Source organism: Peromyscus californicus, unplaced genomic scaffold (genome assembly GCF_007827085.1).
Source record: "Peromyscus californicus insignis strain IS unplaced genomic scaffold, ASM782708v3 Scaffold_17__1_contigs__length_78620276, whole genome shotgun sequence".
In the NCBI taxonomy this organism is placed as follows: domain Eukaryota; kingdom Metazoa; phylum Chordata; class Mammalia; order Rodentia; family Cricetidae; genus Peromyscus; species Peromyscus californicus.
Genome location: NW_026294469.1, coordinates 10,763,920 through 10,900,000, shown reverse-complemented (window position 1 = coordinate 10,900,000; position 136,081 = coordinate 10,763,920). Strand labels below are relative to the sequence as shown.

The 136,081-nt window shown below is 44.3% G+C and overlaps 2 protein-coding genes across 2 annotated transcripts; one reads left to right on the top strand and one right to left on the bottom strand.

The window, feature by feature from the left end:
- The first annotated feature begins 49,290 nt into the window (after positions 1-49,290).
- B4galt6 (beta-1,4-galactosyltransferase 6) lies at positions 49,291-116,811 on the top strand. The gene is made up of 9 exons (XM_052741605.1): positions 49,291-49,883; positions 69,979-70,095; positions 79,815-79,928; positions 94,734-94,858; positions 100,673-100,789; positions 108,828-109,015; positions 112,096-112,218; positions 112,399-112,500; positions 112,766-116,811. Exons 1-9 carry the CDS (start codon positions 49,769-49,771, stop codon positions 112,911-112,913), a joined length of 1,149 nt encoding a protein of 382 aa, XP_052597565.1. The 5' UTR covers positions 49,291-49,768; the 3' UTR covers positions 112,914-116,811.
- Positions 116,812-124,579: 7,768 nt separating this feature from the next.
- Positions 124,580-132,966, bottom strand: Ttr (transthyretin). The gene is made up of 4 exons (XM_052741421.1): positions 132,869-132,966; positions 131,763-131,893; positions 128,756-128,891; positions 124,580-124,827 (listed from the first exon to the last, which is right to left on the bottom strand). Exons 1-4 carry the CDS (start codon positions 132,935-132,937, stop codon positions 124,720-124,722), a joined length of 444 nt encoding a protein of 147 aa, XP_052597381.1. The 5' UTR covers positions 132,938-132,966; the 3' UTR covers positions 124,580-124,719.
- Positions 132,967-136,081: the final 3,115 nt, after the last annotated feature.

The window sequence follows — 136,081 nt, the reverse complement described above, 5'->3', positions numbered from 1 at the left end:
TCAGGGGCTCTACAGAGACATACATTTTTACTTCCTATGTCCTGCTTTTGCTGAACCCAGGATAGATACATTCAGATTTACTGTTCCAGTCCTATTTTCCCATAAGTTCATTTTCTGGTCAGTTGAGTCCATTACTCCCCATATCCTGGTTTACCAAGTCTAGGATATATAGATTTATTGTTTCGGCCTTATCTTCGTGTGAGTTCGACTTCTGGTCAGTTCTAAAACTGCTGGTCAGCAAATACCTTTAGGGGAGGGGCGGGGAGGGGGGCAGCGTCTCTCAAGATGGCTACTACTCCCTTTCAGCAGTGTTTCTGCAAAGAAATTAATCCAGGTGAGGCTGACTCCCATCTTCCTGACCTCAGTCCTATCCAACCCACTCAGATTCTGTTTGAGGTTGCAGCAGCAGCAGCAGCAGCAGCAGCAGCAAGCTCTTTAGAGTCCATGAAATATGAAGGGGGGCACTAAACAGTTAAAGAGGCCCAAGTGGTCAGAGACTCAGACAGGAGTCCTTTAAGTGTCAAGGGGGCAAGTGTCAAGATTCCGATTGTCCTGGGTGGGAGGAGGAAATGGTAATAGACTAGAATGGCCGGGGCAATTCCAGCCCAGAGAGGGTCCATCTAGCCAGCATTACCCTGGTGTCAACTGTAAGGGGCGCTATTCCCTTTGGAGAGTGGCTATTCTCACAGAATTGAGTATCTCAGGCATTATAAATGGGAAACCTTATTGTCAGTAGGATATTGGAAGAGCTGAACTCCTGAGTTAGACACCCATGTCAACCCACATTTATGTGTCAGGCATCTGTCTGAGTTAATCTTTTAATCATCTATTTACAGATTACAAACCCATCCATATATATATATATGCACACACACATTTAAACTTCAAAACATAGGGTAATTCAGTTTCATGTGTTTTCATAGTTCAAGTGACTCTATCTAAACCTCTAGTTTCTTTCTTGATTTGAGTGCTCAATCCGTCATCTTGGTTGCACTGTGGATGAAAGTAGAATGGGAAAGATTGGGGATAGGCAGAGTAACTAGATGGTGATTGGACCAGTGTGGGAAAGAGCTACCTAGAACCTGGTCTAAAACAGGAGACTTTTATACGGCGTAGGCAGTAAAATTACACCTGAGGGCAGAGAGAGAGAATAGCCCAGGATGTTTCTTGCTTCCTGGTGGAATAAGAGGGTGATAACGAACCCCAGCAAAGGAACAGTTTTAGGGGGATGATGGTGAGCTCACTTTTAGACAAACCAAGTTTGATGTACCCAGGGAACAGTCCCATGGAAAGATTCAGCAAGCCTGGAGCTGGGCAGTTAGAGATTAAGATCTGGTCACCTGCATGCAGGTGGATGCAAAATCAGGAAAGGACTCTTCCGTGCTGTGAACTCATAGAGACAGAGCATCCAGGAGGAAGCAGCCTGGAAAGCACAATTAATGTTTGCTCAGAAGACACGTGCCAAGGGGGTTATATTCAAGAAAATCAGAGGTGCCTTTAACCCGATTAATAAAAACCGTTGGAGTTAATCTATCCATTTCTAGCTACTCAATACTCCTCAGTGATGAACATTAAAGCTACTTACAATAAACACAAATAGGTGGCTTCCTCCTCCTCTGGCCTATTATCAAAATACTGTATTACATGACAATCTACTAGGAATTTAGCGTCAATCAAAATAATATTAAACCAACTTATAGAAGGCTTAAATGTTTGCACAGACTTAAAAGTTTTTTTGCATTTAGTCAATTTTGTACTATTTTGCCTGCCACCCTGCCAACATTATTAAAATGTTTCATAGTTTTTAAATTATCAATAATATGTGATAATTTCTTATTTCTTAAATAGGAGGACCTGAAACATCTTATTTTTTTCCTCCTCAGAAAGGCAGTTAGCCTTGATTTATTTTCACAATTAAATGTGTTCTCTGCAGATTTCACACCTATATGTGGTGCGTTCTGGTTGGAAGTAAACTTGAAAAATGCCAGCAATGGTTGTGTGATGGTGGAAATGTGACAGTCGTGTTGTTAAATTCTAGTCTTTACTTACATTTCAAGAAGTCACATAGTTAAGAACATTCTTCCTGTTTCATAACTCACCTGTGGCCTGCATGCAGAACTGGAGGGTACAAAGTCCTTCGCAGTCCACAGTGTACCAGGGTTTACGGCTCATTGTCACTAGCTCTAAGTCATTCAAACAGGTGGGCCAAGGGCTAACTCATGAAATGCGGATGAGTAATCATTCCCCAACTTTGTATGTTTGACTACAGTTGAGTGACAAGGAAATATAGGTGCTTCATTAGTGACTGAACAGCGTCTGGGCTGTTTTAACAGGCAGGCTGCCGCAGGGTGATGGGCAGGTGCCTCCCTAGGGACTGGAGACTGACAAGGGGCTGGTGGACAAGGGTTGAGGTCCATGTCACCTCGTGTGCTTCTCCAGGCAGCCTCTAGAGGGCAGAGCAGCCGTCAAGCTCAGCCTGAGAGGAGACGTCTTCCAGCATGACTGCCACGTTAAAAATGTCAGACACTGTGCTTTGTAATATCCTCTGTATATTGACTTTTTTCATGAGATATGATGCCACATTCCATAGATATTTTTATTCCCCAGAACCAATCAATGTTGCTTGGTTTGACCAATTCACTACATAGCCTTTCAAAACCTGTGTACATGTGTTATGTGTAATCGTAGAAAGTAAACCATGGAAGGTATATGCCTTCAACCCCACCCACTTACTTGTGACTAAGGTCACAGCGCTCCTCCTGCTAGAGTTCAGACAGAAACACAGACTTCTCCCCCTGGCTTAGTTTCTGTGTAGGAAATTCATTTACAAACTATTGCTCGGATATGCAAGCAAGCACAACCTTTCCAGATATCCCATGACTGACTCCAGCAGGGATGCGCGCACACACACACACACGCACATGCACACGCACACGCACACGCACACACACACATTATTCTTAACAGTTCACACAATCTTATTCAGGTAACTGGTCCAACTTCAAATGTCTTCCCTCCCTTTCTCGGATTGATTTGATATTGGGGAAGGTTTTCAAGGAGATTATGTGAGTGTGTACAATCATCTTGGGTCCTCACTGGCTCTTGTCCTGGATGCTATGTCTTCTGAAATGTTTTTGGCAGGTTAAATTGTATGTCCTGGGTTTTCTCATGTCACCCACGATGAAACCCTGCCATTTGTCCTTGCCCACTCTCCATCCCCAATTACTCACTGCTCATCTTGGTACCTCTTTCCTCCTTCCAGTGACACACATCAAGGTCTGGACACATAGGCATTCTCCTCAGATGTGAGGAGTCAGGGGTGGTGTTTCAGGTTCATCTGCTAGGTTTCTTACTGTTGGTTCCTACGACCCCGTAAGAAACAATTGAAAGGAATAAAGGTTTGTTTTAACTCCAGATTGAGAGACTAGAGTCCATCAAGGTGGGGAAAGCATGATGGGAGAGTGGTACCCAACTGCACCAGCTGAAGTGTAAGGTGGCTGGGTATACCTCTTCAGCACGCAGGAGCAAAGTTCTAGGGTAGAAATAGGGCTGGGCTACACACCTCAAGGCCCTGGCTTCTGTCACTCATTTTCTCCAGCTAGATCCTACCTCCTAAAGGTTCCACAGCCTTCAAAACCAGTGTCACTACCTGAGGACCAAGTGCAGAAAGACAGGAGCCTGTGAGGAACATTCCATATTTAAACTGAATAAGGTGAAGGGAATAACTAGCTCCATGGTGCCCTCATGCTTGTGGAGAGATGTCTTGTACTCTTCAGCCTGAAAATTGGACCTGGAGTAGCTTGCCAAAAAGGTGAATCTCCCTTTCTTACCATCTCTTTTCTCCTTCCTATTCCTGTTGAGTAAGATGTGTCATCTCTACCTTTTCTGCCCACTGTCTTACTTCCCTCCCATTCGTGGTAGTCAGAAGGCTCAGCAGAGCCTCCTCTAGTAAGGTCACTCCCCCTAAACCTCCCCAAATAAGTCCACCAACTGGGGATGAAGTGTTAAAATATCTGAGCCTGTGGGAGATATTCTCCATCTTTAATTGGAGCTTTAAAAAAATGTAGGATGTAGTTCATTGGTCAAACATTGTTCTCCTTAGCAGGTGCACCACACACAAAAAAGTAGGAAATAATTTCTCTCCAGCAACACAAAACAAAGTCAACGAACAGAATATATCTTGGTGATACTGTGCTAAACCTTCACAAAGAGCCTCCTGTGATGATATATTAAAATGTACTCTAATAAACTTTGCTTGAAGATCAGAGAACAGAATAAACCACTAGATTAAACATAGAGGCCAGCCAGTGGTGGCACACATCTTTATTCCTAGCATTTGGGAGGAAGAGATCCATCTGGATCTCTGTGAGTTCAAAGCCACCCTGGACTACATGAGATTGACTCAGTTGGGGAGAGAAACAGAGCCAGACAGTGGTGGCACAAACCTTTAATCCCAGTACTTGGGAATCACATGCCTTTAATCTCAGTACTTGAGATCTCACGCCTTTGTTTGGGAAACACACATGCCTTTAATCCCAGGAAGTGATGGCTGAGCAGAGAAAGGTATATAAGGCATGAGAAGGCAGGAACTAGAGGCTTTTCAGGCTGAGGAATCCTAGAGGTAAGAGGTGGCTTGTTCCTTTGTCTCTCTGATCTTTCAGCATATACTCCAATACCAGGCTTCAGGTTTTTTATAATAATACCTTTAGAAATTTGAGCAATATCTGGCATCCAAATTTTGGAGCACAAATTCACAAAAAAGCCACAGGCTCAGTGTAAGGATTCTGTCCTTAATTACGTCCCAGTTAAAAAGCGGGTGTGCCCTCTATGCGTCCCTCTCTTTCCTTTCCGCTCCTTCCTTCGGTCTGGACTTCCTCCTTCTCTTTCCAGTCTCTCTCTCTCTCTCTCTCTCTCTCTCTCTCTCTCTCTCTCTCTCTCTCTCTCTCTCTCCTTCTCTCCCTCTCTCCCTCTCCCCCCCACAATAAAGCTCTAAAAAGGTAACTATGGCTTGTGACTCTCCTCCAGCACTCTCCTCCACCAGCATGGCTGGTGCGGGCTGCGGCCAGCCACAAGGAGCAGCAGCGCTGATTTAACCAACATTGGTGCCGAAACCCGGGACAGACCACCGAGGACCTGCTGACTGCTGCCGCTTGCCACCTCCTCCCCCATGCAGCGAGACCGTGAGACCGCAAGCGCACGCACATCCCTCACCTCCGCTGGACCCCCACACAGTTTCCACTACTGCCACCACCATGATTCTTCTGATTCTTCGCAGTGAGTCCGCCGTTCTCACGGCTGTAGTCTGAGCTATATTCTTTGCGACGGACACTCTGGGGGTTGTCCTCGGGCTGTACTGGCAATGGCAGGCACATTTTCACTCCTGACGAGGGGGTCAATACTGTCTCAGGTCTACTGGGTGGACCAACTGCAGTGCAGCTGCAGCCCTTTCCATCCCTTGACGAAGAGGATGGCAAACTTGAGCTGATTCTTAGATCTCTCTTCACTCTCGGGGACACCTGAGATTGGAGTCTGATCCCGGTTTGTTATTTTAATTTTTTGTTTTTTTCTCGGCTACAGCCATGAGACAAAGGGGCGGATACGATACATTTACCACCTACATTGGCAGATGGGGCGGGCACAGAGTAAACCTGGCCACATAACAGCGTAAACCTGGCCACATAACAGCGTCGCAGGAACTTCTGCCAGCAAACGGGCAAATAAGAGTTACTTTATCTCCAAGCTTTCTGCTAAAGTTCTAAACCCTTCTCCTTCTTCACTTCTGTGTCTGCCACGTGCAACCTTTTCTGTCTGACTTCTGCTGGCAGTGGGCAGGCTCAAGTGGGCAGGCTTGGGCAGTTTCTACGACTCACCCTAACTCACCTTAACTCTACCCACTCATTCTCACGTGCATACAGACAGGGCCCTGATCTTTGCCTTGTCCCTAATTCCAAAAAATAAATTCTCATGTACCACAAGCTTTTCTCTTCCCAGTTCCCTGTTCTAACTCACTGTTCAGCTAATGGTACAGGACCACCACAGAACCGGAGTCCAGAGATCATCAACATCTTGTCAAACAGAAAGTTCCCAGCCACAGCCGAGAGGGATACATGTCTCCAGAGCAAACGGATGACAGACAGCATCCCACAATGCCTGTCTACCTCGGAAGACTCCCCCAAGAGCCAACCGACGTCCAATTGTCAGCTGGAAGCAGTTTTTGAGAGGAACAATGACCCTATTCCCATCTACCTGCTTTTTTATAATAAGTGAAAGTCTGGGATGTAAGGTTTCTGTCCTTAATTTTACGTCATCAGCCTGGGACGGTGTCCCAGCCTAAAAAGCAGGTGGGCCCTCTGTGCGTCCCTCTCTTTCCTTTCTGCTTCTTCCTTCTGTCTGGACCTCCTCTTTCTCTTTCATCTCTCTCTCTCTCTCTCTCTCTCCTCTCTCTCTCTCTCTCTCTCTCTCTCTCTCTCTCTCTCTCTCTCTCCCCTCTCTCTCTCTCTCCCCCCTCCCAATAAAGCTCTAAAAAGCTAACCATGGCCTGTGATTTCTCCTCCAGCACTCTCCTCCGTTGGCATGGCCACCACAGGCGGCGGCCAGCCAGGAGCGCACCGTTTAACCAACACTCAGGCCAGAGCTACACGTGGTCAGACTCCCCACCCTGCCTGGGCCAGGAGTCCCTAATCTGCTGGCTAAGTTTTTTTTTTGCAGCCTCTTTGCAGCAACCTCCATAGGTTTTGTTTTGGCTCCAAAACCTGCAGGAGTTAGCCACTTTTGCATGTTCCACTGTGCAGACAGCTGGATCTTTAGTTTCTTCCCTTTGTCTTTCTCTGGGTCCCCTCCTCAGGCTGCTGCCAATAGTCATCTGAATTGTCATTGTCAGCAGATTTGGTGAGTCAATTGGGATTTTTTAAAGGGAGGAATTAATAAAAAGAAAATTTTCCCCCACATTAAAAAATGGGAAACAATTTTAAAATGGAAGGCATTTGGCCTCTGTTTGACTATACATTAAATGGTCTGAAAATGGAACAATTAAATGAGAGGATAATTAATGTTGATATGACAGATGTGATGTCAGTTGTAAATTTTATTTGTTTGATCATTTTTGTTTTATCACTAAAAAAGGTTGGTTAATATGAGTGCCAAAATAAAAATTTTAGAAAAACCTGCTTGTTAAAACAGATCATAGAGCTATTCAGACCCAGACAGAGGAATTTAAAGGTGAACCAATCTCAGCATTGCATTATAAGGTTACAAAGAAACAGCCTAAGGCTTTCAAACAGACAATCTTAATCTATTCAGTATCTTACAGGAACTGCCAGGTGAGAGATATCCTCAAGGCTGTGTAAGAGCTGACTGGACTCCTGTACAAATGTTAGATTTGAGGAGAGTCAAAGAAGCAATAGTCTCATATGACATCCACTAATTTTTTGTGAAGCACATGTTAAACTCATGGTCAACTTGTAATAGAATTAATCCTCAAGACTGAAAATATTTGGTTACATCAGTCTTAGAGGCTGGTCCACAATTACAATGGAGGACCTGGTAGAAGGATGAGGCTAAGACCATTGAACAATGAAGTAGAGCTAGAGGTATGGAAATTTCCCAAGATCAACTTCTTGGAAAAGGTAATTATGCTGATATACAAAGACAATCTTCACATGATGACCAAACCCTGGCTTTATGCTGAATGGCAGCCTTGATTGCTTGGGACAGAATTGAAGAAGTAGGAAAGAAAACGGAGTTATTCACAAAAGTTATACAGTGCCTTCACTGATTTCTTACAAAGACTGACTTCAGCAGTGAATAGAATAATAGCAAATTCAGAAGCTAGACAGATAATAATTGAATCTCTGGCTTTTGAAAATGCTAATACACAATGCAAAAAGTTAACTAGGCCATTAAAGGCAAGATTAGCACCCTTGGAGGAATGGATCCGAGATACAATTAATATTGAATCTCATGACTATGATGATGCTTGGATAGGAGAGGTGATTTCCAGAGGTTTGAAGAAAAATAGTAATGTCAAATGTTTCAAACTGCAGTAAACAAGGTCACCTAAAAAGGGACTGTAAACAGGGCATTCCTAGAAATATTGTTTTTTCAAGGAATACCAACAGAACACCCTCCCTTCTGGATTATGCAGAAGGTGTGGTAAAGGCAGACATTGGACTAATGAATGTAGATCAACAAGAGACAGACTAGGTAATCCTTTGCCTTTGCTATCGGGAACTCCATGAGGGGCCTCTCACAGGCCCCCATGTCAAATTCCCTTCAGTCCTTTCCTGTCATTGTGGAAGAAACTCCTCCTCAGAGCAATTAAAATACCTCATGCATATTGTAAGAAACCATACTGCTCTGGATGATAGAACAGCTTTAGAAAATAAAACAAAAATTTAAGGAGAAATTATAAATCAAAATTGATAAAGATCAGATTTGGAAACTCCCCAAAGTTAGGGTTGGGAAAGGGTTTTGTTTTTGTCTTTCAGAAGAATAAAAGCTAAGGAATCTGAAGAACACTAGACAAATGAGGCATCTGAAGAAAAAGGACAAATCATCCAGAAAAATGTCCCATGAAAAAGATTTTCTGCAGTGAACCATGACCATGCCTAACAGTGACCTTTGAAGTCTCCAAAAAGATGATGGGACTCCACAACAATGATTTCATCAGGATAATGATAATGCCATTAAGCTGACAAACACCACCTAAAGATCATCTTTGGACTACAAACTGCTCAGGACAATATCAAGATGGCTAGCTGAGATGATACAGACTCACAGACTACTCCAGTCAGGACTTGACCATAATCTTAAATTTTCTTTGTGTCCCCATAAGATTACCAGTGCCCCCAATCAGGAGGAAGCAGCCTAGAAAACTACACCCACATTCCCTCAAAATGGATTATGGATGTTTGTCTTTGTTTAGGGGTTGGTTAAAAATTGTTATTGATCATAGTCAATCTTTTTCTAAAATAAGAAAAGGGTATATGCTATAGAAATGTATTATATAGAAATGATAGGATAAAAGGGTAGATAATTGAATCTACTCTGAAAAAATGAGATACATAAATAATAGGATAATAGGGTAGATTATTGAATCTACTCTGAAAAAATATAGAAATGGTAGGATAAAAGGGTAGATTATTGAATTTACTCTGAAAAGAAAGAAGATATAGATATGATAAGATAAAAGGTACATTATTGAATCTACTCTGAAAAAAGGGGAGAATATAGATATGTTAAGATAAAAGATAGATTAATGAATCTACTTTTGTTTTACATTGGATTGTATTTTTGTATATTGTATACAAATTTTGTATATTGATACAAATTTGAGATTAAATTTGTTAGAACATACTGTATATAAACTTCTAATCTTGTTCAAAGTATTGTACCTATACAGTCCATTTAATGATGTAATGCAAATTTCTAGTCCTTGAAAGTTATTATTACCAACTAATTAGGATATGAAGAAATGCAAGTTAGTTAGTCATTACAATTGAACTTGGAGTCAGGTTAGGTATGTTTTCAAGGTCAAACAGATGTAGTTTAGGTAAACAGATCATCTTCAAACACTTCAGAGATCTACAGAATATGACATTTAAGATATTTTAATAACATAGATTGTTTTTTTTTAATGACTATGAGACATGTCTGCTCCTGGTAGCACCAATCTACTTTAGAGAAGATGATGGGCATCAAAGAAACTCCTAATGGAGTTTGCTTTCTTTGTGGCAAAAGTTAGCCATTGGGCAAGAAAGTTCCCTTGCCTCAACTGCTGACACTATACTGTCCAAATGAACAAGCAGGACACAAAAGAAAGAACTGTCAAACCTTGCCAAGGCAAGGTAGGAAGGCCCTTTAGAAAATCCTGCTCCACAGATGAGTCTGTCAGGTATGCTAAGCCTATAGGCTGTAGATGGATGCCCCAATGTTGTAGAGGAACCTTGGTGACTGTCCAGGCAGCCTGCTGTTTCTGTCATTTCTCACAGTTTTTGAAAGTCACTTGTTTACACTTTCTGCTTAGGTACTATTATTTCCTTCTTGGATTTCTGATGGAGTTGAACATTAGATAGTTATAATTATAGTTTTCCTTGTTAACAAATTCAGAAAAGAAACTCACTAAAGAGGTGTAAAGTGGATAAGTTTGAAAGACATCAAAAGACAGTTTTAGGTTGGTAATACAAGTTACAATAGAAAGTGAATTAGGTACAACACTTTGGACTCACCAAAATAGGATAAAATATGGAGTATTTTCTCTGAATCTGTCAAATGTTAATGGACTGGACATTGTTAATGTAATTCTTGACTGTATATATTACATATAGTTATTGTACTTATTATATATAGTTTTCTTATATTAGTTATAACTTTTTTTATTATTTTAGACAAAAAAGGGGAAATGTGGTGATATATTGTGTACCCTAATAAACTTTGCCTGAAGATCAGAGGACAGAACAAGCCACTAGATTAAACAAAGAGACCAGCCAGTGGTGGCACACATCTTTAGTCCTAGCATTAATCAAAGCCACCCTAGACTACATGAGATTGACTCATTCTAGGAGAGAAACAGAGCCAGACAATGGTGGCACAAACCTTTAATCCAAGCAGTTAGGAAACACATGCCTTTAATCTCAGCACTTGAGATCTCATGCCTTTGTTTGGAAAGCACACAAGCCTTTAATCCCAGGAAGTGATGGCTGGGCAGAGAAAGGTATATAAGGCATTAGAAGACAAGAACTACAGGTTTTTCAAGCTGAGGAATCCTAGAGGTAAGAGGTGGCTTGTTCCTTTGTCTCTCTGATCTTTCAGCATATACTCTAATATCAGGCTCTGGGTTTTTCATAATAAGACCTTTAGAAATTTGAGCAATAGCCCCCTTTGTTATCAAAAGCCCAAAGTCTGTATTTTTCTTCAGGCATTGGTTATAAGGCCTGGGAGGAGGGTGAGAAGATGGAACCTTTCCGCAGTGAGCAGCACCCTCCCTGATAGTGGCTGCTGCCTGGGACTGGAGAGGAGAAAGGGGTACAGTGTCAGAGCCACTGTCCCTCAGACGGCTTCCGCCTTTTCAGACATCCCCTCACCATGGAGTCAGGGTTGGCCTCTGGTGGTCCCAAAGAGCTGGCCCAGGCACCATCTTCCCAGATACATGCAGATGGTTGTATAGGCACAGTAGGAGACTGACTGCCACTGGAATTTATGGCAATTCTGAACATCTGACAACTTCTGAGCCATGGAGTCAATGCTTTCTTTAAAAAAATGGAGGATAGCCACTTCTTAAGCAGCGCTTACATTTCATTAGGTGTTGGAACTAGCCTAGACAGGACTTAGAGGTTACAGGAGCATGCACACAGGACAGGCACAAATATTCTGTTGTGGTGGACAGTTTTATGTCAGCTTGACACAAGCTAAATCATAGAGGGAACCTCAATCAAGAAAATGTCTCCATAAGATTGGGTTGTTGGTAGACTTGTAGGGCATTTTCTTAATCAGTGGTGTGAGAGGTCTCAGCCTGTTGTGGGTGGTACCATCCCTGGGCTGGTGGTCCTGAGTTCTTTAAGAAAGTGGGCTGAACAAACCATGGGGAGCAAGCCAGTAAGCAGCACTCCTCTATGGCCTCTGCATCAGTTCCTGCCAGTTAGGTCTGGGACAAAGGGTCAAGGTGTTTATTTAACATATCAAAGTAGACCTGGCCACCAGGTTCTCCCAGCATCCCCCTTGTTGCCTACCCTCTACTCTCTTGGCCCAGGCTGCCTGTCTTGGTTGGAGGCTTCTCGCCCCTCCCCCTTCTCCTTACATGGCCTGGCTCACTCTGGAGTCTCCCATAGTCTCTTAGCCCACACCACCCGCTTTGGTTAGTGGTTCCTCTCCCCTCCCACCTCTTCTCACATGGTCCAGTTCAGTTTGACCATGTCTGCTCTGGACTCCCCCAGATGTCTCTGCCCTTGGCTATGCTCTCCACCATACCTATGAGCAGCCATGTCTTTCCTTTTTTATTTCTTTTATTCATTCAGGTGATTGAACCTCTAGGTTCCTGCCCTGATTTCCTTTAATGAAACAGTGATATGGAAGTGTAAGCCAAATAAACACTTTCCTCCCCAACTTGCTTTTTGGTCACGGTGTTTCATCACAGCAATAGCAACCCAAACTATGGCATATGCTAATTTATATAAGGGCTTGAGTGTAGATTTTGGAGTCTGTAGGGATCCTGGGGACAGTTCTGGAAAGTACAGAGGGTGATTTGGATTCCTTCAAAGATGGCTCATCTGCTCCATTGACTATACAGCATCCTTGAATCACACTTGCTTTGGGAAGACTCCTGCTGCTCCCACGCTCCTCTCCCTCTTCTGCATCCATTCCTTGTACTTGCTGCTAACAAGGGCTATAGATTTTGATGCAATAAGGGGTCCTCATCCTTGAGGAATGTGTTCTTGTTGCACATGCTAGCATCCCATTTCTCTTCTCCAGCCTGGTCAGGCTTTGCTGAGAAAACTCTATGTCTCAGAGTCCACATTATACATCTGTCTTTTAGTTTTGCTAAAAATAGTTTGTGGACTTTATTTTCCTTTCTGATTTTCTTTGATTTCCATAAAGTAGCAGGGGGACATCCCAACTTAGTCACGCTGATCCTGGAAGTCCTAACTATCAATTTCTAACATTTTAGGAACTGGCATTAAAACAAATAACCTGCTACTCAGTCTAACTGTTGGTAGTTCTTAGAATTTGAGGGAGCCATAGGGCTGGGGACACAGCTCAGTGCTTGTCTTGCAAATGTAAGGACCTGGTTTGACTACCAGAGCCTATGGAGAAAAGCTGAGTATGGTGGCTTCTGCTTGTGATCCCAACCATGGGGAAGTGGAGACAGACAGATCCCTGGAGCTTGCTGGCTGCTTAGCCTGGCCTGATTGGCAAGGTCCGGGTCCATGAGAGATTCCATCTCAAAAACGAAACAAAACGAAACAGCTGGATGGTTCCTGAAGAATGACACCCTTGCCTCTACACTCATGTGAGCAACACCACCCCCCACTCATAGATGTGTGCCTCCCCTGTCAGAGACAAGGACAGAATCTCTAGTTAGTGGGAAAATACAGACCCTCATAAGACAGGGAACTAGAACATCTTACGGTCAGGTTGCCTAGCCTCAGGACATTGAGTCAGAGCCCTTGACCTTTTCACCCTGTCAACATCCTGCATAAACATCCTATACAAACATCCTGTTAGCTTGCCCCACCCTATGCAGATAACAGCTTCTTGCTCCCCCCACCCTGCAGGAACTATATAAACCCTCCTGGAGAAAAATAAAGTTGCACCTTGATCAGAATCTTGTCTTGGTGTATTCCTTTTGTGTCTCCTGTCCCTATCATTCTGTCCTTAGGGTGGTTGAGTTCCGTTGAAGCCCTGCTGGCAGGGGCACTCCCCCACATCTGTTGCTCAAGACTTCTGGGGTGACAGTGTGTTAGTTACTTTTCTGTTGCTGTGATAAAACCCCATGACCAAAGTAACTTACAGAGGAAGGGTTTATTTGAGCTTATGGTTCCAGAGGGTTCGAGTCCGTCATGACGGGAGTATAGCAGCCAGCAGCAGGCATGGTGGCAGGTGGAAGGAGCTGGGAGCTCACATCCTTTCCAGGAACTAGGCAACAGAGACAATTAACAGGAAGTGGAGCAAGACTATAAACACTCAAAGCCTGCCCCCAGAGACACACCTCCTCCAGCAAGGCCACTCTTCCTAAACCTCCCCAACAGCATCACCAACTGGGGACCAAGTGTTTAAATAGCTGAGCCTATGGGGGACATTCTCACTGATGCCACTGCAGACAGCATGTCCTCTAAAAATAAGGATGTCTTTTACTGCTTTGTTAATGTTTATGGTAGTTTGAATAAGAATGGCTCCCATAGGCCCATAAGGAGTGGCACCATTAGGGGGTGTGGCCTTGTTGGAGTAGGTGTGGCCTTGTTGGAGGAAGTGTGTCACTGAGGGGGACTTTGACATTTCAGAAGCTCAAGCCAGGCCTAGTGGCTCACTGTCTCTTCCTGCTGCCTGTGGATCCAGATGTAGAAGTCTTAGCTGCCTGCGTGCCAACATACTTTCCACTATGACAATAATGGACTAAATCATCTGAACTGTAAGCCAGTCCCAATTAAATGTTTTCCTTTATGAGTTGCTGTGGTGTGACTTAATGGGCCACACTATAGCTTCCATGACATGATTCTTTTTTTGTTTTTGTTGTTTTGTTTCTTTGTTTCGTTTGGTTTTTCTCTCAAATTTGGTTTTGATTGTGGGGGGGGAGGTTGCCAGGGCAGAGGGAAAATTCAAGCAGACAGAGAGATAAGTGGGATCAGAATACATGATGTGAAATCCACAAAGAATCAATAAAAATAAATAAATAAATAATTGAAGAATAAAGTTTTATGGTGAAAAAAAAGAGTTGCTGTGGTCATGTGTCTCATCACAGCAATAAAACCCTAATTATGACAATGTTTATATCACATAATTCTTTTCATTCCTACTGTTTGGCTAAAACTTCTTGGAAATTTAATATTTTTGGTGATAATTCCTTTCACTGTCTTTAGCCTGTAAGAAGAGCACCTCATCTGAAGGAAGATGTTCTTTCAATGCTTGCTAATGCTTCCATTACAGAATGATGCCCTGGAATTTCACCATTAAATCCACTGTTAATTAATTAATTAATGTGTGTGTGTGTGTGTGTGTGTGTGTGTGTGTGTGTGTGTGTGTGTGTGGTCATGCACACCCACAGGGTTTGCATGTGGAAGTCAGGGAACAGCTTGTAGGAGAAGGTTCTTTCCTTCCACTGTATGAGTCCTGGAGATCACATGCAGATCATTAGGCTTGGCAACAGGCCTTTGTCTGTGAGCCATCCTGAGGTCCCCAACCAAGTCATTTTAAATCATGGGCAGTGAATATCTGGGCTATATTCTGGCTCCTGCCCCTCTTTGACCCATGCCAGATCACTAATCCATCCCAGCATTGGATCCTCACAGGAATTTACGTTTGAGATAAAAATCTGCTTGACACTCTTATTTCACATGATAAAGAATTCACCTCTTATTTGAAGTGTTAGGCAGTCCACCTAACTGAACCCAGACTCTCACTTTTAGCAAAAGGGGGCATTTAGAAAGCAGAAAACTTCCCAGTCACACCATGTATCCTTGCCTGACACAGGGGACTGTGGAGGCTTGTTTTTTTCTCTTTTGGGGGGTCCACCACCGACCTCCCAAATAAATTCACACATGGAGGCTTATTCTTTTTTTTTTTTTTTTTTTTTTTGGTTTTTCGAGACAGGGTTTCTCTGTGTAGCTTTGCGCCTTTCCTGGAACTCACTTGGTAGCCCAGGCTGGCCTCGAACTCACAGAGATCCGCCTGGCTCTGCCTCCCGAGTGCTGGGATTAAAGGCGTGCGCCACCACCGCCCGGCTTATTCTTAATTATAAATACCTGGCCTTAGCTTGGCTTGTTTCTTGCCAGTTTTCCTTAACTTATATTATCCCATCTACCTTTTGCCTCTGGGCTTCTCCCATTCTCTTACTTCTGTAAATCTTACTCTTACTCCATGGCTGGCTGTGTAGCTGGGTGGCTGACCCCTGGAGTCCTCCTCCTTCTCTGGCTACTTCATTTTTCCTCCCAGATTTCTCCTATATATTCTCTCTACCTGTCAGCCCATCCCATCCTTTCTCCTGCCTTGCTATTGGCCATTCAATTCTTCATTAGATCATCAGGTGTTTTACACAGGCACAGTAACACAGCTTCACAGAGTTAAACAAATGCAACATAAACAAAAGCAATACACCTTAAAACAATATTCTACAACAGGGGACAGCCACAAGAGTATGTGGGAATCACCCAGGGCAGCAATTATCATGAAAAGAGAAATACATGCTAAAGCTGCAGAGAGAGCAAGCAGGCCCCAGCTGTGCCAATGTAAAGACCATTGCTTATCTCTGACAAATACTGGGGCCTCTATGCCTAGGGGTTTCTAGAGAGCCCTTCTCTCCTTTCCTTTCTGCCTCAATCCCTTTGTGCGTGTGCATGTGCGTGTGCGTGTGTGTGTGTGTGTGTGTGTGTGTGTTGCTCAAGACTTAGCGCATGCTAGGCAAACATGCTGTCAGGAGCGACGTCTCAATGTCTTCATCCTCAATTCCTGATGCCCTGCTTTGCCCAGTGGGCTACTCCCTCTGCAGTCCTGAACGCCCTCTCACTGACTTTGCACACACTATTTGTTACTTAGCAACTGCCAAGCCTGAGACCAGTAGACCAAGTTTCATCTTTCTTGTTATTCTTGGCAAAATGACAGGTAATAGATTAAGAGAGACTTTTACCTCTGAAGAGAAAATAGACTCGTGTTCTTCCTGGGATAGGCTTTATGGACTTAGGGATTGGAACAGATATCTATTTAAATGTTTTATTTTGGGAAGTACTCACTCACTAACTACTGTAATATTGGTCTGGAAATAACCATGAGGTCACCTGGTCACCAACTCTTTATTTTCCAGGTAAGATGACTACTCTAGATGAACATATGAGCTCAAGGGCCCTATTTCTGTTAAAGTAGCAATAAAGACCATTAAGAAAAACTTCTGGTCCAGAGAGTGGGGAATCTCTAGCCTGGGTGGAGACCTAACATTCCACTTGGGCTAGGACTTTAACTGGGCCAAGGGATCACTAGGAAGCAGCCTCACCTTAAGCCACACCAAGGAGTAGGCAGAAAAAATTTTCTTTTAATGAGCATGGTGGTTTGAAAGAAAAGGGCCCCCCAAAGGGAGTGGCACTATCAGGAGGTGTGGCTTTGTTAGAGGAAGTGTGTCACTGTAGGGGGTGGGCTTTGAGGTCTCTTTTGCTCAAGCTTCCCTCAGTGTGACTGTTGGTCGACTTCCTGTTGCCTGTAAGATGTAGCACTCTCAGCTCCAGCACATCTGCCTGCACGCTGCCATGCTCCCCTTCATGATGATAATGGACGGAACCTCTGAAACTGTAAGCGAGCCACCCCAATTAAATGTTTGCTTTATAAGAGTTGCTGCGGTCATGGTGTCTCTTCACAGCAATAAAAACCCAACCAAGACAATGAGACTCTACACTTTTCCTCCCAGCATTCCTGGTCACACCCTCCCCACAGAGTCCCCACCAGCCACCATGAGGTTTGAGGTTTGGCTGGGTCTTCTCATCTTCCTGAGGCTTGAGTCAAAGGCACAACTTCTCCTTTTCTTTTTCTCTGCCTTTTTTTCCCTGATGCTTTGGGTTTCATGACTCTCTCAAGGCTCCCTCCCCACCGTGTGGTGGCTTGTTCACCACATGTCTGACCACATGGCTTTTTCCCTTTGTTCCTCCCGTCTCCATCCTCTGATGCACGGCTTGCTGCTGTGCAAGTGCAGCTTTGGAACTCGAATAAAATTGTCCTTGAGCGTCTGTTTGGGTCAATTCTTCCATTCTTTTGTTAGTGAAACTAAGAACCCCAAGGAAGGACCCTAGTTTTCCTTCATCATTTCTATCAACGATGTTGTCTAAGTAAAGACAGCTGTAGGCGCTTCAGCATCGTGTCAGCTCAACAGGGTCAACAGGGTTCTTGCCTAGCATGTACACACCCCTGAATTCAATGCTCAGCATCAATAACAACAACAAAAAAGTATTGTTTTTCCTGGTCTAAGATGGGAAATGATGATTTCAACTTTATATGCTTCAAACTATTGCTCTGTTGAAAAATTTTCAGTTAAACCCAAGAGCTGGCTCAGCTGGGAAGCATTGGCCGTGCAAGTCTGCGTTCAATCTCTAGGACTCATCAACAATCCAGCTGTGATAGAACACATCCGCAATCCCAACACTCTTACAAGATAGAAGACAAAGAAAGGAGGATTTTCCCGAGGCCTGAGGGCCAGTTAGCCTGCTGCAGGATGCAGTGCAGTAGTAGCCACGGCGAGAGAGAGCCCGAGGCAGCAAGGTAGAAGATGAGAACCCACTCTCAGAAGTTGCCCTTGCAATGCGCTGTTAGAATGTGCTGTCAGAATCCAACCTCTGCTCAGGCCTCTTCTCACAGATGCTGACAGGAGCCTGCCGGCAAGACTGTGCAGGTAGCAGACTTGCTGGTGCTGTGACATCTCACCTGGGAAGTGAGTTTATATCAAAGGGTACCACAATTGGGTTCCTACCCACTTCCCTACCTTCTGTCTGGGAAGCAGATAGCCTGGCTTTAGGTTCCTCCTGTGAAATCTCCCTCTCCCCAGGGAGCTAGAAGAGACTTCCACTTGTGCCACATGGGCCCTGCCTGGTTCACTTTAGAGATCTCGCTGTTCTGTCTGTCTCTGATGGGGTCTGAACTCTCCTTGGAGACCCCACCATGCTGATGCCTTCTGTCTGGCTGGCTAGGGCATTAATAACTCTTCTAACCAATCCTTTAATTCACAGTGATCCATCTCACTGTCCCACAAGCCATCCAACACATCCAAAATCTAACATATACCCTGATGCATGTACATAACATGTACATGCACACACACACAAAGTAAAAATAAATACATGAATTTCAATCATATTGAAATACGAGAGTGAAAATGAAGAAAGCTGAGTGTGTGGTGTATTTTGCTATGCAACATGGTAGTTTCTGTTATTTGGGACAACTTTTCAAGTATTTTAGAGGCTAATAAAGTCAAACATAATTCTGCTTGCAAGCTCTAACAGAGTCAATATCCATATGTATAGTAAGTCATTCACTTTGGTGCAGTGTACTACAGACTGTCCAGGTTCAGGAGAACCTGCTGAGCTGCAGCCTGGTGCTCTACCTGTGCTCATCCCATGCCTTGGGTGGTGACGTACAAGGTATGATGTGCTGCGTATCTGTCTAGGACCTTCCTGCAGGAATTTCTCAAGGTTCAGTGTACTTTAGAACACAGAAAAGACATCAGGTGTGCTCCAATGAATAGATGATGCTACAACTAATTCTTCGAGGAATTCACTTCACTTCGTGTGATTTTCAGGGTCACATGCATTTCTTCTGGAAGCACAGCCATGCTCCCTGTGAAGGTGGATGTGTGACAGGTGACATGGGGTCCCCCTCAGGAGCAAAGAGCTTGAGGAGATGAGCGCCTCTGCTTCTTCCACCACCCACAGGCGTGCAGTCGAGGCAGGTTAATCATCTCTCCTCAGAGAGCCTGGGTTTATGGCTTCTCCCCACCTCCTCTCCCTTTACACGGGCAACCTCTCTCTGACCCTGTTCACTGCAGCGCCGCCGCTCATGAGGCAGAGCAGGCCCAGGGCTACTCATTACCTGGCTGTGAGGAAATGCCAGGGTCTAAGCCAGGTGACTGAGGTAAATGGCAGGTTGAGTATCTCATTACTGTGTTTAACAACAGTTCTGAGCATAAAATATCCTTTCAGGCATGCTCGGCCCGCACTGCTGGTGCCAGTCCAGAACCCGATTTATTTTGATTTTATTACTCAGGATGAACTGTGTCTTGGATCCCTAGATATCTGGAGACCTCTCCCCCTAAGTCTTTCCCTTCAGCCTTTTAATTGACTGGTGGGTCAGATGTGATCCAGTGGAGAGGTTAATTCATTCTCTTTGTCTGTTTCCCCCCTCCTCCCTCGCTCCTTTGCTGTCTCTCTCTACCGCCCCTCTCTCTCTAATTCACATACTATGAATACTTACATAGGACTTGAAATTGGAGCCAGATGACCCTCATTGGGGTCCTCAGCTTTCCCATTCACTAACAGCACGTGTCTTTGAGTCGTGACACGTCAGTTTTCTCATTGGCAAAATGGAGTAACTGCTTTTACCACCGTTACTCTGACAATCCAACAGTGTAAAGCAGGCGGCAGTCAAGGGCAGCCTCAGAACCCACCACAGGAACCTGCAATTCCTCAGAATCAGACAACTTTTAAAAACGAGGAAATTTGGCTGAGAAATTAAACACAGCCCAGACAGAGGATAATTAAAATGACCAGAGCTCATAAGCCTGAGTGAGCATGAGAATTAGTGGGAGGGAAAAAAGTGAAAACCAAAAATAAACTCAAAACCATATTTGTGTGTGTGTATGTGCATGTGTATGTTTGTGTGTATTCATGTGTGTACAAGCATGCATGAGGTAGGTGTATGTGTTTTTTTTGGGGGGGGGGGAGGTGTAGACCAGAGGAGGACATCAGATGTCTTCCTTGATCATTCTTCAACTTAGTTTTTTAAAAACCTGGTTTTTAGGTCACTGTATTTTATGTGTATGAGTGTTTTGCCCACATGAATGTATGCATACTGCATGTGTGTCTGGTGCCTGAGGAAGTCAGAAGAGAGCACTGGATCCCCTGGACCTGGAGTTACTGATGGTTACTTCACCTTTTGTGACAGAGTCTTTCACTGAAGCTGGAGTCCAGGGATTTGGCTAGGGGAGCTGGCCAGCAAGCCCCAGGGGACCCAGGTGTTTCTACTTATCCGGCACTGACATGATAGGCATACCTGTCTTTTATGTAGGTTCTGGAGATCTGAACCCAGGTCTTTGAGCTTACAAGGTAAGCACTTTATTGAGTCATGTCTCCAACCCTGAAAGCCACATTTTTATGCAAGAACCGTAGTCTAGATTTCTGTTGTATAGTACATAGAAAATATACACGTTGAATGCTCCTGATTGTTCATCTGAAAGTCAGACTTAGCTGAGTGTCTTGCAGTGCTACTCATAGCACCAGGCAGTCTCACCCAGCTGAGTCTGCAGAGCAACCTGAGCAGGGTCTGCATAAAGCCAGAGAGGTGAGCTTATGGCCTACACGGTCTTTTCCGACGAGAATAAGATTCCCTGCTTCATCATCTCTTCTGAGCTTGGCATCTTACTCTTAGATTTCCATAGACTGTAAATACAAACATCCAGGGTATAGATACTTTAGGTAAGTTGTATCTGTGCTGGCTGCTCTTGGTTGTCAAGGTGATTACATCTGGAACTAACTACAACCCAGAAATGTGAGGGCACAACTGTGAGAGATTTATTGCTTGGTGTGAAGTGGGTGAATCCACTTCTGGCCTGGACCCTTGGGGTAGGAAGACAAAAGTCTTTAATTTGGATCTTAAGGCTGAAAGACACACCTTTAATCTGGGCCACACTTTCTGCTGGAGGTCTATATAAGGACAAGAAAGAAGGAAGCTTTTGCTCTTTGCCTGCTTGTTCTTGTCTTGCTAGCAAGTCCATCCCTTCACTGGCATTAGAGCCTACTTCTTCAGAATTCCATTCTCTACTGAAGACCAGCTGAGACATCCAGCCTTGTGAACTGAGCAATTTCTGGATTCTTAGACTTTCTGTTCATAGCCAACCATTTTTGGGTTAGTTGGAACATAGCCTGTAAATGATTCTAATAAATCCCCTTTATATAATATATGTATATGACAATTCTGCATATAGTTAAATAAAAAATATATAGTAACAATTAGGACACTGTTGTCAGGGCCCAGGAAGGCTGGAATGCTAGCCAAAGGCTGGTAGGGGATTCAGGCAATGGGGCTGAATATATATAACTATATATATTATATAATATTATAGATATGGGATTTATTAGAACACCTACATATGTATCTATAGATGGATAGAGAGGGAGGGAAAGAGATTCATTCTATAAATTCTGTTACTCTAGAGAACCCTGACAAATATAGTATCCATCATTTATACTTTACTGTAGAATACTGAGGAGAGAGAGAGAGAGAGAGAGAGGGAGGCTGGTGGAAAGGGGAGGAAGGGGACCTGAGGCAGGGCTTGGGAATGCTAACCACATACTTTGCCTATTTCCTAGGCCTGTCTCAGTCTATTGTTCTCAGTGACAGCCAGGCTCAGCCAGGTATGTTATTTGTGTGGACTCTCCCTGCTTCAGAGGAAGAGAAATGTCAGGAACAGCCTCAAGGGCAGCAGCATTCACACTGTAGTGAAAGCTGGTAGATCTTCCTGAAGACAGCAAAGCAGCTCAGGTTCCCTTGCTGTGGGAATTCCTCTGCTTGGTACTGCCTGACAGAACTTTCTATTGTTAATCTCACTGGGTGAGAAAAAGACCTCTGCCGCAATTTTTAAGCCAAATTAGAACAAGCTTTGTTAAATACTGGCCAGGACCATGGACACTGGCCAGGTCCATACCCAGGATTCCCAGAGTGTGATGTCAAATTACATTCATCAGGTGCTTATAAAGCTATGTACTTCCTACCTTCTTCAATCAGGGGCAAACATACATTCTGATGTACTCCCTGACTACGCACCTCTCACCTATGTGTGATTAGGCACACATCCTGTGAGGCAACCATGTTTGCTTAGAGAAGCAAAAACATGTGGCTTGCTATCTTACATGAACAATAGCCCCCAGTCTTCCAGGAAGTTATCTGTTCTTGGGCAGTTGGGGCTTACAGGTTAGAGGCATTTTTGTTTTATAGATCTCTCTTTTTTTTTTTTTTTTTTTTTTTTTAAAGATTTATTTCTTTATTTTGTACACAGTGTTCTGTCTGCAGGCCAGAAGAGGGCACCAGATCTCATTACAAATGGTTGTGAGCCACCATGTGGTTGCTGGGAATTGAACCCAGGACCTCTGGAAGAGCAGCCAGTGCTCTTAACCTCTGAGCCATCTCTCCAGCCCCTTTATAGATCTCTTAAGCATAGTAATTTAAACTTAAAACATAACTTTGGTTTGCATATTCCTTCCCTGAGTTGTATCCTGAGTCAAATCCTTGACTCTGTGGTAGGTACCTGTTCATACTTGGATCTAATAACCATCAGCCTAATGACACCAAGATGGGAATTTATGTATGCAATTAAAGAATTAATGGTGTGAGGGACAACAGTAATTAACAGAGACAGAAGGACCAAAGGCCCCATGATGGCTGGCATCAGAGTTACTATCCAGGAGTCCCAATAAGAATGGGTCCCAGCCATTTATTTCATCTTGAGTCCCTTTTGGCAATTCTTTTTTTTTTTTAAAGTACATATCTCTAATGGTTTCCTAGCGGTTTGCCTAGAAACAAGAATTTTTCTTAAAAACCACAAAATAGCCTCCTTGTTTTACACAGAGCAGGCCAAGTGCCTTATTGTATTGTAGAACTATTTCAGTTAATGAATCCACCTGTTGATAGCTCTGGGTCATTTGTTTTTAACAGGCACCTTTCCTGGTATTCCAATAGACACTGTAGGTACCATTTTGTCACCTTTGCCAGAGAGTTTCCTCTGGATCTAACATTCCAGCCTTTGTTGAGGATAAGGGGCGATGTACTCTCTTCTGTAACTACTTCCTGCTGAAACAAGGACGTCATTGTCAGGGCCCAGGAAGGCTGGGATGCTAGCCATAGGCCAGAAGGGGATTCAGACAATGGAGCATTCATTGGAAGCATCTTGTTTGCTGACCCTGCTGAAGAGACAGTGAACAATCACTTCAGCTGTACTGGTTCACATCAGCTTTCAGCAAGTCCAGGGCTTGCAGCTGTTTGGAGCAGTTTGTAGTCCATGGCTGATTTCTGGATGGGGTAGATTAACTGGGTGGAAATCTGCTCTTAACCACTGAGCCATATCTCTAGCCCCTGAAACTTTTTTAAAAAGAAAAATTTTGGAGGTTTTTTGTTTTTTATTTTTATTTTTTTGTATTTTCAGACAGGGTTTCTCTGTATAACTACCCTGGCTGTCCTGGAACTCTCTCTCTGTAGATGAGGCTGGCCTTAAATTCACAGAGCTCTGCCTACCTCTGCCTCTCGAGTGCTGGGATTAAAGGTGTTCCTCACCACTGCCCAGTGGAAGTTCCAGAGGACTCAGATTCAATTTCCAGTACCTATGTGGCAGCTCAAAGTTGTCTGTAACTCCAGTTCCATGGGGTTCTGATACCCCCACACAGACATACATGTAGGTAAAACACCAAAGCACATAAGATTAAAAAATCTCTCAATTGTGGGATCCTATAATATCAAAAAATAAATCATGTACCTTTTTTACTTCAAGAGGGCACAGTCACAGTCTAGACAAGACAAGAGCAAACTCCAACTGTGTAAACGGCTCAGTGCTCAACATCTGGGACTCACTCACAATCCTCTGGGCTCCTCCAAGGGCCTGGGTCACCCTTTTAACTCCATTCTTGGCAGCACATGCAGCCTGCCTTCTAGGCTCCAGCCAGATCCATTTTATTGAGGTTGTTTTGGTGACTGCTATCACATGTCACCAGCATTTCTAACACTGCCAGAGTCCCTGCCCTGGTCTCTCTATAGGAACCCCAGCCCTCCTACACAGTGCCAAGTCTCAGCTTCTCTCCATGACCCCTTCGTGCCTTCAAAACCAGTACCACCTGGGTGACTCTAAGTTGCAAAGTTCGGCAGCCAGCACAAGGTACATTCTCGTATATGAACACAGGAAGGTACAGCTTTAATACCTTATTAAACAAGCATTGTTTTTAAATCCTGTCTATTATAAACTTTGTGGTGGTTTGAATAGGTATGGCCCCCATAGACTCATGTGTTTGAATGTTTGACCCATAGGAAGTGGCACTATTAGGAGGTGTAGCCTTGTTGGAGGAAGTGTGTCAGAGTGGAGGTGGGCTTTGAGGTCTCGTATATGCTCAAGCCATGCCTATTGTAATTCACAGGCTCTCCTGCTGCTGCCTGCAGATCAAGATGTAGAACTCTCAACTCCCTTTGCAGCACCACATCTGCCTGCATGCTGCCATGTCTTGCTATGATGATAATGGACTAAATGTCTGAAGTTTTTTGTTGTGGTGTTTGTTTGTTTTTTAATACAGGGTTTCTTTGTGTACCTCTGGAGCCTTTCCTATAACTCACTTTGTAGCCCAGGCTGGCCTCAAACTCACAGAGATCTGCTGGCCTCTGCCTCCCGAGTGCTGGGATTGATTAAAGGTGTGTGCTACTACTGCCTGGCAAATGTCTGAAATTTTAATCCAGCTGCTATGAAATATTGTCCTTTATAAGAATTGCTGTGGTCATGGTGTCTCTTCATCGCAATAAAAACCCAAACTAAGACAAACCTTGTTTTTATTATTTTGTTTTCAGAACAAAAATTATCATACAAAACTTCATCCTAATCCAAAATATCTTGGAGACTTGTTATTGCCTCCTTAGTTGGTTTATGCCATGTGGTCACCTTTAATCAAGATGGTGGTGAAGTCGCATGACATCCACCCTCTCCAACCCCAGCAAAGAAGGCTGCCAGCCACATAGCTGTCTCTATCCTGATGTGGGTCATCAGTTCAGATGGCAGCAAGCCATGTGTCACTTACATCCCAAGATGACATCATATCACAAGATTACCTATGTATAGATTTTTCACTACTGACCCCCTGTGTTATGAGTTTTAAATTAACCTTTCTGTTACAGATTTTATAGATTTTAACCATACCCAATAAACTTACAAATCTTGAGGTACAGAAAGTTCACATAATAGTCTTTAAAATCTTGAGATAAGCATTATATCTTAGTGTGGTAATTTGAATGTAATTCCTTCCCATAACCTCATAGGGAGTGGCAATATTAGGAGGTGTGGTTTTGTTGGAGTATGTATGGCCTTTTTGGAAGAAATGTGTCACTATAGGGGTGGGCTTTGAGGTTTCTTATGCTCAGGATTTCACCCAGTGTCTTAGCCAACTTCCTGTTGCCTTCTAATGAAGTTGCAGCCAGCATCTTGTCTGTCTGCATGCTACCATGCTCCCTGCCATGATGACAATGGACTGAACCTCTAAAACTGTAAGGGAGCCACCTCAATTAAATGTTTTCCTTATAAGAGTTGTTGTGGTTACATGTCTCTTCATAGCAATAGAAACCCTAACTAAGACACTTAACAAAAGAAGTTTTAGGCAGTTAAATGAAACCAATCTTTTTTTTTTTTTTTTGAGTGGGCTCTTTTGCTTTGCTCTCCTCTATGTGTCACAAAGTCAGGTAGATCTTCTGACATAGGACATAGAAGAAACTTTTAAATAAACATGCTTGGGTCTAGAGGAGGGAGAGCCAGCCATAACCCAACTCCAGAGCCAGCTTTTCAATAATGTAGAACAGCATAAAACAACTTTAATATCATCCATACCCAAAAGACATTTGAATCCCTGCTAACCTTAGTCCAGTGACCAGAAAGCTCAGAGATAAGATTTTCTAAGCCCTGGCCATCAAAGCAGCCATGGGAAGCAGTAGTGGCAGTGGCCAGCAGCCAGCAGTGGCAGAGACAGCAAAACCAAAACCAATAAACACAGAACACAGAAAGTCCAAGATACAGAGACAGCAAAACCAAAACCAAAGACAAGACAAACAAAACACAAAACCAGACCAAGAACCTCAGGTAGGAGGTGTGACATCTCACTTTTTTCCCTGGACAGGAGAGAACTGAGTCTTATCGAATCCCTTCACATTCCAGATTACTATCCCAATGGAACCAGATGTCACAGAAAATTACTAAGACTTATTGGGGGGGGGGGGCAGCCTCTGTAGATGTTTGCTGTTTTTCTCAGCATGGCAGTTCACTCTGATAGTCCATAAAACCGAGGCATGCCTTGGAGTTTTAGAACATCTCAAAGTGTATACCTCCTCAGGTGGTCCTCTAGCCCTAGAGCCCTGGAATGAGGTCTTGCTTTAGAATTTGGGTGGGTGGTCTGATCTCGCTGGGGCCTCCAGAAAATATTAATTCTACTGGGTGAGAATAAGACAATTTTTTGAGCCACATTTGAAACAAGCTTTATTAAATACTGGCCAGGACCATTCCAGAGTATGGTGCCAAATTATGTTAGTCAGGTGCTTATAAAGACAAAACCCACAAGGCTAAGTACTTCCCACTGTCATCCAATCAGGGACAGCATATAACCTGAATTACTTCCTGCCTATGTGTCTCCCAGCTATGTGTGATCAAGTGCACCTCCTGTGCAGCTGGGGCAGCCATGCTTGTTTAGAGAAGCAAAACCATGTGGCTCGTTATCTTACATGAACAACAGCCCCCACTATTCCAGGAAGTTATCTGTCCTTGGGGAAGTGGGACTTACAGATCAGAGGCATTTTGTTTTCTAGCTCTCTTAAGCACAGTGATTTAAGTTTAAAACATAATGTTAGCCATCATTCTACAACAGTAGAAATGTCTGGCTCTGTCTATTGCAGTAGGCACAAGTCCTGTTTTGTGACCAACCTGGAAGGAAGGAATTTTTACTTTTACTTACATTTCATTAAAATTAAACTTCCAGTAATTGCACGCTGCTTCAAACTCTGAACTCAGAACTGCATGCTACATCCCTCACCATCTTCATGGGCAGCTTTAGGCAAAACTTTCACCTCTCAGAAACTGGGCTTCTATCTGTAACGTTAATGATGGTTTGTACTTCACAGTGTTGTTACAAGGCTTTTATGAGAAGAGGTAGATAAAGCCCTGAAGATCTGTGATTGGGAACAAATGTAAACTTCAGGAAGCAGCTCATTTTGGCTTACTGTAATTTTATTTACAGTTTTTGTTTTTGAGACAGGATCTCACTATATCCCTGGCTGACCTGGAACTCACTATGTGGCTGCAGCTGGCTTCAAACTCAAGACTCTGCCTCACTGTGCTACCATAACTGGCTGATTTACAATTTTTTTTTTTATACAGAACATCAATTTTTGAAAGAAATTGGTGGGAATTAAAATGGTATAAATAAAAGTGTCTTTCCTGTTAGTAAAAAAGTAAAGTTTAGGAACTCATATAGAGGAAACATTGTTTTCATACACTTTCTGGGCTAAACTCTATTGGTCATAAGTTAGTAAACCATATATGAAAATAACTGTATATTGAGCCTACCAAGATGACAGACTCATTAACATTCCATTCCTTGCTTAGTGGCATTCTTAATCTGCAACTGGACAGGAACTTTATTAAAAAAAAGAAATCAAATCTAGATGGAGCATAATGTCATTAAAAATAGGGCAGTGAATATCAATGTGAGCACAGCAAAAAGAATTATGGAGAAAGACACAGAAGTGACCTTTGTAAAAAATAGTATAATAGAAAATCTAAAAGAAAGTGACCAAATGGAAGTGTAACAATCAATGGCAATTGTTGCTTGAATATAGATGGTCTTTTAATAAAAATACCAGAGCCAGATGTCAGGATGAAAGCTGGAAGATCAGAGAAGCAGAGCAGTCAGTCACTAGCTCTTACCTCTACGAAATCCTCAGCCTCAAGAGAGTGAGCTCCCCCTTCCTCATGACTTATATACCTTTCTCTGCCCTGCCATATTACTTCCTGGGATTAAAGGCATGTGTGCTTCCCAAGCAAAGGCATGAGATCTCAAGTGCTGGGATTAAAGGTGTGTGCCACCACTGCCTGGCTCTGTTTCTCTCCTATACTGGATCAATCTCATGTAGCCCAGTGTGGCCTTGAACTCACAGAGATCCAGACAGATCTCTGCCTCCCGAGTGATAGGACTAAAGGTGTGTGCCACCACTTCCTGACCTCTATATCTAATCTAGTGGCTGGCTCTGTCCTCTGATCCTCAGGCAAGTTTATTAGGGTACACAATGTATCACCACAGGCAACCATTGACTATTGCTGAAACCCAATGTCAAAGAAGAAAAGAGCTTCTACTCCAGCCTGTTTCTAAGTCTTTTGGAAAAGTGATTTAGCAGAATTTCTCAGATTTCAATGTTATTAAGATTTTAATATTATTATTATCAATAACATTTAACAATGTTAGTAAGCTTTAACTTAATAGCTGCAATCCTTTTAGAATATTTGGTTATAAAAAAAATATACATTTGAGCTGGGCGGTGGTGGCGCATACCTTTAATCCCAGCACTTTGGAGTCAGAGCCAGGCGGATCTCTGTGAGTTTGAGGCCAGCCTGGTCTACAGAGCAAGCTCCAGGACAGGCACCAAAACTACACAGAGAAACCCTATCTCAAAAATATATATACATTTGAGTAAGCTGTAAATGCAGAGCTGTGAGAACAAGCAATTAGGACTCTGCTCTTATAAAATTTAATTTAAAATTATTAATTTTATTTAATTTACTTATTTTTTGAGGCAGTGTTTTACTTTGTCACCCAGACTAACTAGGAACTCAGTATGTCAAAGTAAAAGAATAGAGAAAACACGGAGACAGGTAACACAATTAAAAAGATGCACATTTGATATTGGTGAAGTAGAAACAGAAGGAATTTAATGGGAAAAGTTCAAAAATATAATTGAGCTAAAAACAGAACAAGGACCTCTCTTCAGTATGGATTTTGATGGTTCTATTGTCCCTATCAAATTTTGTATTTGACTAATCAAATTTTATTTTATTGGTGTTTCCTCTCTTCTAGTCTCTACACTCTATTTCTAACATTATATTGGTTATCCTCAGACTTTAAAACACAGAGGTAATTTGTTTAGGCTTGAGGTGGAAGCACACAGGTTAGGGTCTCATGTAGTCCACGCTGGCCTGGGAGAGATGATCATCCATCCAGCTTCTGCTTTCTGAATCTTGAGATTTTAGGTATACACAAGCATGGCCAGTATTTAAAGTTTTATTCTAGTAGGTGTCAGAGGTGCTTGCTAAGGAGAAATTATCTTTAGATAGACACCAAGTCTTCAGGCGGAATGAGACCACAGGATCTGTCAGGGTCAGACATCCATGAAGAGCATTACTGATGATGCATCCTTTTGGGAAAACTCTTAAAAGATAACTCTTCAGGACAGGTTGCTAACTTTGTGCAAAACAAATAAATAGCCCATGCTCAAACCCAACCCAAACTAACACAAAACAAGGCGTGGCAGCTTCCTGGCGGGATTCATAGGTTGAAAGGTGTTTTTTGTGATTGCAGGCTGTGTGCGGCCTAAGCTCTTCAAACAGGGAGTCCACACAACACACTGTGGCCTCCTAACCATGAGGTGGGTCTAGGAACCCCCGCCCCACCCCACGCACACACTTGTTACCTCTGAGAATTGTATGACATTTTAGTTCTCTAATGCTGGAGGTATTAGGACATGAAATTAAAAAAAAAACAATATTTACTGAGATTTACTATGTTCTAAGCACAATGTCTCATCACTACTTTTCTGAATATGGTTTATAAAATTCCCCAAATATAATTCCCTTTCTGATGTGAAATGAATGCGTCGATTAACTCACGAGTGAGTGAATCAGCAAGATGATAAAGTCGCTTGAAAAGTATTTTGAAGAAAGGAACATGCAGGGACTTAAGACAGGTATTAGAACAAGATTGTGCTTTGTAGCCACAAGACGACAAAACTTATGAGCTCATCATTTCCGTCCTACTGAAACTACGTTAGGTTTACTGATCTACCTGCAAGTTAATATGTAATTCCACTAAGTCTAAACTCTTAGTTCCTGTATGAGTCATACAAAAAGCTCTGTACAAAAGTCAAAGGAATTTTGCACCCACAGTTTAATGATCCATGAATGAGCGGGGTTAAATAATGACCCAATGTGTCACCAAAGGCATATCCTGAGTTCTCTTTGCCTTCGGTCCAAGTTTTACATAGCTCTTAAGGAATTTTTACTGCCATTCTCTAGAGGAATAGATCCAATAGAATATATCATTATACAAAGGATTTTCTAGACTGGTTTTGCGTTATACAAAGGATTTGCAGTCTGAGGTTAGATAGTCCCATGATGCTTGATTGCATGCTGGAGAACCAAAAAAAAAAAAAAAAAAAAAAAAAAAACAACCAAAATGACCCAATAGTTGCTTAACAAAAGCTGGAATCCTCAGAAAGGCAGCATTTTAGTTATTTTTCAAGACAAAATACTACAACCAAGGCAACTTGGAAAAGACAATGTTTATTGGTGGTCAGAGAGTGAGTTAGAATACATGATCACAGGGCGGGGAGCATGGCAGCAGACAGACAGGCATGGAGCTGGAGCAGTAGCTGAAAGCTTCCATGTGATTGGCAAGAAAGATCAGAGAAAAGAGAGATAACCGGCCATGGTGTGAGCTTTTAAAACCTCAAAGCCCACCTGCGGTGACACACCTCCTCCAACAAGGCCACGCCTCCTAATCCTTCCCAAACCCTTCCACCAACTGGGAAAAACATATTGAAGTACATGACTCTATGGAGGCCATTATCATTCAAAGCAGAACAGGCAAGGACCAACAACACAGTCCCAGATGCACACTGAAGGCCTGGGGTCCCTGAAGAGTGACTGATATGAGTCTGAGTTAAAGGGTTGAGGAAGCTGGAGTCTGACATCCTTGGACAATGCAGCAGCAATAACCACATTGCTGTAGGAAAACTGAGCTCACAGATCTGCTGGCTTCCTTCTACTTTGATGCTATCTACCTGGGCTGTTGGATGGTGCTGCTCATGTTCAGAGCAGGCCTACGTTCTCAGTTGCTCTCCACATGTCAATCATCTCTAGAAACACCACCCAGACATGCTGAGAAATGTGCTTACCAATCTCCTATGTGTCTTTAAAGCCAACCAAGACAATTATCAAGACTATCCATTTTGAAGTGGTGAATAAGAAAAAAGTGTAAGAGTCAGGCATGGTGGTGTGTAGCTAGAGTTTTCCTGCCTGGCCCACAGTCAGGACAAATCTCTCTCACCCGTCAGTCCCACAGCCACTTAGACCCAACCAAGTAAACACAAAGACTTATATTGCTTACAAACTGTATGGCCGTGGCAGGCTTCTTGCTAACTGTTCTTATAGCTTAAATTAATCCATTTCCATTAATTTATACCTTGCCACGTGGCTCGTGGCTTACCGGCATCTTCACATGCTGTTTCTCATCATGGCGGCTGGCAGTGTCTCTCCCACCCAGCTTCCTGTTCTCTCAATTCTCCTCTCTGTTAGTCCCGCCTATACTTCCTGACTGGCCACTGACCAATCAGTGATTTATTCATTGACCAGTCAGCAACACATTTGACATACAGACCATCCCACAGCACTTCCCCTTTTCTTTTCTTAAAAAGGAAGGTTTTAACCTTTATACATCTCCAAAGTCAGCTTGGTATATTTGGGAATTTGGGCGTAGCTTCTCTTATTACTTTCTGCTGGAGGGGGGCGCTGTATCTTTTGGGAAACAAAGAATATTTTAGGATTATGGAGTAGTCTATGAGGGTGTATCATCTGAGCCAGTTGCCTTGAAACGGTTTTGGATGTTGGATCATCTGGGCCATGGTGTCATCGGAGACCTTTTAGGGGGTCTTGGCTGGTCAAACCTGATGTATCTTAATCTGGAACAAATCCATAGCCTCTGGCTTTTTGTGGGAACAAAAGCAGAATCTCCTTTCTAAAGTAACATATCCTTATATCTAAATTTTGAAGTCAAGGTACCTTTAAAATATACATTTTGGCATAACTCAACAGCTTTTACAATCAAATGTTTTTCTGCAGTTAAAAATCCCAAAGACAACACAATCCAGATTCTCTGTGTAATATTCATCTTCATGTGGCTTATTTTTTATATTAATTTTACTGTCTCTTTAAAGACTTTATTTTTTAAAACTATGTATTTGTTTCTATAACTGTATATATCACCTTTTTTGTCTCTTTCAAGCCTACGTATATTTTACACACATTTTAAACTATTACATCTGAATCTGTCTTATTGTGAATCTATTGCTTTAAGCTGCAGCAGCTGTGGCTGCTGGCTCCGCCCACCTCAGCTTCCCAACATGGCGGTGGCGGTATGCTTACCGCCAGCTCTGGGAGCCATCGTGGGTCCATGCCTTTATCCAAGCAGCATGCAGCCCAGAAAACCTCCCCTTTTGCTCTGTACCAGCAAAGGCTAAATCCACCATGCAGCTCAAAGTGCCATTTGCAAAGGCCTCATTCCCGCCATTCTGCAGGTCGAGCACGCATGCACGCTAGGAACCCGCCAGTAGCTCAAACCAGCAACTGCCGCTCATTTGAGAGAGACAATTAGGAAGCTGTTTTTAGCTCCGTTTTAGAATCTTTTTTCTCAGTTTTTAGGTGGAAACTCTTGCCACCACATTGGACGCCATTTGTAGCTTGAGTTTTCCTGCCTGGCCCACAATCAGGACAAATCTCTCTCACCTGTCAGTCCCACAGCCGCTCAAACCTGACCAAGTAAACACAAAGACTTATATTGCTTACAAACTGTATGGCCATGGCAGGCTTCTTGCTAACTGTTCTTATAGCTTAAATTAATCCATTTCTATTAATCTATACCTTGCCACGTGGCTCGTGGCTTACCAGCATCTTCACATGCTGTTTCTCATCATGGCGGCTGGCAGTGTCTCTCCCACCCAGCTTCCTGTTCTCTCAATTCTCCTCTCTGTTAGTCCCGCCTATACTTCCTGCCTGGCCACTGACCAATCAGTGATTTATTCATTGACCAATCAACAACACATTTGACATACAGAACATCCCACAGCAGTGGTGCATGCCTTTAACCCTAGTACCTTGGAGGCAGAGACAGGTGCCTGGTCCAGGGTAGTCAGAGCTACAAAACTGAGAGATCCTGTCTCAAATGAAACAAAACAGAACAAAACAAAAACCCCTAAAACAAAAAAAGCATAATGCCGCCGGGCGGTGGTGGCGCACGCCTTTAATCTCAGCACTCGGGAGGCAGAGCCAGGAGGATCTCTGTGAGTTCAAGGCCAGCCTGGGCTACCAAGTGAGTTCCCGGAAAGGTGCAAAGCTACACAGAGAAACCCTGTCTTGAAAAACCGAGAAAAAAAAAAAAAGCATAATGCCCCCATGCCAAAATGAAATTCATTACTTTGTTTACTAACCTAAAATATCAATAAAGAAGGATTAACCATCACAGTGTACTATTGTGTATTTTATCCTCATTAATGTCATAGTTAAGAAAATAAGACTCAAACATATTAAATCATACAGGAGGCAGTAAAAGATCCAAACCTGCATTATTTTTCTCTATTGCAATTCTCATCTGTAAATTAAAAATGACTACATTTAAGTAGCTACCTGGCTTTTGCCTTATTGTGTTGGACCTGTTGTTTATGGGTGTGTGTTTGTGTTTATAGTGATGTTTGAGTTGTACTATATGTATGTGGTGTGTATACCTGAGTGTGTGTGTGTGTGTGTGTGTGTGTGTGTGTGTGTGTGTGTGTGTGTGTGTGTGGTGTATGTGTTTGTGGTGTGCACATGAAGACCAGAGGAGGATGCTGGGTGCCTTGCTCTGTTACTCTCCCCTTACTCCATTGAGACAGGGTCTCTCCCTGAGCCTGGAGTAAGGCTGGTAGCCAGCAAACCAAGGAGCTCTCTTGTTTCTCCCTCCACAGCACTGAGGTGATAGTCACACGGGCACACCAACTTTTTATGTGGTGCTGGGAACTGAACTCAAGACCTCAAGCTTGCACAGCAAACACTCTCCACTGCAAGCCATCTCTCTGTCTCCTAACTTACAGGTTCTGCCTAATTCTTTAGGCAAAGGGAACCAAGACAATGTAGAATTATACTGATGAAGACTCAACTTCACTTGCTTATGTACACTTTCTCTGTTCATTTTTCTCAGGCTTAAGCTGGTTAGTTATGTGATGCTTCTTCAAAACTCTGGGCCACTAAATGCTGTTGACTATTATGTGTATTATACAAGAGAGTTCACAGTAAGTTGCTTAACACTATTTTGGTAAAACAAAAACAAAACCCTTTGATTCTTCCTGGTAACCCTGACCTAAGCTCTTAATTCACCAAATGCACTTGCACTTAGGAAGGAGTTACCCTACACACCATATCTTGTAAAGATGAAGTCCATCATCACTCTTAGGAAACTGAGGCCAGATACCCAACATTATCAGATTTTAAATATTTCAAATAAAGCACAACAAAAGGCACCAAGTCAGATACAGACCCTTTCTGGTGTGAGACGGAACTCCCTGCTCCTCCAGGCAAGGTTGGGCTTGGCTGCCAGTTCCATTATTCCTCAGTATCTTGAAATCTAACTCTTCAGACTTTGGGCACATTGTAAGACTATTAATAGTGACTGTCCTTTGTGCCTGATAGTCTGATTTGCCACTTACCACAGAATTCATAGGACCATTTTTATCTTATTCAGTTTCTGTTGGCACTGATATTGTTTATAGGAAATAAAGATAACAGGATTAAAGTCGGGGCCAAGTTGCATAATTTATTATGGTTGGGTATCTTCCTCAATGTCTTCTCACTTTATCTTTTATTAGTTTTTTGGAGACAGGGTCTCACTGTGTAGCCCTGGCTGGCCTGGAACTTGCTAAGTAGACCAGGTTGGCCTTGAACTCACAGAGATCTGCCTGCTTCTGCTTCCCGGGTATTGGGATTAAAGGTGTGTGTCACCAGATCTAGTACTTCACCTTCGTTTTTGAGACAGGATGTCTTTCTGAACCTGAAGTTCATGATTCTGCTACACTGGCTGGCCGGCAATCTCCAGGAATCTTCCCGTCCCAGCCCACCCAGTGCTGGGATGGCAGGCACACACCATGGCACCGGCTCTTTATATGGTTGCTGGGGACAGGAAATGCAGGACCTCGAGCTTATATGACAGGCACTTTCCTGAGCAAAACACCTCCTAAGTCTGAGGTTTACTCTTTTCTTCACATTTGCTTGATGTCAACTTCAAATAGGATGAAAACCAATACCTCCCTCACATTGCCAAAACTTTCCAGGACCTTACAGAGAAATTTTAAGGTCAGGTTCTGTCCCAATTTTCTTCCCCCCCCCCCAACTTTTTTTTGTTTGTTTTTCTAGACAGATTTTCTCTCTGTAGACTTGGCTGTCCTAGAATTTTCCAGACTGACCTCGAACTCACAGAGATCTGACTGCCTCTGCCTCCTAAGGGTTAAAGATATGTACCATCATGCCTGGCCAACCCCAATTTCTGATTTATAATGAAATCTCATTTTTTTCTTAAATTGGGTTTGTTTTTTTAATTAGTTTTTCCTATTTTATTTAATTATTACTGTTACATGCATGTATACATATAAATATACAAATACAACTCACTGAGTCCATTCACTATTGCATATATATATTTTTGGGGTGGCCAGTTGGTACTGAATAACCAATCAGGGCACTCGTCCCTGGAGAATATCAAGTCTCCCTCTCTCAGCAGTCATTAATTACCTGTAGCTCTTCATCTAGGGATGGGGCCTTGTGAGAACCCCCCACTCATGCTGTAATGTCATCTGGTCTTGTCATTGCTCAGGTCTTGCTTAGGTGACTATATTGTCCAGATTTCGTGAATGAGTTTCATTGTCACGTATAGAAGACACAATCTTGAAACATATATTCTGGTCCTCAGCTTCTCTTTCACCTTGTTCCCTGAGCCCCATATGTAGGGCTGTGTTGTCTGTGTAGCAGTTTGGGCTGTGCACCTGGGTTGGTTAGTTTTTTGTCTACTTGATACAAGCTAGAGTTAACTGGAAGATGGGTCTTCAGTGGAGGGAAAACGCTTTCATCAGATTGGCCAGTAAGCAAGTCTGTGGGACACTTTCTTGATTGATGTTTGATGTGGGAGGACCTGGTTTTTATAAGAAAGCAGGCTGAGCAAGCTATGGATAGTAAGTAGTGTTCTACTATGGTCTCTGCATCAGTTCCTGCTTCCAGGTTCTGGCCTTGACTTCCTGCCTTGACTTTCTGCCATGATGGACTGTGGGATGGGGATGTACCCTTTCCTTTCTGAGTCGCTTTTGGTCATGGTGTGTTGTTGTTTGTTTTTGCTCTTTTGAGGGGGCCTGCCACCCAGCTCCCAAATAAATCACACATGGAGGCTTATTCTTAATTATAAATGCCCGGACTTAGCTTGGCTTATTTCTTACCAGCTTTTCTTAAATTATCCTGTCTACCTTTTGCTCCTGGACTTTTTCCTTTTCTTACTTCTGTAATCTTACTTTCACTTTTACTCTGTGGCTGCCTGGGTGGCTGGTTCCCAGCATACTCCTCTCCTTGTTCTCTCAGTCTTTCTTCCCCCTTCCCCCCGCCCCCATTTATTCTTTCTGCCTGCCAGCCCTGCCTATCCTTTCTCCTGCTTTGCTATTGGCCGTTCAGCTCTTTATTAGACCGTCAGGTGTTTTAGACAGGCAAAGTAACACAGAGTTAAACAAATGTAAATGTAAAAGAATGCATGACATCTTTGCATCATTAAAGCAAATGTTCCACAACATAAACAAATGTAACACATCTTAATATTCCACAACAATGGTGTCTATCACAGCACTGGACCTAGTGGTCCGCTCTTCTCTGCCTTCTGAAAACCTGTGGCTTTCTGTGATAGATGGTTTCTATATGCTGCAAAAAAAAGCTTCGTTGATGAAGGGTGAGAACTACAGTTATCTGGGTCTATACCATGTGTATTGACTACAAGGTCCCCAGCAGCTAAGTTAGTTTTTAAAAATCAGAAGAGCAAATACTGAGTTTCATTGTGGCATTTTCAGTCTCACTCTGACTTTGTTGACTGCCCCTCACCCCTGTCCTCCTGGTCCCCTCCTGCTGGCCCCTTTTCTGCTGCTAGAAGTCCCTCTGGTGTCCTCATGTCAAATGTATCTTATTACCCTTTTGTTCCTCAATCCCCCTCTCTTAAGACCCACCTTTTCCCTTCTCAGAGTCCCCTTTCTGGTTTTATGACCTAAAACATATACTTACAAACGAAAATCTTGGATTCAGATACATGGCATTTGTTATCAGCAGCCCTTAGAGAAACTGTTCCAAGGATGCACCCAGGGTATGCAAAAAAATCCATGAATGCGGTGAGGTCTAGACTTTTTCTATCTGGGGGATAATAAAGAAACACAAGCTTTCTGATGGCGACTTTTTCTTTTACTTCATCTTAAAAAAATATCTCTTTCTGAAAAATCTGTCTCTACACAGATACATTCCCCACACAGCTACGTTTTCCATACATGACTATACATCTCATCTACATAGCTCTCTCTTCTGTCCATACATCTCTCTTCTGTACAGCCACACATCTCTATGGAGCTGCATCTCTCTTCTACACGGCCATACATCTCTACACACAGTTACATCTCTTTTCACATAGCTACACATCTCTCTGTACACACATCTCTCTTCTACACATCTCTCTGTACACACATCTCTCTTCTACACATCTCTCCCTACACACATCTCTCTTCTACACATCTCTCTCTACACACATCTTTACACAGCTACTGCTCCATCTCTCTACACAGCTCTCTTGCACATAGCTACTCATCTTCTACACAGCTCTCTCGGCACACATCTCCTTCAACAGCTACATCTCTTCTCTCCTCGCATCTCTCTTTTACACAGGCTTCTTCTCTCTACCCTGCTACATTTCTTCACTCATAACTTGCATCTCTTTTCTTCATTCACTCTCTCTCTCACTCACTCACTCACTCATACACTCTTCTTTCCCAGAACAAACACTAGACAATAAATGAGTTACATATTCATGGTCACATAGCATTACTTGAGTAAACAATAAGAAACAGAGCCATGAGAAATCACAGCCTCTCTCAGGCTAGAAATGTCACTCTGACCAGGCATGGTGAGTCTGTTCAACAAACAGACACCTGGAAACTTGCCCTTGTGCATATTTTGCAGGGACAACTAGTCTATTTTGAATTTGCTCTGAAGTCTAAAATTAGCTAAATGTGTAAAAAGTTGTCTTTGTAGCTGAGAATACTGTTACTTTCCTGTGTCAGTCTGAGTTATGAAGAATATCCTAGTATTATTTCTATTTCTCAAAATTATACAGCTTAAGCAGAAATCGTCTTCCTGACCATCCACATCTATATGTGTGCCCAGGAGATGGAATATACACATGAGATAAACACACAAGCAGTGGGGAAAATACCCATAGTTGATTTTAGGGAAGAAATGTAGTGGCACATGAGAAAATTACAGACAGAATCAACCGGTTTTCAGAGTCTGTGGTCCCATAAGCCTTGTTTGAATGGGGTTTCTCCTTTAGAGAATTATTCATCTGGCAGGTTGACCCCTGAACCTTCAGTTGCCATCTGCTGTACATTCTTGTGGCCTCTGGTAAAGCCATTGCTACCACTAGCTCTCAGCAATTTGTCTTTCTGGATCTGGGTTACTTAGTTTAACAAAAAAGTGTCAGTTTCACAGGATGAAATTTCTTACTAGTGTTTAACTCTTTTTAGTTACCAATCAGACCTAAAACTGATTGAGAAACAGTCCTTCACCCATGCTCTGTTCCCTGAGGGTATGTGTGGTTTGTGAAACTCTTCTTTTGCAATTTTAAAAACCAATTTCAGTGTTATCATGGATACAATCTTCCTGATATGTGGTTGTTTACCCTTCAAATGTCATGTCACCTTTTCTTTCTATTCTTTCTGGGCCTTATCCTGGATCTGCCTTAACTAGTTCTGTTTAGAATAGAGTTTTCCCGGGCAGGTCATAGATATAGGCCAAGGTGGAATTTCTGATGCAGGAGGCCTACAAGATGTTGCCTTTGGACCTTTCTTCTTGGTGCTAGCTCTGTGATATGACTCCAGACTAGGTTAAAAGTTGCACTTGTATGGGACACAGTTTTGTAGTAGACTAAGTTTGGCTGCCTTTGACTCAGCTTCAATACTTTCCATATGAAAAAAAAAAATCAGCAGTTCAGAATTTCATGTCCTCCAATGTTTCTTCCACATCTTGGAGGTTTCCTCTATGTCCATAGCTTATTCCTTGCAGAAGTGCTGTGTGTGCATGGCTAGTTAAATAATCCTCCCCTCCCATGTATTCAACAGAGGCAGAAATACTTCCCTAGCATTCTCCCTGCCTGTGAGAAAATATTCCCAACTGTCTATATCTCCCTTTCCCAGACAGAGTCTCATGTAGCTCAGGCTGGCCTCAAACTCATCCGGTGGCTGAAGATGATCCGGGACTTCTGACCCTTCTTTTCTCACCTCTCTGATTGCTGGAGTCACAGCATGTATCACCAGGCAGGCATGGCAAGCACTCTACCAATGGAGCTACATCTGTGGTCACCAGGCTTGCTTGGGATATTACTGCTCTGGGATTTTAGGTGGTCCCCAGTATCTTGGAAGATATTTTGTTCTTTTTGGGAGGGTACGTGACAGAGCTGCTTTTATTTCATGAGTGGAAAGTGGAAAGCACATTCAGTCAGTCCAGCCTTTTTAGCAAGCCTTCTTCTTGCCGAATGAGTAATACTTGTTTAACCCCCTTTTCTGTGGCAGTGGAGAAAGACTGACAGACAGAACACCACCACCCTGACCTTACCTAATGGTGTGCTTCAGAGCACTAATATTCTTTCTATATATCATAGCACAGCTTAAGAATTGCTGTGCTTGCCAAGGTATGGGGGTGTACACCTTTAATCCCAGCACTCAGGAGGCAGAGGCAGGAAGATCTCTGTGAGTTCAAGGCCAGCCTGTTTCATGTAGTGAGTTCTAGGACAGACAGAGTTACATAGTGAGACCTTGCCTTTAAAAGCCCCCAAACTGAGCTGGGCATGCCTTTCATCCCAGCACTTGGGAGGGCAGAGGCATGTGAATCTCTGAGTTCAAGGCCAGCCTGCTTTCCAGAGCAAGAGAAACCCTGTCTCAGAGAGAGAGAGAGAGAGAGAGAGAGAGAGAGAGAGAGAGAGAGAGAGAGAGAGACAGAGACAGAGAGAGACAGAGACAGAGACAGAGAGAGAGACAGAGAGAGAGAGACAGAGAGAGAGACAGAGAGAGACAGAGAGAGAGACAGAGAGAGAGACAGAGAGAGAGAGAGACAGAGAGAGAGAGAGACAGAGAGAGAGAGAGACAGAGAGAGAGACAGAGAGAGAGAGAGACAGAGACAGACAGAGAGAGAGACAGAGAGAGAGACAGAGAGACAGAGAGAGAGACAGAGAGAGACAGAGACAGAGAATTGCTCTGCTTGATAAAGGCTCCTAAGAAGATCTTCAAGTCATTTTATGAGCAGGGGCCCAGAAGTTGGGCTTGATGTCTCTTGGTTGTAACCCCAACATTTGGTCAGAGAAGAGTCAGGAGGGTGGCTGTAATTTGGAGGCTAGCTTGGGCTACATGAGTTCCAGGACTGCCTGGTCTGGGCTACGTAGTATGACCCTGTCAAATCAACCAAACCAAACAACACCCAAATAATCCTGGAATTTACGGGTCTGCTCATTAATCAGCATGTGACTCACATTGCTGAAATAATCCTGACATATGTGCTCTGGGCATCACTGGGTTAAAATTTATTTCTGTCTTTTGTTGGTGCTGTTGATTTTACAGTTACACATGTTATTTTGGCATTTAATATTGGTAAAGTGACGTTTTGTATAAGACAAGGTTTTGTGGTATGTGTGTGTATTTGCACACATGCATACATATGTACTACAGTGTTGGGGACTGAGCCCAGGGTCTTGTGCGTGACAGGTAACCCTCTACTACTGAGCTATATAACTTCCCTTAGTAGCTTTTAAATATATATATGGAAAGTTTTTACCGAACGAAGTTATTTGAGGATAGTTTCTGTCAAGATGACAATGTAAGCCAATAACTTAGTAAAAATTTTCTTCAAGTATCCCTGGGAACAGGAGCCCCACAAATGCTTTTCATTTTAGTTTAAGCCAGGACCTCAGTGTTCTATGATTCTCCTTCAGACTCAGAAGCATCAAAGTCCTTCATCCCAACTTAACTGAACCCATTTCTCGCTTTAGTGTCAGTACATTGAGCACAGCTGTCACACTCAGGAACCCCAATGAGCTCCCTGCCCAAGATCAATCCAGCCCCAGTTCTGACATAGATAGGGAGGTCCTCTCCAGGCCCCATCTTCTACTGAGGAGCTCTGGGAGACGGAGAATCATTCCTATTTGAGGTTGTTCCTAATATCACTAGGGGTCTTGATTGGGTTCATTTCTTTCCCCCGCCAGTAAAAGAATTAAAAGTTAGGGAAATTCTGAAGTTCAACAGGTAGTAGCAGCATAAAATCCCAGGTAGAAAGAACCAGCTGGAGAAAAAGGCTTTTATTAGGGATATAGACCCCCCTTTCCCACTCCTCCCCACCCCCCTCCGCAATTCACACACAGCAAGGCAAGACACACACCCAAGGCCCTGCAGAGAAGAGGGAGACTCAGGAAGCTAGTGTCTGGTTTCTCTTTAAGGGGTGGGGATTTAAAGGTCTTTGAGGGATCTTCTTCTTCTGATTGAGGGTTCATCAGGTGAACAAGATGGGTAGGCTTATAGGTCCATAACTTTGGGGTAAACATGCCCTGATCTGGCCTTGAACTTGTCGGACAGGCCCAGCAGCAGGGTGCCCACTGGCAGGAGAAGAAGCCTGCCTGGCCTTTGTTCTAAGCTGCTAGGCTGCTGTCTCAGCTCAGGAGGATGGGAAGAAGCCCACATTTACCATCTTTATTATTTACTTGTGACTCCTATCCAGGACCTAACCCCTCGTTGCTCATTCCTACCCATTCTCATGCTCCGGTGGGTGACCCCCACACACCCATGCATACCTGGGAAGCACTAATTGGACTTAGTAGGCTACCAAAAGGAAAAAAAAATACATGAAGTTGGTAGGAAGCCAGGTAGTATGTTGGGGAGAATTTGGAAGGAGTTGAAGGGGGAAAATGGGAGTAGATAAAATCATGTTTCACTGTATACATGTATGAAACTCTCAAGAGTAAAGAAAATCGACAGAAGTTATGAATATATTAAAGCTCCAAAAGTATTTTTCCCTAAGTCACTAAAAGAATAGCCTAGCAAAATCCCATGAGCTTTGTTAGGATGTTAAATAGGTTAATAAATGGATAGAAAAATGGTCTAGAAAATTCTCTCATTAACTGTTCTCTGTATCATAATTGTATTTCTTGGCTTGTTTTCATAGCTGCAGCATTATTATTATTATTATTATTATTATTATTATTATTACTTACTAGTTTTTTAGACAGGGTCTCTCTGTGTAGCCTTGGCTGTCCTGAAACTCGCTCTGTAGACCAGCCTGGCTTGGAACTCAGGGATCTGCCTTCCTCTGCCTCCTGAGTGCTGGGCTTTAAAGTTCCTGTTGCAGTAAATACATTCATAATACGTTACCTTTCATCTAGATCAGAAGTTTGCAACCTGTGGATTGTGGCCCCTTTGGATGTTAAACGACCCTTTTATAGGGGTTACCTAAGATCATCTGCATATCAGATATTTACATTATGATTCATAACAATGGCAAAATTACAGTTATAAAGTAGCAATGAAAATAATTTTGTGGTTGGGGGTCACCACAACATGAGGAACTGTGCTACAGGATTAGGAATAAGAGATAACAGCATTAGCAAGGTTTAGAACCACTGGCCTAGATATTTTATCTGAGTCATTCACCTGTGAGTATAAAACTTCTGTTGTTAATGTGCTCTGGTAAAACGGATTAGGATTTTTGTTGTTGCAGTTGTTTAACAACCTAAGGGCTATAAAATAAAGTGAATAAAGTGCATTGATCAACTCTTGCTTTGTACTAGGTAGTCAGATACCCCTGCATATCATCAAACTCCAGGGCAAGTGATCTTTTAAAAAAGCAAATGATGGGGTGAGTGGTGGTGGCGCATTCCTTTAATCCCAGCACTTGGGAGGCAGAGGCAGGAGGATCTCTGAGTTTGAGGCCAGCCTGGTATAAAGAATGAGTTCTAGGACAGCCAGGGATACACAGAGAAACCCTGTCCCAGGTAGGGTGGTGGGTGTAGGCAGAGTTTTCTTGTCCTGACTGCCTGTTCCCAAATAACCTACTCAGAGGATGAATATGAATTATAAATGCTCGGCCAATAGCTTAGGCTTGTTACTAGCTAACTCTTACACTTAAATAACTCATTTCTATTAATCTATGTATTGCCATGTGGCTCATGGCTTTACCTGTCTTCTGGCACATCTTGCTTCCTGGGCGGCTTGCTGGCATTTCTCCTGACTCTGCCCTCCTTCTTCCCATCATTCTCAGTTTGGCTTTCCCACCTAAATTTTCTGCCCAGCTACCAGCCTGTCAGATTTTGATTAGCCAATGAGAGTAATGCATATTCATAGTGTAGAAAAAGATTGCTCCACAGCGGTGGGGGAGCAAATGGTGGAGAGTAGGACATTTTGGCCACAATAAGCAGATTCTTTTGAACTGTGTCAAGGAATAATTTTTGTTTTTCCCTTTTAACAAGGTAAACAGCAGGAGAGAGATCTCAGAGATGCCAGGATTAACCAGTTTGAATTTGCATCAGATCTAACAATTGGGGTGTTGTGTTTCTGTTGCAAATTCTAAAGTTTACCTCTACAGTCACTTCTTCCCTCTGCTGCTCTAACCTGTCTCTGTCTCTCCTTGCCTACTTGACGATTCAACTCTTATTTAGAAGAATAGATCTACTTTAGTATATATGCAACTTGAATCTAACTCTTGTTTAGGAAAATAGACGTTTTTAAATAGCAACCACATGGTTTGCCTCCATTGTGACTGATGACCTCATTAGCATGGAAGTAGCCATGTGCTTCCACTCTAATTAATAACAATAAATTTTTTCCACCATACCTCGCCTTGGTTATGTCCTCAATCTTACTCACTGGGCACATATGCATCAGTGTGGTGACCTCCCTTAGCCTTTTTAGGGTTGCACAGGCTCCATGTACATGCAGCCTCAAGCAAGTGAAGGCAGCCTCTTCTGGTCAACCTGGGTATTTAAGATCACCCCTTCCCATGGAGTACAATGCACTTTGCTTTCAATGTGACATGGCTACACTTTGATCCTTCTATCTTCATTCTTCAGCTGGGTGTGATGGTGAATGGCAGTAACTTCTAAAAGGTGGAGACTGGATGATCAGAATTTAAGATCTTTTGCAGCTACATAGTGAGTCTGAAGTCAGCCTGAGCTATTGGAGATCCTGTTTCAGAGAAAAAGCTAAAACTAAAAATGAAAACAAAAATCCCACCTTCACCCTTCCTTGCCTGCTTGCTCACTGCCCAGAACATTCTGAAGGACTCCTCATTTCCACGAGGCAGGCTTCTTACTCCAGTCAGCCTTGGATTTGCTGACCCTGAGCTGGGGCCAGTTGGTGGCTATCAGGCACTTCAGATTCTCTTTAAGGCAAACTGCTGAATAAACCCAGCAGAAATCAAGCTGAGAAAAAGAATGGATAAAGCTAACAGGGTCTACTAATTTTCCAATTTTGATTTATAAACTAGTGACAAGTCAGGACTAGAGGGAGGTGACCTGACTCAGAAAAGGGGCCATGACTTCATGTACTACTTTTCCTTCCCAGCATCGATGCTGTGTGATATCATTTAAATAGAATCCTGACACAGATGCTTATGACAAAATTGCTAAAGAAAGCTTGAATCACAGATCGTCTGTATCAATTTCAACAACGTTGATAAAAGCACCCCAGCTAGAAAGGTTTACCCTGACACGTGAAGGAACCCATGTGAAGATGGATGCTGGGGCGGCTGGCAGGAAGGGCATAAGATCAACTCAGCTGATAATATCTTGGCTGGGCTCCCAGTTCTGTGCCTTATTCCTCTTGACCTGAGGCCAGTTATTTTGTCTCATCTGGCTGGCTCCTGTTTCCTGATCCCCAAATGACCTATGATGCTCACCAAATGGGTGTTGTGAAAATGATGTGCAAGTGGTTTGAAAACTTGGAAACACAAAAGGGGGTTCCAATGATATGAAAGAATGGTCTTCATCGAAGATGAAGGATGGGAGGCATGTGGAGAGCCGCACAAAATTTGGGTCAAATGCTGAATTAGGGATTTTCTTTAATTTCTTTATTAGACGTACTATTTCAGACATACCATAGGTATGGCTTTAATGTGATGAAGTTTGCTTGTCAGTGTCATATTTATTTTAAAATTTCTCCACTATAACCTAAACATTGAAGAAATCAATATCTTTTTTTAAACTCAGAATTCTGACCATATTTATAAGGGAAAATTTATTGAAGAGAAGGTTCTGTACTGCAACATATGTATAAATAATTTTATGACTCATGCTAGTGTCTAACTTCCATATAATTTACATGTAATTATATAAAAATTATGTAAAATATTCAGTTGTGTAAAGCATAATTTATCAACTCAATAATATTCCTGAGCTAGGTCTCAGATAGTGAGACCATGTGCTGGAAAAGTTATAATATTACATATTTATATGCTCATAAAATTAAAATTAATTTTTATGGATGGTATATGCATGTGTGTCTGTAGGTTTGTGTGTGCAAATGTGAGCACTTGTGTGTGGAGGCAAAATGTCTTCCTATCTACCTCTCCACTTTCTTTTTGGAGACAGGGTCTCTCACTGAACCTGGAGCTCCTCTAATTCAGCTAGACTAGCTGTTCAGTAAGCTCCAGGGATCCTCCTGTCCTCTTTTTCCCAGGATTAAGATTATAGATGAGTCTCACCATGTGCAACTTTTTACTTGTGAGCTGGGGATGAGAACTTGGGTCCTCATGCTTGAGCAAACACTTGAACAACTCAACCAGAGCCCTAGCCTCATAATTACTCGATTTAACCAGTGATTACAATACAGAGGTTTGAAGCCTTAGCAACGATTGAAAATGAGATGATATCTTTTTTTGTTTGTGAAGACAGGATCTTGCTAGGTTAGCTTGGCTGGCCGGATGTTTGCTATGCAGCCACAGCTGCTCTTAAATCTGCAGTGTTTCCTGTCTCAGCCTTCTAAGTGCTGGGATTACAGGTGTGTACCCCGGCTCCTGGTCAAAGTGAGCCTCTGGATGCTGATTTTATTGTTCCCATTTTCCTCTTCTAGCACGTAAAATTCTTTTTACCAGGCTCATAAAGAAATCTGAAGCACTTGGTGGATGCTGCTCATTCTTACTCAGCATATACCAAATAAAATGTCTTTTATCTCCAGCAACAATTTCTCCATTCTTCCTTCATTCTCTCTCTGCTCCTTCCTTTTCTTTTTGTAACAGTCTTGCTCTGTAATCCACAGTGGCCTCAAACTCTCTATCCACCTGCCTTAGCCTCCCAAATTCTGAGATTACAGGCATTGTAAAAACCATCAATTATGATTTAATTTATTCAGTTATATATCTAAAATTTCAAGTGTGGGGGCTCCAACAACCAGAAGATAATAAAAAAAAAAATCACTACACGCCTAGTAGTAATACAGTTAGAAGAAAGTCATTAAATGGAATTTCCTTCTTCTGTCTTGCCATTATAAATTACAGTCTACTCTCATAGGTTTAAGGTGTTTTCACCACTGTTGATAAAAACACCAAACATCTCAGATTTCTGCAGCCTACTTTGCTGTGGAGTTTGCCTGGCCCCCCAGGAAGTATCAGTTGCTACCGCAGACTTGAAGAGGCTCAGTTTGCATTTCATAGGCTCCAAGCATTCTGTCTCTGTCGTAGAAATGAGCTGAGTACAGTGTTTTAAGGTTCAGCACAGTGGTATTACCGGCCTACAAGCCTCTAGGCTTAATCTTTGGCATGGGAGTTGGATAGGGAGTGAGGAAGGGGAGCGTTGAGATCCTCCCGCGTCTCTTAAGATCACCAGAGACAAGAAACTTACAGTAGGAAATTTGGTGTTTAAACAGACAGATAAGCATCCCTGTCCCTTGGGAGACTGATCAAAAGGAGAGATTTTAGATCAGGCTACTCTTGCCCTTTACCCTTTAAAGGCATCAACTCATTTAATAAAGTGACCACATGCATTTGTTTTCTGGTGTAATTGTAGAGGTATGATGTATTCCAGAAGAGTCAATTAAATACAATTTTTTAAAAACCAGAAGTTCTGTGTATGTATGTGCATGTTTGTATATGTGCACAGGTTCACATACACGTGTGCATGAGTGTGTGTGTGTGCAAATGGAGGGCAGAGACTGACGTTGGTTGTCTTCCTCTACTCCACTTTGGCTTTTGAGAAGGGGCTTGGAGAAGGGGTAGTCTTTCACTGAATCCAGAGCTCCCCAATTGCCTAATACTGGTTGCTAGTGAGCAGCTGGGGTTTACCCGAGTCTAACCTCCTGGTGATGGGCTTGAAGCAGATCATGGCAGAGCACACACAGCTGTTGCTACCACTAAGTCCGACTCTGGCTCTGGCAGTCCTAACAAACCAGGACCAAGCACCTGCCCTCAACAGGACAGTTAAACATAAGTAACAGTGACAAAGAAAGGTGATTTATTCAATGTGGCCACACTGGGAAAAGAGGCAGATAACGAGATCCAGTGACCTCCTCACCCCAAGTTTACCTTCAGAGTCCTGACATGAGGTTTAGATTTTCAATGCAGGGCAAGGAATACGCCTAACTAAGCAGTCCTGGGCAGACAGTGGTCCCTTCCATCATTGACCCAGCGTCCTTTTCCTACAAGATGGTCCGACAAGTTGTCAGAACCGTGTGAAACCTCGGAGAAATAAGTCCCTGCTCTGGCTAGCACCAGGCTTCAGCCTTTTCTTTTCCCGGTATGGAGAAATTCCAATTTCTTAAAGACCATTGTTTTTAATAGTTTGAAGGCTAAAAGAAGGACCACATATCTCTTTGGAATCTATCTTTGGTCCTGCCAGGATGGTGTATATAGTCACGATGAACTGATCAACTGAAAAGAAACACCTGCATACAATATGCTGGGGGTATGTGATGTAGGTGAGGAGCCCGAACAATGTAGCTAGCAGCAGGAAGCCATGGAACAAAGGGTAGCCCCGCGCCTAGGAGGTGCATCAGTTCAGTGGACGGCTTGCCGTTTGGGATTGGGCTGTGGTGTTCGTGGGCCTATTGGCTGCGTTCACCTTCAAGGTTGGTAAAGGCATAACGGATACACATAGGCCCACATCGCATCCGACAGTCCATAAATCCGGGAGGGAAATGTGCCTCCTTCGTTCTTCTCCCAAAGAGCCTTGTTTCCCATGAACATCACCTTTGGTGCAGAGCGCATCCCACGGTGGGGATGCGGTCCTTGCCTAGTGCAGGGTCCACACGGGGGACAGTAACCCGGGAGGGCGGGGCGGGGTGGGGACGCTGGCGCGGAGTGCCAGGACCAATCAGGACGCGCGGCGCTCCAGGGGCGAGGACTCTTGGTTCCCCTGCTCTGGGCGCAGCGCCGCCTGGCGAGTTGTGCACCGGCGGGCGGAGCCTGCAGGGGTCTCAGGGCGCACAGGGCTGTCGGGATTGTCCTCGTGGGTGTCCGCGATCCGCGATCACCGCGCGTCTGTCACCTCTTTCCTTCACCCTTCACCCTCCGGTCCCGGCCGCGCGCCTCCGCCGGGTAGTCCCGGGTCTGTGCGGGGGCGGCACCTCCTCTCCCTCGGGCTCCGCGGCGGGAATGCGGCTGCCGTGGCCGGCTGGGCAGCGGGCGGCGGCAGCCAGCGGAGCTCGGGCGCATTCGCCGCTGGCCGGGACGCCGCCCTGGCCTGCGCTCGGCTCCCGAGGCCGCCGCTGCGCTCCGGGGCCCGGCGCGGAATGAGGTGCAGGCCGCGCGCCGGCGAGCGCCCCGCTCCGCAGCCCCCAGGTTCCCCGCGGCCGCCCGCGCCTCGAGTGCCCCGGAGCCCACGCTAGAGCTCCGCACTGGCCGCACTCGCCGGGGCGCAGGCCCGCAGAACGCACGCGACCCGGCCCGGGTCCAGATCGCGGGGACTCATCTCTTGGACGCCGCCCGGGGTGCTGGGACCCCGACACGCTACAGCCCGCGGGCCGCGCTCCGCAACTCAGCGCGTTCACCAGCCTGGCCCGCGGCTTTGGCCTCCACGGTGCCCGGTCCCCCGGCCTCCCTCCACCTTTCCCCGCATCCTCCCTCCACCCTTCCCGCTGCTCCGCCGCCTCCCATTCATTGCATCCGTTTCCCCTTCTCGGCTCGGTCCTCCCCTCCGAAGCTTCCCCGGCCGGACCCCGCTACCCTCTTGGGGTTCTCCGTACATTCATGGAAGTTTAGGGCCTGGACCGTGGCCCCGAGTTCGACCTGAGAGCGCAGCCCGCGCTGCCGACAGGACCAAGGAAGATGTCTGCACTCAAGCGGATGATGCGGGTCTCCAATCGCTCCCTGATCGCTTTTATCTTCTTCTTCTCCCTCTCCACGTCCTGTCTCTACTTCATCTATGTAGCTCCAGGCATCGGTAAGCACCCGGACACACCCTCACCTCCTATGGTCAGAAAGAAGGTAATTGGGGTGTTGTTCAGTCTTGGAAGCTGAACCAAGGCATCTGATTTGACTTATTTCAAAACTGTTGAAGAAACTGCTTGGCCGCGTTAGCTTGGTTAATACACGTTTCAAAGAACTTAAAAGGTCGCATTCAGTAGATGTAGGGAAATCAGGGCCTGGTGCTAGCCAGGTGGGGTGGGGGTGGGGTGCCTCTGTCGCTTTCTTCAGGTAAGTTCGGTGTTTAATTGTTGTTTTATTCAGACATCTTTATCTCCAGATACAATATCCGATTGTGAAAATATGATGGGAAACAGGACCCGTGAGGAAGGTCAAGAGTGTGTGCATGCTAGTGTTGTAGGTCAACAGACATTTGCTCCATAATTGAGGCATTTTAGAGGCTGAGTTGTTGAAACACAGCTTTATTATTTAGTCGCCTTGGGTCTTCTTGTCAAAGACATCTCTGCTTAACTTGTTCGGATTCCTGCTCAGTCAAAATGATGATTAAAATAATTATGCAAGGCAATTTGTGGGCTTAAATTGTTAACTTTCTGTTAGTTGCTTTTGACTTTTGGTCCCCAATACACCTTTGCATGATCTTGGCTTCTTTATTGGAGTATCCTAATTCCTCATTTCTCCTGCTGTTGACAAGGGGGCCTCATGGCCTTGTTTCAGGGAGTGAAGATTTCTGTGTGTTGATACGGCTCTTAAAACACATCCTAATCTCTAAACCTGGCTGAGTTTTCTTGTCACTCAGTGTTTAATGCTGAGTGACTTGGTAACAGTGAATATTCTGTCACTTCTTATAAGATACTCAGTTGTCTTTTTTTGAGTCAGCGTTTCTCCCCTGAGTTAGCTAAAAATGTCATGCCTTTCAGAGAGGGAAAACATCTGCAGAATTTTGAGGTGAAATTCTTATCCCTGTAGAGGTGTGTGTGTGTGTGCGTGCGTGTGTGTGTGTGTATGGGTGTGTGTGTGTGTGTGTGCGTGTGTGTGTGTGTGTGTGTGTGTGTATGGGTGTGTGTGTATGGGTGTGTGTGTGTGTGTGTGTATGGGTGTGTGTGTGTGTATGGGTGTGTGTGTGTATGGGTGTGTGTGTGCGTGTATGTGTGTGTGTGTGTGTATGGGTGTGTGTGTGTATGGGTGTGTGTGTGCGCGTGTGTGTGTGTGTGTGTGTGTGTGTATGGGTGTGTGTGTGTATGGGTGTGTGTGTGTGCGTGTGTGTGTGTGTGTATGGGTGTGTGTGTGTGCGCGCGTGTGTGTGTATGGGTGTGTGGGTGTGTGATAGATGATGGTAGTGAATTGCAAGGACAGACTGAAGCTTCATCCAGACTGATTTTTCATGAAAAAAATTATTACTGTATAATCTTTTTTTATTGGACTTAATTAAAGAGTATACAGTCAGATAATGATGCTTGGAAAAATCTTGATGTATCATTGCCAACTAGAAGTTTAGGGTAAAGTTTGAAGGAGTATGAATACTTTAACAATTTTGTCTTTTAGTTTGTGTTTTTCCCTAGGTAAAGAAAAACAACAACAGCAACAACTACGACAAAAAAAAACCCCATTCTCTTGAAACTTTTGGTGCTTATGGCAGCAATTCACATTTTAGCCTGAATCACGAATTGGGCAAATTTTCATACAGCTGGGATAGGCTGTGTAAGAATGTTTTTTATTGGCCTTAAGTTGGATGTTTTGAATCTCTTTTGTTAAGAAGTCTTTATTAATTCTGCCACACCAGCTAGTTTGTAGATATCAAAGGTATTTTACTATCCTGTCATTTAGTAGATTGGATATTATTTAGGACATTTAGGAAAAGACTATAAGCAAAAAAAGTTCTTTCTTGCCATTTTAGACATCATACAAATCATCTACTTCTATAGAAACTTTTTTCCTTTTCATGTAACTCCTCAAAAGTTGGACCTCTTTGGAGAATGTTATTTTGCCAGATATTTAGCTGTGAAAGATTCTGCACAAGAATATTTTTTCCCAATGTAATATTTTTATTGATTATTTGGAAATGGCACATAATGCACCCTGATCACACTCACTTCCCACAAGGATAATTTTAAAAAAAATGTCTTTTTTTTATTGTGTTTGTGTATGTGTGTACAGGTGTGAGCATGCAGGTGCTATGGTGTGTGTGTGTGTGTGTGTGTGTGTGTGTGTGTGTGTGTGTGTGTGTGTGAAGGTCAGAGTACAACTTGTAGTCGTCTCTCCTTCCACCGTGTGGGTTCTGGAGATCAAGTGCAGACTGTCAGGCATGGCAGCATGCAGCTTTACCTGTTCAGCCATCCTGCTGGTCCCTGACAAGATTTCTTTTTTTAGACTGGATTGCTCTATGTAGCCCTGACTGGCCTGGAACTCTCTACGTAGATATAAATGCTGAGATTAAAGGCATGCACCACCACACTCAGCAAGAATTTGTTTGAATTTATGATTTTGTGTTTACAACTTTGAAAGGTCTCTCTTTGCTTTCTCATTCCTTTGTGATGCTGGGATAGGTGGTGCTCAGGGCTGTGTGCGTGCGAAGAGAGCAGTATATCACCGAGCTAGTCCTGGGTCCTGCTTTTTCTTATATTGGGTAACATGCTAAAAGGTTAAGCAAAGGAAATCTGAATCTCAGCTTTCCAGTGCTCATCTAGTATCTGTAGATTGTTAAAATTCAGCTGATATGGAAGCCTGGTACTTTTTTATATTCGAGTGTGCAATGTTGCAATGGAACAGCCAATGTCATAAAACCTTGACAATTGTCTTGCAAGCAAGTAGGTTAATGTTGTGGTTTGGAGGAAAATGGCCCCCAAAGGGAGTGGCACTATCAGGAGGTGTGGCCTTGTTGGAGGAAGTGTGTCACTGTGGGGACAGGCTTTGAGGTCTCTTTTGCTCAAGCTTCCCTCAGTGTGACTTTCAGTTAACTTCCTGTTGCCTGCAAAGATGTAGGACTCTCAGCTCCTCCTCCAGCACCACATTTTGCCTGCATGTCACCATGATGATAATGGACTGAACCTCTGAAACTGTAAGCGAGCCACCTCAATGAAATGTGTTCCTTATAAGAGTTGCCGCCATGGTCATGGTGTCTTTTCACAGCAACAAAAAACCCTAACTAAGACAGAAGTAATAATTTAAATTACTCTATTTTGAGAACCTTATAATTAAAAATGTTAACAATGAAGCCAGGAAGAAAAGTAAGTTAGCCAAACATAAATGATATGAATTTGTTAAGCCAGTGTCTGCCTCCCCCATACCCTTGTGCTTTGGGGGAGAGAGTGGAAACCAGTGTCTGCCCCCCACCCTTGTGCTATGGGGGACCAGCGTCTGCCCCCACCCTTGTACTATGGGAGGAGACCAGTGTCTGCCCCCACCCTTGTACTATGGGAGGAGACCAGTGTCTGCCCCCACCCTTGTGCTATTTTGGCAGGGAGTTGGGAGGTGTTTTTTCCTCTTTCTTTAAGTTTGAGAAGAAGTTTTCTTTTCTTTTTCTTTTCTCCCTTTTGGTTTTTCACGACAGGATTTCTCGGTGTGGCCCTAGCTGCCCTGGAACTCACACTGTAGACCAGGCTGGCCTTGAACTCAGAGATCCACCTGCTGTCTGCTTCCTGAGTGCTGGGATCAAAGGTGCAAGCTACCACTGTCTAGCTGGGAAGAAGTTTTCTAAAATTCAAAGTTTTGCTAGAAAATTCAAATTTTGTGTTTGGTGACAAAGGCTGTCTGTCCTCTCTCTCTCTCTCTCTCTCTCTCTCTCTCTCTCTCTCTCTCTCTCTCTCTCTCTCTCTCTCTCTCTCTGAGGTCACTTTCTTCATGTCGGAGAAAATGCAGGTCAGATACACAGGTCTAACCACAGTGTGTCGGCTGTTTTCTGAAGTGAAAATGATGTGGAAAATGTGGTCAGTTGAGTTCCCAGTACAGCAGCCGGTTGCATAAATGCTTTTCCTTGAGGCCACGGGTGCCTCGGTGCTGCATTCTGAGCCTCACAGGCCATCACTTACCGCTTCGTAGTTTCATTGGACATACTGATATACAATCTTGCAATGCTTAATATTCTCACCCAAGTTACATCCTGGAGCAGAATTTCCTCTTGACTGAATTATGCCACATGGAAGTTCTTCTTTCTGTTTTTTTTTTTTTAATTTCCTTCTTATTTTATGTGTATTGGTATTCTCCCGCATGTATGTCTGTGCATCATCTGCATGCAGAAGCCAAAAGATGTTGGACGCCATGGAGCTGAAGTTACTGATGGTGATTAGCTGTCATGTGGGTACTGGAGACTGAAACTAGGTCTTTTGAAAGAGCAATGAGTGCTCCTACCCGCTGAGCTATCTCTCCAGCTGCTCTTTCCCTTCCTTCCTTCCTCCCCTACCCCACTCAGAGACAGGGTTTTTCTCTATAACCCTGGCCGTCCTGGAACTTGCTCTGTAGATTAGACTGGCCTCAGACTCACAGAGATCCACCTGCCTCTCTCTCCCCAGTGCTGGGATTAAAGGCGCCCACCACTACTGCCCAGCTCCAGCCCCTCTTTTCAAAAACTGTTTCAAATCTAAGTCTTTTTGAGCCACATCATATCCATTTGTTTGTTGGGTGTCACTATGTTTCTCTGCCTTTTGGGTCCAGACATGTTTGATCAGGTGCCTTTCCCCCAGACAGTTCTTCCATTGTTTAGTTTACTCTGTCTTGGGTCTCTTTACCTGCACCCATCTCCTTCTGCCCTTCTCCCTTCTGAGCCGACAAGCCGACAGGCCACACAGTATAGACAGCCAATCTGGTTAGTTTTCTGTCTTCTTGTTGCTGCTCTGCATTTGCCGCGCTGTTTGGGTCCTTGTCTAGAGTGAGTTCAATAGTACTCAAAGCTCATTTTTTTTTTTGGTTTTTGGAGACAGGGTTTCTCTGTGTAGCTTTGCGCCTTTCCTGGAACTCACTTGGTAGCCCAGGCTGGCCTCGAACTCACAGAGATCCGCCTGGCTCTGCCTCCCGAGTGCTGGGATTAAAGGCGTGCGCCACCACCGCCCCGCTCAAAGCTCATTATTTTAAGAAGAAGTTGAAACATTTTCCCCGATACATATTCGGGAAACACAAGATAGTGTTTTTACACGAGGAACTTCAGTGCTGAGGGAAACAGGGCAGTAGATAAGTCTCTGGGAGCCATCCCACAGGAAGTCTGTGGCGGCTTTGCCCTAGCCTTCCCAGCAGAGGTAGGAGTCAGGCATTCTGTTTCATGCCTGCCTCTGTGTGTGGTTGCCAAGAAATGAGTGCAGCATCCTTCTCGGGCATTGAGCTGGCTGTATTGAGAATAGACTTCCATTTATTAAGGAGCCATTTCCAATATAACTTGCCCTGCAACACAATCATATCCTGTTGCGTCAGAGGAGCAGTTGGTTTGGCTGGAGCCCCCAAGAGAAGCTGGACAGAGGGGTCTGGAAGACTTGAAATATGATGACAACAGTCCTTTGTGGAGGTTGGCTCCATGAAGGAGCTTCAGTATACACGATAGAAAGAGGGTGAGGGATGATTGTAGATTCCTAGGATGGGTAGAATAGGACTGATTTATACCTAGCACAGAAAAAGCTTCTAGAAAATGCCAGTAGTCTGGTTCCGTATGGCTATTCCTTAGGGTGTGGAGAGGCAGGTTGCTAAAAGGTCTTTAGGGCTCCATATCCAGCCCAGTGCTCAGGTCGCTAACATTCCCAGCAGAATGAACTGATCTGGCCCACACAGCTTTATCTAAAGGACGATAAGAAAGAATTAGATGTGCTTGCCACCCACAGGGCAGTATCCGAGGGAGACTGTTTAGCTCCTGTGGGAATGGGGAGGTTACCGTCCTTTCGTCACCAAAGCCTTTTTCTTGGACAGCCTTTCTTGGTCTTTGGGGGCAGAATCTGGTTGGCCACTTTGTCTGAAACCCTGTGGGTCTCTTGGTTACTTGGGCTTCCATGGGAGGCCTGCTGGAAATGGAAATGGCATGGGTGGTGTGGGGTATCTAAGAAGACGTATGCGTTTGTGGGAGGTAGCTCAGGTCTTTGCTCAAAGGCTAGCCTGATATCTTGCTTTGGCTGGCTCTGGGCTACCTCAGCAGGTAGTTACTTGCCTTGCAACTTTTTAATGTGCTCTTCAGCTTTCTAGACTCAGGTACCTTTCCGGGCCTTGCTACATGACCTGTGCCTTTGGAGCTGATTTAGCCTGCTTTGTGTTGAAAAGGCCCTTTGTTTTTTTTTTTCCCCTCTTCAAGTTCCCTGTTCTTCTCTGGGGCCCTTTCCCGCAGTTCTTCTGACTTGGTATTGGTCACATTTCGCCTCTGGGCCTTGCTGTTTCGTGCTATTTTTGTTCTGTGAGTAGCAGGACTCAGCAGGAGTTTTGCAAAGGGAAAAGAGACAGCCCTTTGTTTTAGAGTCATCCCAGCACGAAGGATGGGAAATGTAGGGCAGACCCTGAGACAGGGAGACCAGGTAAGAGGCTCCTGCTCCTGACAGGGTACCAGCAGGAGGAGTTAGATCCAGATCACAGTGGGCGATGAGCGCCATGGGCTGGCAAAGGGGCAGCTTCCCTGGGAGGCTCAGGTTCTAACTGCGACCCCAGGTGACCAGTCACAGAGGACGTCCAGGTGCTGGGATTGAGGGAGTGCTTTCGGCTTTAGGGTATGGTAATTGGATGCTTCTGGACTATCCAGGAAGAATTTGTCACTGACTAGGTAGTTAGAAATAAGGGCTTGGAGCCTAGAGGGCAGCTTTGGGTGTCGATATCATACAGGAGGATGGTGTTTATCTCTGTCTTGTCCATCAGAGCCCCCGAGGAGTCATCTCCTTTCAGCAAGTGCAACCAAGTCAACGACTTCTGAGCATGGCCTCCCAGTGATTGCAGGAGAATATCAAGAAGGTCCAAGTGCCTATTGGACTTCTTCCTAGGGGGTCTGCCACCCTCTGACTTCCCACCTGGAATCAGTGAAAGGTTTCAGATTTCACGGGGCAGTGGGGGGGGGGGGGACACTGTGGCAGACCGCCCTCGTGGGTAGGATTTACTGGATAAAAAGAATCATTACCACCAGGGACATAGAAACCGCAGCATGGCAGGGGCTTTGAGTTCAGGACAGAGTGGTGATTCCTTCTTACAGCTCTCATAGGAAGGGAGTGGTTTCATGTAGGCATGTAGTCAGGCTGTAACCGATTCTCCAGCTGGCAGAAGGAGAAGGGCAGGGGGCGTGCATTGCCAGCCACTAAGAAATGCACACCTATAAGATGTGGGGGAAGAGCAGAGGAGGTACACATCTAGTTGAGGTGTACCCATTATGGGGGGGGGGGGATGTGTCCTCACTAGTAGCCTTCTGATTGATGTCTTAGCACTTGGCAACATCCCTGGGGAAGTGGGAATGGGGTCTGTCACTGTCTTGGAATTTGGGCACCTGGGGAGTCTGTTAAGAGGTCAGAGATTCACCCACAGGCTCTTGGCAGCAGGCTTGGCTTTTCCCTTTATGGAGCGGCTGCTGCAGGTTGGTGTGGCCCGAGCCGCAGTCTGGTTTAGATTCTAACAGTCTGTGGGCCCCTTCCTTGCCCACGCACAAGCAGCCCCTCTGAAGGATGGCTTCCAGTGGTGGGGTGGCCACTCACGAGTAGTGTTTGTGACTCTGCCCTTAGTGTCAATGAAAATTAATGTCAATCATATGACCTTGGGGGGAACTAGGTAATTTTTTGATTCATAGCAATCTGGCTCAGCTCAGCTAAGTGCTGTTCTCCACCTTATTTGGTGGTGAGTGAATTTGAGACCTGGTAGATCTTCACAGCAGGGTGAACAGCCATGCTTTTCATTTCTGCCTTCTAGTATTTATTAAAGATAAAAGTAGCCATGCCTGTGAATATTTGTAAAGGAGAAGTCCTAGCCTGGGCTGGTAGGTGTCTGTGTATGATAGACATTTCAAACATTACTCAGAACTGTGGGAAGAGGTATATGTTGCGAAGTTTTATGGTAAATATGGTAGTTAGTTTTTGAACCCACCCAAGCCATATTGAACGTAGGTTTTGTCTTATTTTTTTGTTTTTCTGTTTTTTTTTTTTTTTTTTTTTTTTGCTTTTTCGAGACAGGGTTTCTCTGTGTAGCTTTGCGCCTTTTCCTGGAACTCACTTGGTAGCCCAGGCTGGCCTCGAACTCACAGAGATCCGCCTGGCTCTGCCTCCCGAGTGCTGGGATTAAAGGCGTGCGCCGCCGCCGCCCGGCAGTTTTGTCTTATTTTTAAGACAGGTTCTCTAGTTCAGACTAGCTAGAATTCTCTATGTAGGTAAGAATGGCTTTGAACTTCTGCCTCCCCCTCCTGAGTTGCTGGGACTACAAGTGTGGGCTTTTGTGCCCAGCATCTGCAGTGTTGAGACCATTCTGCATGATAGGCACACACTGTATCAACTGAGCTACATCTGAAGTCCCATTTCCTGTATCTTACCTCTGAAAATCTTGGTTCTGATCATTTTGAAAACACAGTGCATCCCGCTTAAACAACTATATAGCTTTTCTAATCACTGGACCTCATGCCCTGGCGGTTCCAGGTGTGGTTGTGGCTGTCCTCATCACAGTTCCCATGTTTCATTCTCTGTGCAAGGGTGTGGAGCCATGAGAGCCTGGAGCATAGATGCACTGGTGTCTTGGATGCCATGGTTGTTGTTGAAGAAGTGTCAGGAGCAAAATCCCAAAAGTGGCCCATCACGTTGTCCATCCTGGAGTGCCATGGTCAGTGTGGCTGCACTGTTTGCAGGAAGGGGAAGGACAGGCTCCCACACATCATCCCCTGCTCCAAGTCTCATTCAGCATTTCTGGAAGAGCTGAAATGTGTATGGTAGGATACCTGACTCTTGGATCTGTGTGGAAGGAAGTTTCCAATTTTGCCTGGTGAAGTTGAAGATGGGGGAGAAATGAGCTCTCTCTCTCTCTCTCTCTCTCTCTCTCTCTCTCTCTCTCAAATCAGTTTGAATAGCTTTTGTGTAGATGAAAAATAAAACACTTTTGGATAGCCTCAGCAGTGAGGGTAATTACAAGACTGATTTTAGGCTTATAGAGAAAGATATTGCACACATGTACACACACCCTCATTGTACTAAAAGGCTTGAAATCCATAAGTGGCCTTATAAATAAGCACTTCATTTCTTTTTTTGTTCAATTAAAGTATATGGATTCTTTACACAGTTCTAGTGAGGGTGGATGACCACCCTTATGGGACTGGACAAGGTGTGTTGGAAAAGGAGAAGCCCTCTAACACTGCCTAGAACTTTTGTAGCTCTGTAATGGATTGACCTGGTGCATTCTGGCTCCCCCATCCAAGGACTGATCTGTTCTCACACCTGCCACACACACACACACACACACCTGCCACACACACACCTGCCACACACACACCTGCCACACACACACCTGCCACACACACACCTGCCACACACATACACACACACACACACACACACACACACACACACACACACACACACACACACAGAGTTTGCCTGTCTCCTCTCTGCCACCTTCAGACCCTTCAGTAAACATGTACATCTGTAATAAAGCCAAAACAGAATTTTCCTTTCCTATGAGCTTAACTTATATCAAATGTGTTCTTTACACAGCATTCTAATGTATGTACAACTCAAGCAATATATAATGAATATACAGCCTGATAATTTAGTAGAGCCCAAAACTTACTACACCTCCTTCAATTATCTTCAAAAACAAACAAACAAAAAAATTGAACAAAAAGTTGTATTAGCTATCTGGGAAGGGGGAAAGGGGTTGATTACTGTTTTGTTTAGCTTTTATGTTGCTGTGATAAACCATTCTGACCAAAACGACTTGGAAAGAGTTTATTTCCTCTTAGACTTCCAGGTCACGGAACCTCACTGAGGACAGTCAGAGCAGGAATCCAAGGCAGGAACCAGGGAGGAACACAGCCTGCTGGCTCCATCACTAACTTTATTTTACAGCGCCCAGGCCCACTTGCCCAGGGATGGTACTACCCATACCGGGTTGGTCTGTCCTGCACCAATTAATAATCAAGTCAGTCCCTCACAGACATGCCCGCACCTTTTGCCTTCCTTCAGGTGACTCTAGTGGTTCTTAACCTTCTTAATGCTGCGACCCTTTAATACAGTTCCTCATGAAGAGGCGACCCCAACCATAAAATTATTTCGTGCTGCTATATAACTATAATTTTGCTACTGTTATGAATTGTAATGTAAATATCTAACATGGAGGATATCTGATATAGGATATCTGCTATGCGACTCCTGTGACAGGGTCAGTCAACCCCAAAGGGGTCGAGACCCACAGGTTGAGAAGCACTGTTCCAGGCGGTCACGTTGACGGTTAAGGCTGACTAGGGCAATCACAAACTTAAGGTTTAGCATTACTAGGCGCAGCGTCATCATTGACATGCGGCTGTGCCACACAGCCGAAAGCGTAATGGCTGACATAAACATCCTTTCTGCTCACTCCTATTTCACCTAAGCAGGGTTTTTGCAGGGACTCAAATCAAATGCTGCCAAACTCTGCTAGGACCAGAGAGCAAATGTGCCCACAGGAGTCTAACCATGAAACAGCAAATCAAACCTGCCCAGGAAACACCACGGACAGACACGGCACTTGGGGCTCGGAGAGGAGGAAGCATGCGTTCTCCAGAGACATGTTCATGAAAGGCATTGCAGCACCCTCAAATGTCTACTTCCTTCCTGGGCTGGCCTGATCTTCACATCCAACCTCAGGATCACTCACACACCACACTCTTTGTTTCTGTCCTGACAAAAGAGCTTTTAAATATTGTCGTTGTATCCTGCAGGAATTAAAAACAACAGCAGCACCACCACCACCACCAACACTCAGAGGGGAAAGGGAGTTGAAGTGAAGACAGGCTGTCTGCTTGGCCGGCTACCCTGTAAGGTCAGGCCGTGGGGGCAAAAGCCAGCTTGGTCCAAGGCAGCCAAGACAAAGCACCCGAAATTGGATACTGGGAGCACGAGGCCTGAAGGACTCCCAAATATGACCCAGGAACCCAAGCCCTAAAATACCCTCTGCAGGTCCCTCCTCCAACCCTCACTCATTATAGTTATGTTTTGATACTATTGAAAGCAGCTTTCAGAAATGAATGTTTAAGCCTTATTTAGAGTGGTCTGCTTTAATGAACTTATTTCCCAGGAATGTCTCCAGATACACTCCCCCCCCCCCCTTTCATACCTTTTTCTTCCTTTTAGCTTTATTGAGACAGAGTCACATTCTGTAGCCTTGGCTTTTCTCGAACTCACTATACAGACCAGATTGGCCTTGAACTCACAGAGATCCACCTGCCTCTGCCTCCCTAGGGCTGGGATTAAAGATGCAGCCACAATGCCCAGTCTTGCTTTTTTTTTAATTAGCTTGTGTTTGCTGTTCAAGATAATGGCCCCTTTGTGGCAGTTGTGTGTATTATATATACATATTATGTACCTTGATCCTATAGCCTTCCTGGAGCACTTCCTTCTGACAGTTCCCTTCTACCCACACCTCTCAGTGGGGCTGCTGATTGCAGCTCCCATGCATTTTAAGCATGTACCTAGATGCTTCTGACAAACATCCAAGGTGGTGTTGGTGGTGTTGGGGAATTAAGTACTGGCTAGGTTGACTTTTGTTTTGTGTAGTTGAGGATGACCTTGGAATTCTGATCCCCTGCCTCTACCTCCTGAGTGCTGGGATTATGAATGTGTACATCAAATTGGTTGATGCAGTGTTGGGGTTTGAACTCCAGATCTTGTGTACACTGGGCAAGTGCCCTACCAATGGAGCTGCATTTCCTGCCCCTAGGTTTGCTTCTCTGAATTGATCATCTGATGCCGTTTGATCTTTCACAGAACTAATCCTGGTTTTTAAAAACCAGAATAACTTGTTTGAAGATAGAAGTGGCTGACTATCATGATGAATAATTTCTTTCATCAAGAGAAGTGGATAGATAAATTGCTTAAAAGAGTGATACTATATGTTCATTTGTAGGTTAGCAGTGACTAGGGAATTTGGTCATAAGTTGCTCTAAATATGTTATTTATCTTTTTTAATTATTAGAAAGATATGCAACAATTTCTTAACAAAATTAATAAAAGTTCTTAAAATATATAGCATCACAGTGTTCCCAATAGGTGTAATTTTAAAAATAGCATTTCCCAGTATTTGACTAGAAAAATCTTCTTAAAATATCTTTACACTAGAGCTAGAGAGATAAATCAGTGGTTAAGAGCACTGACTGTTCTTGCAGAGGACCCGGGTCCAGTTCCCAGCACCCACATGGTGGCTCACAACCCCGTTCATAACTCCAGTTCCAGGGGATCTGGTACCCACCTCTGAACTCCCAAGAATACCAGGTACCATGTGCATGTGCTGCACATACATGCAGGCAAAACATTCATACGCATAAAATACAAGAATCGAATCTAAAAGAAAATGTAAAATATCTTTACAATAGTATCTTTAAGTGGTTGTCTAACGTTTGTTATTGAAGTGTGGTATCTTGGTTGAAACCTTCCACCCTGTTGGTTTTATATATTTGACAATATTAATACAACATTGACTAAAATCACCTCAGCTGCTGAATAAAATAATGTTACATAGATTGTCTTTGATAACTGAGGAGCTGGTAAATGCCTGGAGTACCAACTGTTGAGAAGCCTGAACCAGGAGGCTTGCTTGAGGCCAGGAGTTTGAAGCCAGCCTGTATAATACAATAAGGCAAAATTTCTTAGAATAGAGGAAAGAGAAAAGAAAAAGGACAAAAGAAAATGTAACTTCTCAGTCTGGTGTAATGTCCAGTTTGACTCTAGGAAGGAAGAGGAACTGGATTGTTTCCATTTGAGTCAACAGGCAGAAGAGACAGAACTGTATAGTACCTTGTTTCCTGATCTAAAAACATCCCTTGGGCTTGGAGGTTGCTCACATTCACGTTTTGCCCAGTGTCTTCTTTTCTGCCTCTTGTTTTAGACTAACTCTCTTCATGTGAATAAGTGGAAGTTCTGAAGTTTTAATCATCAAAACACAGAGTGGTTGGAGAGAGAAAACATCGCTTTTACCATGCCTCCTTTGTGTATCTGTTTAATACAGTTCTTAAGTGGGTAGGGATTTGGTTCACGTTCACCTAATGGATGCTGAAAATGCTAATTTTGTAATGCTTCCCAGGCATGTTTACTTGTGGCTTCGTCTTTTGTAACATCATCGAGTTTCCTGATTAGATTTTGCAAATCTGTTCCATTGCCCATCTTCCTTTCCCGAGTTCCTCACTTCCTTCTGGTTTCATTTCCTCATTAGCTTTGTTAGGGTCCTCATGATACTTGGAAGAAACTATGCACACATTCTAGGTGACTCATTGTGCGCTAACAAATGCAGGACATGCAGTCGTCCTTTGTCCTTCATTAGTTTTTTCACGCCAGTAGGTTCCAAGTGTCCTCTTTGAAATATGTTAGTTACATTGAAACAAGGCTGACCCTATGCCTGGCAGTTTGTCTTTCTTTGAGATCTTGATTCCTTCACTTTTTCTTCCTTCTTTCAGATTTATTTGTAAATTAAATGAACTTTAATTAATTGATTGATTTTTAAGGCAGGGTCACTATACAGACCAGGATGGCCTTGAACTAACTCATAGAGATCTGCCAGCCTTGCCTCCTGGGTGCTTGGATGGATTAAAGGGGTGTGCCACTACACCTTGCAAACTTACTGTATTTTTAACTATTTGTATGTGTGTGTCTGTGTGTGAGTATGTGCATGTGAGTGTGGGTGCCCTTGGAGAACAGGGACATTCATCATCAGATCTAGAGTTACAGGCAGGTAAGCTATCTAACATGGGGACTGAACTTGCTCTGCAAGAGCACTGTGCTTTCTTAACTGCTAAGCCATCTCTTTAGCCCTGGTTTGTTTTTGAGACAGAATCTCATGTAGCTGCAGTTGGCCTTGAGATAATTACAAAACCAAAGATGACCTTGCACTTCTGTCCTTCCCACCTCTACCTTTCTGGGTTTTTTTTTTTTTTTTTTCAGTACTGGGTATGAGACCTTTGTGCGTGGTAGGCAAGTGAAGCTCCCAATGAACCCAGGACCCAGGATCTTGATTCTGAATCTACATGGCCCCTTAGTTTCCAGCAGTGCTTGGTAAATAGTAGGCAGTAAATATCTGCTGGGCAAACTTCCTCCACCCTGACTAGCTTTAATATAAAGCTGTTGAAAAAGTCAGTTTTGTTTAAAAATGTAAGTTATGACCGGTCTTAACACACATGCCCTCCAAGCAAATTGTAGCAGCTGACGGCATCGTGGAAATGATAGACGTACTGTGGAGGCACTGCGGTTAGTTTTCAGTGCCTATGTCATCAAAGCATGCGCTGTTGGATGGGTTGGAAACCGTCCTGTTCTGCCTGTTATCACTGCTTCTTATCTCTTGTTGAAGTGGGACTCTGAACACAGAGTTCCTGCTCTCTTCCTGAGTCAGTCCATGATTGACTTGGAAGATGGAGTTGATACTACAGGTCAGTGGTTCTCATAGTCAATTGCTTTGAGGCCGTGTCTGAATTACCATCTTTGTGTTATGACACTCTATAACTCTTTGGCCTAATGGGAATTGTTTATCAGCCTGGCACAGTCTTAATGTTTAGTTTTGGGTTTTAATCCTTCCTCCTCAGTAGTGGCTCTCAACCTTCCTGACGCTATGACCCTTGAATACAGTGCCTTATGTTGTGGTGACCCCCCCCCCACCATAGAATTATTTCACAACTAATTTTGCTACTGTTATGAATCATAATGTAAATATCTGTGACCAAAGGGTCATGACCCTACAGGTTGAGAACCCTACAAAGTACAAACCATGTTTTATGCTTGACCTGGCCTAATCCTGATGTTAGACCATGATTATTGTAAGTATATTTTCCTTTGTGAACATGGATGAGCAGCTTCTGGAGGTTTATTAAGCATGGCACTGAATGTGGAAAGAAGCTAAGTTTTCAGCGCCTGAAACAGCTATTTAGAAGATTATTATGCTTCCTAGAAACTCTTAGTGACTGGCTGAGTAGGTAACCGCAGGTAGGTGGCATGGGGCGTTTTGAAATATTGTCTCCTCATGTGTTCGTAAGTGATGTGGGAGGCAGCTTCTCTCCTTTATTTTGTCCCTTCTGGCTCTGATGTTAATTGTAGTCTGGTTTATGGTGATACTTTCCACATGATTATTTTTGTTTGCTTGTGTGTGTGTGTGTGTGTGTGTGTGTGTGTGTGTGTGTGTGTGTGTGAGAGAGAGAGAGAGAGAGAGAGAGAGAGAGAGAGAGAGAGAGAGAGAGAGAGAGAGAGAGAATGTGTGTGTGAATGTCTGTGAGAGCTGGCTTTCTTCTGCCCTATAGGTTTTGGGGATCAAACTCAGGTTGTCAGGCTTAGTGCCCCACCCCACCCCCGCATAATTTTTTGTCTTGAAGATCTCTCTTTTTCCTCACTTGGTCTCCTGTATCTCTGCTGCATTGCCTCTAAGTTGCCGTCCCTCAGACCCTTCAGATCTAATTGGACGTTACCTATGCGTTGTTTTCTTTTTTGTTTTTCTCTTTCTGATCTCATACTGAAGAAAGCTGACTCCCTCTCAGCTAGTACATTAGTTTCCGAGGTCTGCATGCCTTCTGACACCCATACCTTAACACATGGGGAATGATCTCTCCCGAGGCTTGACACCCGAAATGAAGGCTTTGGCAGGCTACTTTGTCCTGAGGTTGCAGGTACCTGTTGGTCTCCCGGTCTGGGATCACATGAGTTTCTGCCTCTGTCGTCATGTGCTTTCTGTGAGTCCACACCCACATCACACCCCCTTTCCCTTTCTGTTATAAGAGCCACTGCCACTGGATAATCCAGACGTCCCAGAATGGTCTCTTCACTCTGCTTTGCTGAAGGCTTGGGTGTCAGTCAGCTTCTGTGTGGCTTGTCCTCCCTGTCCCTCTGTGGACCACAGCTACCCAGGCTTCCAAGGCCGGCAGCTTCCCCTCCCCTTTGCTGGCATCTCATCCAACCCTAGTCTCCTCACTTCCCTTTCATCTGTTTCAGCCATCCACACACACACACACACACACACACACACACACACACACACACACACACACACACGCACTGGGAGCTGTCCAGCTTATTGTCCATTGCTACTAAACTCTCCAGTGGCTGAATGTCACGCTTGAATCCTCTGCTCCCTTCCTCCTCAGAGCCTCTGCTCACACTGCCATTGGCAGAAATGCCCCTTCCTCCCTGTTCTTCATTCTCTGAGTGCCACAAATAGTTCTGCTGGCCTCTTCCACCTGGGGCCACAGGCATACTCAGACCCTCCCCTTCTAAGGAATCTTCTCTTCTCCTTGCGGGCTGCCCGTTTCCCTTTCGTGAAATGTCCTGTCCACGGAACCACTGACGATTCTTTCGTTTCCAGAAGACACTGCTGTCTCCAGGGTTGGCAGGGACCTCCTCTTAGCATTGTCAGGAGGTGGAGAGGTATGGTGGTGGCTGCTTCGTCACTTACAATAAGGATGTGGTTTTCTCAGTGCCCCACCTCAATTTCTCTATTTATAAATGGCAGTAATAGTAGTACCCACGGAGCTGCCTGAGAGAATTAATTAATTAAGATGGCACACATAAGGCGTATCTAGGGGTGCCTGGCAAAGCACATGTTGTATGTCATGTGTTAGGTATTTTCTCTTAAATTATCTTTTTATTTTATTGTACTTTTTTTTTAATTTAAGACTTATTTTTATTTAGGTGCCCACAGAGGCCAGAGGATGGTGTCAGAGCCCCTGGAGTTGCAGCTACAGGTCATTGTGAGCCAACTAACGTGGGTGGTGGGAATGGAACCCTAGTGCTCTTCAAGAACAGCTAGCACCCTTAACCACTAAGCCATCCTTCCAGCCCTCAAGCTATCCCAGTCTTTTCCTCTGTAGCCTCTGCAGCATTTAACCTAGTTGGCTTCTTTTTAGTCTGTAGGTTCTTCTGAGGTTAAATAATTTAGGAGTCATTTAGCCTTAGTCCTCCTGTGTTTCATCTGCATAATGGGCTCATTACCTTCTCGTATCCATTTGAGACCAGTCTGTTCCACCTTGTGCTGTTACTTTCATGTCTCCCAGTTGTGGTTCCAATCCCTTTCTTAGCTGCAATCCCACCATTATAAGTGCTGCCAGATTGCCTGCCCCTCAGGTCCCTTTGGAAGCGCCTGTCCAGTTGACAGTAAGGCACTCAGCAGCAAGGTGTGTCTCTGCAGTCAGGAACCTGGATATCAGTGCTGGAGATCTCCCTGTCCAGGGACACTTTGATGTCCTTGCACATGCTGTGGCCTCCTTACCATCAGTGTTCCACACTTCCAGTGAGCAGAGCTGGATGTGGAAGGGTGGTCGACCCAAGCTTTTTACAAACCCCTTAATGTTTTTATAGTGGAGAAGGGGGCAGGTTCACGAAGCCCCTGTCACAAGCCCTGGCTAGAAGGCCTAGACACTTTGGCAAACTATTGCCTTTTGAAGTTTTTTCTTTTTCTTTCCTTTCCCCAAGGTGTTTTTCTTCCTTCTGAAAGGATAACTGGCAAACAAGTTGGATTTATGTCTCATTATGTAGAGGGAAGTAGAAAATGAGCCAATTAAAGAACACACAGCATGGTTTTAATTAAGTAGTGGTGCTTTTTAGTATATTTCAGAGTTGTCTCAAGACATAAGGGCAAACGCGAGAAAGACAACCTTATTTGTTCTCTGAATTATGGCTTCTTACAAGTTGGAATAAAAAATTTAGATAAGGATTTTTTTTCTTCAAGTCTTACCAGCGAGAGATTGCAGTTGCTATTAGCGATAATTAACTAGGAGGTGGCTGCATATGGGTCAGTGCAGCTGTATGATGTTGGGGACTTTGTTCTGATGGTTCATTCGTTTACTGTGACTTGTAGGTGCATCACTGTGTCCCTGTCAGCTGCTCTGTGTTTAAGCACATCTTCATTCCCAAAAGGGTTCCTGTCTTTAGGGACCAAACCCAGGAGGGCCATTCACCTGAGGGATGGAATTGTCTTAGCTGTAAATGATTTAAAGTAGACTAATAGATTGCTCCCCGCTGTTGAGAATGGTCCCCAGTTCCTCCTCATGTCTGTTCCTCCATTCACGCAGTGAATATAAAATGCATTCCTTAGGTTAAAAAAAAAATTCATCTTTGTTGTGATAATCTTGTTTTTTTCTAAACAATTTTGTACCTGTAGCTGAAACTATGTGGATTTTAGAGTTTATGCCTCTAAGACCCAGGGTAATGTCCCTGCACTCTTAACACCTTAGCATCCACTCAAGGGCAAAAGTTAGTAAAATCATGTCATGTTTCTAACCGTACACGATAAACGCACTATAAAATGCATGATCAAAGTCTAAGTAAGTTAAGTTCAGTTAGGAGCACTCTCCAACAGACACATCCAAGCCTGGGTATTCATTCTGTGAGAGTATCATTCCTCTGCACTGACAGCTTTTCGTCATGTGGACAAATCTGTTAACCAAATCTTGCGGGTGCCTAACTTTGCTGTGGGAATGAACCGCTTACCTGAATGGAGTCCTGAAGGTTTGGCTTTGTGATAAAACTAGTTAACATGGAAGGGGCATGGGAGGTTTCTGGTGCAATGCTACCTATTTAAAAAACAGAGTTGAGGTCCTGTAGGCTGTCTCAAGTGGGGTCCCCAAAGAGGATCTCCTGACTTAGCTCCTTGCCTGCTCAAGGGAGTGTAACACCTTAGTTAAGGCATTCTGGAGTCTGTCAGTTTACTGATTTCCTCAACAGATAGAAATTAGGGCCTGCTTTTAAAACACCTCAAAGAGTTAAAGCTACCAACCTGTGCGCCGACAGTTGACTTTTCATATTTTGTGTTTGAGAGGAATTATAGTACTTTGAGTAATTAACTCATAGAAATGATCCAAGTGGCTGTCACTTCCAAGTCATTCCTCCTTTCAGACACATTGAGGCTTTGGGGGCTCCAGAATGGTGACCCACCCAGGTGTTCTGGTGATCTGTAGACTCTGTCCTGGTGTTCTGGTGATCTGTAGACCCCATCCTGGTGTTCTGGTGATCTGTAGACCCCATCCAGGTGTTCTGGTGATCTGTAGACTCTGTCCTGGTGTTATGGTGATCTGTAGACCCCATCCTGGTGTTCTGGTGATCTGTAGACCCCATCCAGGTGTTCTGGTGATCTGTAGACCTCATCCTGGTGTTATGGTGATCTGTAGAAGACTCCATCCTGGTGTTTTGGTGGTCTGTAAACCCCATGCTGGTGTTATGGTAATCTATAGCATATTCACTGTAAGATAAGGGGTTACCTTTGTGGAGTTTGGGGTTTTAGTGAATTAATACAGAGTTTTAAAAAGTGAGTTTTGAATTAGAGGACTGTGTCCTTATAATAAATATTTCTTTTGAAATGATTATGTTTATATGAGGTTAAGGAATTTTACTGTAATTTGTGTATTTAGTCTTGATCTGTTAGCTAGACGGATGTTGCCACTTAAAGTTTTTCATTTTTATTTAAAGTTTACATTTATTTATTTCTGTGTATGATTTGTATGTGTGTGCACTCAAGTGCTATAGTGTACATATGGAGGTCAGAGAACAACTTTTGGGAATTGGTTTTCTTCTTCAACTATATGGGTACCAGGGCTCAAACTCAGATCATTGGGCTTGGTGGCAGGCACCTTTATCCACTGAGACATCTTGTTGGTCCCTATTTTAATTTTTAAAAGTCAACTTGTTCCTAAGTTTTTCATTTGTTTGGTTTTTGTTTTGTTTATTTTTTGAGAGAGGGTTTCACTGTGTAACAGCCCTGGCTGTCCTGGAACTCGCTCTGTAGACCAGGCTGGCCTCAAACTCACAGAGATCTGCCTGCCTCTGCCTCCCGAGTGCTGGGATTTAAGGTGTGCTCCACCATACCCAGCATTCCTAAGTTTTTTAAAGCAGGAAACAGTCATCTTGTATTTTGTTTTCTCCTTTGACATGGTAGGTAATTGAGTGTCACTTTTTGGGTACTTTGCTAAGTCTGAATATAATCTTCCTAAGAAAAAATCTTACCATTTCATGACCTTCTTTCTCTCTTTTGTTTTTCTTTTACAGCCAACACATACCTCTTTATGGTACAGGCTCGAGGTATCATGCTGAGAGAGAATGTGAAAACAATCGGGCATATGATCAGGCTGTACACGAGTCAGAACACCACGCTCAATGGCACAGGTAAGGCTGTGTCCTCCTCTGCTTACCCTGGGAGCTGCAGGTCAGTAAACCAACCTTGGAAATTCTAGCTCCTTCACCTGCTCATAACCACTGTCAAAGAGGGAGTTGCCTCCTACTAAGGGCATCGCTAGATGATTAGCATCCCCTACTAAGTGTACTGCTGAGTGGGTGTCTTCTAAATGTACCACTAGGTTGGCATTCCCTACTAAGTGCATTCTAGGTTGGCATCCCCAACTAAGTGTATTCTAGGTTGGCATCCCCTGCTAAGTGTTCTGCTAGATTGGTAGGACTGTCATTTAGTTTTGGATGCGCTTCTTAGTAATTTTATGACCCTTCAAGAAACCAAAGGATACATTTTATGAAGTTGGAAATCAGTAACTGCTCTTTGCTGTTTATGACGTTAACTGAAAGTGGGCTCTTCCTTAGACTCACACAAGGCTAATACCAATTTGACTCAACTAGGAATTTTCTGATTGGAAGTAGTTGGTGTCAGTGGCTTTATTTCCACAACAGGGATAATTATGGGATGTCACATTGACAAGATCTGTGATTGTCCCTTGAGGCACTTTTTAGATCTTTGTTTTACATAGTTAAACATATTAAAACTCTGTGCTGCTGTAGACATACTCAGTTCTCATTGCCTCTGCTCCCTCCCCCCCAGAAAGCCTCTGTCTCCCTCCATAGTGGGATTTTAATTTATGTCAGGTGGGTGGGAGTTTTACACCTAAAATTTCAAGATGATATGTGTACTTGTAGAGAATCCATCCTACTCATTTGCCTGATTTATTTATGATTCCCCAAATCTAAGCATTCTTACTTTCCTTTAATCTTTGAACCTTAATCTCATGTCTCAAGGTAGCTGACCCTTTGATAGTACAGGGGAGTCTCAGTCACTGGTCTCCTGCATTAGCTGGTCATATTAAAAGTTTAAACATTCAAGGAGTTTCTGTGGGCCATACTAGTGAAGAAGTCAATTGTGAGGATTTTCATTGAGAAGTCCATTCAGCTGGGGTGTAAAGTATGTTGAGGTTACTGTATTTGTCTGTGTGAATACTAAGAATCTCATGCATCTTTTTTCCCACTCTGGGATATGAATAAGTTTTCCGTGTGGGTGTTGAGTTTGGCTGGGAGCAATGATGACTTGAGCAAGCAGATGTTCCTCACAGTGCCCTGCAAAACACAAGGAAATTCTTTCTTCCTCTCTCCCAGCCATAGTTTTAATAAAGATGAATCGAGTGTGTATGTGTGTGGGGCGTGTACTTGGACAAAGAGTTGTTTACTTTTGTGAGCCTCTTAGAACCTTCCATAGGATTCCCGTGCTGGTGGGAAATGTTTTCTAGAAGACACAGGAGGCGTTTTTTCCCGTGTGAAGTCCAGCAAGCTGGCAGCCTGTAGCTCTTGTGGAGGGTCCTGAGCATGAACTACCACGTGTTTTTCTTTTTCCTATCTGCCCTGCCACATTACTTCTTAGTTAACGTATATCCCAAAGTGGTTGCCAGGGCTCCAGTCGGCCACCCTTCTGCTTGTATTTGGTTCAGTGGGGGTGGGGTGGAGTGGGGGACAGAAGATGTCCTCCTCTGTGTCCCGTCACCAGCTCACTGGACAGACCTAATTACATGGCTACAGGGTGATGGGAATGCAGATGTGAAATGTTCTGAGTGAAGCTGGGCTTTGTCACCCAAGGAGATGGGGAAACAGAGTCTGTGTTGGCAGCATTAAGGCTCTGCCGGACTCATTTAGGCAGCGTTTATTGAGCAATTAGTATAGGTTGTGCATGAGTAGATATGGGAGATGTAGAGGTAGGAAAAGCCCTTTAAAAAGAGCCTCCCAAGCTTCCGGGAGACATGATTACTAAATCATGGGGACATGATTACTAAAATGCATCTAATTGTTTTTTAAAAGACTTAGATATAATTTGCCAAAATAAAAAAAAAAAGAGGCCAGTAAAATGTACAAAGCTGTAAGTGAGCACTACAGGAGAATTGATGAACACATTTATAATTTAACACGAGAAGGGAAATTGGTCTTGATATTTATGTGTATATTTGGTTTCAGGTTTTCAGTGCTATGTCTGACATTCAGCACCATCGAGTACAAACAGGCTTAAAAAACTCTTGTGTAGAAATTGTAAGTTCTCAGAATCCAATGATGCCTTTCTGAGTAGCCTGTGGAATTGACAAAAGAGGTGTAGTTATTGAAAGTGAATTCAATAGGCAATCAGGGCTGTGCGGGTTAGAGATGATGGATTCATTAGAATGAGCCTGGTGCACCTCCTTACTTGATGGGTGCTTCAAGTGAGGCCATCGGCTGTGGCCATCTGCCTGTGTTAGTGGCAAGCACATCCGAGCTCTAATGGAGTTCCCACACCCCTTCTGGGGTTCTCTCCTGCGGAAGTGAAGCTCTTGAGAGGTGTCCTTTGGTCCTCTTCGGACTCTGTTCTTTCCGTTCGAGAATGGTGTTGGGACCTGCCTAGCACTTTTCCTTTGGAGTTTTCCATGTCTCTGGGTGTGGTCCTGGGAGGGGGAGGCAGGCAGGTTGTCTGGAGCTCATTTTGCTCCCGTCCATTCATTAGATGAATAATGTCTGCCTTTCGCAGAAGCTGCGGTGAATCTCAAGTGTGTCTATCCCACGTAACCTCTGGGAACTGTTCAGGGCTTTTCAAACTGTTCAGTGGCTGCAGTGTGGCTGGTGCTCACTCACCACCTTCCCAGGAAGAATGGTTGTGTGGGTTTTTGCAGCATTGTTTCCAGAACCTTAAATCACTCCGGCTGTTTTAGCAGCCATGACATGTTTATTTGCAGTATGTTCCTTGGCTGTCTTAGGTGACTTACTTATGCTGGAAGTTAAGACAATTTGATTTCAGTTGGAGGTGAAGCTCAGGCTGGTGTTTCCAGCTGTGGTTAGGCTTGGCTGGAGTGGCACCAGATGAAAGGCTTGGGCAGCTCAGAAGTACCTCTGCCAGTCCCTTAGTGACATCTGCCCTTTGTGGTCATTTATAAGGTTGTGGGCAAGGACAGCAGATACTTTTCCCGGATGCTCGAAACTCAAATGATTAGCCAGTATTGCATGTCTTTCAGGCACTTAAAAACTACTGTTTGCTTTTATTAAGGCTGGTGAAAACGGTGATTGTGTTCTTTTATGACATATGCAATCAGTCTAGCCCTAGACTACCCACTCTGGACTTCTGTTTGCCACTTCCTCTAGGGAGTGATGGCTAAATTTGTTATAGAAATAAGCAGAGAGCTTGAAGTTAAAGGGAGTTGGATGTGGGTCTGTAGAATCAGGATGTGGAAGAGGAGAGGCCCAGGTGTCAGTGACAAAAATCAATCAAATATGCAGAGCAAGAAAACACTCAGATTTAAGTTAATACGGAGCATCAAGGAGCTACTGTGTGGGGCTGGAGAGGTGGCTCAGGGTTATTGGGAGCACTCGCTGCTCTTGTAGAGGACCTTGTAGTTAGAATTCTAATAGGTCTTTTTAATAAAAAGCCCAGAGCCGGAAATTGGGGTAAATGCTGAAAGATCAGAGAGACAAAGGAACAAGCCACAGCCACATCTTACCTCTAGGACTCCTCAGCCTGAAAAGACTTCAGCTGAAACAGCTTCAGCCAAAAAGCTTTAGTTCCTGTCTCCTCATGCTTTATATACCTTTCTCCGCCCAGCCATCACTTCCTTCTTAGTGCTGGGATTAAAGGTGTGTGATTCCTAAGTACTGGGATTAAAGGTGTGTGCTACCACTGCCTGGCTCTGTTTCTCTCCTAGACTGAGTCAATCTCATGTAGTCCAGGGTGGCTTTGAACTCACAGAGATCCAGACAGATCTCTGCCTCCTGAGTGCTAGGATTAAAGGTGTGTGCCACCACTGCCTGGCTTCTATGTTAAATCTAGTGACTTGTTCTGTTCTCTGATCTTCAGGCAAATTTTATTAGGGTACAACAAAATATCACCACAGGATCCCAGTTCAATTCTCAACACCCACATAGGGCAGTTCCAGGGGATCTAATACCCTCTTGTGGCCTCTGTAGGCACCCACATGAACTATATGTTCTCTCTCTCTCTGTCTGTCTGTCTGTCTGTCTGTCTGTCTGTCTCTCACACACAAACAAAACAATTTTATAAAGAAGAAATTACTGGACACCTAGACATAGTGGCCATGCTTGTTGTCCCAGCACTTAGGAAACTGAGGCAGGAGTGTTGGATGCAACTCCAAGGCCAGCCTAGGCTATGTAGTGATTTGAGTTCCAGGCCATCCTGAGCTAGATAGAATAAGACTTTACCACAAAGCACCAAGTAACCTAAAGACAGACAAGTAATAAAAATACTACTTGAGAGCTGTATGAGAAGCCTAGTAGTTTTCAGCCTTAGTGTTATTTAAAAAAAAAAATGAGTTTGGGGGACACACAAAGACAGCGGACCCAGGACAGCCTTGTTTTCCAGCTACTGTGCATGAGCCGTATGCAGTAGGGGCTTAAGGAAAATGGACGAGATCAAGAGCAGGCACTGATATAGAGCTGGGTTGTAGTGTGTGCAGCAGAAAGCTGGGAGGTGTGCGTGTGCAGGGGGGTTGGGGAGGGAGAGATGCTGTTTTAACCATTGATCTCATGTCAAACAGCAACCTGTATAAAACGCTCTCTTCAGTCTTCAGTTTGAGTAATCATTTCTTATTTTAAGGTAGAGGGGGATTATGGTAAAAACAGTCTCTGCCACTCACCCTCTCCTTCAGTTCTCATACTCAGAGAGAACAACCTAGAACTCCACAGTTTCTTCTGTATCTGTGTCCGTGTGTCTCTTCCTCCCTCCCTCCCTGGCGGAGCCCAGGGCTTCAGCATGCTGGGCAGGAGCTTTTCCTCTGAGCTGCAGCCCTAGGCTTACTCCACTGCTGCCTGGCATTGCCTGTGGCTGTCCTGCTACTGAAGGGAAGAAGCATTTAGAGTTCATTCTGCTTCCACAGCTTCCACCCTAGACGTACCATCAGGACTAGAGTCAAATCCTCATGGTTCAGAGTATAAACAGTGGTCTCTGTGTCCCTAGAGTCAACTGTTTTGGTGACATTTCTTCTCCACATCCACCCCCACTCTCTCTCTCACTTCCACCCCCTCACCCCACCCCACCCCACACCCCACCCCCTTGTTCTCACTAAGCTTTCTGCCATCTATCATTGGGTTTCCCTATCATTGGGTTTCCCCGGGCTGCTTAGGCACACGGTGAGCCATGCTTATGAAGGGTCCCACCCCTCACTCCCACCCCTGCATCAGTTTCCTTCTGTTCTCTAGGGTTCCTTTTGAGACTGTGTCTGGCATTCTGACGGCAGTTATTGTCTGTAGAGCAGCATTTTTGTTTTTCCCCTACCTGGAGCCTTTGGGACCCTCCCCTCCTCCTCTTCACCTTCCTCCTTTTAATCTGTTTTTGCGCTGTCGGGTTTTGCGAGGACCCTTCACTTGGTCTGTCTTCTCTTACTGTTTGATTGAAGCCGTGGCCGTGGGCACTTTGCCCCCCAGTTCTGTGAAGCACCCTTTGTGCTGATTTCTTGGGTCATTTGTGCCCCTTTCCATTTCTAGTTCTCTTTCTTGCTACTTTCTAGGAGATTGCTTTGATCTGTTACAAAACGCTGATACAATTTTAAATTTTTTCATAAACCTATCTGTAGTTTTTAGGAATTCCTTTTGTTTTCTTTCTTTTATTTTTATTGTTTTTTTTTTTTCTTGTTGTTATTTGGTTTGTCCTGAGGTAGTGTCTCTCTGCGTAGCCCTGGCTGTCCTGGAATTCACTGTGTAAACCAGGCTGGCCTCAGACTCGCAGAGATTCACCTGCCGCTGCCAGAGTGCTGAAATCAAAAGCATGTACCAGCAAGGTCAGCTCGTTTGTTTTTCTCAACGATGTATCTGAAATAAGAATCCCTTTCCTCTCAACTGAAAAAAGAAAACTTCAGTTATATTTTAATAAGCAGGGAATCTATTTATTGATTAGCTAAGACACTCTAAGGTATAAATCTAAGAGCTGGATAAATATCTACTGGAACCCATAGCGGATCTGCTAATCAAATATTTTTAGTGGAGACGGAGAATATTTTTTTCTTTTTAAATTTTTTTATTTTTTAAAAAAAATTCTTTTAACTTCTATTGATTCTTTGTGGATTTCACATCATGCATTCCGATCCCGCTCACCCCCCGTCCTCTCGCATCCTCCATCTGCCATTGCAACCTCCCCCAGAAACAAAACAAAATTTAAAAGAAAAACCAAAGACCAAACGTGACAAACAGAACAAAACAACAACAACAATAACAATAACAGAAGAAGACTCTCATCGTGGAGGCTGTAGTGCGGCCTGTTGAGTCACACTTTACCTTTGGTCCATTCATCTTTACTTGTAAGTCCTTATTGCTGTGAGTCACTGGCCTGGCTCAAGGCCTCTGGTTTCTGCTATGCGGCTGATAATGGGCTCTCCCTGGGGCTCCTCTTGGATAGCCTGTTGTCCTGTGTCATGGGGATCCTGCTGTTTTGAATTGTCACCTTCCCATGCTCCAACAGTTCATAAATGTGATGGATGCTGGGGTGGGCCAACTCATAGTCCTGGTTCTGGGCGTGGGTGGTAGCTGGGTTGGTCAATTCACTGACTTCCCTCATCGTCACTACCTAGGTGAGCTCTCCAGCACTGCCCAGGCTAGCTCACCCAGTGCAGCCTGCAGCAAGGAACGGGGCCAGTTCTCCTCTTCTCAGGTCCTCAGATCAGGGGCCCCCGCACTCACACCACCAGGGCCAGCTCTACTGTTTTACTCAGGCAAGGTGCAGGGCCCTCTCTCCGATTGCTGTAGGGGACTTCTGGGGGAAGGGGTCAGCTCTCCTGCTCTCATGTCCCCAGGGCTGGCTCCCTCCCCTGCACCCACTACAACAGGGTCAACCCTAGTGTGCCACTCAGGTGGGATACAGGGTCTGCTCTCCTGTGTCCTGCAGCTGGTGAGGGGTTCTCTCACTCTCTCACCGGCAGGTAGCAAGGGGCAGAGGGGGCAGGGCATCTTTCCCTCACCGATGCCACTGTATGGCCTTCAGGGCCAGCTCACCTGTGTCCGAGGATCTTTTTCTTTTAAAGATTCATTTTTATTTTTGAATTATGAATATGTGTGTGTATCTGTGTGGGCAGATGTGCATGTCAGGGCAGGCGCCTGTGGAAGGCAGGAGAAAAAAGTGTTAGATCCCCTGATGGTGGAATTGCAGGTGGTTGTTGAGTTGTCCAGTGTGGGTGCTGGGAATTGAACTGGGGTCCTTGGAAAAGGCAGTATGTGCTCTTAAGTACTAAGCCATCCCTCCAGCCGTGTGCAGACTCTTAATTCATGTTTAGAGCACCAATCTCCCCCATTGGCAGAGCAGAATTCCTTATGAAAGAAGAAATGGTTGTAAAAATATGATCTGCATTTGATATACACAGATACACTTGAAGGAACGAGCCTCATTGGTCCTCATAGCCTTGCTTTGTGTGGAGTGTGGTATATAAGTCTCAGACACATTAGGTGAAAGTATAGAGTTTGGCCCCAAGAGGAGTTTCTGTGATCTTGGTCTGCCCTTGGGCACATTAAATGATGGCTGCGCTATCTCTCTTCCCTCTGGCTTGGAGCAGTTCCCTGCCAGCTGCTTTCCAGGTCTCCTCCCCAGAGCAGTGTGGGGAATCTCTGCCTGGGGATTCCCATGTCCTGGTGCAGTATGCCTTAGCGTTGTGGCTTCGCTGTCTGTTTATCACATTAGGCTTTCCTGGCAGTTCATCTGATGCTTCATGGATGTACTCCTCCGTTCATAGTGTGGGTTTCCATGCAGCAGCCTCTGGGACTGAACCTTCTCCTTTGGCTCTGTCTCTTCCTTGGTTTCGGACCCAGCGCCTCTGTCCATCTCCTCAGCCTGTTAGGAGCGTCGGCAGGAACTTCTTCCTCCAGTGGGCCTGGAAATGTACTGAAGCTCTGCTCAGAAATGTCCCCCTGGTTCCCAGGCTGCAGCTCCACCAACTCTGTTTGATGGTGACAATTCCTGTTCCCAGGGGAGGTGCTTAGCCTGCAATGGCTCTTCACACACCTTGTAACCATCCTAATGCCATTTCCCCATGGGCCAGGGGGTTTCGCTTTTACAGTTGGAGTTGGTTGCGGATGACTGTAAGCGCATGTTTACGTTTTCTGCGTCCCCGGTCGGATATAGCAGGCACAGCAGTTTGCCAGTTGTTTTTGTTTCTTATCTCTAGTCACCACTCCAGGCCATCTTCCTCCACACAGCAGGAAATGGGCACATCCTGTTCCTCAGATTTGCACTTTGCATCTGTGCCCTGGAGAGTAACAGAATTGTGGTCCTGGATTCCATGTTCAAAATCCTATGCCTGTGACTGTCACATGTCGGGTCAGGTGCTCAGTCACTCACAACTAAAGCTGCTGAATAGTTTCATGAGATTATTCACTCTAGGCTCTTGAGCATGCGTGTGTGCATGCGTGTGTGTGTGTGTGTGTGTGTGTGTGTGTGTGTGTGTGTGTGTGTGAAGAGAGAGAGTTTGTCTACCATGCATGTGTGTATGCACTTACTCTTATGTGCACACATGGAGGCCACAGGTTGACATCAATTGGGTGTCTTCCTCTAGGACTCTCTACCTTAATTTTTTGAGACAGGGTCTCTCACTGAAGCTGGAGGTGGTTGTCTCAGCGAGACTGACTGGTCGTCAAGCCCCTGCTATCTGCCTGTTTCCATCTCCCTACCCCAGTGCTGTGTTTATAGATGTTTACGTGCTTGCTGGGGATCTGAACTCACGTTCTCATACTTGCAGAGCAGACATTTTATCCACTGGGCCATCTCTCCAGGCCTCTCTAGCTATTTCATCTTTTTGAAATCTGAGAATGGCAATAGCAGGTGGTGAAATGAGAAACGCGATTGTCCCACTCTCAGATAAAGCACATGCTGGAGTGGGATTTGAAGGCAAGCATTTGGCGGTGCTCTAGGCCATTGCTCTGTGGGTGGTGGAACTTGGCCCTAAAGAAAATGGGCTTAATGTGACATTTCCAGGATCCTCAGGAGCTGCAGCCTGCAGGTTAAGAAGTTGACTGACCATCCAGGCAGTGGTGGTGCACACCTTTAATCCCAGCACTCGGGAGGCAGAGGCAGGCGGATCTCTGTGAGTTCGAGGCCAGCCTGGTCTACAGAGGGCGTTTCAGGACAGCTAGGACTGTTAGACAGGGGAACACTATCTCGAAAAACCAAAACCAAACCAAACCAAACCAAAACAAAAAACAAAAAAAAGAAAAAGAAAAAAGAGAGAGAGAATGTGACTGACTTAAAGGCTTCAAGTGGGCTGTTCCAAAAGTAAGTTGAAGGGTAAATCCTGGGTTCTCCTGAGGTCAAGGAATCATCACTACACCCCTCTGCCCTGTACTCAAGTAGCAGAGCACAGATGGTATGGCTGCTCTAAGCTTGTTCCTTTAGGTGAGGCCCAGCCATGGAGGCGAGGGAGCAGGTGTCCTCTGGCTGCAAAAGGCACTGCTGTGTTTGTGTGTACGGGTGAGGGCCTGATGCTCTGTGCACCTCTCCTGGGAAATCCTGCAGTGTCTGGCCCAGCTTCGGAGTGTGCGCTTCACTGCACGTGCTTCCGTGCCTTGCATGCTGTGGCCCACTCCATGCTGGTGACATACTTCATGCTAGCAGCAAAGAAAAGAGACAATATTGGGTTGTAAACTTCTCTCTCTCTCTCTCTCTCTCCAAGATTATCCTGAAGGCAATAATTCGAGTGACTATCTTGTTCAAACAACAACGTATCTTCCACAAAACTTCACCTATTCACCGAACCTCCCCTGTCCAGAGAAGCTGCCTTATATGCGTAAGTGTGAAGTCTTCTCTTGTGACGGGTGTCCTGTTCATTATAAAGGATTAAAAACCACGTGGTTTGAACATGTCATCAGATGGATCATTATTGTGGATGCTGACATTTTGACTCTACCTCATGTTTTCCCACTTTTTAATTTTAGTTTTTGGAGGGGCAGTGAGCACAGTTTTTGATGGTGGGCGGTTGAAAGCTGAAGAAAAATACAGAAGAGAAACAAAGGATATTGACACCTGTATTTCTCCCATCTAGATTTGCAAAAATACTTTGACTTAATTTTTTTTTTTTTAAATTTTCGAGGCAGGGTTTCTCTATGTATCCCTGGCTGTCCTGGAACTTGCTTTGTAGACTAAGCTGGCCTGGAGTTCACAGAGATCCACCTGCCTCTGCCTCCGGAGTGCTGGGATTTAAGTCATGTGCCACCACACCAGGCTTTAACTTTTAAATTCTCTTCAAGCAGATGGAAAAAGAGTAACTAATGTGATTTCTCTCTTTGGATGTTAGAACATTATAGGTTGAGTGGAAGTCTTCTCTTCCTCTCCCTATGTGGGTTGCCCTCCCCGCCTCAGAAATGACCTGGTATCTGTCTGTCTGATGTGTGCACATACAGAGTACCATAAACTTAGTTTTACATAGATAAACGGAGAGAGAAAATACATAGTTTCAAAGGCTTTAAGAATTTTCCTACCCAAGAAGCTATCTCCAATTGACAGTCGCTTACAAAGGAAAACTCAGTGTTCTCAATGGAGTCTCACTGGGTATACAAATTCCTCTTAAGGGCAAGCCCATGCCCAGCTGTAGATGGCCAACACAAAAATGAACTCAATGGTATTTTTTGTCTTATAGTGATTTGTCTGGGCTTTCAAAAATGTATTTATTTAATTGCCTAACAGATATTTTGCTTAAATATTATAGTTTCCGGTTTTGTGTTTTTATGGAGTTTTTGTGTGTGCAAGTGTGTGTCTCTGTGTCTGTGTTTCTTGTGTTTTTCCTTTGGCTCTTTTTTTTTTTTTTTTCTTTTTTTTGGTTTTTCGAGACAGGGTTTCTCTGTGTAGCTTTGTGCCTTTTCCTGGAACTCACTTGGTAGTCCAGGCTGGCCTCGAACTCACAGAGATCCGCCTGGCTCTGCCTCCCGAGTGCTGGGATTAAAGGCGTGCGCCACCACCGCCCGGCTTCTTTGGCTCTTTTTTTTTCCCCTCCTGTTTGTTTCTTTGTTTTGTCTGGTTCTGGTTGTTGGTTTTAGTTTTTGTTTTCAAGTTAGATTCTTATTTGTTTAATGAGAGAGAGAAAGAAAGGGTATGGATTTGGAGGATCTGGGAGGAGTTGAGGGGATTTCATTCCTGCTGCCCACATGCAAAGTTCAGGTGAGGGGGACCAGCATATATTGTGTGAAGAAAAATCTATTTTCAATCACAAAAAAAGAAAGAAAACAACCAAAAACAAAAAAAAATATAGATGGTTGTCTAAATTACATGTTAATCTGTGACCTGAATTTTAGCTTGTTTTTTGAGAGTTACCCACAGTCTTGCACGTGGATCTGAGTCGGTTCTCTGAACCAATGTGGAGAATGTCTTTGTATAAACATGCTGTGTTTTATTTTCCAGTGCTCACCTGATGGGCAGTTAGGTGGTTTCCACTTTTCTTTCTTTCTTTTTTTTTTAAGTCACACAAATGAGAAAAAAAACCTCCTCTATCTTCCTTATCTAAAGAGCAATGCAGCCCGGCCCTTCCTGCTCCCAAGTGCGTGCACACTCCGGAGTTGATAACTCGAGGTTGGCTGCTGTTCTAGCTGCCTCGGGTTTTCAAGTTTCCCCCAAGTTATTTCGATAACCAGGACTGATTTATATTGCTTTGTTGTTGGTAGACTTTGTGGTCTTTCTAAACAATTATTTATTTATTTTAACTGTGTTTTGCGGGAGGGCTTAAGTACCCGTCCTTGCTTGTGGTTCACGGAGGTCAAAAGAGGGTACCCCGATCCCCCCGCAGCTGGAGCGACAAGGATGGCCGGGAGTTTCCCAGGTGTGGGTGTTGGGAACCCCCTGTCAGAGTGGGAAGCATTCTCAACCTCTGGGCGGCCCCTCTCCTCTTTGCGGTTTTTTTAACGGCTGATCAAACAGTGGGAACAGTAGCCCATTATTCACCTTTTTACTTATCTCCTTACCAGGGGTCTAGCTCTCTGCCCCTCATGGCTCCGCCCTTGGTGGCTGTTGGGTCCTGTTCACCTGTGGAGGTGTTGACATTCCTGAAGTGACAGCTGTGTGTGCTCTAAGTGTGTTTTCACAGTCCCGGGCTTGCTGTCTAAACTTCTTACGAAGTCTTTTACTTTATGAAGTTCAAATTACAGTTTTTCAAATGGATCAGTCTCTAAGACTTTGCTTTTTTTTCCTTTAAGAAAGCTTTTCTCACCTTGACACCATACAACTATCTTTCTTTCCTGTTAATTTTTGATTTTATTCTTATAGTTTGCATCCAGTGTGTAGTAGTGACCCAAATATATAGTTCAAATATATTTTTTCAAGCATCTATTTTCCCACCTTGTGAGGAGAAAACGCTGCCCCCCAGCTGTCAGAAGCCGCCCCTCTCTTACTGCCGTGGGACTCCACTCCACTCTTTTAGGAGTAGTTTCTGTACACTGGTTTGTATCTTGATTTGATGTGCTGGAAGATTTAAATAAACTTTTTGATTGCTTATGTTTCCCCATGCTCTATTGCACTTGGTGTCTAAGCGTGCTTCTTAGGTCTTTATTGGGAAATTGCTCTCTGCCTACCATGGATGTAGGTTGGCTTTTTAGTTAATTGTTGGTAGATGTTCTAACTGTAAGACAAAGGAAGACTGGCTTTGCCACATGGCGTACGTAAGGTATGATTTTCTCCATGGAGGGTGCATCAGAATCACCCAGAAGGTTCTGTAGAGCACAATGTCCCTATGCCCTCTGAGTTCCCCTTTCAGTGGGGTTAAAGTGGCACTGGGAATTTTCATCTTAAAGTTCCAAGGCGCTGCTGAAACTGATGACGCTTGGGATTCATGGACTTCACCCCAGGCTGTACAGAAGAATTGCCTGGGGAGTGAGCCTCTATCCTCTTTGGTTTTATTGATCTAAACTGTGCCCTGGAATTAGTAAAACAAACAAAAGAGCAAGTGATTCCGATCATGCTAGCTCTGTCCCACGATGAAAAGTGACTCCAAGTGACTTGTGCTAGATCTGTGCATCCCACAACAAAAATGACGAAAGGTGACTTTTTTGGCCTCCTCATCTGTCATTTGCTATGACAGCCTTGCTTCCCCAAAATAAATGTTTTTGTCTGTGCAATACTGAAGCCACTGGGAAATGTTCTGTTGGAGTATTGATTACAGTAATTTCATCTTCATAATTTGCATATTCAGGGAATTATAGTTGTAGGAAATCTTTGTCCTTGGTGTAGTGATCATTTTCTTCATTAGTGGTTTATGGATACTAATTAAACAGTTTGAACGTGTCTGCCTGCCAGGCCCTCATGCCAGCATCCCTGACCTATAAGAGGCTCTGGGGCTGCCTCTCCACTGTACGGACAGTTACCCATTCACAGCAGGCTTCTCCAGGGTTCCTAGCTTAAGACTGAGTACCAATCTCATGTCCAGGGACCCAGGGCAAGTGGGCTATTTGACAGAAAATATGACCATGTACAGGTGATCTTTCAGAAGGGGACTATAAGTATAACCACATAATGAGGCTCCTGCAGAGAGCGTCCTTTGTCATCAGAGTGGGGGCGGGGAGAGCACTTTGCTGGTCATGTGACTCTGCCCAGGGCATCTCTGTACCCATCTGTAACACCCACTGCAGTGCCAGCTTAGGTGTGAATGAGGGGTGAATCGCAGTATGGAGTGTGAAGCTCCATGGATATTAATTAGATTCTTTCCTTCTTTCTCCTTTTTTTTTTTTTTTTTTGAGGGAGCCAGACTTTGTAAGGGAATGAGACATGTGTATCATCCTGAAGCTTCCTACCTAGTTGTGCAGCTTTAGAACAATTCCCTGTGACCACAGAGAGCAGCATTATGGGGCGTCTGGGTGTAAAATCTTGGTAGTTGGATGCAAAGCATTCAAATATGGGTGATACTTAATTTCCCTGTAACTGCCCGCTGCGATGTGAACTAATGATGGTGTGCTTGATTATGGGAGTGTCAGTTCCTCCAGAGTCCCCCCTGGTGTACTGTAGGGTAGCTAGCCCTGGGTTTCCGTACTGTGGGGTTTGAATTTCAGCAGTGTCTGGTATCAGTAGTGGCCAGTCACACTATAAAATCTATCTTCATTCACGTTATTTGTATGAAGAGGGTGAGTGACTATTTCATTGCTATTTAATATTTATAGACTCTCCAGAGGCCAAATCCACTCTCAGCTTTTTTGAATCTTGTAAGACTCTTGGTGATAACCAAGCGGAATAGAAATCTGTCCTCCCAGAGCATAAACACAGTGCTTAGCATGGATGTTTTGATTTTGATTTTTCTGCGTGAGTTGGAGATGGAAAATGCCAGTTGTGCAAGCTGCATAACAATGAAGATCGACTTACCTTCCATCTGACTGATTGTCACTCAGACAGAATGCACCGGCAGTGACTTTTCCTTATCCCTACCTTGCCCCGACAGTCCCTGTAGTTGCCAACCTTATGAAAGCTGGCCAAGATGAATTTGAATGAGTGGATTGAAATTCAGCAAAGGGGGAAAAGCAAGTAAACTCTAGAAGAGCTCCCACAATGCTTAATGCAACAAACTGTCGTATCATGTGGACGTCTGCTGTAAAGAGAGACGAGGGAGAGGAGTCAGCACTTGGCTGCAGGCCTGGGTTGTGCACAGGGGCTCTCAGAGGAGCAGAGCTAGTGTGGTCCAGCAGAGCTGGCCAGGAGCAGAGCTGGCCAGGAGCAGGTCACACCCAGAGCAATGCAGTGTTCTGTGCTCAAGGTGAGGCATGAAGAAGAAAGGAGAGTCACTGAGGGACTTGGGAGCTGGGTCTTCAGGCCAGTCCAGCAGGAAGCTGAAAGAGAACTAACTGCCTTGGGGCTGAGGAGGAACTTCTGTGTTCCTGCATTGGGGTAGCAGCTCCAGCTGGAGGGGCTGTCGGCGGGTCACACTGAGGTGAGGCTGCAGTAGTAGGGTTTGTGTGTGGTGCTGGGGAATCCCCAGGCAGCCATGAGATGGCTTTGGAGGGGGCCAGATCCACTGCCCACATGCAAAGGGTTGGTCGTGAGTCTGTGCAGATTTCTCTCAAGTCAGAACACAAATTTCGAAGGGAAGTAGAATGGGGGTGTGGGGGTTGAGAGCAGTGCTGTCGGGGGAGTGAGACCATTGAAGGCAGGCAGATGAATGATGGACTAGGTGTGTTCTTCACAAGGGTTGTTCAGATGAGAATTTCAAAGTGATTAGGGAGAGGATGGAGTCAGGGTCACTGGTGAGGCATGTGACACCCTTGGCCAGATGTCACATCAACCTGAAGGTTGTCTGATTTGGTGATCCTTTATGGACGCAAACAACTCAGACAAATACCACTGTGGAGAATGGGGAAATTCATGAGTTTAGTTGGGCATGTCTTTTTGGAAGTTCAGCAGACTTAACTTGGGGTCTGAATTTTGTGAGCGGAACATGGTTGGAAATAAGAGGAAGAGAGACAGAAAGAAGGCTGAGGATGGGGCTCTGAGAGGTCTGCAGTTGTGGGGTCGGAGCTGATGAATAGAGGAGACTGGGAAGGACACAGGAAGTCGGAACAGAGTCCCAGGGATCAACTGTTCCCAGGAGAGCGGTTGGAATGAGGAACTGTGTAAAGGCCGTTGAACTTGATGAGTGGAAGATCTGGGCCAGTGATTAGAAGAGTCACACCTGAGAAGTGAGTCAGGGTTATAAACCTGGAGGAGCTTCAAACTTTTTTTTTTTTTTTTTGAGACACGGTATCTCTGTGTATCCCTGGCTGTCCTGAAACTCTCTCTGTAGACCAGCCCGGCCTCGAACTCATAGAGATCCACCTGCCTCTGCTTCCTGAGTGCGGGGATTAAAGATGTGTGCCACCACTGAGATGGTTTTAAAAGATAAAAGTTCAGTGGGATAGGGAACGAGCTTAAGGGCACAGAATCTGAGCGGTGGACTCAGAGAAAGACAGCCAGGAGAGAGAGCCAGGAGTGTGGTTTGAGCATTCTGGAGGGAGAAGGGAGAAGAGACCTGGGAGCTGCCAGAGAGAATGGCACGTGCAGTCTGTCGAGAAAGGGGAGGGAAACAGAGGTGGCCTCCTCAGGTGGATGAGCTCGCTCTGGAGAACAGGAAGGCTGACCCCACAGGCCATATGGCCGACCGTCCCTGTGGAGATGAGTGGAAAGTCAAGGCCTCGCTTCCAGGCTGTTTGATACAATTACGAAGTCTGTATGTGCGTGAGACAGAGGGGGTGGGGTAGTATGAGAAGGAGGAGGAGGAGGAGGCAGGAAGGGAGGGACGGAGAGAGGGAGGAACGGAAGAAGGGAGAGAGAAGGTGGGGTGGGGCAGAGGAGAACACAGAGAAAACAAGCAAAGAAGGACCAAGTGCCATGGAAGGACGGAGCAGAAGAAAGTGGAGTCAGCTAATCACTAATTAAAGGGTGACTCACCAGATAACCGAGAAAAGCCTGCCAGTGCACTCACAGCATGACCCTTGTTTTCGTCCAAAGGTGGATGTACCGGAGGCAGTAGATGAAATATTGTCACCTCATGGTGGGATTAACATATAGTTTCCTTCCGTGTGTTGTGTTAGGTGGAGAATTCTGGCACACACAGCCATTGCTTCAAGGTCCGATTTGAGTCCTTATATGACAGGTCCAGAAAGGGAGGAGAAACAGGTGTTGGTGAGGGTATGGGTACTGTGACAGGACTCAGGCCGTGGGCTATGTTTTCCTGAGTGTAGTTCAGGGATGACAGGCACTAGAATCAGCTGGGGTGTTTGTCCAAACACAGGCCTCTGACAGCCCAAACAACTCAGACCGCTAAGCAAAGGTCTGGGTTCTTTGTTGCAGACCACATTGTATGTGGTTTAAGAAGATAGAATCTGTGGAAAAATACTGGAGAGACTTCAGGAAACCTGGGTGACCAGTTAGGTTAAGAGATTGAGTAGCACAAGCAAGGCTCAGCCCACACTCTGAAGTACCCCTTGGTACCACTTGGCAGAGCTCACAATTCCCTTCAGCCACACTCAGGTCTGGAGACAGAATTGCCGTTGCTTGGTACCCTCAAGCCACCATGTTTACAGCAAGGCATTTTGCAGAGCACCCTGTCTTTAGACTGTTTATTGCTTTTCCATCTTTTGTGGTCACATGACTGTCCTTTCCTGCTTGAGATGCTGAAGATTGGATTCTAAAGTCTTCCTTTGGGAGGTTGGACTCCACAGCTGAAAATATACACAAGTAGATCTGGTAGCCACGGACATGACCCATGGGCATCTCTTGACAGAGAGGTTTTGACAGTGGGGCCCAAAACATACATCGTAAACACGAACACCGGCTTGGCTGGCAAGCCTTTTTATGAGGCTGGATACAGAGGTGATATCGAAACAGAAAAAAGAAGGTATTGCCGTCAATAGAGGCTATGGAAGGAACATACAGGAAAGGAAGGAGTGGAGTGAGAAAAATGGAGGCTTCACGGGAGGGGGCAGTGGATGCCAGAGGGTGTGCAGGGCAGGAGGCACTTGTCGGGGAATGGAGCTGTGAACTGGAAGGTGGTGTGGCTGTGGGCAGAAACTGTAAGGTGTTGAATTTGTGGCGAAAGGAAGCAGACAGTTTGGAGAGAGCAGGAGGAAGTATGCGGCTACATTCTTTATGCTTGACTTCAGGGTTGTGGATTTGGCAGTGTGAGCACCTTGTGTTTTATACAATTGGAAAGCAAGAGAAGGATTTCTGTGAGATGAGGAGCTAGACATGCTGATAATTTATACAAACCAATGAGACACAATGCATGGGGATTTCTTGGTATGTGCATATCTCCGGGAAACACATTAAAAAAGACAGAAGCAGACGATGAGCTGCATTTTCTTGATTTCATTTGTGTAATGGCTTTTTGGGGACAAGAAAGAAGCATTGCATTTAATGCACACATTGAACCCTGTGCCAAAGCAAAAAGGAATAATGGATGTGTGCAAGGAAAGAGAGAAGCAACAATGGCAGGTTATGTCTTCAAGGGGATTGTCAGATTTCTTTTTATTGTTGGGGAAGGGGAAGGCAATTTTACAGCATCTGATGAAAGATGTGAGTTCTCCTAGGAACCCCCAGAGTTCACAGGGGAGACTACAGGGCAGAAGTGGGAACACAAGCAATAAAGGTTGACTGGAGACTCAGTTAGTTGTTAGTTTTAAGTTACTTGTTCAGAACAAGTCAAGGAAAAACACAAGTAAGAGAGGAAAATGGGCGTTAAGAACTGTGTACTGTTTAGATTAGGAGACAAGGGCCTGGCAGTTATGGGGTCTGCTAGATTGGGTCATTTACACCTGGGATACTTTTAGTATAAGTGTTTTTAAAGATGTGTTGTAGCACCTGGTCAAGTCAGAGAATACTAAAGTATATAAAAAAGGTCATGGGGTGCAACAACTTATTGCCACATCCATTTATCCACTCATCCATGCATCCACCCACCCACCCATCATCCATTCATCCATCCACCCCAAACCATCCATCCATCCATTTATCCATCCACCCACCTCCACCCATCCACCCATCCACCCATCCATCCATCCATCCATCCATCCATCCACCCACCCATCTACCCATCCGTCCATCTATCCATCCACCCATTCACCCATCCACCTATCTATCCATCTACCAACTCACCCATCAATCCATCCACCCACCCACCCCATTTATCCACCCACCCATCCATCCATCTACCTGCCCACCCATCTACACACCTACCTACCCACCATCCATTTATACATGCCAAAGGCACCGCACGTAGCATTGGGGTTTGTAACTGAAAACTTTTATGCTTAGAAAGCTCTGGTTTGGTCATTTCAAGAAGAGGTGAGTAAGAACACATTTGTTAAAACAGTAGTTATGGAAATTCTAGAAGTCAGGAAGTCTGTGTGAGGCATTTGAAGGAGTGTCTGAGAGAGGACATAGGTGAACCATGACAACAGGGTGAGTCATAGTCATTCAGCCACAGAGCTAGACTGGGAGGCACAGGAGGGTGGGGGAGAGAACATCCTTCTTACCAAAGAGGAATATTCCTGGAGTCTTTCACATTGGCTCTAGATCTCTGGTCAGTGTATATTTAAAACCCTGGAGGCAAAACAGTCACAAAGGCAAAGAATCAAGAATTAGGCTTTTTATACCAAAAACTGATGGAGGCCTTGGTGTGAGTGATGAAATCATTTCACACTGTTGATTTCTAGGGAAAAGAGCCCTCTGTCTACAGATTAGAAGCCTTGTATTTCACTTGAGCTGTAAGAAGGATATACGCTTGAATAATTCACATGGGTTGAATGTTTGTGATTCTGAGAATTGTATTTAATAGAAAAAAAATGAAAGAAAGAAAAGCTCTGAATCATGTCCAGGATATGTTATGTTTCACATTGGCGTAAGCCTGTCTTTTTTGGTCCTTGAGAACCCATCAGGCCCAGCTTCAAGACAGGAGGCATAGTTTCGTATGTGCGTGTTCAGGAGGCTAGAGTCGGTCAGCAGTGCCGGCAGCTACATTATTCCCATTCACAACAGCAGTCCTTGCCTGCTAGGATTCCCACCCTTCCCCTTTGCCCTCCTGGTGACAGGCAAAGCCTTCCGGAGGCAGGTGCTTGGTCGCTCACTCTGCTCTTTCTGACTCTAGCCCCACCCTCCAACGGGTGAAATTCGTTGTGATAAATTGTATTACTTACATTGTTTGCTGATTGATTCCACTTCTTTGGATTTTAGTGAATGTACTTTTTTTTTTTGACCTTTGGATCTTTTAACAGGAGGCAGAATTCACTTATTGGCAGGAGAAGAGAAGGGGTTTAGCGTGGACCAGTGAAGGTGCCAGTCTCTGGGAAGCTCTGTATACCCACTGCAAATAAACTCAAGGGCTGGCTGGCCTGGCTGGTGGCTCACTGTAGTAAGGGCGAAGGGTGTGTACACACTCCTGGCTCCTTCACAGCAGGTGGCTCTCAAATGCTTTTGGAAAGCACTGATATTCTTGAATATATATATATATATATATATATATATATTCATATATATACATATACATACACACACACACACACACACACACACACACACACACACACACACACACACACACAAAGTGGAAGTGGCTCTCCTTAGGGGCCGGAGGACCCACACCCCACAGTGGTGGTGCTGCTGTCATTGGCAGGATGACTTCACGTCACTGGATCATCTCTGCCCTTCAGCCCGCATGGTGGTAGGATTCCAGAGCAAAGCATTGGGTACACAGGAAAGCTGATAGCACACAATGCGGGTTACCCCTGAGGAGGCCATCAGGAGGAAGATGAAAACAGGGTACCTCAGGCGTCAGGCATTCTCTGGGCAGCCAGCAGGAACCCGGAAGGCCTGATTCCTAATTTAGTGGAATGTGCGTAGGCATTGGAGAGAGAAATTAAACTGCAAAGGATGCTGCGGGAAAACTGATGGTGACAATTACAGATGCTGAGCCAAGAAATCTGGAGAAAAGATAAAAAGGTGTTTAACAGTGCAAGAACACAAACTTCAATTACTTATGCAAGCTGCTTGTAATTTAGCCTGATCACTATCATTTTAGTAATGTGGTTGCTTTAAGATACATCTGATTTATTTGTGATATTTTTTGTTTGTCTGTTTGGTTTTTTTATTTGATACAGGGCTTCTCTGTGTAGCACTGGCTGTCCTGAACTTGCTTTGTAGAGCACGCTAGCCTCAAACTCAGAGATCTGCCTGCCACTGCCTCCCGAGTGCTAGGATTAAAGGCATGTGACACCACCGCTCAGCTACTTGTGATTTTTATTTGATGAGTTTTTTTGTGATAAATTCTTGATATTTTAGGCCCCATGTCTACTGTTACTTTTATATTTGACTTGTCTTTCTAAGTTCATAGGCCTCATTCTGTTTTGCATACTTACATCTGACCTTTCTAAGGTCAGCTACTGAGCAATTTGTCTCACCAAAGTGAGGGTATTTGTTTACAAATTCATCCGTAGGGCAGGTCGCCATCAGAAGATGGATTTTCCTCCCTAGTCCACTCTGGGGAGCATAGGAGCTTACATCTACAAATACTGCTGTGTAGCATGCATGAGCACGGCCTGCAGCCTCTGCTGGGCCTGCTTCACCAGATGAGGGGGCATGGGAAGGGAGACCGTGGATAGACCTGAGCAGACAGAGGAGGAAAGGCCAGGGGATGTCTGGAGAGGAACCAAGTGTTTTGCGTGTAGTTGTGGCCGTGAGAGGCCCTGAAGACTCAGAAACATCAAGGTCTGTTGGTTTATTCTCTGTGAGATGGGGAAGTTAGAAAGGAGAGCTGACAGGAGAGCATTCTAGGCTGATTTGTACCTGCTTTGGACTTTAGCAGGTGTCAGGTTAGTTGACTGCTAAAAGATGACCCGTGGTTCCGTCTTCCCGGCTTTCACTGGAGATGGGGGACGTTGAGGATGTTAGTGAGCAGCTGCTGTACAGATCGGGCGAGGACTGAGAAGCTTCCAGCTCTTAGTTCAGGATTTGACTAGATTAAGAGAGATTCAGCCTCATTTCACAGGTAGAACCATGAGTGTTACGTTGGAGAGTCGGTGCTTGTTAGCCCTGGCTTTTCAGCTTTGTATAATCAGGGGCCTGATTGGTGCTCAGAATAAATATGTTGGCTTATATATGCAAATTTCCTTTCTTAAGAACTGCCGGGGGCGGGGGACTAGAAGGATAGCTTAGCAGTTACATTATTGCTTTTCCAGAGGACCTGGGTTTGGTTCCCAGCACCCACTTATGGTAGTTCACAACTGGGGATCTCTGGTCTCCAAGGGCATCTGCTCTAACATCAGACAGACACACACACACTTTTAAAAAAGAAAAAAAGACGTGTCAGGGGGCCAGTTATGATGGTGCATGCCTGTAAGCCTAGCCAGGAAGCTGAAGCAGGGGAGTGAGAGTTCAAGGCCAGAGCTTCACCTGGTGGTCTGGGTCTGCAATCCTCGCTCCTCAGGAGGCCAAGACGGAAGGACTGCCGCTAAAAGGCCAGCTGGGTCAACCTGGCAAGACTTTATTCCACAATCAAAACAAACAAGCAGGGGTGGATGAGACACAGGTCAGGGATACTTGCCTAACGTGTGTCCCAGGTTCAGTCACCAGCACTACCAAACCAACCAGCCAAACAACCCATGGGGAGTTCAAGGCTAGCCTAGGCTACTACTTAGTGAGACTCCATCTCTATCTTCAAAACAGACAAGTCGGAAACTGGGGAGTTAGCTCAGTAGTAGTATCAGCATGAGCAGGGAGGTGCCATGGACACCTCTTCTCAGGTAACGTCTGTTCCGTGACTACACTGCAGAAAAGCATTTCAGGACCAGCCAGAGTGAGTCCAAGAGATTTAGACAGCGAGGCACACAGGAAAAGGACACCATATACCCAAGACAGGGGAGTGGACTTCTCAATAGCAAGAGTCCCCCTTAAGTGTCTTTGGGTGGCTGTATACATGATTATGTGGCTTTTTAAGTTCTGTTGTTCAAAGAATGTAGTTTACAACAAGATTTAAACGGAGTTTACAAGTCAAGTAAAGTTTAAAAATGTGTGAGCTGGTTTGCTCATTTATTTTAAGGATTTGGGGGATTTTTTTTGTAAGTAAAATTGTAAGGTGGTCTCCTGAGATGCAGTGTTTATCTTTGGGGTCCAGAATAGTGCTAACAGACTGCAGCTTAAGCCCATAAACATTCTGGCCCCAGGAGAGCATCATTGCCTCTTTTCACCACCCTCTTGAGGCTGAGCACTGCCTTGGTAGCAAGCTCAGCTTTACCGGTTATATTGCAGCTTCTTGACCGTCAGCCAGTAAGAAATGCAGAATAGTTAGGGTAAGAGGCTTATTTTCCTTTCTGTGTGTCTTTAATTTTTCTATCTTTCTCTCCTGCCTCAGCCTTATGTGGGGCCCTGTGTAAATAATAGTGATAGCAGCCAGTGTTTCCTGAGTATATCTAGTGTCTGTCCTGTCCCTGTCCTTCCTACAGGTGATGATTGTTAGTTATTATTATGTGGCACTGTGTTATTCATTAAGCGGTGCTGTTTACCATGTGAGAAAAGCCTCGAGGTACAACGAAACCCACGATAAGAGTTTATTCAGGGAAGATGTGCTTAGGCCTATGGAAATGGTCATGCAAGGAGAGAGAGGAAGAAGAAGAGCGGGGAGGAGTCTGTGACCCGCTTTTTTTTTTTTTTTTTTTCGAGACAGGGTTTCTCTGTGTAGCTTTGCGCCTTTCCTGGGACTCACTTGGTAGCCCAGGCTGGCCTCGAACTCACAGAGATCCACCTGGCTCTGCCTCCCGAGTGCTGGGATTAAAGGCGTGCGCCACCACCGCCCGGCTTTGTGATCTGCTTTTTATGGATCCCCCCATACATGTGCATATGGGCTTATGTAGCTACGCTACGCATGCACATGGATTATGTGATCACGCAGCCACAAATTATGTGATCACTCAGTGCACGGATTACGTAGGACGTAAAGCCCTGGAATGACTAAGCATCTTGCCTGGCTACTGAGTAGCACATGTGCAGTCATGTAGCTGGGGAAGTGGCCAGGAACTCCAACAACAATGCTCTCTCAGGGCCTGTGGGGACTGATTTCAGGAACCTTCCTACCCAGAGTACCCAAGTCCATGGACACCTCAGTCTCTTACATTAAAATGTCATATTTACATGCAACCTGTGCATGCTTTCAATCACCTCCAGATTGGTAATAGTATCTAATAACTGTAGGTATCATGTGTTTGTTTAGGGAATAATGACAAGAAAAATGTCTACATGACATTTTTTTTTCCTTCCCAAATGTTCTAATCTGAGGTCCATTGTCTCTGTGGCTGTGGATCCTGCTGATACTGCGGGCTTTTGAATCAGATGATGTGACCACCTTGGAGGGCAGGCATCACTACACTCTCCTATAGACGAGGAAGCTGAGGCAGAGAAAAAACAATGTCCCCTGGTAGGCTCTAGGATTCAGGTCCCTGATGTTTGACTCTTCACACTTGTGTAGTTTTAAGGGCTAGGGAGATGGATGATCTGGAGAGTTTGTGCCTCCCAAGCATGAGGACCTGAGTTCAGGTCTCCGGAAATCACATAAAAAGCCAGATGTGCTGGCGCATGCATGTAATCCTTGTGATGGAGCAATGAGAGGCAGAGACAGTGGATTCTGTAGTTCCAGGTCAATGAAAGACCCTGTCTCAAACATAACAAGGACTGAGCCCGAGAAGTTATCCTCTGACCTCTACATACATGCCATTCATGTGCACACCCATGCACACACACACATACACTTCACACACACACACACACACACACACACACACACACACACACACACACACATACACACACTAAAATACTTGGGTAGTTGTTAAATTATAAGAGTGTGCCATGTTAGAGTGAGGTTCAACACTTGCAAATATATATATATATATATATATATATATATATATATATATTTACTTAAAAGTGTTTTTACTGAAAAACAAAAGGCTAAGGATTTTCGTTTTCTTCAGCCAGTGGCCATACAAGTTACCATCTAAAAGTGAAAGGAGGTGTTGTTCAGTAAGTACATGGTGACGACAGGAATAACCCATACTGTTCATCGCTCTATGACTGATGTTGGTCCTTCATGTGTTTTGACTTTCAGGGGGATTCCTCAATGTCAATGTGAGTGAAATCAGTTTTGATGAAGTTCATCAGCTTTTCTCCAAGGACGTAGAGATTGGGCCAGGAGGTCACTGGAGGCCCAAAGACTGTAAGCCCAGATGGAAGGTGAGGCAATTTTCCTCAAAGGCTATGTGGCAGTGACTAAGCATTTGGGGACAAGAATGTGCTTGGCTCAAAACAGAGAGCAAAATCTTTTTGAGGTTTGGATAAAATGGAAGCATGTTTGTATTTAATGCACAGACCTTTACAGCTTCCTTGCAGTCAGTGCGATTATTTTGAAGACTGTAAGTGTACCTGTGCATGCACAGAGTGTGTGTTCCTATGTTCAGGGTCTCAGGGTTTCTGGTAAAGAAGTAAGATGAGTTTTAAGCTGGAGAACGGATTTCTTTTTGGTACTACCTTGTTCAGAGGGGACGGCCACGAGCCAATGACTGCTGATGCCTGTAGGTATTTCCCACCAGTTCCTGGAACGGAGAACTCACAGGAAGGATTCTAATGTCCTTATTTTCAGTTAGGTTCAGCAGTGGGCCTGCCAAGCTGTTTCTCAGTTATCACCAGAGGCCTCTCAGAAGTCATGGCCAAACTTGAAAGGGGGGCTTTGAGCTCTTCACTTGGTTATCAGAAGGCAGAGCACAAGCTCTTTTGATGGGTCAGAATTCTATTTAATATTTCATTTGGAAAACTGTAAGGGAGCATGTCAGCCTCTTGTGCACTAAAACAAACAAACAATCAAACAAAACCAAAACAACCACGAGAAAACTGGTTGGAAGTTGCTCTCAGTACTGTGGAACTGACCCTAAATGAAAATCTGTGTAATGGCGCTATGTTAGAGTCCAGCACAGCTCTATGCACCTGAAGTGAAAACCAGAAGTCATCAAGCAGGTGTTAGGTGCTCAGGATTTTGATGTGACTTTAACCTGGAAATGGTCCTTTTAAAGAGTACCAGTGTTCTAACATTTGTATGTTAGTATCAAAAAAATCCCCAGCAGGGAGGAGAATTCTATGCTGTTCATTGTCTGATAAAGATCCTGTGACATTATTGACTTGACCTTGAACGCCTTCTGTACAGGGATGCATGCATTTCTCGCTGCATCCCTCATGTGTAGCAGAGCACTTTGCATGAGTAAACAACATAGTTTTGTTGAGTTGGCCTTATGAGATTAATAAATGCCTTTGTGGCCTTATTAAAAATGAATAAATAAAAGTTCCGTTTTCTCATGACTTCAAACAAGTTACAAAGCTGCTTCAATGCATTTCAGTACAAATTTTAGGAAAATATTCTATTTTATAATTGCACAAATGAATTTTCATGTTTCTTGGTAGATCCTCTGAACAGTTGTATCTATATGAAACAGTCTACTTTAGAAAATGTCCTTGGAAAATGGGCTATTTTTATTTCTTGAGTAATGAGTGTATATGTTGGATGCTGTGTCAGGAAAAACATAATCCTGAAGACTGAGGGACAACATGGAGGCTAGGACAAAAACAGGACACATGGCATGTGTGTCGTACTGGTGGGATAGCTTGGGATCAGAAAACTTGCATATTCTGCCTACTGTGGTTTGTACTGGATAGGTCTTAAATTTTCTAGCATATTTTCTGTTACTTTCTGGGACAGCTGGAACCACAGGGGTCATTCTTAATTAGAGCGTTAGTGGGCTGTGTACTCACATGACTGAATAGGACTGGAGGAATTCCTGGGAGCAAAGTAATTTAGGGATTAAAAAATTTAGCTTCCTTTATGTAGATGCTGTATGATAGCGCTTCGTTCCGCTTTGAACTACTTTAGTGAGTGTATTAGTTAAGGTTCTCTAGAGAAAAAGAACTTATAGAATGAATATATATGTGTGTGTATATATATTCATATATATGTGTATATATGTATGTGTGTGTGCGTGTGCGTGCGTGTGTGTGTGTGTGTGTGTGTGTGTGTGTGTGTGTGTGTGTGTAAATGGGATTTATTAGAATGGCTTCTAGGCTAGTCTGACAATGGCTGTCTACCAATGGAAGGTCCAATTCAGTAGTTGCTGGATGTCTCAGCTGGTCTTCGGTATATGCCAGAATCCCAAAGCACTAGGCTCTAATGCCTGTGAAGGAATGGACTTGCCAGTGAGAACGAGAGCAAGCGGGCAAAGAGAGCAAGCTTCCTTCTTCCATGTCCTTTATATAGGCTGCCAGCAGAAGGTGTGGCCCAGATTAAAGGTGGATCTTCTCACCTCTAGAGATCCAGATTAGAAGTGGGTCTTCCCACTTCAAATGATTTAATTAAGAAAAAAATCCCTCCCAGGTGTGCCCAGCTGCTTGGGTTTTAGGTAATTCTAGATGTGGTCAAGCTGACAACCAAGACCAGCCATCACAGTGAAAATGTAGTCTTTAGTTTTAAGTTGAACTTAAACAACAGGAGGACATTTGAAGGTCCTTCAGAGGTGAGCTACACTTGCCATATTTAATTTCCCTCTGCCTTTGCCTGCCGTGTATGATTCTAATGATGCCCCCTTCTCATGGTGTAGAATTCCGAGGGAAGGAAGAAAGTAGTTACTAGACACATGCTAAAATCTGCTCTTCACTTGAGTCTTAATCTTTGAGGCTCCCTGTCTCTATTTTTTTTTTTAAGTACCAAGTCAGTTTGCACTGCAACCTGCCAATATTAGAGAGTCCAGAACTCTCTGGGTATCCCTGATACTGCAGGGTTGAGAGGAAGAGTCTTCAAAGGTCAGGCATCTTATGGAGGTAGTCATGTTTCCACAGGGGACTTGGAGAGGAGCAAATTGGTGCTTTTCAGGTGGTTAGCTGTGATGACGGCTTTCCATGCAGGGATCACGTGAGGTCTGACACCTACAGGCTAAAGCTTGATGAGATTGTCCTAATTAGAGGCTCAAAGTTCCTCACCCCAGGTCCCTCAGGGATGGGTCTTAACCACCTGCTTCAGCCTACATGAGATGTTCAGTGACACAAGCCAATTCTTGAACAAAGTCATCAGACATACTCATCTAGAGGGAACAGACAAGAACTGTGCCTCCCTTCTTTATCAGGCTGAAATTTGTTCCTGTAGGCACTGGAGATGAGGAAGAAGAGGGAGGTAGAACTAAAACATCCCAGGAGAATGAGAGCTCAGTAGCTCACCCTCACTTCCATCGAATTCAGTGCCAACAGCTAGCTGGACTCTAAACCAACCTGGTGTAAAGCTGCGCCACGCTGGGGCATGTAGATGGTGGTGTGCTTCAGCGTGTGCGGCAGGGGCAGGAACTTGCTGGGCGAGGTCTACATGGCAGACATTCTCTTGATCGTCTCTTCATAGTGAACTTAAGAGGACATAAGTGGGGCGGGGGGGGGGGGGGGAGGGGAGGGGAGGAGAGGAGTGCACAGATAATTCAGTAACATTAGTAGTCTTGAAATGGGAAGTGATTTTTCTTGAACAAGAGGTGGTGAGGAAGGACTTAGAAAGATAAAGTGTAGAAGATGGTGAGCAAATGTCCTCCGTCTCCCCTGGTCCATCACAAGAGAGGGGCTTCTGCAAGTCTGCACGTGTGGAAGGAAGGCTGACAACCCCCAACATGAATGACCATGGGACATGGCACTCTCTTTCTCGACAATAAATTACAAACTATTAAAAATATTGCTCCACAGGTAGGTATGTTAGGTGAATTTTCATGATATTATCTAACTTCATTTTAATTAACAGAGAGAGAGAGAGAGAGAGAGAGAGAGAGAGAGAGAGAGAGAGAGAGAGAGAGCGAGCACGAGCGAGCGCTTTAGGCCAGTCACTTAAAATGTGACAGCATCTGATTGTGACTCGGATGTGCATTTACTATTAAAATGTCACACTTAACTCCTTTTGTTTGCCAAGGTACTTTCTTTTCTAACATTCTCAGTTTCTTACTAAGATTAAAAAAAAAAACCATCCACCAACAGCAAACCTCCAAACCCAAACCAGCTCTTGGTATTTTAGATGCTGCACTGAAGAACACACTATATTAGGGCTGTCACTTGGTATTTGCTGATCCTTACATGTTCAGCTCCTCAGCCTGATTGTATTTCATTCACATGGGTGATCTTTAATACAGACTTTCACCCCTTTGGTGGCTTCTTCGCTTATGTATCTATAATTTTATTTTTTTTTAAGGTGTGTGTGTGTGTGTGTGTGTGTGTGTGTGTGTGTGTGTGTGTGTGTGTTCAGATAAGAATGTCAGATCTCCTGGAGCTGGAGCTTGAGTTACAGGCAGTTGTGAGCCGCTTAAACCATGTGTTGGGAATGGGACTCAGGTCCTCTGAATGAGCAGCAAGCACTCTTAACCACTGAGCCATCTCTCTAGCCCCTATAATTTGATTTTTTAAAATGTATTTATTATTTTGTGTATAAGGCGTGTGGCATGTGTGCTGTGACATGGGGGAGGGGCCAGAGGACAACTTTCCGGTGCTGGTTTGTCAGCCATTCTACCTGATGTCTCATCTCCCCTGCCCAATATCTCTTAGTTGCCTTAACTGCTTTCGGAGCCCATTTGTATTATGTCACAGGTCGGCAGCTTGTAGCCAGAGGGAAAGTCAGGAGGGTTAGATTTTGCCACACCTCCCACTGATAGACCTCGGGTAAGGGACACAGTGAGGACATAACCCTCACCACGTAACTTGTCCTCCCCTTGGACTTTCCTTAGCCGTCCCTGCATTCACTGTGAACCAGGGCCCCATGAGCTGCTTGGCTGCTTGTTGATTTAGGAATTCCTCACATGAGCCGACCATCCCGAAGCCCAGCAGTCCCCGCTGAGCACCCTCAGTACTCACCACGTGGGGACTAGGGTGGCCTTATTGATGCTGCTGTAGCATCATCCAGGTCCTCACAGTCCTGAGCTCAGAGATATCTTCTGGGGAACATCAAATGGGAGTGGTGTCCACAGGGCATCAGAATCACGGTGGGTCCTATGACTTGTCAAATGTAACACCGCCAATGGCAGCGTGGAAATGCCAGCCTCGTAGACTGTCACATCAGTGAAGGAAAGAATCATAGCCTTTCTAGTCTAGATGCCCTCACATTTACTAAGTGGGGTCGTCTTCTACTTCTAAGGAGACCCTTGACTCAGTCTTGTCCCATTTGCAACTCGGGCAATACACGTGGCTAAATGTCATTTTTGTTTGTTTGTTTTCTTTTTCTGGTGTTGGGAACTGAATCCAGGACCCATGCATGCTAAGCACGTGTTTCACCTCTGACTACACCCCCAGCTCTACTGTTGACTTTTTTGTTGGTGTTAACAATGTCTAAGGTCATGTCCTGATTTTACAAGTAAAATGAGTCTCGGAACTTAGCATTCTCAATTATTTGTAGTTTTTATTTGTTAGGGTTAATATATTAGGTCTAGATAAAAATTTCAACAAACTCCAGGTTTATGGCTCTTTCAGAATCCAGAATATAAAGTGGCATAGACACGTTTTAATAACCTTTTCATTTGTTAAATTGTTTGAAAATTTGGTGATTTTGGGAAATTATCATGTATAGAAAATTTACTGTGTTGATATCAAGTTTTAATAACAAGTTAACAGCTAGAATAAAGCCAGTTTAACTCAGAAGTTAAGGAAAGTGAATTAGAAGATGCTTTAGCTTTGTGAAGGTCAGAATCTGACCTATAAGATTTTGCTTCTCTGGCAAAGTTTGAATCCTAGAAGTTGAGAGTATGTGGGGGGCGGGGCAGTGAGTGATGCTTCAGAATTGTTCAGAATGTATCTGTCCCTTCTAGCTTCACAAGACCTTAATAGGAGTGAAGCAAGGGCCACACCTGTGTGAGCCCACAGTGTAAGTCTGATGAGAATATTCACAAGCTGTGACTTGAAGGCACTAGACGTCTCCAAGGCTATGCTGCTGTGTACACTTGCAGGGCTTGCTGAAACACTGCCTTACTCACACTGCAAGTGTTCTGTTCTGTTTTCAAGGTGGCAGTTCTCATCCCCTTCCGTAACCGCCATGAACATCTTCCAATTTTTTTCCTGCACCTGATTCCAATGCTCCAGAAACAGCGGCTGGAATTTGCCTTTTATGTCATCGAACAGGTGAGGACAGTTTTCAAAATGCCACTAAATATTCTAGAACTTTGTAGCCAGAGTTTTCCTGTCCCGACTGCCCGGTCCCAAATAACTGACTCAGAGGCTGAATATTAATTACAAATGCTGGCCCATAGCTCAGGCTTATTACTAACTGGCTCTTACAACTTAAATTAACCCATTTCTATTCACCTACATTCAGCCATGTGGCTGGTGGCTTTATCTGTCCTCCAGCATGTCCTGCTTCCTCTTCCCTTCTTCCTCCCAGAGTCCTCTATGTCTGGCTGTCCCGCCTCTACTTCCTGCCTGGCTACTGGCCTGCCAGCTTTTTATTAACCAATGAGAGTAATACATATTCACAGTATACAGAAGGATTGTTCCACAGCAAAACTTCAACTTGAGATGGAGTTTGATTAAGACTACCCAGCCAAGGTCCATGGGTGACTTGTCCTGATTAGGATTAGAGTTGAATGAAATCATATTTGGGATTGAACCTGTATTTTTTTCTCACAATTGCAATTTGGTCAAATGAATTGAGCAGAGGTTATGCTTGACTTTGAAATGATAGCTTTGATATATATTTTATGGCTTTATACTGCCAATTGGATTGTCAAACTGGTTTATAAGTAACTGGATGATGTTCATCCTACAGGATTAAAGGCTGAACTTGTAACGTGGTTCCACTTCTGCTTTTCTTATGAGTTTGCTTTGTTCTTAAAAACCTCCACGAAGGGCAATTTACTTGGGGACATTGCTTCTTTTGTAAAAGAGGATACTCAGGAGTATTTAGTCCTGTGCAGCTGTCTGGGGCTCATGATGGTGCACATCGGCGTGTTATCAATAGCCTGTCCTATTCTGAATTATGCATGCATTCATTATGTGAATGACCTCAGACATATCCACTGTGCTTTGTTTTGAAAGTGCTTTCCATCTCTGACCTATTAATTTAAATACAGAAAGTGAAGGATAAAGGTATCATATTGTTTTTCCAACGTGAAGCATTGATAATTCTTGATGGGAGATTCGTTTGTCTGGGGGAACTACTGCTGGCTAGTCTTGAAAGCTAATATTGCCTCAACCTTATTAGGTAATTAAGGGTGCCTTAGTAGAGCCAGGTAGGAATCCTTAAAGAGAGAAGTGGTATGTAATGGACATTTTCTGTTCTGTCTTTATAGTTTTCCATTTTCATAATTATGTTTCTTGGGGGCAGAGTCTTGGTTGTTTCTGTTGTAGACCCACATATATAGCTTGTCAGCTGCACTTAGGCCCACGTGAGCGATAGAACACTATCCCTTTCATGGCAGAGACCAGCTCAGTAAGGAAATGCCCATCCAATGACTGACAGGTCAAAGAAATGACATAGAGAATCAAGTCTGTGATGCCCAGGATCCCTTCCAGACGGGAGTCTAGAGTTCAGAATAAGAGATACCCAGGAAGAGAGTAGATTTAATAAATAAATAAATATTGGTAAAGCAAAAATCAAAACAAACAAAATAACTTCATTCCATTTGCCTTGAATGGATACTATGCAAGCTGGCATAGTCTACATCGAACTGAAGTGACCTTGCCTTGGTGTCGCAGTCCGTGTCTTTGTTTAAAGACTGTAAGTGGAACGAAAGAATTTGGTTGTTTTATTTATATTCTTTTGTAAAGCGCTATCTCAGAAACCTGAAATAGTGCACTAATCCTCGAAGAGAGAGGTCTCCACTGACTCAGGCCTCTCTTTCTGTAACCTTAGTGGTAGGCAGTGTACTTTGTACTGATGTATACTGACCATTTCATTTCTGTTGCTGTGATAAAATACTCTGACAAAAGGCCACTCAGGGGAAAGGACTTATTTTTAGCTCACAACTCCACCTTAGAGTCCATCATGGCAGGGCCTTAAAATAGTCATTACTCCCACAGTCGGGAGTTGAGAATAAGAGACTATGTGCTCACCTGCTGGCTGGGTTAGCTCGGCTCCCTTTTCTCCACTCACCCAGCTCCAGACAGGCAGGAAGCAATGCCACCTACAGTGTGAGCTGGCTCTACCCACACCAATTAACGTAATTATGATCCCCACGGACATGCCCATGGGCCTTCCCAATATAGATGGTCCCTCACCGAGGCTCTGTTCTCGGGTGATTCTAGGTTGTGTCAAGTGGACAATTAAAGCTCGCCATCATACCGGCCCTTCCAATCACCTTGCAGTCTTTCCCACACTTGTCGTGGTTAAGGAGTCTGTAGAGTCTTGTTGCATCTTTCATTTTCCCTACTGATTAAAGGTGTTGGTCATTTTTTTTTTATGTCTTTGCTGTTCATGTAGATTAGGAAGTCTCTGTTTAGTCTTTTTCTGCTATTTTAATGGAAATGTCTTTTTGTTGGGTTGCAGAATTCTTTGTGTATTCTAGTTGTAGGTCTTTTGTGAGTCATGCTTGGTGAGTATTCATCTTCAGACTGTGGTCTGCCCTTTATTTTCTTGATAGTGTTTGTTTTCTTCCCCTTCCATGCTGGGATCGAACCCAGGGCCTTGCACTGCTATTTAAGTACTCTACCACTGAGATGCACCCCCAACCCCAGGCAGGGTGTTATTGAAAAGTAAAGGTTTTAATAAGGTCCAGTTATTTGATTTTTTTCCGTAGTTCCTGCTTCTTGTTTTGAGGTTGAGAATGGTTCTCAGATACTTTCAGAATGTTTTCCTTCAGAACGTTTGTGGTTTTAACTCTCCTATTTGGCCTAATCCCTCTGAGTTAATCTTTATATGTGGTGTGAGGTAAGGATGGAGGGTTGGGTGTTTTTCTTTTGGCCTGTGGGTCTTTGGTTATTTCATCACCATTTATAAAACAGCTCATCTTTTTTCTCATTAGCCCCTTTGTTGGAAGTGGGTTCGTCCTTGTGGGTTTAATAACCTTACAGACCTTTATCTCTCACTTCTTCTTCAGAGAGGAGGCAAAGCCATGCACACCCCTGGATACTCTGGCTTTCTGGGGTCTCTTCAGTTGTCCTGTGCTATCAAATGTATGTCCCTGGCTTAGTATCGATCAAGTCTGAGATTCAGACCTAACAGACTTGAGAGTTAAAATGCACATCTTAGGTGCTCTGGTAGATGTCTTCATCACATACTTAGTCATTCAACAGCACCAAACACCAGGGAGTGCTCACCTCCTGCACGTTATGGGTGAATGATGTTTCAAAAAGGATAACTAGCAGTTTCTGATCACAATGTAGATTCACAACTACAGCCATCATGAAAGTAGGTTAAAATTCTGACTTGTTATCATTTTTAAAAAGGTCAATTTTTATAGGATAAGTTGCCATGTCGGAAAGTACACATGCTTGGGCCAGGCATCAGTGCACATGCCTTTAATCTCAGCTCTTGGGAGGCAGAGGCAGTTGGATCTCTGTGAAAAGGCCAGCCCAGTGTGTACAGGAAGTACCAACCAGGCAAGACAGAGCTACACAGTGAGATCCTGTCTCAATGGGGTGAGGAGACTACACAAGCTAGAGACATGCTAACATATGCACTAGGGATAAAACTTGAAGGGTCGTGTTAACCACATAGTAAAAGCTGAGAAGTTTTGTTTTTTTAATTCAGAATAAACCACCAAAGAAAAACCTTTAATTGGATATTATTCTTCAGTCCTTAGTAAAAATAGTCTTCAGTAGAAATCAGAATATTTGCCACAAAAAATAGCAGCCTTTAGTAATACACACTTTGTTCATTATTAATTTTGTTGTATATTCTACTGAGAATGGAGGAGACATTGCAAAAGAGCTTCTTATAGAAACAGGCAAGCACATTTAATGGAACAGGACAGAAAGTGCAGAACTCACTTCCAACAAAGGACTAACTAGGAAGATTAGCTGTATTATAAATGCTGATGAAATATCTCCTCCACAGTCAAGAGCAGAGAGAGATGAGTACACTCATACCTGCTTCTCCTTGTCTTCTCTGTTCTCACATAGTTCAGGACCCAAAGCCAGGGAATGGCACTGCCCACAGTGGGCTTGGTCTCTCCATGTTAATCAGTACAATCAAGGTAAATCTTTCACAGGCATGCCCACAGGCCAGCCTGATCTGTAGACAACCCCTCATTGGGGCTCCCCATCACACCAACTAAAGCCCCTTACTGTTCTGGAAGGGAGAGATAGTAAATTATCATGTCATGTGCAGACAGCTTTAAAGAAAAACCAGTGGGTTCTGTGTAGAGAATGAGCCATAGGTGAGGCAGGAAGGAAACAAGGAGACCAGTTAGAAAGCTTCTGCAGTCATCGAAAAGGATATAATGATGACTTGGGCGCTGGTGGCACAGGGCATTGTCAGCAGTGGTTGGGTCGGGTTTTAATTAGAGTAGAATTATTTAATGATACAATGATATGCAGTGTGAGTACTAGGGAGATCTCCTTGACTTTTTAGTACTTTAGTCTTAGACATGAGTAGGCAGCCACAGAGCTCCAGGTTTTAAAGAAAATGTCTACAAAGGAGACACAGTCAAGCGAGGTAACGAGCGAACAAAGAAACCCCAAAGACAGAATCAACGAAGACTCACAATCGGGATCCATGGAGCTAAGGGCAAAGTGAAAGATCATTTCTGAAATGGGAATGGTTTGCCGTAAAGGAAGAGCCGTCAGAGTACAATGTCAGTGGAACTGAAATGTGGTAGGTGAAAGCTTTTGAAAGAACAGCTAGGAGACAAAATAACTCCTACAGTAGAACTAAAGCATAAGGAAGTAGAGTGTAAAAACACCTCACCTGTTTGAGGATAACGGTCCTCCAAGAGGCCCATGGGATGCAAGGTAAGCTGCCCGAGGAACCACTACCCAGAAGTAGTCTTGAGTGGAGAGTGGGTCATGGGCACAGGCTCTCTGCTCTGCTCAGAAGAATTCGATTTCTGTAGATGATGTGGTCAGCATTGTAAATGACCACTGGCCTGCTTTATTTCTGTTCATTTTCCCTAGTACTAGGGATCCAGCACCGTCAATATCTCCCACCTACGGCTTTTCTTAAGTCACCAAGTTTCGCCGAGATTTTTTTTTTTTTTTTTTGGTTTTTTTTTTTTTTTTTGGTTTTTCGAGACAGGGTTTCTCTGTGTAGCTTTGCGCCTTTCCTGGAACTCGCTTTGGAGACCAGGCTGGCCTCGAACTCACAAAGATCCGCCTGCCTCTGCCTCCCGAGTGCTGGGATTAAAGGCGTGCGCCACCACCGCCCGGCTGAGATTTTTAATATATTAATGTAGTATAATAACTAATATATTCACTCATTAGAATTCTGGAAGAACCACAGCAGGAAAAAATTTTAGGAGTGTGGAAGCAAAGGGCTAAAGAAAAAAAATAGAAGAAAAATTTCCAAAGCTGGGCATGGTGGTGCATGCCTTTAATTCCAGCACTTGGGAAGCAGAGGGAGAGAGGTCTTGGTGAGTTCGAGGCCAGTCTGCTCTACATAGAGAGTTCCAGGACAGCCAGGGATACATAGAGAAACCCTGTCTCAGAGAAAGAGAGGGAGGGAAGGAGGGAGGGAGAGAGAGAGAGAGAGAGAGAGAGAGAGAGAGAGAGAGAGAGAGAGAGAGATTTCCAGAAGCAACAAGCATGTGTCTTTGTGTGAGATCCCTCACAGTGCACATGTGAATAAATCACACATCCATTATAAAGCATAGTATTTTCTAATTTTAGGATAAAAATGAAAAAGAAAAGATTAAGAAGACTATAGGAAAAAATGACAGATAGGAATCAGGAATGTATGAACTATCCTGCCATTGCAGGTGCCTAGAAGCCTGACTTACAGATTCTGGAGAAAGAAAGGTACTTTGTCCCAGAACTTTCTACCCAGAATGTCAATACAAGGGTAGAGTGTGGCATTTTCAGCCATTTGTTGATGAAATACACACTGCACACACACATGCACGCACGCACGCACACAAGAAAGCACACATGCGCGTGCTTTTAATAGAACCTTCTGAAAGACATACCTCAGCAAATTAAGTAAGCCACATAAAAGACAGGGGTGACCAAGAGCGTGAAGCAGCAGGCTGGATGAGAGCCACATGGCTGGCCCAAGAGGACAGTGGGGATTGAGCTGAGGAGACAAGGAACTGAGAGAGGATTTGAAATGTCTGTAATTACATCAGTTACTAAAGGTGTGGCTTATATGGACTGTCCTTTCTAGTTATACAGAAAACTAGTTCATCTCTTCCACAAAGAAAAAAAATCAATTCACTCAGCACTGAAGAAATATGTACACAGTGCTAATAATGTACACCTCATTAATTTAACCAAAAATCCAAGGCAACCATATTGGGAGGTGGGAGGGAAAGGCAGCGATATGGTTTAACCCCTCTGCTTCCAGAGTAGGAAGTCTAGAAAATGTCTAAAGTTAACCAAGCAAGAGATAGCATCCAGGTGTGGACAGGGACGCCAGAATAAACATGCCGAAGAGTTGCAGCAGTGTGCTATTGGCTGATGAGGATGGGTTAGATTCCTCTGAATAAACCTCTAAGTATTGTGTCCACATTTAATAGAATCAGATTTTAAGACCTTAGAAAAAACAGTTTATCAAAGCCGATACTAATGTGCCAATAACAATGTTGTAATTTCCCTTCCTTTCCTTATAAAAGCAGTGTGCTTTCTGTGACCTTGGGTTTGTGCGGAACCTGCACCCCCACACTGAGTGATGTCTCTCCCAAGGCCACTCTCTGATGGCGGCTGCACTGAGTGGTTTCTTCACTCCTGCCAAAATCCTCTTGTTGGGGAATGGTTTTGTAAAATTTGCTAAGGCATTTGTAAATGTCTTTCATCTTCCTTAGATGCCGAAGCAAGCTCTGCTGTTTGCAGCCGACTTGTATCATCATGATGAATAAAGGAAGGTGGTTGCAGTAGAGGAACTTGGATTTTATGTAATAAGTTCCTCTGTTGTGTCCGTTAATGTGTTCTTGTCTTACGATAAGCAGGAACAGAGGGTAAAAAAAGAAACTGTTGCAGTGCACTGTAATGTAGGATGTCCACAGTAGGAAGGAAGCTGGGTGTGTGTTGTCGAAAATGCTCTCGGTGGACTGTAAACATCAAGGCTTCAAAGTCCTTCAGAGTACATCTGTCCTTTCAAGAGGATGCCCATCTTTACTATGTAGAGAATGGTCTGCTTGTGAGTCGCCTTCAGTTTCCTGCCTTCATCTTTTCCCCATCCCCCAGGTCAGGGAGCAAACCCAGGATTCCAAGCATGCTAGGCAAGCATTCTTATCACTGAGCCACACCCTCTCCCTCCTATCTTAATAAAAATAGTTTATTTTTATTACGTTAAGTGGGTGTGTGCAATTGAATGCAGGTCCCGAGGAGGTCAGAGACATCAGACTCCTTGGAGCTGGAGTCACAGATGGTTGTGAACTGCATGACGCGGGTGCTGGGAACACACTTGGTGCCTCTGTAAGAGCAGACGGGGCTCTTGAATGCCGAGCCACCTAGCTTCGGAGCACCACCTCGGTCTTCATTTTTAATACCGTAGAAAGCAACAGTAGAAAGGACTTTCTTAAAGTTGTTTTTATGTGTTCTTTGGTGTAATTTTTTAATTTTATCTTTATTTTTTGGTCAGATATAATCTGTGAGCTGGCATATTTGAAGAAAAGCAGAAATACAAGTTGATATGTTCATATATTTGCAGTGTACCAGTAGAGTGGATAGTAACAGCTATCCGGTTTTCTTCTTTGTCATCAAAATACATCCTAAGTAAATTTAAACAGTCTGCAGCCCCGTGCCCTGTGACGGCATCATCAGTCAGCGGCATTGTACATGTGTAATGGCTCTCCCCAGGGTGTATCGCCCCGTGATAGAGAAGCCATAATTTGTGTATGACTTTGTAATGTCTGTACAGTGTTGGTCACTCAATGACACCTCAGAATGAACCCTCCATTAGTAAGTGGTGCCTGGCCATGTTTGGAAAGCCTGACATATGCTTCTGACTTGTTTATTTCATTACCAAGATATAATTATTACTTGACCATGATACGACAAATTAAGAAGTGATGGAAAATATCACATGACCAAGTCTGAGTACATTTCTGATTTTCTCTGCTCTGTGGAGACCGGCACACAACCGTTCAATCGTGCGATGCTCTTTAATGTGGGTTTCAAAGAGGCCATGAAAGACAACGCCTGGGACTGTGTGATCTTCCACGATGTGGATCATCTGCCTGAGAATGACCGGAACTATTACGGATGTGGAGAGATGCCGCGTCACTTTGCAGCGAAGCTGGACAAGTACATGTACATGTGAGTAGCACTCCACTCTTGATGCTGTACAGTGTGCTTGTAGCACACTGGGACTCGCGCTGAGACTGCTCAGGACCCTGAGGGATATCATCCCCCATTCCAGCATGTGCTCGGGAGCCAGGACAAGGACTTGTTTGTCCATTTGCGATCCCACAGAGGTTGAATGTGGCGCGGTGGGAAAGAACCTGGCTCCTATAGTAAGCACATAGATTTTTTTTTTTTTTTTGTTTTTTTTTCGAGACAGGGTTTCTCTGTGTAGCTTTGCGCCTTTCCTGGGACTCACTTGGTAGCCCAGGCTGGCCTCGAACTCACAGAGATCCGCCTGGCTCTGCCTCAGTAAGCACATAGATTTAAAAGTGGGTTCTTACCCCTCAGGGCTTGCTTAGTCTCGGGGTCCTCTCAAGGTGGCTTTTCTTTTCCTTGGACAATTGAGACCATCTATGGGGCTGCTTGCTGGGATCACATACCCTAATCCTAGCTCACTGTGTCCTAGCTGTTTGACCTGTACTGGCTCCTCAGGGATGGTCCAGCGTCCAGACCTGCCTTCTGCAGACCACCTGTTCTGTAATTATATGAAGCAAATGTCCCCCTCCCCGTGTGTGTGTGTGTGTGTGTGTGTGTGTGTGTGTGTGTGTGTGTGTGTGTGTGTGTGTAGGCAGGTATAGTGCACGTGTGTATGTATCTGAAGGCCAGAGCTTGCTGTCCTGTATCTTCCTCAGTTTTTTTCCATCTTATTTATTTTTATTTTTATTTTTTTGGTTTTTCAAAACAAGGTTTCTTCTGTGTAACTTTGTGCCTTTCCTGGATCTCGCTCTGTAGACCAGGTTGGACTCGAACTCACAGAGATCCGCCTGGCTCTGCCTCCCGAGTGCTGGGATTAAAGGCGTGCGCCACCACCGCCTGGCCCCATCTTATTTTTGAACCTGGAGTTTACCAAGTGGTTTAACTGGATGGTCAGCAAGCCTTGGGGACATGTCTCATCCCCAGAGCTGGGACCACCGGCCCAGCTTTTTATGTGGGTGCTGGGGATTCAAACTCAGTTCCTCATGCTTACATGGCAAGCACTTTGTCTAGTGAGTCATCTCCCCAGCACCCTAGAAATACCTTCATTGCATAAGTAATTGCTACTCTAAGTATACAATCTGAAGCGGTCCAGTCAAAGTTAATGATCCAGTATTGACAGAAGGTTTGGGCAAAACACAGGCAGATGACTCAGACAGGAACTTCTTAGTTATGCCTTACCATGGATAGTGCCACCGCATGTAACCAGATATCTGCCTTTTTTAAGGGCAATTTTGATTGGCATATCCATTGCACGCACACAGTGACACGGAGATGTTCTTGTATAAGTGCATCACACTGAGGACTCTGTTCTCCTTCCTTCCTTCCGTCATCCTCCCCCTCCTGATTTTCTCATTCCTTCCCCAAGAGAGTCATGCTCCCACATAGATATGCTCTTGTGTATCTCCACAAGGGCTAGGGTTCTGCAGGTGAGAGAAACTGTGTAATGTTTGTCTTTCTGAGTTGGACCTACTTTGCTTAATATAATGGTGTCTAGTGCATCCATTTTCCTCCGAACCACTGGTTCTCAGCCTGTGGGTTGCAACCCCTTTGGGGATCAAATATCAGATACCCTGCATCTCAGAGTTTTACGTTACTACTCATAACAGTAGCAAAATTAGTTACGAAGTAGCAATGAAAATAATCTTATGGTGTGGGTCACCATAACATGAGAAACTGTATTGAAGGGTCGCAGCATTAGGAAGGTTAGGAACCACGCTCTAAACAGTGCACTTTTTTTTCTTTTATGGCTGACTAAAAACCCACGTATTTTTGCACACATATTTTAAAAAGTAGCAACAAGTGCTGGTGAGGGTGTCGGGGAAAGAGAAGGTGGACATTGCTGGTGGGAATGTAAATTAGCCCCGCCGTTGTGGGAGTGAGCATGAAGCTTCTTCAAAACCAGCAATTCCTGGGGCATAAGTCACAGCCAATTCTTTGGAGCCGTCCAGAGGTTTAGATGTAGGTGGAAGCTTCTTAAGAAGTCACAAAGTTGTAAGTAGAGGATGGCAGCAGAGGGATGGTGGTGGGCAGGAGGATGCTGAGCATGGCTGTCACTGTGAGCATCCTTCTGCCCGGAATGCAACTCCCAAAAAGTTTCCTCTGATAGCGCCCCCTCCACAGGCACATACACAAATAAACAAATGTAATAAACATTCAAAATGTTTCAGAGTTTGACCAACTCCTTGGTATTTGAGCTAGAGAAAGTAGGGAAACTAAAACCTAAATTAAAAAGAAGGGGTATTTTTTCCTCTGAAGACTAGCCCATTAAAAATAACTGTGTTTGGAGCTGGCGAGAGGGCTGAGCAGGCAAAAGCGCTTGTGGCAAGCCCGATGATCTGAGTTTGACCTCTGGGACCCACGTAGTAGGAGAGAAAGCCGACTCCTACAAGTTGTCCTCCTCCAGGGCTCCTACAAGAAAACCTGACCCTCTCCAGGGGCAGCATGGCACCCCCCATAATAAACGTGTGGAAAATGTTTTAAAATTATATATTAAATATCTACGAGTATTTTGTGAGTTTAATTCAAAGTGATAGAGTAATTTTACAAATAGCATTTCATTTCAAAATTAAACATGTATTTCTTCCTGATTTATATTTATTCTGTTCCATGTAACAAATAATATGCTTATAAATAAAATCAGTTAATATTTTAAAATGCTTTTAGCTTAGCAAGATCTAGCATTCCATTGAGAGTTACTAGCATGTTTAAACACATTTTTTGGTGTGAGAATAATATGCACTTTTTGAACCCTGGGCTTTGAGTCATAAAACAAAAGTACTATTAAATTTCAGTTGCCATGCATGTTTTTGTTTACATTTAGTACTTGCTTTGCTGTTCTGTGAGAATGTTTCATTTCTCTGGTCACATTTTCCAGAATAATTTCCCCCCTCTAAATCGGCTTGTTTTTGTGAAACTAGAAGTGTGTGTGTCAAAGCTTTATGAGAGGTGGAGCTGACTTTCTGAGTGGCCGGCTGTCCTGACTGATGTGGACCACTGGGTCGTGATCTCTTTTGCAGTCTTCCGTATAAGGAGTTCTTCGGTGGGGTGAGTGGCCTGACCGTGGAGCAGTTTAGGAAGATCAACGGCTTTCCCAATGCCTTCTGGGGCTGGGGAGGAGAGGACGATGACCTTTGGAACAGGTACGGTGAGGCACAAGTTGCTTTAGTAATTGGGTTTCTAAATTCTGTATAGTTTGTAAATCACATCTGCCTCTTCTAAGAAAGGAGACTTTGGGCTGGAAAGTTTGGAGTTCTTAAATTTGTTTTTGTTCTCCCTTTTTGTTCTGAAATTCATTCAGTCCATTTTATATTGCCTTGCAGAGTTCACTATGCTGGGTATAATGTAACCCGGCCCGAGGGGGACTTGGGAAAATACACATCTATCCCTCATCACCATCGGGGAGAAGTACAGTTCTTAGGGCGGTAAGTTTAATGGTCATCTCGAGACTTCCGGGCTTCAAAACTAATATACTGCATGTTTAAAGAAGATAAATAGAAGGAAGTTACTTCCATGATCAAAGGTCTCTTTAGCAAATGTTTCTGGATTGCTGGGGTGTGTGTGTGTGTGTGTGTGTGTGTGTGTGTGTGTGTGTGTGTGTGTGTGTGTTGTGTATATAGAGAGATACAGACAGATAAATGTAGACAATATATGTTTATATTCTTACCTAGTTTACTGCTTTTTCTTTAGGTATAAATTACTAAGGTATTCTAAGGAGCGTCAGTACATCGATGGATTGAACAATTTATTATACACGCCCAAAATACTGGTTGATAGGTTGTATACGAATATATCTGTAAACCTCATGCCAGAGTTAGCTCCAATTGAAGACTATTAAAAGAAGTCTCTCATGGTGGGGTAGACCACAGTGCTGGATTGTGAACTTGGCTTGGAGTGTACTCTGCATGGAGGTTAGAGATTGACATGTCTCAATGTCCCAGTCTGTGAAAAGAGCCAGCAGTCCTTAATGTTTACAGCGTGGGACTCCATACCATCACACTCCCCCACTCTCCTCCCTGCTTTGGGGCATCCTCCATGGCAAGCATTGTAGAGACCTGAACCCATTGCTTGGGACTGGAAGTGAAGAGAGCTCCCTACAAAGAGAAGATTTTTTTATACTGAAATCTATAATTTAATTCAAGAGAATGCTTTTATTTCTGTTCAAAACATATTTTGTACATATGTGATGTAAATTAAATGTGTTCAAATTGTTGAAAAATAAGATGTCACAATTTTGCATGTGATTGGTTATGCCTTCATTGGACTTTTATAGACATTTTTTATTTGCATGGGGAAAATTATGTAAATCTATGTCTCGAAACAAAGGTTCAGCCTTGTATGGCATGAAGGAAGTGCCAGCGATGGATACAGTAACTGTTCTGCTGGTGTTCAGCTTTAGACCTTCAGCCTCCTGTGGACGCAGGCCCAGCCCTCTGAGGGCACGGAAGGAAAGAGGGAAAGATGCGCACAGCTTTTCTTCCTGCCAGAATTACCTGGTTTGGTTTTGTTTTGTTCTGTTTTTCCTTGCTTGCAATCTCATCAGATTTTGCCAAGTCAACAGCCATACTGTTTATGCGCACTGCATGAGTATTACCAAGAAAACCTTCAAAGTTGTGAAGTGACATGCTGTACAGGACCTCTTCACGTTAAATGTCTCTATGTACCTCCGATGTAAGTGTCAGGGATCTTGTGCCTCAAAAAAAAAAAAAAGTTCCCAAGGTTGTCTTTATATACTGTATTTTTTTTTTCAGTTTCATAATGAACAGCATTATTATTTCCAGTTAAGAAGAACAAAAGAGAGTATCTTCTTTTAAAAACTTTTTTTAAGAATGAACTTAGGGAAAACCCAGTTGTGCTTCTACAGATGAATTCTACTATTAGATGAGAAATTAGATACTCTATTTTTATGAAGATAAATGCTTAGATTAAAAATAACTTCAACTTTAATTCTCAAACGCACACAGTTCCCCTTTCATATCAGCCAGTCATTGAAACTATTTTTTTCCACTTTCAAGAAATCTCCAGTGTTATTAAAATTTTCTCATCAAAAGTGTAATTTAATGCCGCCCCCCCCCCCCTTTCTGTGGCACTGGGGATTGAACCAAGGGCCTCTAGACTTACCTTAAAATCGGTTCATTGAATGTGTGGATACTGTAACTTCTGAAATATGTCTCACTACCTACTGCCAAGTTCACTCATCCTCAATTTGGATGAGGTTTTCCATGACAAAACGACAAAGCCCAAACAGTATTCTTACTTTGAAAATGATCCATTATAAAGATTCTTGAAAAGGATCACATATTCTATGTAAGATCTTATCTCCCATACTTTCATAAATTTAAAACAGAACACTGTAGCTAGAGTTTTCCTGCCTGGCCCACAGTCAGGACAAATCTCTATCACCCGCCAGTCCCACAGCCGCTCAGACCCAACCAAGTAAACACAGAGACTTATATTGGTTACAAACTGTATGGCCGTGGCAGGCTTCTTGCTAACTGTTCTTACAGCTTAAATTAATCCATTTCTATAAATCTATACCTTGCCACGTGGCTCGTGGCTTACCAGCATCTTCACATGCTGTTTGTCATCATAGCGGCTGGCAGTGTCTCTCTGACTCAGCCTTCCACTTCCCAGCTTTATTCTCCTCCTTGTCCTGCCTATACTTCCTGCCTAGCCAATGGCCAATCAGTGTTTTATTTATTGATCAATCAGCAACACATTTGCCATACAGAACATCCCACAGCAGAACACCGTCTACCTGTAAAGTGAACCTTCCCCAAGAGTGAGGAGGGAGGGAATTCTGGGTGTGGGAGACTCTGCTCCCCTTTTCTATCTAGTGTTAAGATCTTGGCTTGCAGTTGTGATCTTCTGTCATAGTTTTGGTAATGCTAATGGCCACAAGCCAAATCATACAGAAATTAAAATCCTTACCCTGTCTGTCATGACACCAGTCTTTCCATGTTTATTCTTAGAAGTGGTTCTAAAATATTTACCTTTTAACTTTTTTGTTACTCAAAATAGTGAAAAATCAGAACTTCTGCCGATGAAGATATTTGTATGTTATCCATTTATTTTTCTGTGGCTAATGCAGTATTTAATTTGACAGAATGACAGCAGATTATAGTATTACTGTTGCTGAGGGCTTGTGAGACAGGGATACAGGCAGGTGACCCAGAGCTGCTCCCTCCTCCCAGTGCTGGGGAAATTGACACCGTGCTGAATCTTACTGAGGAAACACATTTTATAATGTGGACGTTGGGATACCGTTTTGAATTGATACACAGTTCACTGTTTCAGGAAAATTCAGGACCCCAGGTAATCTGCCTTACTCTCTTGGATTACATCTGGTATTAATATGGCTTCAGGAATTGGATGTAAGTGTTTTTGTTCTGTTTTGGTGTTGAATCAGGTGAGCCAGCCTATGAGAACCACCTCACCACTTTGTTTTCTATTTTGCTTTTTAAATTCAGGCCCAGAATTATTTTCAGTTATGAGCAGTGACCTATATAAGTTCCCACGGATGACAGTTTTGCCCAGTTACCATGGTCACCTGACAATAAATCTCTTCCTTACATATTAGCGGAAGCAGACAGTCTGATACAATCACATCTACCCCGGTGGTTTTCACTAGGTTTCTATTCCCCATGGGCTGGCTGCCTTGCTAACTGTGGCTGTTTAAAAGTTTTGTTTTGTTCCCTAAACAAGTCAAATCAGAAAGTTGAAACTTCTCTGAAATAAGGAAGCTGCCATCTGATAACTCATCTGTCAGTTGTCTTAGTCTCAAATCCAGTGTGGACACAGAGATGCTGGGAGGTCCTCATGGCCCTGGGGAAATCATATGATGCCTTTGAACTAGAGAAAGAAATCATGACTGATGGGCTGTTTATCAAAGAAAGGGAGAAAGTATGTGCATTCATTGTAACATTCTTTCTGGTTCTCAGTGAAGAAGTCGTTAAATTCTTTGCCAAAACTAGGGTTTGAATGAAGTGACTTTTTTTTCCTTTTTATAAATACATTTTCTGCTGTAGACCTTTGAGCTGGCTCAGAGAGTAAAGGTGCCTGCCCCAAGCCTGGTAGCCTGAGTTTCCTCCCTGGGACCCACAGTGTAGGAGAAGAGAACCTACCCCTGCAAGTTGTCCTCTGACTTCCATATGTGTACACATGCACATGTACACACACACACACACACACACACACACACACACACACACACACACAGGTGCACACACATACAAAGTTAATCAAAAATTAATTAAAAATTAAATTGCTGTTTGTATTTTATGAAAAGGTATTCACTAAGAAAACCTTATTTATAAAATTTAAGTACAGAATTATCTATTAAAAGCTTACATTCCCTATAACCATCTTAAAACAAAACGGAAGCATAGCCAATACAATAGTCTCCCTTTGGAGACTCTGAGAGCCGAAGCAGATTCTGTGTCATTGTATTGGACCTTGTCCTGTTCCTTTATATACCTGTCAGACAAACAGCACTCTAGATTTCTTGCCTTGGGTTTGCAAATTGTCAATTGAGAAGCAAACTGTCACAGTGTTGTTTTTCAGGAGGTGGAAGTGTACTTAAGATTATTTATTACAATATAAAATGCTTCTATGTAAGTGCATTGACGTAAATGCTAGTGATTCCTTGCAATCTTTTTTTTGTCTTGTTTTGCTTCTCATGGAAATGTTTGTACTTTTTTTATCATTGTCTTTTATGAAATATAATGTTCTAAAGACTTTGTGTGGAGATGTCATTGTTTTCTCTCAGGATGTCCTGGGGATTTCCCCCCCCTCCACTCCCCCATCCCAATTTTGGATGCATTATTGATGACTTAGTTGATATTAAGGGTGCACTCTAAAGATATGGAGCTCAAGCTTAAACACCCTCACTTGGTGCTCATCATAACTCCCCCAACCACACTATGATTTAATACTCATCCATACACCTGGTAAACCATAGTATCAAGAATTAGTCGGGGTTGAGATGAACGAGTGGGTCAAAGTGTTTTCCCCACAGATGTGAGGATCTGAGTTTGTCCCCAGAACACATGTGATGCCAGACTTGGTAACACATGTCAAATCCCGTGGTGAGATGGGAGATGGAGACAGAATTCCTGGAGGCTTGTGGGACAGCTGGCCTGATGTTTGCAACAGTAAACAACAAAAAGGACCCTGACTTAAACAAGGTAGAAGGCAGGGATCAATATTTGGAGTTGTCCTCTGACCTCTACCTGCAAGGTCTCACACATCCCAGGCTGGCCTTGAACTCACTGTGTTGCCAGAATAGCCTAGAACACCCTATCCTCCTGCATCCACCACCCAAGGGCTGGGATCTGACTGGGGAGATGACCCAGTCAGGGGCACACACTGCCCTTCCAGAGGACTAGAGTTCAGTAAGCACGTACCAGATACCAGATGACAGGAATGTACCAACACGCCCAGCCTTCAGACAGTCTTAAATTATATTTTGATGTCCTTGAAGTATGTTAATTAATCTAATTAGTTTAATCTTCAGTGTTTCATCTTGTGTTCTAGAGGCTCTTGAAGGAGTTGCAGCCAATATGACCCTCAAGGAACATCCATCTTCTGAATGTAAAGCTGATAAGAGTGGGTAGACCTGAGGAGCACATGCCATCCACTAGGCCGCACTTGCTCATGTGTTTCTGAACCTCACTGTTGGGGTGACTCTTCCATTGGTAGACGGCTTCCCAGCCGTAAACATGAACTCTGAAAGGGTAGTTGAAATGACTGTTCTTCTGCACTAGACCTTGATGGATGGTAGTAAACTCTTGGGAAGGCTTTCTGGGAAGACTCATCCATGATTGACAAAGGTTTGAATTTGGGGATCACCTGTCATTAGCTAGCAAACAGTAAGCTTTTCAAGTTGGGCGGTTCTTGGTTTAGTGAGCTTCTGGAGGGTCCTGGGGATGATTAAATAAGCCAACACTGGGAACAGGCCTGACATTCCCAATGAGAACTAGATTTGTCTCAAGTCGCTTCTGGCTTTATGATAAATAGCCTTTCTTCTATGCCAATGGCCCTGGGTTATGTTTGGGAAATATTTGGCCTGGTGTTCTTTGATTGTCAGAGATGTTGACAGAGGTTTTGCATAATTACACAAACAATTAGTAAAACTGGCAAAGGCCCACGATCAACATGTATAGTAGTCGTAGAAGAAATGTGGCAACTAACAGGTGCAATACAGTTACCTCACTGCCAGCTAACGCAAAAGGGCCATGTAAGAAGAAGGGGAAAGAACATTTCACATCTTAACCATGTCATGTCAGTACCATTGCTCAAACATTGCACGCATGCACACATACACACATATACACACACGCACATATGCACACACCCACATGCGTGCACACACATTATTGTGAAGAGGCTGAGACAAAATGTTTATGAGTTATTTTTATGGTAATCTCTCTCACACCTGGCCTCTCTGATTTTCTTATTTTAATGTCTTTTGAATATTTTGTAGGCTCACAGGGCCAGCTTACAAAATGGTTACTGAAGAGACTATTATTTCATTTATTATACTCAGGAACATCCTAAACTCTTTCCATTTAACTCCTCTTTTGATTCTCACATCTCTTCAGAAGTGAGAGCGGGCTTGGGAGTGAGAGTAGATTCATTTTGCAGTTCCAAGAGGGTCCCGGGCAGAGGAGAGGGGAGACTCGCTGCTAGGCACTCCTGCTTATTCAAAAGGAACCAGAGAAGGGAAACCATTGAAGGACTGTTGAGAATTTGTAGAAGTCCATACGTCCCAGGACTTATCAGCCTACAAAATCATTTCTAGAAGCCAATGTGTCACAGGAATTTTTTTCTGGGGAAGATGTGAACAACATCCCCTCCCTCCTCTAAAGATGCTAATCACAAACCAAAGTACATTCTGCCTCAGTTCACCCTGGGAGCCAATGAGTTTATTAGGGTTATGTACTTAGCAGGGGGGATGAGTTACTGAGCAGGAGCATGAGTGACACCCCAAAGCAGCCACACTGCAAAGTCTCCACCACATGTGGATGGTGTCACCCCTTAGATGGAGCCTCTTACCCCTAGTTTTTCCCAGCTTATATACTAGCTATGGACAATTAAGGCAGCCTTGCATACAATGGCTGGAAAGAACAGCCGGATACTCAGGTTGAGGGTTCCATGACCTGCTCACCCTCCTAGGAGAAAATGTTAACAGTTCTGTCTTGATGGACTCTCAAGAGCTGACCTCAAGAAGTTGGTGGCAGTTTGGCTCAGAGGATAATACTTTATAACACAGTTTATAACTTTAGATTTTAAGTCCAAAGAAATTCAACAATTTATAAAGATTTTACCCACCCACGAGTGTGCACACACTGATTGTATAGTGTGAAGGGTCTCACTGCTTCTAAGAAAAAAAGAATATGGCATTGCCTATATAGAGAATTTTTATAAGTAATAAAAGCTATCCAAAGGACTATTAGGAAAAACGGGAGGAAATAATCAAGTAATTATTTGTTAATAATGAGTTTTTAGTAGCTACTTATCTAAAAAATTCTTTTAGAAGTCATTACTGGAAGTGGATGTAATTTCACTCTATGCCCTGAAGCTATAAAGCATTATAATTACGAATCCCACTGAGGAACAAATTGAACAGGAATCATGGAACCAGGAAGGACACATTCAAGCCCTTCAATTCACTTCTTTTACTTCTATTAGATAAGAAACAGAGATAGAAAATCTTCTTCCTTCCATCTTCCCTCTCTCCCTCCCTCCCTCCCTCCCCTTCCTTCTTTCCTTCCTTCCTTTCTTCCTTCCTTCCTTCCTTCCTTCCTTCCTTCCTTCCTTCCTTCCTTCCCTTCTCTGTCTTGTTATGTAGCCCAGGCTGGACTAGAACTCACAATCCTCCGGCCTTCCCCATGCCTGCTCAATATAAATAGAATTGCTGTCTCTCCGCTGGGCAGTCGTGCCAGGCTTTCTGCCCCTGATCCAGCCCCTTGGCCACAGGCTGAACTTCAGACAGCCCTGACCAGTCACCACCCTCCTTACCTTCACCAGCTTCCCCAGTGCTCTGGATTTTAAAACTTTCCTAACAAAGCTCTCCAGGCTTCTTGCCTGAAGAGGCCATGCCCCAGGTTCTAATCACCAAAGCACCACCTTGCTGTGAATATTGTCAATCTCCATCTCAAGTCCTTGGCCCTTCACTACTTTCTTTCATGGCTGCGTTTTGCTATTTACTTACTTAGTAGATCCTTGTAGCTTCTAAGGATTAGCAATTTGCCCATCTTTGTAAGGTCCTTAGTCCCCAGGAGGTCAGAATACGTTTTTCTAATTTGCCGCTATGGGATTGAAAACACTTTTATGACAATGTTGACTGGCTCTCCTTCCAGCTGGCCTGTCTTGCATCTTCCTGCCTTTCTTCCACTCACCTAGCCCCCACCCCTGTGTATGTGTGTATGGTGTATGCATGTGTATGTCTTCATATGTGTACACATGTCAGAGGTCCATGATGAGTGTCTTCTGCTCTCGCTAGCCCCCTTATTTTTTGAAACAGGGTCTCTCCATGAAGCTGGAGCTCACTGATTTGACAAGACTAGTTAGCCAATGAGCTCCTGGCATTACCGCCCTAACACCAGGATTACAGGCCTACACCACCACACCCAGCTTTTTATGTGGATTCTTGGCATCCAATCTCAGGTCCTCATGCTTACATGGCAAGGACTTTACCTGCTGATCTGTCTCTCCACCCCCTGCTCCTTCTTTTCCCTTTTTCTATAGCAATTACATCTGAATCCTTCTGTTGAACTCCCTACCCCCTGGGCAGGTTTCAATGACCTCAGTGGAGCTCTGGCCCCAGTAGTGTCCAGATCCCACTCTGTGGGTCCTCATCTCTGGTGCTTCTCTATTTAGTTAAGCTTGGGGTGGCAGAAGGACCGTGCTTTGAAGGCCCTGGTTCAAAACCTTTCCGTGGCCTTTTGTTGTCGTTTTGAAAGAAGTGCCTACTATTTTGTCCTGGCCCTAGTCAGAAGGACAGTTCTCATAGACAGTTCCTACACATATTTTAAGTTCTTGAAGTCAGTCCAGGAATGTAGAAACTGGCCCTGGTTCATAAAACAGCTTCCCCAGAAGAGGTAGCAGATTTCTCATTTTTTCATGGTACCAAGTCTCCCAGCTGTGTGTTGGAGAGAAAACCCAACTGGTCAGTCACAGGAGGTGGAAGACTCAGATTTGCCCACCTGGAACTCATTTTTTCATTCATTCATGTGTTGGTTCATTCATTAATTCATTCCACGTGTTTGGAAGGGATGCTACTCCATGATGCTAAAACCTTTATTACTTCCCATGTGGTAGGTGTTATTTTCCGGGAATTGGGAAACACATCTAATGTGCTCTCCAAATGCGCTTTGTTGAGGAAACCGGTGAACAGTGTTGTCCTTCTACTCAGCACAAGTTCTCATGCGGACAGCGGTTCTGGGTTCACCTTGTAGCCTCAGCCTTGGCCTTCCCTCCCCTCATACCCTGTACCTGTGTCTATAATCTCTGGCTTCCTGGGAGTGAATAAGTGGCAGCAACAGCAAGTGGTGAACTGCTGAACTGGGACAAGGTGCACATCCCTAGGATTTACTGAGGGAAGCCCGTATGCAACCCATCTCCTTGCTCACAGAGGTTCTGGAATGGACCTTAAATATTTACTTGGGTTTGCCCAAGATGAATTACCATCGGTTTTGGCTTAAAATTAACTGGGGCAGCTCCAACCCAGAGAGAATGGAGAGCTAGGGAAATGGAATTGATTCTAAGCTTATTTCCATTTTGAAAGGCAGGAAGGAAAACTAATGGAGCTTAGGGAGGTGCGTGGTCTGTGAACTGTGAAGTAAAGGAAGGAATTGCCTGTGAAATGAAGGTTTGGGGGACATAATTCTGCCTCTGCTACAAGTTCCGGTGGATAAAATACAGCTTGAGGCAAAAATACCCTCGGTTTTCTTGTTTGACAGGTGCTATCATAGGTTGCAGGTAGGACTTGAATATTTATGGTTATTCTTTTCAAGAGATGCCTTCACCCCTTGGTTATTTGTGTGCATACACTGTCAACTTTAGAGTTTTAAAACTGGTATGATTACATTAAATTCTGTGGCTAAAATTGAACTTCTTCTCTTTGATGACATATATGGTTGTGATTTCTTGTTTGTTTGTTTGCCTATATTATTGTGTTCATCCCTTGGTGAGTGTGTATGTTTGTGTGTGTGTATGAGAGAGAGGGGGGAGGGAGAGGGAGGGAGGGAGAGAGATTTCAGCTAAACATGGGTCTGGGATAGACTAAGTTGTTGTTAGATAGGGTCTCACTATGTTGTTCTGGCCAGCCTGGAACTCACTTTGTAGACCAGACTGGCCTCAAACTCACAGATGTCCTCCTGCCTCCGCCTCTGTCTCCTGAGAGCTGGATTCTGTTTCTTACCTGATTCCCAGGTAGAACCGGTCTGAAGTAGATTAGAGGGGCTGATGTAGTGGTATTTGCTCAGCCCATGACCTTGGGCTATAGGACCTCAAGGAGGCGATGCTTCTTGCCATTGTATGTGACATCTTAAAAGGTAAGGGAGAAGGGTCATGAGACCTTCCTCCCCACTGCCTGCTTCCCGGTATGGTCAAACTAGGTGGACTCACTCCCAGTCAGATCAGAGGATGACTTCAGCTGTCTACTCCATTCTGTATTTGTGAGTGTATTTCCTCAATTTACTCTAATACATTTCTCTAATACTCCTTAACCAGACTCCTGTGGATTTATCACATTTTCTGGTGCCCAACACAGGGCACGAACCCACAATCCTGAGATTAAGAGTCTCATGCTGTACTGACTGAGGTAGCCAGGCTAAACACCAGGATAAGGGGGGGGGGGGGGGAGGAAGAAAGAGAAGAGAGAGGTGGCTCAGTGGTTAAGAGTACTTCCTGATGTTCTAGAGGACCTGGGTTCAATTCCCAGGCCATCAGATGTCTGATCATGCCAGGATAAAAAAGAAAAAAAAAAAAAAAAGGACCCATGTGACCCCTCTCCCTTCTTTTTTAAGAGGTCACATACAACAGCAGGAAGCACCACCTCCTTGGCCCTATAGCCCAAGGTCATGGGCAGAGTAAATTCCACTACAGGCTGAGTTGCTACAAATTTGTCCCTTTGGAATTTACCATTCTTTAAAAATGTTTTAGTGATTAATTTTGTTTTCTCCAGTTTCATACATGTATATGATGTGTTCTGATGCTCTCTTCCCTGCCCTCTCTGTCTCCCTCCCACCCCACCAAACCCTCCCCAATCTGCTACCAGCCCTTATCCAAAACTCATTTTGTTTGGTTCTGTGACCCATTTATTCACCTTGGCTTGATGTCTGTTAGAGCATGGTGGGGTCATCAGGGGATACACAACTGCAGACAGTGATCCCCCCATCCTGAATCCATCAGTGGTAAATAGTTCAGCAGTGAGGGTAGGACCCCTGAAGTCCATCTCCATCATGCCCGACTGTTGTAGGCCCGTTCTTATGAAGAGGAAGTGTTGTTAGGATTCTGCCGAGCTCCAGCTGCATGACCACACATGCTCGGTTCAGGAGCTTGACAAGGGGTCTTGCCTCTTACATCATCAGTGTGCGCTGGTGATTGTGTACACGCAGCATGGTTACACAATCTGGGCATGCGGGAGGTAGCTCTGTAAGCCCACCTGTGCCTTAAAGAGCCGTGACTCAGACCCCATCCTCTCTCTGTTCTGTTCCCTCTTCTCCCCACCATTTTTCTTTCTCTGCACGTGCTCCTTCCCCAGGCCTGGTTCTCTTCCTCCTAATAAAGCTCTGATACTGATACTGGGGTAGTCGCTGCCGTGACCTTTCCTCGTGAACCAGTGCCTGTAACCAGCGCTGCTTATCATTCTTACAACTGTGACAGCCCCCAAATGCGTGAAGCACTTAACAAAAATGCCTGAAGGACTAGTCCTTTACAGTTTGTTTAATTCTTTCACTAAAGGTCATAGAAAAATAAAACATTTTATTTTCAGACCATGCCCTTTGGATTGCTTGGGATTGAATGCAGGGCTTTGAGCATGCTCAGGAAACAGGTCTGTGTATCTCCAGACCTTCAGACTGTGCTTTGAATGTCTACAGACCATTCCTAGCATGTGCTTTGCTTATAAAGCACTGAAAGCTTGGCCCGCTCTGCTTCCTGATCTGTCTGCCTTGAGTTGCCATGAGCAACCACGAGCTTCCCATGATGGACAGGATCCCTTTAAACTATGAGCCAGAAAGATATTTCCTTCCTTAAAAAAGGAAGGTGGCGCACGCTTTTAATCCCAGCACTCAGGAGGCAGAGCCAGGCGGATCTCCATGAGTTCGAGGCCAGCCTGGTCTACAGAGTGAGATCCAGGACAGGCTCCAAAAAAGACCAAAGGAAAAAAAGTTCTGGTCAAAGATTTTCTAGAATTCTTTAGTGGCTCTATAATATTTGGGTTTTAGGGGCAGCAGAAAAAAAAAATGAGGGAATAAAAAAGAAACAAAGTTTGAATGAAATGATAAGTGGTTTAATAGGAATGTTTCACGACGTCTTTCCGAATTGCTAACACAGTTTATGGAGCAAGAACACTGTTTCCCTGCAAATGGGCTGCTACTGCTTTGGCATGATCCTGGTCCTCCTGGGCAGGGTACTTATGCCTGGGGGTTGCTGACGACGGCAGTGGTGCTGTAGGAGTATGGGCTGAGCAGGGCCGCGATGGTGTAGCGGCGATGGCCAGAGTCATTGGCTGTGAAAACCACCTAGAAGAGAGGAGAGACAGTTACGTTTCAAACAGAACTCAGAGGCGGGAGCCACAGCCAAAGCGTTCCCTGGAAGTTCATTGCTAAATTGATAATCTTCATTTTGTTATCTGACTTTGAGGGAGATGAATAATTAGACAAAATCAAATATGCTGCCTAAGTCTTCAGAGCCTTGTGCAGCTCCTAGAGAATTTCAGGAGGCCTCTCTTCAAGTTTACAACCAATCTGGGTGGTCCTGGCCACTCCAAGCTGAGTCACAGAGAGCTGGAGGGCTTTTGTTCACTTTCTTGGTTTCAGAGAAAAGGAGGGAGAAGGGAAATACCTACGGACAAAAGACCTGTGGGGAACAGTGGTTGTCGCCCCCGCCGCCGCAGACTTCCAGACCTAGAATGCTGGCAGGAATCATTCTCCTGCAGACCTGAGTTCTACAGGGACAGCCCCACCAGGAGGGGAAGGCTCCTTGACTCCAAGTCCGGGGATTTCTCTCCCACTGTCCCTTTGCCTTTTCTAACAAGAGAAGATGTATATTTTTAGGTAAGGAACATTGCTGAGGTGTTGGGGGAGGGCATCACAGGCTTCTCTCCACAACGCAAGCAGCGCGCGGCTGGCGACATCGGCAGAAATGGCATTGAAAGCTTTGGAGCTCACGCAAGGTGTCGGGACAAAATGTGGATTTTGCAATTAACCAGCCACACCCTAAGTCACCAGACTGTCTGAGACATGAGTGTGTAACAGCCAAGGTGCTGGGGGTGAGGCACATCCGGAAGGAACGGTGGGCAGAGAAGATGTGTGTAATTTTACTCATTTTGTATACAGGTTTCGGATAGAGCTTTGAACACACTTTGAACAAATACCTCTTATTCCTGAATGCAGGGCAAAGAAAGCTTGGATGATAGAGTAAAACACACTAACACAAAAACAACATCCAGATAAATGGGAGGGAGATTCATCTTAAACTCTCCGTTTTATTTATTTATTGTTATTCATAGTGCTATGGATCAAGTCTTGTGAATGCCAGGCACGCCTTCTGTCCCTCAGTAACAGCCCTAGCCTCTTGTCTAAGCTAGCCACTAACTCATGATCACTCTGTCTTCGCCTCCCAGCATTAGAGTACAGGTGTGTGCTACTACACCCACTCTGTGAAGTTTCTTTTCTCTGTCACATTGTGTTCCAGTATCATTTGTTTCTTCCTCAAAAGTGAAAAAGGGATACTATGTGATTTTTTAAAAATCCACCAAGTGCCGGGCAGTAGGGGCCCATGCCTTTAATCCCAGCACTTGAGAGGCAGAAGCAGGAGAATATCAGTGAATTAGAGGCCAGCCTGGTCTACAGAGTGAGTTCCAGGACAGCCAGGGCTACACAGAGAATCCCTGTTTCAGAAAACAAAACAAAACAAAATCCACAAGAAAGAGAGCTCAGTCAGTAAGATTCTTGCCTTGCAAGCATGAAGACGTGAATTTGATCCCCAGAATCTATGTAAAAATTCAGGGTGTCTGTAACCCCAGAACTGGGAAGGTTAAGATAGCCTGGGACTCACTGGCTGTTCAGGTTAATGAGAGACCCTTTCTCAAAGTTTGTGTGTGTGGTTGGGAGCGGACAGGGTTCCTGAGAATGGCATCGATGGTTGTCTGTAGCGTCCACATTCATACACGCATGTGTGCCTGCACACACACATGCACAAATGTACATAAAAAAAACCCCACAAAGCAAAGAGACCTAACAGTGTCAAAGAACATTTCCTAATTTTCCTTGGTGTGTGTGATGTGATCCTCTGGGATGCTGGCTTGGAGGAAGTGGCCAGCACTAAAAGATTGCAGCTCTTTAGGAGACATTTATCAGGAGAGGAACAGCCAAGAAGACCATGGCCACAAGCACTGTGTGCCTGCCAGCACTGGAGGAGGGGGCACTCATACCCCACTTCTCACAGTCTCCGCTCCCATGTGCCAAGCTACCTCTGGATCCGCTGAGGGACCCACACCAGCAAGTCCCTCCCTTTCTATTCCAAGGGCACGGATGCAAGGTATTACTTCCACATCTCTAGCATTTAGCAGAGTGCTTGAGGCAGGTTTTCGGTTTTTGGAATGTTTGCTGAGTGATGGATTGGCAGTGTGGCTCAGTTGGTAGAGTGCTTGCCTGGCATCATGAAGCTCTGGGTTCAGAGCTCCAGCGTAGAGTAGCATGGCTGTGGTGGTTCATGCCTGTTATCCTAGCAGGTGGGAGGTAGAGATGGAAAGGCCAGCAGTTCAAGGTCATTCTCAGCTATACAGCTAGTTTGAGGCCAGTCTGGCCTACAAGAAACCTTGTCTTGAAAAAGCCAAAACAAAATAAAAATGTTTGTTGATTGAATTTTAAAAGAGTGTCAGACAAGTATCCTAAGAGGGGTAAGATGTTATTATGGGTGAACCCCCACGAGTCATCCCAGCAGGCTGAGACTGGAGCAGACAAGGGTGTAAGGGCAATTAATCCAGTGGGCAGAGGAGGTGTCCCCCAGCTAACCCTGCACATGCCCCATTCCACGAGTGTGCTGGTGCCCAGTGAGGAGGAGCTAGAGTACATCTTGGTAGATGGCAGACTCTTGACAACTGTGAACCCCAAGAGTCCAACAGGCCCCTCTGGTTTGTCTGGTAACAGAGTCTGCTGCGAGAACTGAAAGACTCATCCATGGTCAAGCCACAGAGAGGTTCCCTGTCACACTTGGTTGATATTTTTTTGTCAACTTGACACCAAGTAGTGTAACTTGGGAAGAGGGACCCTTCATTGAGGAGTAGCCTCTATCAGATTGGCCTGTGGGCAAGTCTGTGGAGCATTTATTTTTACTAAGGACTGATGTAGGAGGGCCCAGACTACTGTGGGCAGTGAGCACAAGAGCTGGGCTGTAAAAGAATGGTAGTTAAGTAAGCCAGTAAGCAGCATTCATTCCCCTTGGTGTCTGCCTCAGTTCCTACTTCCAGGCTCCTGTCCTGGCTTTCCTTTATGATGGGCCGTAAGCTGTAAGATGGAGCAAACCCTTCCCTCCCCATGTGGCCTTGTAGGTCATGGGGCTTATAATAGCAAGAGACAGCAAACCAGGTCCCATGCAGAGCTATTTTTGATGGAATTCGTTATCTCCAGTTCTGACCAAGAGGCCTGGATTCTATTTCCATGACAGTCCCCTGTGTGAAATGACAGGGGAGGTGGAGCCCAGCGTGAAGCAAAGGCTCTTCATGTGGTTTCCGTGGTTCGCTTTGTGTTTTGCTTTAGCTCAGGTTCTTAGAGAAGTTGGCTGAGGCATGGAAGGCACACCAATCAACAGAGAGCCCAGCTCCAGCCTGGGCTCCACGGCATGTCCCTGGGCCTTCGCCTGCTCACACGTGCTAGCCGCGTAACCTGATGAGTTACTTAACTTCCCTCAGCTTCTTCACTGGTAAAATGGGGGCAAGACAAGGCTAGCCCTCCATAGATTGATCGTAAGGATGAAACAGTTTTGATAGAGAAACCCCTTTGCCGTGTGGTGTGTGCTTGGAGATTTAGCTCTTCAGCTGTTATGATTTTCAACGTATTCTCATTCTGTGCATCGTCAGGAATTGTTTACCCAAACCTCTGGGGCACTCGATGTGTTCAGGAATAAAGAAAATGCCAGAATTTAGAGAAATAACACAGGGAACCTTCTCTTTGGCTATGAAATGCCCTCGGTGGTATCTGGAGGCTGCCTCAAAGGCAAACATTAATATTCCTTCAACAGAGAAACGAATTTACATAACTCACACTGACCATAAGTAGTGTGAGCAGGTTCTGGCAATGTCGCCAAATGAGTTTTTGACAAACTCAGGAGATTTGCTTCTTTCTGGCTGTAGGATGGGGAAGGGTCCTACTTTCTTCTCATGCCCAAGAGTGAAGTGCATTTCCCGAAACTGAAAACAACTCTGAGCACCTCGGCGTGTCCACTCACCTCTGCGTATTCGTGGAACGGGGAAATGCCGAGGGCCTTCCAGTAGGATTTGGTGTCCAGCTCTACTCTGTACACCCCTTCCACGAACTTCTCATCTGTGGTGAGTCCGTGCAGCTCTCCAGATTCAGCGGTCTTCCTGGAAGGCACAGAAGTCCAGGGGAAGTTAGGGGGAAAGAAGGGCTACCACACACAGACGTGTGTATGCATGTGGTTGTGATAGACATGTATGTGTGCATGTGTGTAACATGTATGTATTTGTGTATTTTTTTCTATCAACTGAGTCAAGAGGGAGAAAATTTTTGTGTTTGTGGTAAAATGGCAAGAAATCCCCAGAAACTTTACGTACAGCTCATTGTAGAGTTTTGTCTTATGAGAATAAAATACGGTAAAATGTTTACCTTAAAAGTCTTAACCCAGGCATGTGGGGCCCTCCTATTATCCTAGTTCTCTGGGGGTAGAGGCAGGAGGGCTGCTGCAGGTTTGAGGGCAATTTGGTTTACACAGTGAGTTCTTGACCAGATGAGACCCTGTCTCAAAATTAGTTCATTAGATTTTTTAAAAGAAAGAAAAGAAAAGCCTTAAGGCCCGGAGTGTTGTACAGTGTCCAGCTCTACTCTGTACAGCTCTACTCAGTGGTAGAGTTCTTTCCTAACATTGGTATAGCCCTGGAATCAATCCCCAACAACACACACTCACACACACACACACACACACACACACACACACACACACACACACACACAATTACATTCAAGGTTAATGACTTGATGACAGTCCATGACAGCCCCTGAAAATGTCACAAGCAGCTCTAACTCTGACGTCCCCCAGTGGCAGCAGAGTGACGGGCTAGTGTCCCATGGCACAAGGGTGACTTCCGGAGGTTGTAGAAAACCTAATAAACAAAGAAGAACCTGACTGACTTTCTCCTTTTACAAATTTAATCTGCTTGGCAATTCTTTGCCAACAAGAAACACCAAGCGACTTCCGTTTCTACGTAGGCACCAGCTCCTAACGGAAACGTCAGAAATGACTCCTCATTTCATTACAGCCAAGACAGACAAAGTGACAACTGTCTTTAGTGACTCTGATTGCGCCTGTCCCCATCTCTCCACCCCCCTTTTGGGGTGTGCACAAGAAAGAAGAGTCCCAAGAAAGCTTGGATATTTGGGTGTTGATTCTGTTCCAACTTAGACTCCCCTAACCACTTTGCATGCTGGGCTTGACACTCATATAATGAGGAAGAAATTAACAAACAGAAACTCAGTTAAAACTGCACTGAAGAAAGTGATCTTCCCAATGATTGGTGAAGAACATTAGTGGTTCTTGGTATTCAATTAAAACTTAATATAAAGACTTCATCCAGGAGACATAGGGCTTAGTTGTTTCTGCTAGGTGCTAAGGGCATCTTAGCTGCTTTTTATTTTGGTTCGTTTGTTTAGGTTAATTAGTAATTTCTTTGGAATTCTTGTGGTGGTTAAAACACACACACACACACACACACACACACACACACACACACACACACACACACACATTGTTAAGTGGCCAGCACAGGTGTGAAGTCATTTTGGCATGCTAGTGGGTGACTGTGAGATTGATCAGCCCCTGGGTTTTGCCTTGCAGCTCTCTGTTGAAGTGTTTCTTACTAAGCATGGTGGCTGCTAGCCCTGCACGGAGCTACTCTGTTCTGAGTGTACATTAAAAAACCCTGATTCTGGATAATGCCAGGAAGCTCCAGGAGAGTGCTCCAATGAGAGTCCAAGCTCGTCATTCCTTTCCTTTCAGTAATTAATCAGCACACGGTACATCCTTCCTAAGAGTCTAAGACCAGGACTCAAAGCTTGAGCATCGCCCATGGGTGCCAGGGAATCTGAACACTCCTGAAATTACTTGTATGGTTTTATATGCATTTGTCATATGCCTTATTGGGGCCATGGAGTCTATAATTCTCTCTCTCTCTCTCTCTCTCTCTCTCTCTCTCTCTCTCTCTCTCTCTATATATATATATATATATATATATATATATATATATATATATATATATGTGTGTGTGTGTGTGTGTGTGTGTGTGTGTGTGTGTGTGTGTGTGTATTGTGTGATTGTGTGTATTTTTTTATGTGGTGTATGTGTGTGTGTGTGTGTGTGTGTGTACACATTTGCATGACCTGAACTCAAAGCTGGATGTCTTTCTCAATTATTTTACATGCTGATTTTTGAGACAGGGTCTCTCACTGAACATGGACCTACCCATTCAGCGAAGCTGGTTGGCCAGGGAACTCCAGGGTCCTCCTGTTTCTATGCCCCCGTCCCCAGGCTGGGGTTATAAGCATGCACTACCATGCTGGGCTTCTTACACAGACAATTAATGTGCTTCTTGCACAGACTTCATACACAATGTGGGGATTCATGTTCAAGTACCCTATCTTCCAAGCAGGCACTTTATTGACTGAGGCATCCCTCCAGTCCCTAGAGGCTGTATTTTTCATCACCTTCTTCAAGTGGGCTGTGATGTAAGGGTGCAGACTCCTACTGAAGCGGAGGAATTACTGACTCTCCTTTTCCTCCCTTCAGTCCTAGACTGTGCTCTGGTTCCTGGTCATGCTCAGCTAAGCAAAGCAAGAAAGCAGCTTTCTTAAGAAAGGTCTCTGCCCACACCTTTAACCTTCTAACAGATTCTCTGGCTGCCAGTTTTGTTTTAATAGGACTGTTTCCTTTTACTGTATGTGTATGAACGTTTTGCCAGCACGTGTGTCTGAGCACCACATGCATGGTGCTCAGAAGAGGTTGCTGGGTCCCCAGAAACTGGAGTTACAGTTGCTGGTTGTGAGCTCCATTTTGGTGCTGGGAGCCAAACCTGGGTCCTCGACAAGAGCAGTAAGTGCTCTTGACCACTGAGACATCTCTCTTAGCTCTACAGCTGGCATGCTGTGTGTGCCAGTCTCTAATGAACAGAAGGGTGAATGGAAAGATAGAACCAATCCCATGGCAGGGCGCTTTGCAAGCTTACCCAGAGGCAAATGGTTCCCAGGTTCCCTCAGCAGTCTTTTTGAACACTTTCACGGCCACATCCACAGCAGGGCTGCCTCGGACAGCATCCAGGACTTTGACCATCAGAGGACACTTGGCTTCTCCAGTGCCCTGGGCATAGAGAAGACAAGAGAGAGGTCAGTGAAATTGATCGGAGTAAGAGGGCTTGTTCTTTCTGGTGTTAGAATCTGGAACAAACCCAAAAGTACATGCTGATCCCATTACGATAACATAAGTGTTGACAATTAATGTGCTTCTTTATTCAATATAACACAGGCAGCATTGTTTCCAAAGCAAGAACAGCTCTGCCTCCAGACACACTGCTGTGCACTGGGGACATGTATAATGAATTTTCAAAGGGAAAACAGGCCCTTTGAGAGCCGTGGCTTTGTTCACCTCTCCATCTGAACGGAGCCACTGGAAAGGTGCATGGCACAAAAAGACAGAATGGTCTTTTTCTTGAGACCATTTTAATCAGCTGTTGCTATAGTAATTCCCTCTAGTTGTAACATAACACCCACATATTTCCTGACCCATTTAATTGTACTGATTCACTCTTCTAGAGAACTCCATCAGATACCAGAATAGAGTGCTGCTCCCTCCCCAAACAAATAATGATCAACAATACATCTTGATTAGCTAAAGAACCAAAATATAACCTTACACAATAGGTATAATAAATATATTAAATATATTTTATGAGAATTCAATATTAGTGGCCCCACTGATGATGCATTTTTTGTTTTGTTTTTTGTTTTTTTTCTACAGCTGGAGATTGAACACAGGGCTCTCCACATGCTAGGCATACACTGCACCACTACACTACATGCCCAGGACTTTTACATCTTTATTTCTGTTTATTTCATATTTTTATTATCTAAGGACATCAAGATACTGAGCATTACAGACTCAATGCGCCAATGCAACAGGAGAGTCAATGGTCTAAACTCCAGATCGTCTCTTTGGAGTTTAATGGGCATCCTTGTCCTAATAACACCAGCTAGTTGCCAAAGCTGGAGGAAGCCACTTCTCCTTTATCTAAGGTGTACCCGCCATGTCCGCAAAGGCTTCCATAGGATCACTTACCGCAGGGCCAGCCTCAGACATAAATACCAGTGCAGCGAGGCAAAGGAGGATCAGATGAGAGGAAGCCATCCTGCTAGGAACCAGTGGACCTCTGTGAAGTCCACTCTCAGGTGGAGGGGCTTTTATACTCCCTCCTCCCAAGCCAGGCTGCTGATCCCCTGCCAATCTGACTCCAAACCTGCTGATTCTGATTATTGACTTAGTCAACAAAGGGAGAATAAGTAACCTACACAAATATGAACCTTGTCTAGTGAGATTAGAGCAACGGAACACTCACCCTATGAAATATTCTTAACTGGTCATTTGACCAGCCAGATCCACACAACAAAGTAATCTAAACCAAAGGAAAACAGTCTGCTTTGCTGGCTGAGGGGTCTAGAATTCTTGGAATTTCCCCCTGATTGATTTCTATGCATCCTTTCCAGTTTCCATACATTTTCATCTTTGATTTTATCTGATAGACAAAAGTTGTATCGATTTGTTTCATGTTGATTGACATCTGGCTGCCCAGGTTTGGATATAGTGCATTAGAAAATATCACAGCATTAGGTTGTGAGTCGACAAGGAAGACCCCTTGGCAGTTAAAAAAAATCCTCAAACTAAGTATTTGAAAGATTTGTAGTCAAACTAAGTCATTTGGAAGATTTGCTTTTTGTCTCTGTGTGCGTGTGTGACACCATTTCTCCATTCCTGGCTAAGGTTCATCCCAACCCCAGGAATGATGGTGTGTTTCGGATTGCTGTTTGTGAGATTAAAATGTAAAAATCTCTACTGAGTCTCCTCACTGGGAATGCAGGAAACAAGACACTGGCTGGGTTTTGTCAGAACTGGTAATTTCTGGAAGGAAGCAGAGACGGCTGTGAGAAGGAGATGCTGTGCCTGATGACATCATCATCCTCATTGACAAATCCAGAAATTCAGAGATTGGATGATTCGCTGATGAGGCAGGGTGTGTGTGTGTGTGTGTGTGTGTGTGTGTGTGTGTGTGTGTGTGTGAGAGAGAGAGAGAGAGAGAGAGAGAGAGAGAGAGAGAGAGACAGAGAGAGACAGAGAGAGACAGAAAGAGAGACAGAGAGACAGAGAGAGACAGAGAGAGAAACAGAGAGAGAGAGACAGAGAGTAAATTAAGGCAGGTTTTTATCCTTACAGGGGCTATATGTAAGAGATACACAGATGTGTGTTTTGGACATTTGTCAAGGGTAAGTATAGCTTGGGATACCTAGAGTTGAAGAGACATTCCCATGGCTGATAGAACGAGGTTAGGAGAGGGTCATCAAGAAATCATGAAGGATCCAGGGAGACATGGAAGGGACAGAAAGGTACTTCAGAATATGGAAATGTACAGAAGCCTTTGGGAAAGAGGACAGCTGTAGGAATGCAAGAGTGAGCAGATATAGTGAAACGAAGACTACTTCCAGACTTTAGCTTAGAGTGACGGGGTGGAGGTCCTGACTCCCCCAGCCCTAGACCTGCACTCAAGGGCTTGCTTGCTCCTGAAAATGATTTCCTAGTTCCTAGTTCAGCCCACACCTTTGTAAATCAGAAACATCCACGTTTTTCCTTGTAGGTGTTGGTCTATGAACTTTAAATACGAGATGATACAAATGCATTTTATAAAGGGAAAACATAATTGTAGTAAGATTCCATTCAATATCTATGCCTAAGGAGAGAATGCTTTCTCTGGAATCCCTCATGCATTGTCACCCAGGAGTGACTTCATTATTTTCCATTGCTCAGAATGTGCTAGAAAACCCTTCTCTGTAGAGGAATCACAAGCATTTGAAGGTTCTTTCATTGCCCAGAAAAGTCTCCCTTCCACAGTCTGTTGAAACCAAGAATTGCTTCCCCGGGATCTTGTAAACTGACAAGTTGGGCTGCCACCTGCCCACAGGCACCACCGTTTCTCGAGAATTTTGAAATATTTGCGAAAATTACAAATTGAACCATGTTGCCTTAAAAGCTGTACTTTCGGTTGATCTTGAGAAACTGGAAGAAGGAGGCAGCAGCTGGCTTACATTCCGTGAAGATGATCCGTGGGGTCCCATGCTGGGACAGCTCAGTTTCCTGAGTCCCCCCAACTCTGAGGCCAGAAGACATTGCCACTGGTACTGTCACACTTGTGTTTTTGTTTTGTTTTGAGTGCTCATTCTGTGTTCCCAATCCACGGTAATGCCCGGTAATGCCCGGCCTCTTTATAGATTTGTTGTGATTCCCAGTCTTCTGACAACGTGTTTCCTTTCGCCAAATAAACAGGCCTACTTCTTTGGAGATTCCCCTTCAGACGTAGGACCTGGAATCTTCTCAACCCAGGACTTTGTCCTCTGGCTTCCTCCCAATGGTCATTCTCTTCCAGTGTGATGCACTGAACCGGAGGCACTCCAGATAAGATTGTGTCCGCCCTGAGGACAAGTTGATAAGGCTTCAGTGTCCCTTGATGAGGGTGCTCTGCAGACAGTGTTGCACCCTGGGTGCATTTATAACTTTATTCACTGTGACACCCCTCCTACTCTTCATCTAACACAACCAGAGAGTAGTCATCATAATGAGCCGTGCTCATTTATCAGTTTTGTTTGGTTTGATTTGATTTTTAGAGACAGGATCTCACTATGTAGCTTTGGCTGGCCTGGAGTTCACTGTGTAGATAAGGCTGGCCTTGAACTTATAGAGATAGCTCCACCTCTGTCATTTATAAATTTTAATCTAAGTGTAGGATCCCAATTTTATCTCTGGCCATTGCATGTGGTAGTTCTAACCCACCACCCCATCTTGCTGACATTTGGTGACTGATTCTATCAATCAGTGAATTAGAAAACCCCAGAGACTTTCATTTCCTTGCTTTTTGAACCAACATTGGCCTAGAAACCATCTTTTTTAAAAGTTGAATTTGAAAGAGACAAGGATGTGAAGAAAAAGAGAGGTACTTTGAAGCCCAGGGAGGCTCTTGAGTGTGATGGGAAAAACCACCAATGACCCTGACAGAGACAGGGATGATTAGAGCATGTCTGAACGGAGGCTGGGAGATCAGCAGGTAGACTGTCTGGGGTCTGAGTCAAAGGTCAAGCAATATTTCATGTGATGGAGCAGGACAGACGGAAAAATGGACAAAGTAAGAATACATTCTTTGTCCAAGACATGCTTCTGGGACAAAGGGCAGTTGTTCCCCCACAGAAGCCCACCCAGTGCTTTTGCCAGAGCGTGAGTTTGTGCTGTGAA

Bases quoted from the DNA above. Each gene is read 5' to 3' on its own strand.
- B4galt6 (XM_052741605.1), top strand. From the start codon at position 49,769: ATGTCTGCACTCAAGCGGATGATGCGGGTCTCCAATCGCTCCCTGATC. The intron at 109,016-112,095 runs GTGAGTAGCACT...TCTCTTTTGCAG, and splicing joins CTGGACAAGTACATGTACAT to TCTTCCGTATAAGGAGTTCT. The intron at 112,501-112,765 runs GTAAGTTTAATG...CTTTTTCTTTAG, and splicing joins GAAGTACAGTTCTTAGGGCG to GTATAAATTACTAAGGTATT.
- Ttr (XM_052741421.1), bottom strand. From the start codon at position 132,937: ATGGCTTCCTCTCATCTGATCCTCCTTTGCCTCGCTGCACTGGTATTT. The intron at 128,892-131,762 runs GTAAGCTTGCAA...TGTGCCTTCCAG, and splicing joins TGGGAACCATTTGCCTCTGG to GAAGACCGCTGAATCTGGAG. The intron at 124,828-128,755 runs GTGAGTGGACAC...CCTCTCTTCTAG, and splicing joins CGTTCCACGAATACGCAGAG to GTGGTTTTCACAGCCAATGA.